Source organism: Mustela lutreola, chromosome 1 (genome assembly GCF_030435805.1).
Source record: "Mustela lutreola isolate mMusLut2 chromosome 1, mMusLut2.pri, whole genome shotgun sequence".
Taxonomy (NCBI): Eukaryota; Metazoa; Chordata; class Mammalia; order Carnivora; family Mustelidae; genus Mustela; species Mustela lutreola.
The window spans coordinates 277,330,927-277,471,445 of NC_081290.1; the positions used below are offsets into that span (position 1 = coordinate 277,330,927).

At 43.7% G+C, this 140,519-nt stretch overlaps 6 protein-coding genes and 1 pseudogene across 21 annotated transcripts; 4 read left to right on the top strand and 3 right to left on the bottom strand.

Annotated features, from left to right (window-relative positions):
- Positions 1 to 3,553: 3,553 nt before the first annotated feature.
- ZDHHC5 (zinc finger DHHC-type palmitoyltransferase 5) lies at positions 3,554 to 30,324 on the top strand. The gene is made up of 12 exons (XM_059142787.1): positions 3,554 to 3,847; positions 7,380 to 8,569; positions 16,180 to 16,301; positions 20,978 to 21,135; positions 22,566 to 22,738; positions 22,889 to 22,991; positions 24,260 to 24,351; positions 24,787 to 24,919; positions 25,696 to 25,819; positions 26,243 to 26,355; positions 26,777 to 27,636; positions 28,076 to 30,324. The coding sequence occupies exons 2-12, from the start codon at positions 8,466 to 8,468 to the stop codon at positions 28,239 to 28,241; spliced, it is 2,148 nt and encodes a 715-aa protein (XP_058998770.1). The 5' UTR covers positions 3,554 to 3,847; positions 7,380 to 8,465; the 3' UTR covers positions 28,242 to 30,324.
- MED19 (mediator complex subunit 19) lies at positions 30,049 to 36,944 on the bottom strand. Its single transcript, XM_059142820.1, has 5 exons — positions 36,643 to 36,944; positions 32,147 to 32,403; positions 31,882 to 31,978; positions 31,264 to 31,358; positions 30,049 to 31,082 (listed from the first exon to the last, which is right to left on the bottom strand). Exons 1-5 carry the CDS (start codon positions 36,908 to 36,910, stop codon positions 31,014 to 31,016), a joined length of 786 nt encoding a protein of 261 aa, XP_058998803.1. The 5' UTR covers positions 36,911 to 36,944; the 3' UTR covers positions 30,049 to 31,013.
- Positions 36,945 to 37,203: 259 nt separating this feature from the next.
- Positions 37,204 to 46,443, top strand: TMX2 (thioredoxin related transmembrane protein 2). 3 transcript variants are annotated; one of them, XM_059142797.1, is made up of 8 exons: positions 37,209 to 37,464; positions 43,457 to 43,517; positions 43,760 to 43,873; positions 44,139 to 44,215; positions 44,454 to 44,560; positions 44,742 to 44,807; positions 44,899 to 45,040; positions 45,584 to 46,443. In XM_059142797.1, exons 1-8 carry the CDS (start codon positions 37,276 to 37,278, stop codon positions 45,728 to 45,730), a joined length of 903 nt encoding a protein of 300 aa, XP_058998780.1. In that variant the 5' UTR covers positions 37,209 to 37,275; the 3' UTR covers positions 45,731 to 46,443. The 3 variants fall into 3 exon arrangements, with proteins under 3 accessions (XP_058998790.1, XP_058998780.1, XP_058998783.1); XM_059142800.1 differs by having other exon boundaries at positions 37,214 to 37,464; positions 44,899 to 45,028; XM_059142807.1 differs by lacking the exon at positions 45,584 to 46,443 and having other exon boundaries at positions 37,204 to 37,464; positions 44,742 to 44,796; positions 44,899 to 45,028.
- Positions 46,444 to 46,952: 509 nt separating this feature from the next.
- On the top strand, positions 46,953 to 48,643 carry SELENOH (selenoprotein H). The gene is made up of 4 exons (XM_059142832.1): positions 46,953 to 47,212; positions 47,299 to 47,444; positions 47,561 to 47,692; positions 48,440 to 48,643. Exons 1-3 carry the CDS (start codon positions 47,103 to 47,105, stop codon positions 47,659 to 47,661), a joined length of 357 nt encoding a protein of 118 aa, XP_058998815.1. The 5' UTR covers positions 46,953 to 47,102; the 3' UTR covers positions 47,662 to 47,692; positions 48,440 to 48,643.
- Positions 48,644 to 48,990: 347 nt separating this feature from the next.
- BTBD18 (BTB domain containing 18) lies at positions 48,991 to 56,545 on the bottom strand. The gene is made up of 2 exons (XM_059142839.1): positions 56,392 to 56,545; positions 48,991 to 51,454 (listed from the first exon to the last, which is right to left on the bottom strand). Exons 1-2 carry the CDS (start codon positions 56,513 to 56,515, stop codon positions 49,383 to 49,385), a joined length of 2,196 nt encoding a protein of 731 aa, XP_058998822.1. The 5' UTR covers positions 56,516 to 56,545; the 3' UTR covers positions 48,991 to 49,382.
- LOC131818850 (large ribosomal subunit protein eL38-like) lies at positions 52,768 to 54,541 on the bottom strand (annotated as a pseudogene).
- Positions 56,546 to 65,288: 8,743 nt separating the features above from the next.
- CTNND1 (catenin delta 1) lies at positions 65,289 to 114,543 on the top strand. Of its 14 annotated transcripts, none has more exons than XM_059142853.1 (21): positions 65,289 to 65,567; positions 90,718 to 90,837; positions 92,458 to 92,752; positions 94,699 to 94,770; positions 95,489 to 95,641; positions 96,481 to 97,016; positions 100,183 to 100,646; positions 101,765 to 101,948; positions 102,922 to 103,039; positions 103,505 to 103,658; positions 104,053 to 104,070; positions 104,533 to 104,601; positions 104,883 to 105,010; positions 105,114 to 105,264; positions 106,197 to 106,389; positions 106,744 to 106,858; positions 107,412 to 107,499; positions 109,895 to 109,957; positions 110,715 to 110,818; positions 111,218 to 111,304; positions 111,592 to 114,543. In XM_059142853.1, exons 3-21 carry the CDS (start codon positions 92,558 to 92,560, stop codon positions 111,601 to 111,603), a joined length of 2,904 nt encoding a protein of 967 aa, XP_058998836.1. In that variant the 5' UTR covers positions 65,289 to 65,567; positions 90,718 to 90,837; positions 92,458 to 92,557; the 3' UTR covers positions 111,604 to 114,543. The 14 variants fall into 14 exon arrangements, with proteins under 14 accessions (XP_058998836.1, XP_058998853.1, XP_058998861.1 ...); XM_059142870.1 differs by having other exon boundaries at positions 111,595 to 114,543; XM_059142878.1 differs by having other exon boundaries at positions 111,221 to 111,304.
- Positions 114,544 to 140,519: the final 25,976 nt, after the last annotated feature.

Consider the following 140,519-nt stretch of genomic DNA (forward strand, 5'->3'; position numbering starts at 1 on the left):
TTCAGTTGCTTATTATTCATCCAAATGGAGATGCTGTGTGGACGTGTGGAAACAAGAAGCTAGGTTTGGGGAAGTTAGGGCTGAAGGTTCATGGGAGCTGTTGGCTTATAGAGGGCTTTTTAAGGCAGTAGTATTGGATGAAGTCAGGGACTCTGTAGGTGGAAATTAGGAGACCGGGATGGACTTTAAAGGCACTCCAAACATAAGAGGTGAAGTGTAGTGGGAGTTAGCCAAGGAGATTGGACTATGGGTCTGGAAGCATGGATGTCAGTTTTGACCTTACAAGTGTAGTTTTGGAGTGGTACGGACAAAAGTCCTATTGAAATACATTTATTATTGTGAAGATGTACAGATAACCTCCATAGACAAACTTTGCTAAGAAAGGGAGGGGGGCTGGATGTAGGGCCAAGAGAGGGTTTGTTGTTAGTGTTTTAGGTAGGATGCCTCAGCATATCAACAGACTAGAGAGAGAATGATGGGGGGAGGAGAATCTTCTTGACACCATTCTCTTTTTTCTGTATTTTTCCAAATAGAACATTAAAGAGGGGCATCTGGGTGGCTCAGTTGCTTAAGCATCTGCCTTTGGCTCAGGTCATGATCCCAGGGTCCTGGGATGGAGCCCGGAATTAAGCTTCTTGCTCAGGGGGGAGCCGCCTTCTCCCTCTTCCTCTGTCTGCCACTGCTCCTGTTTGTGCTCTCTGTCAAATAAATAAAATCTTAAAAAGAATACATCAAAGAAAAAATCTGGAAGAAAATGAAGGAGTGAAGGGGATCGATCCAGAGCACAAAGGGTAAAGCGCTTTAACACAAGCAGATTACCTAAGGACAGAAAGGCAGGCAACGGCATGTATGTATGCATGTATGCATGTATTTGTAAGATTTAATTTATTAGGGCACAAGCAGGGGGAGTGGGACAGGGAGAAGGAGACTCCCTGCTGAACAGGGAGCCAGATATGGGGCTTGATCTCTGGACTCCGAGATCATGACCTGAGCCCAAGGCAGACACTTAACCAACCAAGCCACCCAGGCGCCCCCCTGCGTAGTGGTATTTAAACATAAAAAGGTTGGGGCACTTGGCTAGCTCAGTTGGAAAAGCCTGCGCTCTTGATCTAGGGGTCATGAGTTCAAGCCTCATGTTGGGTGTAGGCATTACTAAAAGGAAAGAAAAATAAACCTAAAAAAACCCAAAGAGGTCAGTGGCAGTTTGGGTACTGAAAAACTAAAAAACTTCACTGTGCCTATACTCAAGGGTAGCAGTTTGTTCTGTTTGCCTGTTGTATTAATGGTATGTTGAAATGACCTTGTGGTTTGCCATCTATAGGCATGTGAAGATACAAGTGAAGAGGACTGGAAAAAGGACACATCAGAAAAACAGTATAAGGTGTTATGTGATATACATACATAGTAATTTATTTGAAGTTTGGTGGTCTAGTTTGTTTTAGCCTAGATTTCACTGTGCAGTACTTTTGAGAAGTGGCTGGTAGTTTAAACCTTATGTTCTATTAAACATCCTTTCCAGGAAATATCTTGCTAACTAACCCTGAAATATAATGGACAAGAAAATATAATTGTGTCTAAACCTTGGGATAGTGATTATGCCACCATTAGTGCTCATCCAGCTAAAAGGTTGGCATCTAGTAGTCCAGTATCCTAGGAGAGCTTTATTATGTGTGACTGGTTGGTGGAAGATCGAATTTTTATTTTCATTTGGCAGTGTCTAGCCAAAAGACAAGACAGTTTACAAGTTCTTAAGATGGCTGAAAGTAGGAAAGGTAAGACGCCTAACTTGTGAAGTTGGGGAAGTGGAAGTCTTAAAATCCAAGAAAATATACCATAGAAAAATGAAATTTTAATTTCCTTTTATTTATTTTTTAAGGTTTTATTTATTTGACAGATCACAAGTAGGCAGGCAGGCAGGCAGAGAGGGGGGAAGCAGGTTTCCTGGGAGCCCCTTGCGGGGCTGGATTCCAGGACCCCGAGATCATGACCTGAGCCAAAGGCAGAGGCTTAACGTACTGAGCCACCCAGGTGCCCCTGAAATTTGATTTCTTAAGGAAACAAACTAACCTAATTTACAGATAGAAAGCCTCTATAAATACTCTATCTCCAATAACAACTACCTTTTATATGAGCTAAAGTGTTTCAAAGATTTCGTTTTTTAAATAAAAAACCCTAAAAGCAAAAACCTTCATTTCTTAATACACACTGGTCACTAAAAGAAAACTCTCTAGTGTGTTGCAATAAATCGTGGCTTGAAGTCCTTAGCAAGAATGAACTAGACCCTGATACATATGCCATGCCAGAGGAGGCATATGTATGAGAACGAGACCCCAGAAAACTTTAGGTAGACCTTTCCCCTTTACCTTGCTGCCTAGTACTGAAGTATCAGACCACAGTTAAACCAGCAACATTTGACACCAAGCCCAAGGACAGACCGCAGGATTTAGAATCACACTTTACAGGTGAGCAACTTTGGCTTCAGAGAAGTGGCTGCTGGAACACTTTTGAAAGACTGTTATGTAACAGCCAGCGCTCCTTTCAAGAGAGAAGTGGCCTCGAGCTAAATGAGGAGAGAACACCTGGCCTTGCTCTTGGGTTCACAGCTGGGTAGGGCTAATTAGGGAAAAAGTGTGGCGCTGCGATCTATGCAGAGTCGGCCAGCAGCTCGCCAGGGACAGCCGGATTCCAGTCTGTGTTCCCAGCCTGCGGCGAGGCTAGCGAAGCGGGCGTCCATCCCTTGGGCTGCAGTGAGAAACTGAGGGAATGAAGCCAAGAGCCTGCTCGCACTCCGGGGGGCTGCCACCGCATCAGGGGGCGCCCACTCTGCGCCTTTTTCCACGGGTGGCCCTACGGTGGGCCTCAACTCGCGCCGCTCTCCGTCCTCTTCCTCCCGCGCCTTTGGCAGGAACTTCGCCCCACACGACCCTCTTCGTCCTGGCGCGCCTTCCAAGCAGGAGTCACAGCCAGACCGGCCCATTAACCCACTAGTGTGCTGGGACCCCCGAGCTCCCTCCACGGAGGACTCCTCCACTAGGAGAGCTTTAAATAAAGTTATCGCCACGGGGCCGGTGGGCGAGGCGAGGGCGGGGTGAAGCTATTCAGTCGCCAAGCGGTTGGCCAATGCGTCACGGGGCTGACTGATGATTGGCCACAGCAGAAGCCTGTCTGGGCCGTACCACACTTACTTGGAGGGGGTCTGGAGAAAGAGTGAGGGTGGCTCCTCGCTTTTGAGTATCTCCAGCACACACATAGAACTAATTTTACTTCCGAGGATTTCTTCTGGGATACTGTAGGGATTGAAAATAGGACGCAGGAAAACGCAAGAGTCGCCCAGCCACTTCCCCATTTCTGACTCCTGCGCAGTACGCCAGCTCTCCTCGCCCAGTCGCCTGCGGAACCCGACGGCCGTGCGTGCGCGCGCGCGCTCGATCGCTCGCGTGCGTACGGCGCTGTGCTCCTGCAGCCAATCAGGCCGCGAGGTCGCCGCGGTCGCCGGGATCGCGCGCACGCCCTAGAGCGGAGTGGGGGTGGGGGCTAGGGGTGAATGGAGAGTGAACGGGGGCGGGCGCGGCGTCGCGAGCCGCATGAATGAGAGAAACGTGCCCCGCGCGAGGCGTCGCGCGCGCCCGGGACAGGGAGCCAATGGGAACGCTGGGAGGGCTCGAGACCCGGCGCTGAGGGCAACGGCCGCGCGCCGGCTCGAAGACGAGCGTCGCCGGGCGGGAGCGCGCGTAGCTGGGCGGGCGTGGAGCGTGCGGGGGCCGCGCGCGGCCTCTCAGAGGCCGGACGGCACTGCCGGGAGGCGGCGGCGACAACGACGGCGGCAGTGACGGGAATCGCGCCGGGGGTGAGTACCGGGGACACCGGCCCCTGCGGAACCGGAAGTGCCGGGCCACTGAGGTGGGAGGGGAGTGTGACCTCTAGGGAAGGGGGACCGAGGAGGGGGGAGGTGGTTTGAGGCCCCATTCCTCCCCCGGGCCGGGTCATCCAACTGCGGCGGGACCCGTGGGCCCCGGAAACGGACGACGAGTAGAGGCCGGGGATCCGCGGCCACCGGGGCTCTGAACGGGTTAGTGCCCGGCCGCCCGGTCCTGGCTCCGGACCTCCGCGCCTGGCGCCCGGCCGCCGCCCCTTCCGCCCCCGGCCCTGCGCCCCCGGGCTCTGCCGTCTCTCGCAGCCTCAGTGGGCCCTACCGCCGCGGATTCCGTCTTCTCGGTCTTAGCCAACTCTGCCCCAAATGGTGATTCTCCCTGCCCCAGCCCCGGGGTGGGGACGGGGTGCTGGTCCCTTTTTACCTCCCCGCATTTCAGGTCCCTTGCCCCCTTCTGCTGATACTTATTTTGGCTCAAGCCTCATCCTGTTACCTGTTCTCTCCCATCTTTCCGTTTCCTCCCTACCCCCCACCAGCTGGGTGCTCCGTGCTTTTAGTACTTTGTACTTTTTGCCAGTGGAGCTCGAATGCGTTTGCCAGTATTTTACCTATAGGAATGTCTTTGTGGGACATGGAGGTGGAAAGTGTTTTACCCACTTGGGCAAATGAAAACACGCTAATGAGAAGTAAGAAAGTGACTTAAAAGTTATGGAAAGAGGTGTAGGATCGGATACGTGTTATACCCTAGACCATTTTTTGTTTTGGATTTTTCACTTCCTGGTTAATGCCATCTTGACTAGGTTGATTTTGTATCATCTCCCTATCCTTTTATCCCAGTATCCCTCGTCCTCTGTCAGATCTCTTCATATTGCTCATTATCGCTCATTCTTAAAGACTCACCTAGTGCTTATAAGAATTGTGCTGCCATGTACTTGGCTTCTTCCGTATGTAATAACACCCTTATTAAACTTCTGCTTGACTCCAGCCAACATCTTGACATGTGGATTATTCATGATACCTTGACTACTTTGTATTCAGGTTTACTGTATTGCAGTGTTACCCTACTTTTTTTCAACAAATTATAATTTCTGTTATCAGTGGTACTGCTGTTCCCCGTTCACCCTGGTACCTACTTGTATTAAACATTTATACCATATGATCTGTAGTTTGTTTTCTGTGTGCGTATTTTTATTCCATTGGTTACTTTGTATCTGAATATGTCATACACATTCTTGTACACCTTTCTCATATGTGATGAACCATACTCACCCTGCAGTCTCCTCCCTACTGCCCACAGCACATTTTTGTCCTTAGACTTGGTACGTCTTTATTATACCCAATAAATTGTTCTATTTTTGTTTTCTGTCTTCTAATGTATCTTCCCTAAACATTTCAAATGTTGATCACTTTTGTTTCACAGTATGGTATGCCCCAGATTGCATGGCTTTTAATGATGCTGCATTACTATGGCAATATTAACCCACGTGACTTTTTTCCTGTCAGAAAATATGATCTGAAATAATATATGGTGTCTTTTTTTTTTTTTTTTTTAAAAGATTTATTCCTTTGACATCGAGAGAGTGAATACAAGCAGGGGGATGTGGGAGAGGGAGAGGCAGGCTTTCTGCTGAGCAGGGAGCCTAATTCGGTGTCAGGCTCTATCCTGGGATCACGACCTGAGCCGAAGGCAGATGCTCAGTAACTGAGCCACCCAGGGGCCCCTAATATACAGTGTCTAAATGATTTTACTTACTCTAGATAAAACTGAAGCAGTGTAGCTGTACATCTTCTCTACTCTTTCGGGTTTTGAGGGGAAAATTTATTTTACTAGTTAGTATTGCCCACAAACCCAAGAATTTGCTTCTCATTGTTCACAAAGTTACTTAGGCCTAAATTGAGAAGGTTGAACTTTGATTACTATAGAAACTGCGTGTTAAATAATCATAAAATCAGGCGCTAGAGGGGGTTTATCTTTTTTAGGCCTTTCAGAATTTCTTGTACTCTCTGAGTGTTCACTCTCTTCTAATATTGCTGTTTGGCCCTCTAATGCTTTGTTTTTTTAAGGAGAGAAACAGTGCATCTTGAAGGAAGGTATCTTTGCCTTCCATGCTACAGGTTAAGAGAGGAAGTGATGAATTCCAGGGCACATTTTTATTTCACTGTTTGAATCTTCCAACGTAGCAATTTCTGCCATTGGTATTAAGGGAAATACTGAACTGCTTGGGTCAAATGAACTTTTATTTTTATTTATTTTATTTTTTATTTTTTTAAAGATTGTATTTATTTATTTGACAGACAGAAATCACAAGTAGGCAGAGAGGCAGGCAGAGAGAGAGGAGGAAGCAGGCCCTCCGAGGAGCAGAGAGCCTGTTGCGGGGCTCCATCCCAGGACCCCGGGATCATGACCTGAGTGGAAGGCTTTAACCCGCTGAGCCACCCAGACGCCCCTGAATTTTTATTTTTAAATTCTAACTGAAGTAAAATTTTTGGTCTGCAGATTCCGAGATGCAGTCACTGGGCAAGTAGTGTAGTGGATGAGAAAGTGGTAGAATGGCTTTGTGTTGGCAGAGGGGCATGTGAACTCTGGTTCTTAAACTGACTGCTCAAGTGATTAAGTAGAATGGCCTCAGGCATTCTCTAGCCTTCAATTTTATGGAGTGGGATAAGGGACTGTGTCACCAGATAATGTGAGTTAAGTGCTTTGAGATCACTAGATGAAAAGCATCCTATAAAATCCAAAGTGTTACTTGGCTACTACAGTCAACAGAAATAATTGTTACTCTTAGTCATATGGGGAATGTGAGGGTCAGTTGACTTCTGATAGGCCAGTGTAGAAATAAATTGTTGAATTGGGAAGAAAAGGACCAGCCCCTATGATTGACTCAGTTTCTTAGAGAGAGCAGCTCACCTTTCAGTTCAAGGACAGTTCTTACCAGATGCTTTCATGGGCTATTCCAGCAAACCAGAAACTCAGCTTTTGCCTCTTCAGGGTTATAACTAAAAAGCATAGAGAGATAAGAGACAGAGACATGCACAGAAAGGAAATGAGACATACTGTCCTAATTTTGAGGTTACTTTTTTCTTTTTTCATTGTTGCAATAAATACTCTCTTTGTCCAAAGAGAAATCTCTTTTCTAGGACTGTCCTTCACTGCTATGCCCTTGTTTGTTTTTAGATTTTGATATTCTTGATATTTGTTACTGCCCATTTGTGTCAGGTGAGATGTACCCTATATAAGAGAGCTAGTTCTTTGATGACCTCAGGCCAGGTGAAACCATGTTCTTCTCTTTCCAGTATGAACAGCACTTAGAAGAGTGAAGGATTCTGAATCCATTGTTCTCCCAATTCAGAATCCTTTCCCACATGCACATAAGTGAAGTGTATGCCATAAAATGGCACTTTTTTTTTTTTACAGAGTAGCCTGTGGGGTGTTAGCCTTGATGTTCTTAAGAAATCCTCTGAAAGAATTTATCTGACTAAGATATCTGTGTTATTTTTTTTTTCCCAGGTGAGGCACTGTAACCCCATTGAATTCTGCATCTAGAAAGCCCAAGACTGAAGAAGAAAGATCAAAGACATTGACTAACCTGGAAATAGGGACCTCTTTGGAACTTTGCTTTTATCCACAGTACCCTTTTAGAGCTATCATTGAGTGGAATTGATTTCTTCTTATTTTGCTACTATTGGGAAGAACATGGCTTCAGGGATTTTACGTTTCTCTTTAGTTTTGCATGAACTCTATAGGAAACGGAGCCCTTAAAGGGTTTGGGAATAACAAGAAGAGATTGAAGACAGACAAGCCTGCTCGTGTTCTCTCTGTTTTCCCTCCCCCTTCGAAGAAAAGGATTTACAACTCAACCTTGTAACAGCTGCTGCCCAGCTTTAGCCATCAAGAGAAAACAAATAAAATTAAACCACCATTGCCAGACTACAGGCCTTGAAGTCAAGGTGTGGGAGTGGTGGCATTGAGAAAACTGCCTAAAAGGGACGAGGACTACAGTAAACACCTGTTTAAAACTGGAAGGGGCCTCAGGTTCCCTTTTGGATTAAAATAGAAACACAGGGCACACCTCTTAGGTGCAGCTCACATCTGGTGGAGTGTGTTGGTCGTGGAGGTGCTAGAGTGTCTCCTCAGAAGAATTTTTCCTTGCCCCTGTGCTCTCCCCTACCCTAATACCCACCCCTGCTTGCCCTTTGAAGACTTGCTCCATCCATGAGCTTTTCCCTGATCTGTCTGACGGCCCATGTTCTCCACCTGCAACCGTTTGCATGTGTACAGCCTACTGTTCGTCTCCAGTTTTTAAACTGTACAAGTTGTGTTTCTTAATCTCTCCCTCTTGCCTTGTTCTGGGGAGGTGGTTATTCATCATTTGGAATCACCTTTCCCCCTCCCATGTGCTTTCCTTCATTTGAGATCTTTTGACCTTTTGTTTTCCTTGGGAGGGGGAAGGGTGATAATTTTAAATTTCTGTTTCCCTGGTTTCCTTCTGTACTCTTTTTCTCCGTTGTTTCCCTCCTCCCGTTTTCTTGTCTGTTCTGCCGCTGTGTGGGCCTGGGCTATGCGGCAGGGCAGACCTTCCATCAGAGCTCCAACATGCCCGCAGAGTCTGGAAAGAGATTCAAGCCCAGCAAGTATGTTCCAGTCTCAGCAGCCGCCATCTTCTTAGTGGGAGCCACAACCCTCTTCTTTGCCTTTACGTGAGTTTTCTCCCAGTGGTGGCATTTGGGGGGCTCCATGGGGGAGGTGAGGGGTGTTTTTGTCACGTGAGTTTTGCTAGTTTCTCGCCACGTGCCTGGGCATCTTGTTGTTGGATAGAGGCAACAACACATCTCAGAGATGTGGTTAAGCACAGGGAGGAAAAGCTTACCCTGTCAGCCTTGTTAGAAATTTTACTCTGTTGAATCCTCTCCTTTTCCCTGCCTCCCTTCCTTGGGAATCACAGATGTCTTTGTATTTCCCTACCCAGCTCTCCATCATGAGATCGTGAACTAGGAAGGAGGTAGGAGGAAACCACCAGAGAGGCTTGAAGCAGCTTAAGCAATTGGTTCTGTGAAAGAAAGAACTAGACGAGAGGTTTTTCAGATAGTAATGGCTTTTCCGCAGGATGTCTGGAGCTGAGTGTACTGGAGAATTGCAAAATTGATTTAAGAGATGTACCAAGGAGGCAGCTGGGCTTTTCCTGTTGCTCAGATGGTTTTCTCTGCACTCTTAAGGGCCAAAGCCTGGACCTGCAAAGGCCACTGGGAAAGTGCAGATTTTATTTAGGAAAAATCCTGGTAGGCTGCCTTCCCATCCCTTCCTGCCGAAGGGATGGCGGTCATTCCTGCATTCCCTGGTCCTGTTTCGAAAAGCGGTTGCCACCAAAGGGTTTCCTGCTTTGGATATTCAGACTTTGTTCCTCTCCTGCTCACTGGAGAAGACTGATTTATCTTTCCTCTTCACACAGTATTTTAGCTGCCGACCACCTGGCTGGCCTCTTTGCCGTTACCTGTTTATGAATTAACACGTAGCAGGCTTCTGAGCCTTAAACTGTTGAGTCACTGAGTCAGTGTCCTAGTTGTAGCTCTTGGAACAGTCCGAGCATGCTAGATTTTCTGGGGAGTTCACTCTGCCGTGATTTTGGGCTCAGACCTAATTGTGAGGTGCTGTTTAGAGCAATGGGAGGTTGCTGGGAAGAGGAAGGAAATGGATTGAAGTGGTAGGGAGTAACAATGGTCTGGACTCACTGAAGGATGAATGAAGCAGGAGTTTCTGGGAAGGGGGCAGTTACTAGTATGGGGAGAAATCTAAGAACTGATACTAAGTCTGAGTAGGGGAAGAAACTTCTCTTCCCCCCAAATTGAGCTTCGGGTATCAAAAGGTATTCTAAAAGATTTGGATTGTTTGGCCAGTAGAGTCAGCGAAGTAATAGTGTTTTTCTGTTTAGTTTTTAAGCAAGGGAAAAAAATGAATCTCTTATCTAAGGTATGAACATCATCCTGCTTTTTATGTGTTCGTCTGGAGGGTAGAGGCCATGGATTCTTTGGCCGCCAGCTCTCCAGCCTGAGCATGCCTGTTGAGTCCCTCAAGGGTCTAATGCAGCCCTACTCTTCTTCTTTCTTCTTTATCTGACTTTTCCTCATAATTTTTTTCTTCTGCTTAAATTCAGCGTGCTTAGTGTTCTGTCCTTCTTCATGTATTGACTGTCACTAAGGAGTTATGAATCTTCAGTCTTAGACTTGTTTTGGTTTCTGCTATTATGGCCAGTAAATAGAATCACCTTTTTTTTTTTTAAGATTTTTAAGTAATGTCTACACCCAGTGTGGGGCTTGAACTCATGACTCCGAGGTTAAGAGTTGTATGATCTAGCAATTGATTGAGCCAGGCGGCCCTAGAATCAGAATTTTAACCAAGGGACGGTTATATGGGGTCTTTGGATCCTTGTAGCAGCTGTGGTGCTGTGTCAGGAGGGTAGAGGGTATGGCACCACACCAGGTTGATACCCTTAGGCCTGCTTGATTGAGGAGGGTCTGTTTTCCTTCAAAAGGCAAGGCCGTCGGGAAGCTAGGAAATGCAGGAGGCCTGACTGAGCAGTCTCTCTTTCGGCCCATCTGTTCTTGAGAAGGAGCAAGCAGAATCGTTGTTCTTATTTTGTTAATCTGAAGCCATCGAAGTGCGTGGCTGGTTATACCAGTTTCACCACAAAGAGTTGTCCTGACATAGGCATTTTCTCGACAGATAGTTGAAGCTATTTAACCTACTTTCTCATTCCCTGATGCCAGAGAAATAGGGGCCCTCCTTATTCATGGTCTCTCAGCCCCAGGAAAAAGAACAGTAATGGACTTTGGAATCACTGCCTCTAATCAGAAGTTAGAAAATCAAGTCATAGCTAGAGTTCCCCCTGGCAGTTTCCTCAGGGCCAGTTTCTGGGCTCTTTTCCTCCTCGATTCTCCCCTGCGCATCTCCTGGAGATAAACACCCTCCTGATCTTCTATCACCTGGCTCTTGGTACCTGTGAAATTCTCATCTCTTCCTTTACATCTGACCTTAGCAATTCTTCTAGAAGTATATATCTGGGCTGAGCTGCCACTGTTGTCAAAAATTGTTCCCCCCACAGATTATATCCTTTTTGAGGTTCAGTTCCTTGCAGGGACCCCCTAAATATTTAATTTATATTTAAAATATAAATTTAAATATAAATTATAGTTTTATAATTTAAAACTATATACAACCTAAAAAAGAGTTTCTGGTTTCAAATAGATGAGAAGAAGCCTCTCTTTTGTTTGTTTCATTGGTTAGTTTTTTTAAGATTTTATTTTTAAGTAATCTCTACCCTCAGCGTGGGGCTCCAGATTTTACAACCCCAAGATCTCGAGTTAGGTGCTCTACCGCCTGAGCCAGTCAAGTGCCCTAGAGGGAGGCTGTCTTTGAGCCACCTCCGGTTTGGGGCCCTGAATCTGTAACTCTTGTCATCCTCCTGTTCTCTTCACCCGGCTGTAACTGTTCTTACCACAGTCTTTAAGTCCCAGTTGGGAACAGCTTTGGGACCTCGAGGACTGAGAGTAGGAGAGAGAGTCCTTTTCAGTTGGCAGACATAATTAGTGAAGCCATGTAGGGTTCAACTCATTAGGAACAATTTACCCTTGGTGTTTCTCTGGTAGGTAGGGAAAGCTGTGAGCAGAAATTATCAGCTGGGTTTGGTCGCCAAAAGGTTATCTGCCCTGGGGAAGCTTGAGTAGAACAGTTGAGGCCTTCCCTCCAGAACCCTGATCTCTTCCGTTCGTTCATTTTGTCCTGTACCAAAACTAAGTGGGAGAGTTCTTGGGGATTCTGTTTTAATTTTCCATTTTCACTGTTGGGGAAGGAGAGTGTCTGCTAAAGTAACCTTCTTCCTCCTGATTAGATCCTACACCCTGTGTTTTAAGATAACGGGCCTGGATCCTCATCTGTCTTAGTTTAGTCCCCTTTTGTGATTGGCAAGGGTAGGGGGCAGTGCTAAGTAACAGCAATCAGCACTGTTGGGGGTCAGGAGACTAATTTTGGTAAAGTCTGTTAACCTTTGTGAGTCTGCTCATTGTAAAATGAGAGGGTTGACCGAGAGTAGTTTATTTGAGCACAGTGACCCCTTTTCCAATGAGATCTTCGGTGGAACCCCAGTGTGTAAAACATGAGAGGAGGGCTGCTCTGGGTCAACTGAGGCTGGTGTGTAGAGCCCCAGCCATTTGGTTTCTCTCCTCTTTGCCTCCTCGGGGACCCCTGCGTCTTTCTTAGAGTTCCCAGCAGTGCCATTTGAAATAAATCACTGAACTGCCTCCCTAAAATCTCCTTGAGCTCTCAGTTGAGTCAACCAGTGTCTCATTGTGTATAGTTGTGAAGTTGGTAGGGAGGGCACAGCCCTAAAATCTCTGCTGCAAGCCGTCCTCTACGGGCAGGATAGAAGTCAGGGTTGTCCAGAAATCCAGGATGGTCTTTCCAGTCTGTGAAAGAGCTTCTTTTCACTTTCTGCCTCTGGCCCTTCCCAACCCTTTACCCACAGAGTTGGGTAACCTTAGTGCCTCTCCCTCTGGTCCTTTTTTTCTTGACTGCAGAAGTGCTAGCACCTGATTTGAGTGGGAGCAGCCTCGTGATTTAGGGCATTAATTGAACAGTGGATGTTCCTTTTACTTCCCACGTTGTTTTTTCATCCAGGAATAAGTGCCCAAGTCCTACATCTTGTACTCAGCTGCTTGAAAGTGTGCGTAAGACACGACCAATCAGGTATCTTAGGGAGAAACTTACCCACCTGAGAGGGGAAAATTTTTTTCCCCATGGAATCTTGAGGATCTCCAGGGGCAGGAAGTGGGCTGTTCATTCCAGCCTTTCCTCATCCATAAGAAACACTAGCCATAGAGTCAAACTATGTGTTAGGCATGGGTGGAAGGCTTAGACCTATTCTTTAGGAGCTTAGCGCCTCTGTTTTAAGTGATCTTGAATTTCTAGTACCTCACATAGGGAAGGTGGAATTAGGGATGAAGGTGGAACTGGAGTGATGATGATGATGGTGCTAGTTATTAAGATATTGGGGGGACGCATGTCTTCTATGCAGTGAATGCTCAGTATTAAGCTAGCTGGTTTAAAAAGAATTCTAGGAAAATAAATAAATAAAAATAAAAAGATTTCTAGGATTTTTTCAGATACCTTCTCCTGCATTCTCCTATCTGTATTATGTAGCTGAAGTAACAAGATTGGAGAGTTCTCTGTAGATTACCTAAGGCTACATAGCAAAGCATTGATTGAGATGGGATTAAGATCCAAAGCTTCTTGACTCCTACTTTTTCTTACCAGCAGCTTAACCATTTTTTGTAATAGAAGTGTTGGAGAGGGCCAGGAAACAGATTGTTCAGGACTGTGGGTGTTTTTTTAAGTTTATTTATTTTTTTAAGTCATCCCACACCCAGCGTAGGGCTTGAACTCACAACCCTGAGATCAAGAGTTGCATGCTTTTCTGACTGAACCAACTAGGTGCCCCAGGAGTGTAGGTATTGAAACCCATTCTGTCTGAAAACAGAAGTGCTGGATGGGGGTGCAGAAGAACCTGTTCTTCCTGGGTTGGTATAGGTCTGGGAGTCTCATCAGTGAGTCAGCCAGCCTTCTGGGCTCCGGCCACTCCCTTTGCTTTGGAGCTCTGTGATTATTGCCATAGGCTGAGGACCAGCCCTAACAACTCCTCCTCAGCCCAGGCCTCATCTCCTTCCTTCAAAGGCAGCAGATTCAGACAGGCCACTTGGAGTGGTCACGTAGGAATTTGGCAAAGTACTGTAGCAACAGCAAGCCTCTCCAAGCCAAGTAGTATATGGGATGTGGCAGGAGCAGGCTCTGCTGCTTCTCGTCTCTCCTTGGTGGAGTGTTCCATCAGCTAGAGTGTGAAGGTTGGACAGTGGGTCCTTGATTTCAATCAAGGGGCAGAGGCTGCCTGGGAAGTGGAGTTATTTACATCATTTCTAGATGCCAGCTACTCTAGGCTTTATTTTGGCAACAGAAACTGAAACTGGATAGATTGTAGGATTTCACGCGCTTCAGCTGGGATGAGTCGCTATCAGGAATGTTACCGGAGTGGACCTCCCGGCTGCCTCAGTTGGTGGAGCATGCGACTCTTGATTTCAGGGGCATGCGTTCGAGCCCCACGTTGGGTGTAGAGATCACTTTGAAATCTTTGGGGGTGGGGAGAAGATTGCAGGGGTGATGTTCGTTATCCAGGGATGGGTGGGTGGCAGCGTACCCAAGAAATTAGGTGATTTTCTTCATTTGGAAATGGAAAAACTGAAGAAAAAATGGCATCAGAAAGACTGCTGTCTGTGCCTGCAAGGGGCTGACATCTCATACTCTGACCTTAGCTCCCTTCAGAGATCGAGCAACCTTTAGTCTGTTGGAAGCTCGAGAGGCCACTGTAACTACAGTCGTCAGTTCTAGGAACGAGACGTTTAAATCATGGGCACCTCAGTGTTCTAAGGATTTAATTTCTTCTTCCCTTCTAATTATCTTCCCAGGCTGTAGGAGTCAAGTGAGTCACCCTTTCTCCTCTTCCCCTGGCGGAAGTCAGAGCAAGACAGCTAAGCGCCAGGGAGGGGCTCTGACCTGGATGACTGGTTTTTAGTTTCTGTCCCTCCCTCCCAAGGAACCTGGGAGGTCAGCCTTTGGGTGGGACTCTGTAAGGGCTCATCTTGCTTGTATTCCTCCCCAAACCCTGCCTGAGTATGGGGACATATTTTCTGAACCAGAGAACCCCCTAGAGGAAGAGGCTTCCCTGGGAGATGTGGATAGAGGAAAATGAGGGCTGTGACTCAGGGTCCGTTTTCCCTTGAAATCAGTGCCTGCACCTCGCTTCATTATTTCGTTTCCCAATTACGTACTCACCTACCCAGAGAAGCAAAGAGTTGGTATTTACTATCTAAAAAGCCTACTACATGATAAATATGCACTTATTTTTTTTTTAAATGTATGTTAAATTTGAATAAGTAGACGGAGGTGGTGAAGACCTGTGAGATGCTTTGTGACAATCAGTTTTGCGTCTTACTCTGATTAAGGAGCTCAATTCCTATGAATTCCTCACATCTCAAATCACCATTCAGGGCTGTGCTTCTTGTTTTGATGGAGACAGATCTCTCAACAGAATCCAGGACTACTGTGGATTAATTCTCCAGACTCGTTTGCTGTTTTGTTCTCCTGGCCCCTTCTTTCAGTGAACTCTTCCTTTCCTTCTGGCTGGTCCAGATAGAGGGGACAAGAACAGATGCTGTCCTCATTCTGGAGATTAAGTTCTCAGCCACAAAGCAGATTAGGGTATTTAGCCGCTGTCTTGCAAGGGGAAGTTCTTCGTGAGCTGAGGTAGGAGACCACGCATTTGATAGTACTGACAAAGCGACCAGCACATCAGATGTTCTTCTGAAATTTCCACCTCGCAGGAAATCAGCAGAAAGGAAGGGTTCTTACAGCATTCCTACTTATGAGCTCATATCCTGAGAGGAATGGAGTTTAATCATGGACTAGGGCACCCTTCTCTTTTTTAGGGGGTTGTCAAAGAAAAGTTATCTAAAGCATATCTCTTGATTTGGACCCTATGGAATATTGGATATGTTTGGCCAGTTTCTTTTTCCTATAGGATTTAGGGCTGATTTGGTCTGCTCTCTCCTTTTTTTTCTCTCCCCTACTCTTCTATATCATTTATAGACCTCAAGGGGTCTCGTTCTATGTCCTGATACCCATAGGTATCTCTGAGTGGTCCCCCTCCCCGCTTGAGAACTGGCTTTTAGTTGAATAAAACTCTCAGGAATATCTGGTACAGTGAAGAAATTTTAGGCAGTTAAGAGTGGTTGAAAGCCAGCTGGGAAGAGGGAAGGGGAGCCAGAGAGGCAGGTGGTATCCCATGCTTTGCGCCTGTGTGCAGGTCAGTGGGGCATGGCTGAGATCCAGCAGCCTCAGCCTTTGCAAGAAAAGGGAATGTAGCTGGCGTCAGTTACATACTCAGTCCCTCATTCTTGTGCCTGCTTAAAAGGAGATAAGGACAGGTTCCAAAATGTGGAAAGATCTGCAGGGGGAGAGTGAATGGGAAGAACACAGACCTTTAGTACAAGGGGTTATGGTAGGAGGGATTCTGAGCCTCGTACCTTGATCTAAAACGAGCATTTCTATGGGAAAACTAGACCCACTTGTGAAGGATGAAGATAATTTGGGACAGCGGAGGTGAAGCACACATGATGTATCAGTATGGGGGTTAAACCTTTCAGGTTTTTATATGGTTGGTGTCCCAAGTTTTAGGGGCAGCCCCTCATTTTCTTTATTATCTGTGCAGCTGTCCAGGACTAAGCCTCTCTGTGTCACCTGCAGTGCCCATCTACAATGCGATTGTTTTTCTCTTTGTGCTGGCCAACTTCAGCATGGCCACCTTCATGGACCCAGGGATTTTCCCTCGAGGTAAGATCTCCTTCTCCTCTCTTGGAAATTCCTCAACTACCTTTGAAAAATAATGGTTTCTGGACATAGGCATTTAGTCCTGGGCCTTAGGACTCTGAGGGTTTTGGAATACGTCAATAGTCTAATGATGAAAAGTGGGTCAGAGTCTTCCAGAATAGGTGCCATAACTTCTAGTCCTGTTCATTCACTTTGGGTCAACTTTTGATTTTCAGTTACTCATTCAGCGGGGATTCATTTTGAACATATGAATCCCCAGGCACAGTAATAATCTAGGATGAAGGGTCGACAGTTACAGCAGGTGGTGTGAACCGTGGTGAAGGCATGAAAAAAGTTATTTGAGGCCGTAGGAAAGGGTGCACTTACATCTGCCCCAGGAAATGGGGGCAGTGCTGCAAAGAGGAGGCAGGAAGGATGTCAGGTGAAGGATGGCAGGGAAGCACATTCTAGCTCCAGGAAGCAGCATGTGCCACAAATGCCGAGCTCAGTGGGGTGGAAGATCAAGCACATAGCGGGGCCAGAAGAGGTAGGAGGTGAATGAGAGCCAAATTGTCAAAGACTATGTGCTAAATTAAATAGGTTATATTTCTTCATTTGGACAGCAAGAGGTGTTTAATTGGAAGAGTCATGGGCTCAGATTTCTTTTTACAAAAATAATTCTTGAAGTAAATACAGATACTTTTTGGGAGGCTATTGCCACAATGTAGACCGCATGAGAACTTGAATTCAAGGCTGGATTTAGAGATTTTTCCCTGCAGAATCAACACGTTTCTTCTTCTTCTTTTTTTTTTTTTTTTGAATCAACACATTTCTTCATGACCATTTGTTTATTGGAGGAGAGCGAGAGAGTGAAGGAATTGTCTAGGGTAGTCCCAAGGCTCCTAACTTGAGATAAGTTGGATGCTGATTTTTAAAAACCAAGATAGGAGTTACAGGAATGTTGAACATGTTTAGGGGGAAGATAGCCTCTTATACACGTTCAACTTGAGATAGTATGTTTATTCAGATAGAGTTCCCCACTGGCCGATTGAGTAGTCAGACTCAGAGACTTTGATCTCAGAGGCTTCAGCCATGTGGTGTTTGTAGCCAACAGGAGTAAGATTGTCTGCAGAAAGTAGACGAAGATTAGGAATGAACCAAGGTCAGATCTAACGAGCACTGGCATTTTAATAATGAGCAGAGGAGAAGAGGAGGAGGAGCCATTGGAGAGGGATTGGGCAACAGAGGTCAGTAGGAGAAGAAACTGGACAAAGTGGGAATTAAGGAAGGTTCATGAAGTTCATGATGGTTGGCAGTATCAGAAATTAGATCCAGTAGTTTGAAAACTCAGAATTGCTTATCATTTTGGTAACTAAGGAATTTAAGATCTTGGCAGGGATAGTTCTTATAGTGTGTTTAGGTATGTATGTTAAATTAGCAAATGCAGTTAAATTAGCAAAACTGATGTTTTGGAAGGCAGTGAATGGGCAGTGAGGAAACAGAGCCGGTGAGTGTTGAGATTACTCTTTCAAGAAGTTAAGGAGAGAGGGCAGAAGATGGAATGTCTTAGGGGAGAGAGCGAGCTTTGATTTATTTTTGTTTTTGTTTTTGTGATAGAGAAAATTAAAGCACTCTGATAGAATGAGGTGGAGGAACTGGAGAAGAGAAGGAAGTTGGAACTGGAAAGGGGAATAATAGAAGAATTACCTTACAGAGGGAGGATGTGGTTTCCTCATGCATGTTGGAAGGGTTAAGCTTAGAGAAGAAGTAGGCTGTTCTGGCAGAGGAGAGGAGGTAAAAGTCAGGAACCGTCATTAGATTTAGAGAGAGGTTGATTCTGGTAACCAATGTTTCTCTTCACCTGTGAAGTTAACTTGCAAGGATGAGACTCAAATTGGGAAGAAGTCTTTGGAGAGAATGAGGTTTTCCTGAGATCATTGTGCTCACAAAGCCTGTATCACTGTGCTTTATTTGTGACTTCTGTCTCAAAGATTAGTTGAACCTAAGGAACTTGTAGTCTCTAGCGCCAAGGAGGGCTATTTTTTTTTTTAAGATTTTATTTATGTATTTGACAGAGCTCACAAGTAGGCAGAGAGGCAGGCAGAGAGAGAGCCCGATGTGGGGCTCTATCCCAGGACCCTGGAAACATGACCTGAACTGAAGGCAGAAATTTTAACCCACTGAGCCACCCAGGTGCCCCAGGAGGGCTATTTTTTAAAAAATACTTTATTTATTTATTTGACACCCAGAGAGTGAGAGAGCACAAGCCAGGGGGAGCAGCAGGCAGAGGGAGAGGCAAATGCAGACTCCTCACTGAGCAAGGAGCCTGACACGGGGCTCGATCCCAGGACCCTGGGATCATGACCTGAGCCAAAGGCAGATCCTCAACCAACTGAGCCACCCAGGCACCTCAAGGAGGGCTTTCTTAATGACACTTTAATGTCTATAAAATATTTATTGATGTGTATGGAAGACATTATCCTTGTCATTTGGGATGAGTTTTGTTTTGTTTTGTTTTAAAGGTCCTTGCTTTCAAAAAGCTCATCAGTCTATAAAGAAAGATAGGGAAGACATTTCTAGGAGTAAATATGCTATACTGTGCTAAGTTATAAGAGTAACCTAAGAACCCTATAGTACTTTAAGAAAAGAAAGTGTTCATTTCTGGTATGGAAAGATCAGAAATTTCAAAATAAGTCGTATTTTAACATTTTTCCTTTAAAAGAAAACTTTCTTAAAAAGTAAAGATTTTAATAAGGAATAAATATTCATGATGTAGAAAGCATAAAAAACACAAATACCACCTGTAATTTCACAGCCAAAGGTAACTACTATTGAGGTTCCTGGGTGCCTCAGTAGGTTGAGCCATCTGATTCTTGGTTTTAGCTCAGGTCATGATCTTAGGGTCCTGGGATTGAGCCCTGCATCTCCTTCTCCCCCAGGCCTCTCCTTGGGCTTGTGCTCGTGCTCTCTCTCTCGAATAAATAAATAAAATTTTAAAAGAAGATAACTACTGTTGCTATTTCCTTTCAGTGGTTTAAAGATTTATATGTATAACATTTACATATACTACTTATCTGTATCAAATGTATGTCATTGTTGGTTTTTCTTTTTCTTATTTTTTTATTAAAGATTTTATTTATTTATTTGATAGAGAGAGATCACAAGTAGGCAGAGAGGCAGGCAAAGAGAAAGGAAGGGAAGCAGGCCCCCTGCTGAGCAGAGGACCCCCCCCCCCCCATGCGGCACTTGATCCCAGGACCCTGAGATCATGACCTGAGCCGAAGGCAGCGGCTTAACCCACTGAGCCACCCAGGCGCCCCATTGTTGGTTTTTCAAAGATGTATTATTTATTTTAGAGAGTGCCAGCGGGTCGGGGTGTGATAGAGAGAATCTCAAGCAGACTCTCTGCTGAGCTTGGAGCCCTACTCAGGGCTCAATCTCACCACTTGAGATTCTGACCTGAGACGAAATGGCTTAACTGACTGAGCCACCCAGGTGCCCCTACGAGTGTGGATTTTTGGTTTCTATTTTCAAAATGGATCTTTTGTTTGTACAGTTCTTTACCTTGGCGTTTTTTTCACCTCTTTATATTTTAAAGCATTTCCTCAGTCAGTGAAAGTTGGAAACTTGATTTTTAATCCCTATACCTTCATTTATTTAATTTTTCCTTCCCATGTGTATTTTTTCTAGATTAATAATAAAAAATAAAAATTGTACACTGTAGATGAGAAGGCAAATAGTGCACTTTAAGTCATGAAGTAGGATCATGAGTTTCTGATCATTGAAATTGAAAGAACATTCAGTGGGGTGCCTGGGTGGCTCAGAGGGTTAAGCCTCTGCCTTCAGCTCAGGCCATGATCTCAGGGTCCTGGGATCTAGCCCCGCATCGGGCTCTCTGCTCAGCGGGGAGCCTGTTTCCCCCTCTTTCTGCCTCTCTGCCTACTTGTGATATCTCTCTGTCAAATAAATAAATAAAATCTTCAAAAAAAAGAAAGAAGGAAAGGGCATTCAGGTAAGGAGAGACTATCTTGAGCCAGCAAATAATACTGAAATATATAGGGAATTAATAGAGTTAAGGAAGATCTTTTGGAAAGGGGTTTGTGCATGGATAAAAAGGGTTGCTGTTAATTCCTCTCTTGGATTGCTATAGTTTTCATGTCCTTGTAGACATTGAACTATTATGCAGACTCATTACATATGTGCTTTGATATGTAAATTATTTCATTACAGATATATTTGTAGTATGTAAACGAAGTGTCAGCATTCCGGTAGCAGAGCTACGTCTGAGTCATACTGTCTTGAACCTCATTTCCAGTGTGTTTGGTAGTGTTGTATTGTAGGGCTGATCTCACAGTATTAGTTATTAGTTCCTGTTCTCTCTCCCAGTAGACTGAATTCCTCAAAGGCAGAGGCCATATTTTAAATATCACTGGATCCTTCATGCCTAATGCAGTTCTTTTTTTTTTAAGATTTTATTTATTTATTTGACAGAGACAGCAAGAGAGGGAACATAAGCAGGGGGAGTGGGAGAGGGAGAAGCAGGCTTCCCGCTGAGCAGGGAGCCCAATGTGGGGCTCGATCCCAGGACTCCAGGATCATGACCCAAGCCGAAGGCAGACGCTTAACAACTGAGCCACCCAGGCGCCCCCCTAGTGCAGTTCTGGCATAGTTGTTTTTTAACTGATTTTTCCTCTCTGCAGCTGAGGAGGATGAAGACAAGGAAGACGACTTCCGAGCTCCCCTTTACAAAACGGTGGAGATTAAGGGCATCCAGGTGCGCATGAAGTGGTGTGCCACCTGCCGTTTCTACCGTCCTCCTCGATGTTCCCACTGCAGTGTCTGTGACAATTGTGTGGAGGTAGGAAGCCTCATGGGGGTGGGCCTGGGTGCTGAATCTAGGTTCTCTTCTTCCTGTCCGTCGAATAAGAATAGAATCTTCTGCATTCTGGGTCTTGGGTGAGATCTAGCCCTGGCTGACTACCTGGGCTATATTCTAGCTCTGTCAAAAAGTATTCTCAAGTAGATGAATGGATAAAGAAGTGGGACATATACACAATGAGATGATATTCATCCTTGCCAATTGCAGCGACCTGGATGGAGTTGGAGAGTGGAATGCTAAGTGAAACAAGTCAGAGAAACACATATATGATTTCATTTATATGTGGAATTTAAGAAACAAAACAAATGAGCAAAGGGAATAAAAGAGAGAGAGACACACACACAAACCAAGAAGCAGACTCGTAACTATAGAGGACAAACTGATGGTTACCAGAGAGGAGGAGGGTAGGGGGATGAATGAAATAGGTGATGGGGATTAAAGAGTGCACTTACCAAGATTAGCACTAAGTAGTATATAGAATTGTTGAGTCACTGTATTGTATACCTGAAACTAATACAATACTGTATGTTAAGTATCCCGGAATTAAAACTTAAAACTTAATTTAAAAGTTTTATCTGTTTAATTTAAAAGTTTTATATTCTCTAACAGCTATAAATAGCAAACACTTACTCTTATGTATATATGTGTACATTTTAGTGTCTGTAATTTAGACGAAATTGGAAATGGAAAAAAAAACCCGTTATCAGTGATGTACAAATGAGAGGTAGAGCATATTCTTCTCTTGTAGGAGGGACCCCAAGTGGGAATAGGCTTTCCCACCTGTAGCCTTTCTGACTCATCTTTTTGGTCATTTGTCCCGGGTTTGTGTTAGCTGCTGCATCCACTGCATGCTGTCTGTCGCACTCCAATCCAATCTTAGAGCCGTATTCTCTACTGCGCGTCCTCCTGCGTCCCCTTTCTCTTATTTTTAACCCTTTTTTCCCCGATCAGTTTTTACTTCGCTATAAGCACTTGCCTGTCAGGGCTTTTTTTCTCATGAATCTTGATGTTTTTGTAAAGCCTCTGATGTTAATGATGTTAATCTTATTAACCTTGTTAATTTAGCAACTAAACGGTGAACACAATCACGATTGCCTGTTAATGAAAGCAGTGCTTCAGTTCTGATGTTTGGTCCTTTATTTATTTTTTTTTAAAGATTTTATTTATTTATTTGACAGACAGCGAGATAGGGGACACAAGCAGGGGGAGTGGGAGAGGGAGAAGCAGGCTTCCTGCTGAGCAGGGAGCCCGATGCAGGGCTTGATCCCAAGACCCTTCGGACCTGAGCCGAAGGCCTGTGCTCAACGACTGAGCCACCTGGGTGTCCCAAGTTTGGTCTCTTTCTTAATAGAAGTGATCTAGGGCTCTGGTCCAAGGATGCTTCTCAGTGTTTCTCTTTTTGCCTCTAGGAGTTTGACCATCACTGCCCCTGGGTGAACAACTGTATTGGTCGCCGGAACTACCGCTATTTCTTCCTTTTCCTCCTCTCCTTGACAGCACACATCATGGGTGTGTTTGGCTTTGGCCTCCTTTATGTCCTCTACCACATGGAGGAACTCTCAGGGGTCCGCACAGCTGTCACGTATCCTTCTGTGGGTTGTGGGCTTGGGAGCGGGGAGGAGGAGGAAAGTCGAGCACTGTGGTAGCAAGGGTCAAAGGGAAGGTGGCTCTTGGTAGGGGCTGGGGATGGTGAGATCATGTTGCTCTGTTCTCCTTGATTCTTTGGCTTTAGAATGACAGTGATGTGTGTGGCTGGCTTATTCTTCATCCCTGTAGCTGGCCTCACAGGATTTCATGTGGTGCTGGTGGCTAGGGGACGCACAACCAATGAACAGGTACGGGGTGAAGTGATGGGAGATGCATTGTAGAGCTGGGCCTGCAAATCTTTGCCCTCTAATAAAAGTATTGTGGAGTGCTCCCAGAGATGGATGCCTGATGAATACTTTTTTTTTTTTTTTTAAAGAATCTGGTGGGGTTTTTTGGTTTTTGGTTTTTGGATTTTATTTATTTAACAGAGAGGGAGATCACAAGTAGGCAGAGAGAGCAGCAGGCAGAGAGAGGGGCGGGGGAAGCAGGCTCCCTGCTGAGCAGAGAGCCCGATGCGGGGCTCGATCCCAAGACCCTGAGATCATGACCTGAGCTGAAGGCAGAGGCTTAACCCATTGAGCCACCCAGGCGCCCCTGATGAATACTTTTTATGATGAAGTGTCCGTGCTCCTCATGAAAGCATGAGAACAGAACCATTTTCTTTCTTTCTTCTTTTTTTTTTTTTTTTTAAGATTTTATTTATTTGACAGAGAGAGAGAGCATATAAGCAGGGGGTATTGGGAAGCAGAGGGAGAGGGATAAGCAGGCTCCCCACCGAAGCACGGCTCGAGCCCAGGAGCTTAGGACCATGATCTGAGTTGAAGGCAGATGCTTAACTAACGGAGCCACCCACGTGTCCCAGAAGCATTTCTTAGTTGACAGACATTTGCAAAATGTACACTGTATATCAGACAATTTAAGCTCTGAGCTTATAGAAACAGTAGTAGACTTAGGCCAGCTCTTAGGAAGCTCATGATACTACTTAAAGGGAAATGGTTATTCTTGTGCTTATAATAAAGCTGACTTTACCTGTGTCCTTTTATGTATATTTTCTTAGTTTTCAATCTTGAGAGAGCTATGTTATCATTTCACATAAGAACACTGATGTATGGGGTCAGATAGCTACACTATCTGGGTGAGGTAGCCCTAGGATTCAGACTGACTCTAGAGTTCCCGTTCTTTTTACGATTTTTATTTATGACAGAGATAGTGAGAGAGGGAACACAAGTATGGGGGCAGCTGGAGAGGGAGAAGCAGGCTCCCTGCTGAGCAGGGAGCCAGATATAGGCCTCCATCCCAAAGGTAGACGCTTGACGCCTGAGCCACCCAGGTGCCACTAGAGTTCCCATTCTTAACTTTTATGACTATAAGTTTCTTGATGATAGGGTTGCGTTTTGCTCATTTTTGTATCTTCTGAGTAGAGGGTGCACAATAGTTGGTTATTGTTTTGTGTTTTGGCCTTTGGAGGTCAAGGTCCATTGTCTAAGTGATAATGGCCCATCTTTACTTCTTCTAGGTTACGGGTAAATTCCGAGGAGGTGTGAACCCCTTCACCAATGGCTGCTGTAACAATGTCAGCCGTGTGCTCTGCAGTTCCCCAGCACCCAGGTACACCCAGCCCTTTGGTCTAGTATTCACTGTTGGTCAAAGCGTTTGTCTTTGGACTTGTTCTAGTTTAGGGGAAGTTGGGTGGGAAACTGCTGTTGAGGAAGGGTTCTCTTAGACTGGGAAGTACCTGCAAGGGAAAGCCATGGTGTCCTTTAGTGGACCCCCCGAATTCAGTTGATATCCTTTGGGTATTATGGCTACTCTCCTTGGAGAGTTGAGGGTGAGATTTACTCTAGAGCGGCTTGAACTAGGTATTTGCTCAGAGGCCTAGTCTTAGTGCAGTTCTTCCTGGAATCTAAAAAATCAGTTCAATGCTGAGTTTTTTGCTATCTTGATCAGACTGTTCTTTATTTTTAAAAATGTTTTATACAAGATAGGCAGCCACTAGGTATTTTAGAATGAATGAATGAAAGCCCTCTTACTCTTGACACTCAGGTATTTGGGGAGACCAAAGAAAGAAAAGACGATTGTCATCAGACCTCCCTTCCTTCGACCAGAAGTGTCAGATGGGCAGATAACTGTGAAGATCATGGATAATGGCATCCAGGGAGAGCTGAGGAGAAGCAAGGTGAGGAATGCAGGGAAGTAAAGTAGGTAACTTGGGGACTTTAATGGCAGAGAGATGGAAACTTTCTTTTTTTTTTTTTTTTTTTTTAAAGATTTTATTTATTTATTTGTCAGAGAGAGAGTGAGTGAGAGCGAGCACAGGTAGACAGAGTGGAAGGAAGAGTCAGAGGGAGAAGCAGACTCCCTGTGGAGCAAGGAGCCCGATGTGGGACTCGATCCCAGGACGCTGGGATCATGACCTGAGCCGAAGGCAGCTGCTTAACCAACTGAGCCACCCAGGCGTCCCGAGATGGAAACTTTCAGTTGACATTGCCCTTATAGTATTTCTCAATATCTGATAACTTGTGTTAAAAATTACTTAAGTACGGGGGCGTCTGGCTGGCTGAGTTGGTAGATCATGTGGCTCTTGACCTTGGGGTCATGAGTTGAAGCCCCATGTTTAGTGTGGAGTTACTTAAAAAAAATTTAATTACTTAAGTGCATATCTGCTTTTTTTCATTAGATTTTAAGTCCACTGACAGAAGTTGAGCCTTTCGTTTCCATGTTTTCTTAGGACTTTAATGTAGCAGCTTACGGATGGTAGGAGCTCAACAAATAGTTGGTGGAAATGAACACCTAAATGACAGGATTAAACCCTTGTTGAAAATTATTCTTTATCCATTGTCATCCCCAAAATGGCTCTCATCCCTTGACTTCTAGTCCCAGTTTAGAGATACATAATTGATGCGTTATCCTTATACCCAGCTCTCCAAATCTGATTTTCCCTCATTCATCCAGTCTAAGGGAAGCTTGGAGATAACAGAGAGCCAGTCTGCAGATGCTGAACCCCCACCTCCTCCTAAACCGGACCTGAGCCGTTACACAGGGCTACGAACACACCTCAGCCTGGCTACTAATGAGGGTAAGAGTAAGAAGGTTACTATGTGCTGTGGAGAAGACATACAGGCAAGCCCTGGGAAGTAATACTTGCATTGTCACTGAGAACACCCATCAGGTGGGCCTTTGGCCACTTTGGGCAGCTAGTAGAGGAGAAAGGGGATTCCATGTAGCTAGTGGTAGCGAATTGGACTTTTGTGGGTAAGGAACTGTCAGCATCCAGATAGACCATAGAAGATCTTAGACATGTTTGGTGCATTCTCTCTCCGAGTTCTGGGCCATTATGAGTCTGTAATCTTTACTGCAGGCAAATCATGTTCCTGGGACTTTTCTGTTGGCTGGTATATCCGTTCCTACCTGGTTCTCCCTCTGTCCTTTAATGACCTCTGACCAAGTTAAGAGAACTGCTTGTAAAGTCAAGTCTGTCCCTGGGCCTTTTTTCCTGCAGATAGCAGCCTCTTGGGCAAGGACAGCCCTCCCACACCTACCATGTACAAGTACCGGCCGGGCTACAGTAGCAGCAGTACGTCGGCCGCCATGCCTCATTCCTCCAGCGCCAAGGTACTGAACACTCTGGAAGAAGGAGGGTTGTGATGTGTGTCAGCTGCTCTGGGAAAAAGAACTTTGGAGAAGGGAAGGAAAAAAACCAAAGACATTAATGAGACTGAATCTTGATAGTGTGTCCTTCATCAAAGAGGGGGCAGTGTAGCATACTAGTAAAAGCACTAGTGATCACAGCATCAGATCTGTGTTCAAAACCCATCATGGGTGAGTTATTTAACCTCTTTAAGCCTCATTTTTTGCATCTTAAAGTGAGGTATTATTTGTTCCAACTTGCTAGTTTGCTCTAGGTGTTGAACAAGAGGATGCATGGAAAAAGTTCTAATAAGCATATGGGCAGGGCATGACCGCTTGGGCTCTAGGGCCTAGCATCTGTCACAAGAGGAGGAACACTGAGAGCATGCTTTGTTTTCTCCCTCAGTTGAGTCGTGGGGACAGTCTGAAGGAGCCAACTTCAATTGCAGAGAGCAGCCGCCATCCCAGCTACCGCTCGGAGCCCAGCTTGGAGCCAGAGAGTTTCCGTTCTCCCACCTTTGGCAAAAGCTTTCACTTCGATCCACTATCCAGTGGCTCACGTTCCTCCAGCCTCAAGTCGGCCCAGGGCACTGGCTTTGAGCTGGGCCAGTTGCAGTCCATTCGTTCAGAGGGCACAACCTCCACCTCCTATAAGAGCCTGGCCAACCAGACACGCAATGGAAGCCTATCTTATGACAGCCTGCTCACTCCTTCAGACAGCCCTGATTTCGAGTCAGTGCAGGCAGGGCCTGAGCCAGACCCACCTTTAGGCTACACCTCTCCCTTCCTGTCAGCCCGACTGGCCCAGCAACGGGAAGCCGAGAGGCACCCACGTTTGGTGCCAACCGGCCCAACACACCGAGAGCCCTCACCAGTCCGGTACGACAATCTGTCGCGCCATATTGTGGCCTCCCTCCAGGAACGAGAGAAGCTGCTACGCCAGTCACCCCCACTCCCGGGCCGTGAGGAAGAACCAGGCTTGGGAGACTCAGGCATTCAGTCAACACCGGGCTCAGGCCATGCCCCTCGTACTAGTTCCTCCTCAGATGATTCAAAGAGATCACCCTTGGTCAAGACTCCACTGGGACGCCCAGCTGCCCCTCGTTTTGGCAAGCCAGATGGGCTAAGAGGCCGGGGACTAGGGTCCCCTGAACCAGGCCCCACTGCCCCATACCTGGGCCGATCTATGTCTTACAGCAGCCAAAAAGCCCCAGCTGGTGTCTCTGAGGCAGAGGAAGTAGCCTTGCAGCCATTACTGACACCCAAGTAAGTATGAGTCCATCCTGAACTTCAGTGGACTTAAAATTAGCATAGCATTACCAAAGATGTCATGACTTCACTTGTGTGCAAGTGGAGTCAGAGGTGCCTGCTTTTGGATAGCTCCTTTCACTCTATCTAGCTGCCTTCATGGGCTATTGCTGTTAAGACCCTAACGATCAATAATACTTTTTTCTTAATCCTGTCTTCCCGAAATGTATTTATTTGCCTGAGAGTAAGTATTTAAGATAATTGCTGTTGGAGGGGAAGGAGTAAAGAGAGGAGATAGGGCATCAGGTTGGTTTTAAGCAGGACAATAAAACAGGTGGAAATGTTTGGGTAAGAAAGCATACAGAAAAGTAGGTCAGTTTTCCTAACTTAAAATGGTCTCCCTTTTCTGTGTTTTGTGTCCTGCTTCTTGACACCTCTCTTTTTTTTCTCTTCCTAGAGATGAAGTACAGCTCAAGACCGCCTACAGCAAATCCAATGGGCAGCCCAAGAGTATAGGCTCTGCCTCTCCTGGCCCAGGGCAGCCGCCTCTCAGCAGCCCCACAAGGGGCGGAGTCAAGAAGGTGTCAGGGGTGGGTGGTACCACCTATGAGATTTCCGTGTGAGCCTTCGGCACCTCCCTTCCCCCTACGCCTCTGCGCCTACACCAAAGGGCCCCAGGTGGCCACCTTCCTTTCCTCAAGGGGCTCCCCTCCCCTGCATGGACATTTTTTCAAACCACCGATTCCAAGAGGATGAGGAGCGTTTTATAAAATGCAGTGGGGTGGGGAGTCGGAGAGTTGGGGCCCTGAGACTGGGGTAGCAACCCCCTTCACCTTTTAAGACCTTCCCTTCTTTAACCCCTGGACCAGACTCAGTGGACATTTGTGCAATTGCTCGCCCTGGAGGGAACCAGATCATTTTTAAACCAGAAATAATTTTTTTTATTATTGTTACGGATTCTATTTTTTCCTCTCTGCGTTACCAGGTGTTTGTGTACATATATATATATATATATATATATATATATACATATATATATATATTATAAATATCAAAGAAATTATATATCTATCCTGGGATGGGAAAATGAGGGAGGGATATGTAGAAGGAGGGGTATCTTACTCTTCCCACTCCTCAGACCAGCAAGAAAGAAGTGGGGACATCCATTGAAGTCTTCCTTTTCCCAGTGGTTCCCTCTCTTTTGTCCCAGTTACCAACTAAGGAAACCGCACCCCACTGCTATTGGTGCGTAGTAATCAGGAAAGAAACCTTGGGAGAGGCGAGTCTGGGGTCTTGGTCAGAGGAGGGAAGGACTTGGAGAGGAGTTAGTTTTCTAGGTTCATGGCACTTAGTTTCCCCAGGAAAGGGGTCACAGCCCCATGACTTTGGTGGTGGTGGGGAGATCAGGAAAAGAGCTTGGCTGAGCTCCAGGAACAATATTGGATAATCCCCCCCACCCCTTCTTCGGGGAGAGGGATTAGTGCGGGGCTTCTTTAGTCCCCTCAGAGCCTTCCCCCAACTCACATGGTTAACATTATTTTTAAATCCAAGGCCGGGAGAGATGAATCCAAAAAGCAATATTTTTCATCACATGCCAAAAAACGGGATAGAGAGAAGGAGTGGCAGGCCTAGGCCCCTCCGATTGTCCCTTGGGGGTTACCCCTCAGCCCACCTCAGTATGGTGCTGGGTAGTGGGGGTACCTGGGTTCTAACCTCTAAATAGGGGAGACCCCAGCCTCTGGACAGAGGCCCTTTTATTTTTTATTCTGATTAGCCATTTTAAACCAACAAGGAATAAAAAGAAATCCTGATCTAACCAGCTCCCCCTGACTTGTGTTATTTTGTCTGGTTAAGGCAAGGTGAATGATCTCTGGTGGAAAGTCTCAAAGAAAACCTCAGAAGCTGCTTTAGTCCTGGCCCACCTTTAGGCAGGACAGTAGTGGAAGTAACCACTTAAAACAGCAGGTCCTGTTTTTATTTTGGTGATTTAATGCAAAAATTCCTAGAAGACACCTTTTGTGACCGCTAAGCTCTTTGCCTTTTCAAGGCTTAGAGAACTCTTGACTGCTACAGTTCTTGAATACAGAATTTTGTCTCTGGGACGTAAAGCTCTCTGGATGTAGCCAGAGGTGAGACCGTGGATGATGGAGGGATGGAAGCCTGTTAGAGGCAGATTGCCTGGATATGGCTGGCACTTTAATATGATAGCTCATGGTGTTTCTTCTGCTTGTCCAAAGCAAAGGCTATGCCCTAATTTTAAATAGGCTGCCTCAGACACAAAATCTCTGGAAACTGGCCAGAACCCATTATTTTCACTGTCCATGACATAAGCATATACACTCTTGCTCTGAAATCCTAGATTAAACCTGTAGTTGAATGAATGGTTTTCCACCTACTGATGGAGTAACAACCTTGGCTCATAACAACAGATTTTAGCTGTTCTGTCAAATTTATTTAAAGTCAGATTACAATAGCTTGGGTTTTCTCATGGACATTTCCAGTTACCTGGCCTGCTGTAAAGACTGAAGGAATCTCACATTCTGCTAGTTTAGGCTGTCTTTTTGTGGCTATCTTAGAAGCTTAGAAATTTTTTGTATCAGCCCAAGTTTCAATATTTTAACTAAGGAATAGGGCAGGTCAGAGAGTCCAATAAGAAAAAGCATTTGCCTTTGCTCGCTGGAGATTTAAGAAAAAATAAATAAAAATCACAGGCTTCACCAGGAATCAACCTTGCTGAAATACACTGGTGATTGTGGGTGCTTTTTCAGTTGGCTCTTCTATTTTAACACAAAACTGATCTAGAAGACAGATAAGCCTTAACTGGATCGGCTCTTCTGGTGGGGCCTCATCCAGGTGCTTGGTTCTCCCCATGATGGGCAGAGTGCTGTGGACAGGTATTAGCAAGCTCTGCCTCACTTGCGTACCATGTTCTCCACTCTCATTTTGGTGGTCCCCCTGCCAACTAATTAATGTAATGATAGGACCCAAATTCTCCTCAGATCTCTGAGTGCCCTGGCTTAAACCTGACTCTCAACATGGAAAGGCACTTACCTCTTTTAACAGGCAGCCACAGTTCAGCCAGTTTGATAAATGCAAAAAAATTTTTTTTAAAGAAAAACCCTAACAGATCAATGTCCTAAATCAGACCAATTGCACAAAAGAGATGAAAGGAAAGCTTCCTGGGAGTGGAAGAGATGTCCGTGAGAAAGCCAACTGGGCTGAGCCTTACAAAAGCATGGCCTTCTCTCACATAATGCATTAATCTTAGCCCAGCACAGTCAGAGCTGGCATCTGTCCCGGTTGCAGGGGATGCTTCCGTGGCAGTGTCCGAGCTGGAGGGCAGCTTTTGTCAGCAGGTTCAGTCCAGCAGGAACAGCCATCCCAGTAGAGTCCTGTTAGCGGAGGCTGCTGCTGCTGCTGGCCTGAGAGCTGCCCACGCCTGGATGGTCTGGACTGTGTCGGTTCTGGGGAAGACAAGGAAAGAGGGGTAAGAGAACAACTAGGAAGTGGCCTTGGCCTTGATCAGTGCTATACAGGAAAAAACTGCAACATGCCCTGGATTTTCAGTCTTGGGTCCCACCTGAGGCAAAGGACCACAGCCGACAGGGAGACTCAGTGAGCTGCAGGAGCAGGTCCCTACCCTACCTTCTTTTTCTTCTTCTCTTTCTTCTTCCTCTTCCGTTCAGGATCCTCCTCTTTTTTCTTTTTCTTCTTCTTATGATCAGAATCAGATGGTGTTTCTGTAGGAGAAATTCCTTATCGTAGAGCTCAAAATTCCCTACTACTTGGAACTCAAGACCACAGGAAAACCTAATCAAGGGCAACTTCTCTTCTAAAGGCCAGAAAGGATCAGGAGTCCCTGCTAAAGCACCATTCCAACTTTCTCCTTGCCCAGGAGACCTACCTGCAGGAAACATTAATTACCTTTATACCAGTTTAAGGAGAATTTGGGAGTCCAGGGCTCTGTAAGGAACCTAACTGGGTTTTTTTGTTTTTTGTTTTTCTAAAGATTTTCTTTATTTGTCAGAGAGAGAGAGGGAGAGAGAGTGAGCACAGGCAGGCAGAGATATAGGGAGAAGCAGGCTCCCTGCCGAGCAAGGAGCCCCATGTGGGACTTGATCCCAGGACACTGGGATCATGACCTGAGCCAAAGGCAGCTGCTTAACCAACTGAGCCACCCAGGCGTCCCTCTAACTGGGTTTTTAACTGGGGAAGGTCCAACCAGATCCAGGGTTTCTGGCTTTGACCAGCATTGCTTCTTACCTGGTGGGACAGGATCCTGGGTACGGCTCTGTTTGTGCTTGTGCTTATTCTTCTTCTTGGGAGGCTGAATATGCATCAGACGACACTGCTCTGGTAACTGAAGGAACCAAAGGAAGGTCCAGGTAAGTGGAGGGAGGCAATGCCCTGCTCCCATCTGTTCTGCTCAGTACATTATAAAGGAACAGACCTGGACAAAAAAAAAAACCCACCTCCACACCTTTCAGGCCTCCCCATTTGCCTTCTTCCTCCCGGAGAGGGGACTCACCGGGCCAGTGTGGAGGCGGAAGCCAGCCAGCATGGTCCCTGTGATAGGATTAAAAGAACCACCAAGAATAGGGGGTTTCTCGATGAGGGAGCGGAGGCTGCTGTTATCATGGGAACCAGGCAGATCAATCATCCCTGGCAGGTCAGGCAGGAAGTTACTTAGCTTCTCCTTCACCTTCTTCCCACAGAATTTATTATAGGAATGTTCCAGGTTGTAGTGTGTGATCAGATTGGTGCTGCCTGTCAACTCGGTGCTACCTAGAGGACACAGGGAGAAAAAGAACAAAAAATATTAGTCCCAACAGAGAATTTTTAAGTCACCCACAGGGAAAGTGAAGGACTATATTTTAGACTAAATAATCTTTTAAGTGAGAATTACAAAGACTTAAATTTATTTTTTAAAGAAACAACAAAATTATAAATAACAACATATAATGAACACTAAAAATACATATAGCATGGTAAGTTGCAACAAGGAGAAAAATCCGCAAACATCCAAAGAGGGCAGAGATGGAAACCATCCCAAAGAAACAGACATTCTCCCCAACTTAAACTCACCACAATAATCACTTACATGATGCTAACTCTGTGCTGAACACTGTTCTGAGTGCTTTTCATATAATATACTAATGGTTAATTATACTCTCTGACACAGCAGGGTATTACCTCAAAGCTCAGCTACCAGCAATGTAAGAGCCAAATATGACCCAAATGGATTGAGTGTCTGGTCAAGAACTTTTTTTTTAAACTAGCAAGAAACACTTACTACCTTTACATAGGAAATGGGATTTTTTTAGGTACTGCTGACTAACCTGTTACCATCATCTCTATCACTCATAAGCCCAAGTATAATGTTCTGCCTCAAAGAAAGATATGTCCCATCAGCATCTGGGCAACTGGAAGTCTAATCCTAGCGGTGCTCTATGCCTCAGTTTCCTCTTATTTCTGCAGTGAGGTAACAACTATCTTAAACACACAGTTTTCTTTCAAGGTTCAAATGAAAACACAAGTATAAAGTACTGTACAGATGCCAGGCACTATCAGTATAAATACTTCAAATAGAAGCTTGTTAATAATAAGATCTAGTGGCCAAGGATGGAGCTAGCTAGCCTACACTTTCAGCTACAGTTAGGATGAACTCGAAGAATGCAAATGATGACGAGAAAGTGCTTATTCATAATCATTCACCTGGAAGAACCCAGGTTCTGATGTGAGTCCCCTGAGGGCCGAGACAGTGTCTTTCTTCTTCATACATGTATCTCCGCTGCCCAACACAGTGCACACCGTCGGTGCTCAGTTAAGTGAGCAAGGTGTTTTCTCTCCATACCCCAAGGCCTTACCCTACCCTTCCCTTTTTTCTTTCTTGTGTCAAACATTTCCGAAGCACGGTCAACTGTAGCAGCAGAACACTCGGTGCCATAGTACTGCTCCTCATAACTAGGAACTGCCTCCTGTCATTCTAGCATCCTGCCTTTTTCCCCCTCTGTCAGCTATCCTCTTGTAGGGAGTCATCCTCAAGGCTCAGATGAGAAGGCACTGCTGCTTTTCTTAAACACTTGATGAGTCCCTCCAACTTCCCATTTTGACTATCAATTCCATGAAAATAATTTTATAAACCTCTCTCCCCAGCCTCCTAAGAACCCCCCTCCTAAGAACCAGTCTCACATTTCCAACTTCCTCTTAGTCAATTTCTTGCAGATTCATTTTTATTAACCTCCAAATCTTCCCCACCTCCCTCATGGCTTCTCTATTTCATTTTTTTTTTTTTTTAAAGATTTTATTTATTTACTTGAGAGAGAGAGACAGTGAGCTCTCCCGAGCATGAGCGAGGAGAGGGTCAGAGGGAGAAGCAGACCCCCCATGGAGCAGGGAGTCCGATGCGGGACTAGATCCCGAGACTCCAGGATCATGACCTGAGCCGAAGGCAGTCGTCCAACCAACTGAGCCACCCAGGCGTCCCGGCTTCTCTATTTCAGTACATGGCACCCATATTCTGCAGATATCTTTAGAAACAACACTCCTCAAAAATCTCAGTTGTTTCCCATTATCCTCAGGAAAATGCTCAAATTCCTTTGGCACTCACAGTAAAACACATCTTACTGTAACTTAGCTTTGGGGGCTGATCTACCATTACTCCCCTATGTCACGTTTCTAGTCCATCCAAATGAGTCTCCATTATCTCCTGAGAAACATACTTCTTATCTCATTTCCTTTCAGGAAGTTTGTTTTAGGAAAGCTGATGTAATTATAAGACAATTCTTCCAAATTTTCTTCAATTTGAAATTTTAAAGGTCTGGCTCAAGTGACAACTTTTTCTGTCATCTTGGATAACAAGGAACACATTTTGAAAAAAAAACAACAGTATGTAGATACTTTTTTTTTTTTTTTAAGAGTACATAAACATTTAGGGGCGCCTGGGTGGCTCAGTGGGTTAAAGCTTCTGCCTTCAGCTCAGGTCATGATCCCAGGGTCCTGGGATCAAGCCCCGCATTGGGCTCTCTGCTCAGCGGGGAGCCTGCTTCCTCCTCCCTCTCTCTCTGCCTGCCTCTTTGCCTACTTGTGATCTCTGTCTGTCAAATAAATAAAATCTTAAAAACAAAAACAAAAACAAAAAAACAGTATAAACATTTACCCCCAATGCAGGGCTGGAACTCACAACCCCACGATCGAGAGTCACATGTTCCACATACTGAGCCAGCCAGGGGTCTCCATTATGTAGTTCTTAACAGTTGTAATATGAGGCATGACCATGAAGAAATGAGATTAGCCTTAACAAGAAATACAGTCACTGCCCTTAAACCACATACTTTATATCCCTAAGTCAAATAAGCTCCTTAAAAGCAAGGACTAGACTTAATAGTTCTCTCCCTTTCTCATCACACACCGTCCTTCCTACATAAGACCAGCATTTGCCCAAGACATACTCGGTATCTGTCAACTGCTTGACATAAATAGGTACAATCAGAACAGAAAGAGAAACTGCTAGTAGACATCGACCATAACTTCAGTTTTTTTCAACTATAAGTACTGTGAACTTCAAAGCACTGTATCAGTGTGCATTATTATTTCCCTCAATTCCTGATGTAGCAGTAGGACTTGGGAGGAATTGAAACCCAACCCGGAGATTTAACATGTCCAAAATGACTTGATTTCCACCTCCTCAAACTTGTTCCTTCTTGGTCTCAGTACTACCATCCACCCACCTATTCAATCCACGAATTTACAAGTGTCTCCAGTTCCTTTCTACTTCTTTATTCAGTCCTTCACTCCGATAAGCTCTGTCCCTAATGTTTATCCTGCCTCAGTTTGCTTCCCTCCTCCACTGCTACTGCCTAGTCCAAACCACCATCTTCTTCCTGGACTAAAGCAGTAACTTCTGACTGATTTCCCCACCTTCCATTCTTAATATAGCTGTTTGGATAATTACAAATAGGTGAATCAGATCATGTCACTTTCCTGTGTTAAAATGGCTCCCCCTGAGGGGTGCCTCCTGGCCCAGGCAGCACAGCATGCAACTCTTGATCTCTGATGGTGCGTTTAAGCCCCACTTTCCGTCAGAGATTACTAAAAATAAATAATAAATAATAAAATGGCTCCTGAACTTAAAATCTTAACGCTTTACAAAGGCCTCTGCCTACTCCTCCCCCCTTCATCTCCTATCACTCTTTCCCTTGAAACTTCACTGGAATCCGAATGGTCTTCTGACCCTCAGATATTCCAAGCTTCTCCCTCACACCACGGCTTCTGACCTCATTTCTTGCATCTCATCTCTCCCACTCACACAGGACTGGCTCTTTACACTGACGCTCCAATATTATCTACTCGGAGATGGCTTCTTTGATCCTCTCGCTGAAGCAGTTCTGCCTCAATTCTTTATCACATTGTCTCCTTGTACCACTAACCACTATCTGATGTTATCTGGTGTGCTCTGTGCCGCCTCCTCTGACATGTAAACTCCAAAACAGGCAAAGATCTTGTCAGCCCTACCCACAGCTGTATCTGAAGCATTTAGAACACAGTGCTTGGTACCCAGAAGGTACTCAACAGAACAGTTTTTGAGTTCGATTCTAGCCCCTCCTTCCGACAGCTGAAGAAACACAGAGGCTCTTAGAAGGAGGGCAACGTGTCTCAAACCAAGAGCATGTTTGTGGCAGATCTGAAAAACCTGAAGATCTGCAAGGATGTTAAATCGGGCCTCCCAAATTCCAAACTCAAGCTCTGGAAATTTTTTAGGAAAATAAACCAGCATGAGGGACAGAGCCAAATACGGTGCGAAACATGGTTATGGAAATGCATTCTCTCCCCTTCCTAATCCAGGCCAAAAATTCATGCCGTCCCTCTGGCGGTGAATCCTCAGAGCCGCTCAGAGTTGGAGCTCCAAGGTCCAGACACGCGTTGCCTAGGCTCCCTCACACCTACCCGGGCGGGCTGAAAGCCACGCCCACCACCTCCTCGCTATGATCTGATTGGCTGTCTTCGGCCAGGCCTAGCACTCACCTGGAAGTTCCCGCATAAGGTAGAAGGGACCACAACCAGCCGCCGACTTGTCAGCGCCGGGAGGGGCCGCGGTCGCGGTGGGCGGCGGGGCCGTGCCCGGGCCCCCGCCCGGAGGAGGGGGAGGAGGAGGTGGAGGTTTTCCTGGTCCGAAGCCGAGTGCGGTTGGGGGTGGCGGTGGGTCAGCCTGAGCTCCGAACAGTGCCGAGAAATTCTCCATGGTCTTCTCCACCCCGGCGCGGTCCCGGTGTCTGGCGTCGGTCGTTTTCATTGGACAATCCTTTCACGATGTTCCGCCCTCTTCCTCTGGGAGCCGCTTATCATTGGGTACCCAGCCTACCTTTTTCTGGCAACTACTTCCGTCGCTTTATGAGAACGTTCAGGAAGTGCTTTCTAAACTTACTAAAGTTTTCTCTGTAGTCTCCGAGCGCCACGGTCGCGTAGCCAATAAAATGACTTAACTAGAGAAAGCGACAGCTAGATCGACCAATAAAATGCAGTGTCCTATCAGAGATCTAGTTCCGGGCGCAGAGGCGGAGCATCCGAGACTAGACCCAATGGAAGTCTCAATGGTGGGAGAGGCGGGACCAGACCTACAGACACCGAAGCTGGGCGGGCACCGCAAAGGCCGGGAAGATGGCGGTCCTGGCACCTCTAATTGCTCTGGTGTATTCGGTGCCACGACTTTCACGATGGCTGGCCCGACCTTACTATCTTCTGTCAGCCCTGCTTTCTGTTGCATTCCTACTCGTGAGGAAGCTACCTCCTCTCTGCAACAGTCTCCCCACGCAACGCGAAGACGGCAACCCGTGTGACTTTGACTGGGTGAGCGGACCCCGCGACCTTCACTGTCCCTGTTCCCCGAGGTTGCATGCGGAGCCCCGAGGTTCACCTTTTTAAGGATACCTGAGGTTCCGAGCCTGTAGCGGACTTCCAGATAGTTAGAATGTAGGGCCTGGACCGTCATCGAGCCTAAACCCTTTCATGCTTAATTAAGATGGGAAAACCGCGGGTGAACTTGCACAACAGCCTGGCTCTTAGGATTCTTCAGTTCAGGGTTCTTTCCATCTCACCATCCACGCTGGTCAGCAGCTGTACCCAATCTCAACACGTGTGTAGTGTTACAGGGCTACCCATCACGAAAAGCCTCCTGAGCCAGCGAGATAAAGGAGGGTGGTAGTACTGCGGTTTTATTAATGGAGACGTTGATCTCGGCGTGGTTAGATGAGTTAGGTTAGGCGAGTTGCCAAACTAGTCACTCATGAGTCAACTAGTGAGTGAATGCGACCTGAAACAACTTTTTGGCCATAGTACCTGCACACTCCATCAGCCGTCCCTTCAGTGAACATGAGAGAGCAGAGAGCATGCGCTATCTGCTGGGCACTCTGCTGCATCCTGAGGATGCAGAAATGAACACAAGTGTTAGACTTGTTGGAAAGAAATTGTAAAAAAAAAAAAAAAAAAAAAAAGAAAGAAAAAAAATTGTAAAGAAATCTCTCTCCAGACGCTTCCTGTACTTAAGTAAGAGCCGAGAAAAATGAGTTGAAGCTCTGTGCTCTCTGCTCTACAGCTGCAGCTGTGTTGGGGGCGGGGGGGGGGGGGTGTTCAACCTGAGTTTTTGTCTTTCCCAGTCCCCAGAGTGAATCCTGACCTTTACTGGGACCCACTCCCTTATTTTTATTCTCCATCCTTGTTAATGCTTTCATACTTCCTCTGCCCTTTCCCAGTGTTACTGATAAGTTCAATTGTAGCCATGCGACTTCAGAAGTTCCTATTTTTATAGTGGTCCCCCCTTATGTGGGGCAGCTGGGATGGTGGGGGTATTCATTGCAAGACCCCAGTGGTTACCTGAAACCCTGGATAGTACCAAACCTTATATATACAATGTCTTGTCCTATATATATATATATATATATATATATATATATATAAATCAATCTATAATTTCGATGCAGTAAGAGATTAACAGCAATAACTAATAGTAAATTAGAACAATTATAACAAAGTAACATAATGAAAATTAGGTCATTGTGGTCTCTCTGTCTACCTCCCTTAAAATACCTTACTGTACTATACTCATCCTTCTAATGATGATATCAGATGATAAAGTGAGGTGACATGAAGTGAGGTGAATGACATAGACATTGTAATATCGCATTAGACTAGTGTGAGAAAAATCTGATGAAATAGACAAATATTGATTTCTTTCTTTTTTAAATTTAATTTAATTAATTTATTTATTTGACAGAGAGAGAGAGACAGCAAGAGAGGGAACACAAGCAGTGGGAGTGGGAGAGGGAGAAGTAGGCTTCCTGCCAAGCAAGGAGCCCAGTGCAGGACCAGATCCCAGGATCCTGGGACCATGACCAGAGCCGAAGGCAGATGCTTAATGACTGAGCCACCCAGGCGCCCCAAATAATTGATTTCTTTAGATAAATTTGAGCTAATAAACATGGAAGGATTGATACAATTTATTTTTTTAAGACTTTATTTATTAGAGAACATAAGCATGGGCAGCAGCAGGCAGAGGGAGAAGCAGGCTCCCCAGTAAGTAAAGAGCCTGATGTGGGACTTGATCCCAGCACTCTGGAATCATGACCTGAACCACAGGCAGACACTTAACCGATTGAACCACCCAGAAGTGTCAAGGATTGATAACATTTTAAAAATTATTCAGCAGAGGTATTTGACTAGTTCAGTCAGTGGAGCATACAACCCTTGATCTCAGGGTCATGTGTTCAAGCCCCACATCATTAGGCATAGTGCTTACTAAAAACAAAAACAAGCAAACAAAAAAAAACCCCAAACACCCAACCAACCAAATAAAAACAAAAGCATATGTCAACCCTAATGAAATGATAAACCTAGGGAATGATCATCTGTGGATACTAAAACCGTCAGATGAAAGGATCGGGTATCCTCTGAAGGGAGGCAATAGGGAGTGTCTTAGCACCACCCATGATGTATTTCTGGCAAAAGATTTGGGTTGCATTGTATTCAAGCCTCTAGATTTCATTGCCACTTTACAAGAAATATGGGTGATTGAAAACCATCATCAGAAGAACACATACCTTAAGTTAGCAAGCAGCCAAATCCAGAAAGTGGGAAAGTTAGGAGGACAAATGGCTCAATGTCTTCAACAGATAAGTAGATTGGATTTTATAAAAATGAAGAATAGATATTCTCTCTCTTTTTTTAAAAAATATTTAATTTATTATTTTTTTCTTTTTTTTTAAAGATTTTATTTATTTAATGGACAGACAGAGATCACAAGTAGGCAGAGAGAGGGTGGAGGAAGCAGGCTCCCTGCTGAGCAGAGAGCCTGATGTGGGCCAGGACCCTGAGATCATGACTTGAACTGAAGGCAGAGGCTTTAACCCACTGAGCCACCCAGGCGCCCCAAGAATAGGTGTTCTTTAGAGATAAAGGAAGATCAAAGAAACAAATAAGCCAAATGCATTGCATAGATCTGGCTTGCTTGTTCCTGATTTGCACAAACTGCACAAAGATAATTTGAAATTATGGGTATCATTTGAATAAGGACCAAGTATTAAATGACAGTAAGGAATTATTAATTGTGTTAAGTGTGAAATGGTATTTTGGTTTGTTAAAAAAAAAAAAAGTCTCAGGGTAACTGACTCTGGCTGGCTCAGTTGGAAGACCATGTAGTTCTTTATCTTGGAGTTGTGAGTTTGAGCCTCTCATTGGAAGTAGAGATTACTAAAACAAACAAACTTAAAAAGACCTGGCAGGGGTGTGTGTGTGGGGGGGACTTCTTTAAAAAAAAAGTCCTTGGGGCACCTGGGCGGCTTAGTTGGTTAAGTATCCAACTCCTGATTTTGCTCAGGTCAACCTGGGTGTGGAGCTTGCTTAAGATTATGTCTCTCCCTCTCTACCATGTCCCCCCTTTTAAAAAAAGTCCATGGGGCGCCTGGGTGGCTCAGTGGGTTAAGCCTCTGCCTGGGCTTAGGTCGTGATCTCAGGTTCCTGGGATGGAGCCCCGCATTGGGCTTTCTGCTCAGCAGGGAGCCTGCTTCCCCCTCTCTGTTTGCCTGCCTCTCTGCCTACCTGTGATCTCTCTCTGTCAAATAAATAAATAAAATCTTAAAAAAAAAAGTTTCTATTAAAAAAGAAAGTCCTTATATGTAAGAGATACACACTCAAGTTTAGAATTTGCTTTGTTTCTCCAAAAAAAGTGGGTAGCATAGATGAAAGGGAACTGTTTTGCCAAATGTTACTGTTAAATCTGAGTAGAAGGGATTAAAGTATTGTAGGGGAGGAAAATTAATTTTTCCTCCACCTCTCCGAGGTCTTGGCTGAGACCCCTCTAATAACAGATTAAAAACAAAAGACAAGTATATTAACATGTATATCTCATGTATGTACTAGAGATACCCAGGGAAAATGAATTAACTCAGAGGTGGATTAGAACTCTGGCTTATGGGGCACCTGGGTGGCTCGGTGGGTTAAAGCTTCTGCTTTCGGCTCAGGTCACGGTCTCAGGGTCAGTGGGGAGCCAGCTTCCTCCTCTCTCTCTGCCTGCCTCTCTGACTACTTGTGATCTCTGTCTATCAAATAGATAATAAAATCTTAAAAAAAAAAAAAGAACTCTGGCTTATATCATATCCTCAACAAAGAGCAATACATTTTTGGAGAAATGACTGCACAAAGGAGAGAAGTTTTAGGCTTCCAAGAACAGCAGACTGCGGGAAGGTAAAATAAGGTAGATAAAGGCTCTTGTTTGTTTTTTTAGTTTCCTCTGGTGCTGTCTCCAGGCTGATAGGGTCTAAACTTGTCTCCCTTGATTAACTTTTGTCCTTTCTGGTAAGGGTTGGAGGAATATTTTTAAAAACTTATATCTTGGGGCGCCTGGGTGGCTCAGTGGGTTAAAGCCTCTGCCTTCAGCTCAGGTCATGATCCCAGGGGTCCTGGGATTAAGCCCTGCATCAGGATCTCTGCTCAGCGGGGAGCCTGCTTCTTCCTCTCTCTGCCTGCCTCTCTGCCTACTTGTGGTCTCTCTCTCTGTCAAATAAATAAATAGAATCTTAAAAAACAAACAAACAAACAAAAAAACTTATGTCTTGCTTCGGGGCACCTGGGTGGCTCAGTCAGTTAATCTTGTGACTCTTGGTTTTGGCTCAGGGTTTTGAGATCCAGCCCGGTGTGGGGCTCTGAGCCCAGTGCACAGTCTGCTTGAGATTCTCTTCCTCTCCTTCCCCTTCTTATCCTCCCTGCGCTTTTGAGCTTGCACACGCTTTCTCTCTCAAATAAATAAATAAAATCTAAAAAGAAAAATTATGTCTTGCTTTTAGACAAATAGAGGGCAAGGAGCTTTTCTTGTATCTATTTCTTAATTGCTTTTAGGCTCAAAATTATTATGCAGAATAATCCAAAGTGGCATATTGGGGGGGGGGGCACATTCTGCTACCTTCTAGTAGCCTATTTTTATGTATGTTTGAAATTTTCCATAATAAAAGGTTTAAAAACAAGGAACAAACATGCAGAATGACCAAAAGGGACTCTGCTTTATACCGTTTGTCTGGAACCCTGGCTCCTTCTGCCTCCCCCTATGGCCGTAGGGTCCTGCCATCATCAGCCGGCCTGCCGATGAGGACAGGAAGCTGGAATGCGAGGACACACACCTGCTTACTGGCTGGCGCAGACGTGGCACATGGCTTCCACTCACATTCCACGCAGGAATACTAGTCATACAGTGCTCCTTCAGCTCAAGTAGACCGAGAATCCAGCTGCAGTATGCGCAGGAGGAAACAGAAACAGAGTTTGGAGTATACATAGCCAGTCTTTGCCAGTGACCCACTGTCTTTAGGCACTCTTCCTTTCACTCCTACTTTGGCCTCCTGCTTGACCACAGGTCCTTTTTTTTTTCTTTTTTCTTTTAAGTTCATCTTTCCACATTTGTTAAATACCAGCTCTCAACCCAACTTCATTTGTGAAAATGTGCTGCTTTCTGCTCTGGAATATTTAGTAAGATCTGTTGTATTCCCTAGCTCCCACTTTATATGTCTGTTGCTAAAGCCAGTTGATTACTTTTTGTTGGAAACTGATGCTAAAAACCCAGGACCTAAGGTCCCTGACTTCTAGCTGTAAATTGTGGTTGATTGGTTCTGTGTGAAATAGTGATCTGGGTTCCTGTACTGTAAACAGGAAGGTCTGGTAGGCCTCAGACCATCTAGACTAGTTGCCTTCCCTTCGCATGCTTTCTCTCACAGGATCCTTGTTATGCATTACAGTCTTTACTCTTTGAAATTACCTTGTTTCTTGGACGTGATTATTGCCTGTCTCACAGGCCTTAGAGCCCAGGGAGTGAGAAAGAACTAAAAGCCCAAGGTACTGAGAAGGGCCTTCTAAAGTTCTGAGAGGCCCCCTTCAACTCTCAAAGCCTATTAAAGGTGCATGGATTAAACAATGAATATTGGATGGGAAAAGTTTTATTTATTTTGTTTTATTTTGAGTTGGTAATACTGTCTTACAATATCATGTGGTTTGGGGCTTTATGCATTTCTTTCATACCTATTATCTCATGTACTCCTCACAGTAACCTTTTGAGACAGATACTCTTCCAATGAGGAAACCAAAGCTCAGAGGTTAAGTGATCTGCCGAAGGGCACCAGCAAGTTTGTGGCAGGGTAGAACCTGACTAGTGGTGTTCCCACTACATGTTCGCCAACGCCAGTTATTTGTTTGCTGGTACCATCGCCAGTTTGGGTCTCTGTTGGTTTTTAGTCTGTATTTGGCTCCCTTCCCCACCCAAAGCGTGTGTGTTTATGGCCTTCCCATCACTTTGATTCTGTTCCAGAGAGAAGTGGAGATCCTGATGTTCCTCAGTGCCATTGTGATGATGAAGAACCGCAGATCCAGTAAGTTTAGCCTGCGCCTCAGTTTCTCCAGCTCAGGCCACATGCCCTCTGGAGCTGCTTCATCCTTGTTAGGAGAGGGGCATTATCTGGTGACTGAGTCCCTCACTCCATGCCAGAGCTGAATTTGATCTTGGACTTTTATCCTCTTTCCCCTCTCCCATTTCGAAGTACCACAGGAAGAGTGACAAAAAGGATATAGAAGCATGCTGCCCAGCCTGACCTGTGACCTCTTTGTGTTTCAGTCACTGTGGAGCAACATATAGGCAACATCTTCATGTTTAGTAAAGTGGCCAATGCAATTCTTTTCTTCCGTCTGGATATTCGCATGGGCCTGCTTTACATCACACTCTGCATAGGTAAGGAGATAGGTTGTGGGAACCAAATTCCAACCCCAGATCGGTCTCTCCATACCCTTCTTCCATATCTTTTACCTAGTTAATTATGTATGTGGCTCAGGTGATAAGAATCTACAGAAACTTTAAGAAGAAGGGAATGTGCCAGTGGTCTGCATATGTCCACAGTGCATATTCTTTGGGTCCTAAAATCTTTGAGTCAGTTTGGAAGTAAATCTCCTGCTGTAGGCTTTATTTGTTTCCTCTGACATCTGTTTTCCATGTTTAGTGTTCCTGATGACGTGTAAACCTCCTCTGTATATGGGCCCTGAGTACATCAAGTACTTCAGTGATAAAACCATTGATGTGAGTTCTCTTCCTCTCTCCTTGTTTCTTGTGTCCTTTGTGGGTGTTTTTGTAGTTGTGCTTTTTACTCACTAGGAGGAGTAACTGCTTCAGATTGGAAATCAAGGGTACTGTGGTTTGTTTCAGGACTGAGGGAGAGAGGGGAGGGAAAGCCAGGGTGAGGAGTTAGATGCTCAAGTCTGAACTTTTCTGGAAGCCTTTGTGATTCACCTCACTGGTTCTTCCTTGTGTGTGGCAGGAAGAGCTAGAGCGGGACAAGAGGGTCACTTGGATTGTGGAATTCTTTGCCAATTGGTCTAATGACTGCCAGTCGTTCGCTCCTATCTATGCTGACCTCTCCCTCAAGTGAGTACTGTATGGGAGGGATGACGGAAGCGGAGGTGCTGTGCTTTCCCTCTCATTGTTTTTGGACCTGATTTCTCACATTGCAACCAAAGGCGTTTCACCCCCCTCCCTAAATATTTGTATTTCCACTTCCCTTGGCCCACTGTCTTCTTTCCTTATGTAAATAATATATTTTTCTTAGGTACAACTGTACAGGACTAAATTTTGGGAAGGTGGACGTTGGACGCTACACTGATGTTAGTACACGGTACGTAAGGGCCTAGACAGAGGGCCTAGCAGTAAATCACTTGCAGTGATGTAGACAGATGCATTTATAGAGCCCTTTCTGGGTCCTGTAGGTACAAAGTGAGCACATCGCCCCTCACCAAGCAGCTCCCTACCCTGATCCTATTCCAAGGTGGCAAAGAGGTCATGCGGCGGCCACAGATTGACAAGAAAGGACGAGCTGTCTCTTGGACCTTCTCTGAGGTATCTGAAAAAGTGAGCGAGTGGTTTGGAGAAGGGTGTAGAACAGTGGTCCGCTTTGGAGTCCAACCTGGGTTTGATTCCTGGCTCTGCTGCTTGGCCCACTAGTTTTGAGGGTGTGGACTAGTTACCGGATTTCATTCATGAATTCACTCAGCAAAATTTGTTGTGCTTCTACCATGTGCCAGAACTCCAAGTACAGGGGAACAGTTATTAGTTAAGATTCAGTCTCAAGAGCCCTTGTCAGTATAGTCTGTAGACCTGAGGTTCCTTAGCAGAAAATTGAAGAGAGTAACACTCGGATCACAGGGTTGTTTTGTAGAGGATATTAAATAGTGTAGCTGTAATTCTTGGCACAGGGATGGTCGCATACTGGGTACTTACTTAACTGTACAGGGTTGACTCTTCCAGGTACCCAAAAAAGGAGTTAGATTAGAATAGATTTCTGTCCTTTTCTTCCTTTTTTCCTAGACTGTCTAAGTGTCTGAATACTTCTTACTTCCTAGTAAGGTCTGTCCCACCAGAACCCTGATATGTGTATGTACCTCTTTTGTGCAGGAGAATGTGATCCGAGAATTCAACTTGAATGAACTGTATCAACGGGCCAAGAAGCTATCAAAGGGTGGAGACAATACCCCTGAGGAGCGGCCTGTGGCCTCAAACCCCATGGAAGTACCAGATGGGGAAAGCAAGAAGGACAAATAGAATCCCTGCCTTGTCAGTGCTTCCTCACCTCTGAGGCCCTGCCCCTCCTGTAACCACAAGCCTTGTGTAAGGCCTGGGCCTTTTATTTATGTTTTCTCCTTTGGCTATCCCTGAGTGGGGCAGGGTGCTGCTTCTGATTTTAAAGAGGCTTCCAGGGAATTGACAGGCACCCTCCAGGATGGCCTCCACTGCTGTGACCAACTTTAACTGGAAGAAGGGAGAAATCTGCCATGGATGAGGAAATGCTTTCCCTCCAAGCTTGGGTCAGTTATCAGTTCTTGTCCATCACTCACATGTCTCCAACATGCTGTGTGTTCATCCCTCCTCTTAGTTGTCCTACACAGTCTGCTTAGATGATATTCAACCCAGCAGAAGATGCCTGTGTATGGAGTCTGCGCTAGGACTTTTCCCTCAAGGACACTTGCTTCTCTAGGCAGTTCCTGGCTTGGTCTGTGGCCTTCATTAAAAAGTATAAGGCTAATTTTGTCATTGGTCCCAAGGAGGAACCTTTAACCACTGAGTGTACTCATCGAAGATAATATTGCATAATCCCCCTATTTTTTGGAGTTTGGGAGGAAGGGGAATAGGTTTGAGACATTCCTTTGTGAGGTGGGGCCTCCCAGAGAAAGCCCTTGGGCAGGAATGGCCTTTCACTTACTCCCTACTCCCAACGCCCAGTTGATGGTTTTCCATAATAAAGAAACTGGGATTTCCTTTTGTTTGTGCCTCTGTGTGTTCCTCGCCTATTAGAAAAGCCTGGCCTTGCAGAGGAAGCGCCTATCTCCTCCTAAACTTCAAAGGCCATCCTGTTGAGTTTCTCCAACTGCCCAGCAATGGCCCCCAGGACCTGAGAAGTTTAGTTACCTGAATCCCAGAGTACTGACCTCACGGAGTTAGGCTGTGGGTTTGGTTTGGGATTGGGCCGCGGTTTCCAGGGAGCGGGGGGTGGGGTTTGTATGTTGTGGTCCAAGCTATTTAGCGCGATGGAGGCTTGCAGAAACGCCTGTGTGAAGCCAGGCTTGTTTGAGAGCTGCCTAGTCCGCGCCCCTCCGCAAGCGCGGGTGGTTCGGTCTGGGGCTTCTTGTAGCTCCCGCCGCCACGTGCAGAGTGGTAGTGCCCCAGGGAGCGCCCCCCATCCGCGAGCAGAGTGGTTATGTCCTGAGAGGCCCGCCCCCCGTCCGCGGGCAGAGTGGTTGTGCCCAGGGAGCCCGCCCCCAGACCACGTGTGCGCCGGGCCACGCGCTGCGCAGCTAGGGAGACGCTTTGTTCCGGCGGCGGGCTTCCGGGCCCGTGGTTTGGAGCTGGGAGCGGTGCGGGCCGGACCCCTCTTCGCGCCCAGGCCGGCTCGGCTCCCGGCAGATCTCAGGGCGCCATGGCTTCTCGTGGGAGAAAGCGGAAGGCCGAGGTGGCGGTGGTCGCGGCGGCGGCCAAACAGGAGAGGCCAGCGAAGGCAGGGGAGGCGACCGTCGTGATCGAGCATTGGTGAGGGGCCTGGAGAGGCCCGGGGAGGCGGACTAGGGCGTCGCAGGCCAAAGCCCCAGCCTCTGACCTTCCCCGTTTCTCTTTAGCACGAGCTGACGCGTCTACGGGCGCAACGCCGCGGCCCTGAGCCAGGCGCTGCGCCTGGAGACCCCGGAGCTTCCCGTGGAGGTGAACCCTGCCAAGCCCCGGAGGGGCAGCTTCGAGGTGACGCTGCTGCGCCCAGACGGCAGCAGTGAGTCGAGGCCCGGGGGCAGGCGGGAGGCGCTGGTCTCAGACCGTGGGCACCTCGGCATTTGGGGGACGTGCTGGTGCATTCCAAAGTGACTGGCTTTATTGGTCTTTTCCCAGGTGTGGAGCTCTGGACTGGGATTAAGAAGGGGCCCCCACGCAAACTGAAGTTCCCGGAGCCTCAAGAGGTGGTGAAGGAGCTGAAGAAGCACCTTTCGTAGGGTGTTTTGGATAGAAGTCCTCAACGCTGAGGTTTGAAGGGGGCTTGGGTGGATTTGGGTATTTGCGAAGCAGCCCTCGTTGCACACACGATCTACAACTTCTTTTCTTGCTCAGGATTTCCCCTTTGCTCCTGGGTAGGAAAACTAGAACTCGGCAGTAAAATTATTTCCTGTTGGTGTGCCATTTGCTAATTGGACGCATGTTTTGAGCTAAGTTACAGGGTGCTGATGCTAATGTGAATGACTGTAGAAATGCAATTTGTGCCCTTTAAAGATGTGGATTATTGCCGTGGGTGGGGGTACGGGCCCTTTTTGTTTCCGTTAGATTTATTTTGCACCCCTGATGGCAGTTGTTTTCGTTTCTTAAAGCTGGTGGTATAAAATCCCACTGGTTTCCTCGTTTGGGAGTTAAAGTTATTAACACTTGTTTTTGCTATTTTCCCCGCCTTGTACTGGCCAGAATTTTTGTGTAACCTCATGTGTGCTTATCCCTACCCTACCTTTTTGTGTTTTTTGTTTCGTTTGTAGTATGTTTTCTGTTAATCCCATGTGAAAACTACAGTAGTATCCCTCATAACCCCAAGGATTTGACGGGTCTTTATCTCTAGTCCTTGGACACGTTGTCAGGCACCTGATATGCTAAGTAAAAGGGGGGAGGGTGCAATTCTTGAATTCTCCTTGGTTTGTGGGTTCTGGGGTGGGGGGCACAGCTTCCTCAGACTTTTGGATTTCCTGGACCCTTTCTCTAAACTTTTTTTTTCCCTTGTCATGTTTACAGCTTCCTGTCTCTGGTGATGTTGGAGCACTTATGATGGAACATGGCCAAACTTTAGTCATGTACCTGAAATCGTGGTTTCTTCCCCTCCAGAAAGGATGGTTCACTTGTGAGGCAACCCGCTAGTAAGGCATTGAACAGTTCTTGGATTTGGTTCAATAAAAGTTGAAATAAAGTGTTTGAATAATAAAGTAAAACTTAATCTTATGATAAGAAATGGACAAAACCAGCTTTTTGTGGGATTGGCTCCCTTTGTATTTTTTTTCATATTCTGAGGTCACAAATTAACCTGGAGCTCCTAGGTTCTCTGGTAGATCATGTGAAATACTTGCAAAAACTGTGGGGGGGAAAAAAAGCAAATAATTTATTTTTTTAAAAAAAGCATCTATGTTTATCAACTCACTTCTTGGAAGTGATGACGGGTTATGTCTTTTTGGCACTTGCAAAGGTCTGGCTAGACCTCCCATACTGGACTCAATAAGCCACACATGTTAGGTATGGGAAAATGTCCTGTTAGTTGTACCCACTTGTTCCACCCCAGCACTGTTTTCACACCTTCTAAAATATTTTATGTTTTGTAGAAAGTATTTTTTCTCATTTATTATTGAATTAGCAGTGACTAGATGCTTCATAACTTAGGAGACCTGGTGCTGGTTGTTACTTATGATCCAGTAGAGTTGGGGACCACAGTTTATAGTTTCACTTGTTTATCACTAACTGGAAAATAGATTACAATGAAATAAGATGGTTCAAGTTCATAATTTTGTACCTATGGTACTATTTTTGCCTGGCTCCCAAAGCCTGGGGAGAAGAAAGGACCTTAAGAGAGCTAGGAGTATACCTGCCTCTTGTGCTAAGAGGACCTGGCATATGCTAGCCTCTGTCAATATCCCTTTCACTAGCCAACGTTTCCCACCCTCCCATTGCCCCTAACCTACTTCCTGTTCTACGTTAGTATGTCCACTTCTGTGTCTGACTCTGAGGAAGGGTCGGGCCACACAGAGGGAATACCAGTGGGCACCAGCCTCCCCTCTGATGTCCAGTCCACCACATCAATCTCTTCCTCTTCGGAGCTGGCAGAAAGCGTGTCCAACAACTCAGAGTTGTCAGGTACCTCCTTGCCCGCCTCTGGAGCAGAATACAACACCTCATCCATACTTAGGGACACTTCTGGCCCAGTGTCCATCCAGTTCGAACAGGGAGGTGAGAGGTCCTCATAGGACCTTTGGGGAAGGTCAAGAGAGTCCATATGAAGCTTATCTCTCCGACCATCCAGTGGTTGGGAACTGGTAATTTCCAGATCTGGAGTCCAGGAACCTCCTACTGAAAGTACCTCTCCTTCACTCACCTCAGAGGGTATGACAAGGGGGCTAAGGGACTCAATTGGCTCTTTGTTCTCAGAAGGCATAACAAGGGGGCTAAAGGGCTCAACTGGCTCTTTGTTCTCACCAACTGGTTCCTTTTCCAGTCCTGTGAGCTCCCTGGGCCAGAGTTCCAAGTCTGGCAAACACCATTCATCCCCTTCAATCCAGTTCTTTCCTGTTTCTGTCAGATGATAGCTAGGGGTCCTGCAGCCCTCCCCTCCAGGACTTTGCAGAGACCCTATGGGGGGCTCTATGGGGGGCTCAATGTCTGAGCCACACAGCATGAAGTCCAGGATCTCCTCTAGCTCGCTGGTGGCAGCAGCGCTCGTGATGCGGTACTCCTCGGCTTCGCAGGGCTGCCCCAGCAGGGCTGTGTCAAATGCATAGGGCTCTCTGCAGTCCATAGTCAACCCAGGTTCCTTCCCTATCAGTTCTGGACTGGACCCGAACTCAGACTTCACTACTGCGTGGTCTGGGGAGCGGCTAGCAGAGAGCAGAATGTCTTGGAGTCTAGAGCACAAGGGGGAGTCCTGACAAAGGTCTACCTGAGCAGATGACAGTTCCTGCTCTTTATGTGAGGATGGCTGAGTACTCGCAGTCTCTTCCAAGTGCTGAGCTTCCAGGATCTGAGGGCTGTCTTGAGAATTTTTGAGGGGAGGCTCTTGTACCACCTCCCAGCATGTCCCATTGACAATCTTCCGAAGTTTCACTCTTCCAACTTGCCCCTCTTCTACAGAGTCTGAGTTCGGTGCCCTGACTTCAGGGCTCCGCTTCTTGCTCCCACCTGTCTTCCCAAGGCCAGATGGGCTTGGGATGCTCTGTAGAGGACTAGCTCTCCCTGGTTTCTCCTTGTCTTCTGGTACTTTATTTATACTCTTCTGCCGCCAAAGGCGCCGGCCAGGGGCTGTGGGTACTGAGGTGGGTCTGCTTACCATGCTAGAAGGCTTGGATGTACAGGTATCAGGAGACGGCTTTGAGCGACTCAGTCTGATCTTTCTGGGCAATAGCCGCTCATCTACAGAAGGGTACATACTGGGTGGAGAAAGTGCTGTAGGAACAATGGCAGGGTCACTCTTGTTCTCTCTTGGTCCCTGACTGTGGCTTGATGGTGAAGAGCTTTTTTCTTGTGGAGTTGGGCAAGCTCTGGCCTTCTTCTTGAGCAGGTTGCCAGACAAGTTCTCTGCATTCTGTCGGTTGCTTTTCTCTAGGGGCCCCTCGTCCTTCCCGGAGGACTTCAATCTCACTGGCCCAAGAGGGCAAGGAGTCTGGGTCACAGGCAGTGGAGTCCGAGGGTGGCGGCTGGATGCCACCACCCTGGCAGAGATTGGTGCAGCCGCTGGAGGCTGTAAGCACTCCCTGTTTAGTCTTCGGCCCTGGGGAGCCTTCACCAACTTCCCACCCTCTAGCTGAAGGGATTCTAGCTCAGATACACGGAGCTGACGGGCAGCAGAAAGCACATCCTGGGCTTCTTCTCGAGATACTTCCATCTCTGAGGTATATAAGAAGTCCACCAGCTTCCTGAGTGTCCTGATCTTCAAGCCCCCCAGCTCCAGCACCACCTTCCGACCCTGAGCTGGCCTCTCCCGCTCCAGGCGCTCTGTGAAGAAGGGGCTGCAGGCTGACAGGATGCAGCAATGAGCTGGGACTGCCTCACCTGGAAGGAAGTCCAAACACTTTATCTTAAGCAAACTGGCATGTTCATGGGCTGAGCAGAGTCTTTACCACCCAAATGTGCTGTTCTTTCTCTCAGTTTTCCTCCATGGAAGTTCAAATAGGAGAAATCTGTTCCTTCTGTCCGCCTGGAACCTTTTGTCATTACCTAGCTAACACCATTTTATCTTTCAAAATCTAGTTTAGGGACTGCTTGGGGGGCTCGGTTGACTATATGCCTTGGGCTTCGGTCATGATCTCAGAGTTCTGGGATTGTGAGGCTCCCTGCTCAGTGGGGAATCTGCTTCCTCTCCTTTTGCACGCCCCTCCCCCCGCCCCGACCAACCACCACTCCTGCTCGCTCTCTCAAATAAATAAAATCTTAAAACAAAAACAAAACCCTGAAAATCTAATTTGGTCATTACTTCTTCAGAAAGCCTTTCCCCATCCCACGTCAAGTCTAGGTTAGGTGCTTCTGGGCACGAGGAGGTACTCTAGCTATCAGAGCACTTAGATACCCATATTGTAAGTGTCCATCTCCTTCACTGAAGTGAAGCTTTATGATTGAGACTATCTGCTCACAGAGGTATAACCCGCTGCTTGACACAAAGGAGAAGTTCAAATTTTTTTTTTTAGACTCACAGGAGAGTTCATTAAAAATTTTACAGAAGCTGTTTGTAATAGAATGTGAGCTTTGGATGTAGACAATCACGGTTCAATTCTCTCCTGCTCCTCTTAGGCACTACCTACCAGGCAGTGGTCTGTCCTCAGCCACCTTCCTTATGGGTACTTCCCTGGCAATCTCAGTCTCTCTCATGGCTTCCATTTCCAAAGGCTTGCTGCTGACTCCCAGGTCCTACTTCTGCCCAAATACCTTTTTCCTGAGCCACTAAACATGCCATAGCCTGTATCAACCTTTCTAGAAAATGAACTCCGTTCCCTAACCCCAAAACCTCCCATTTCTTACATCCAGCTGCCCAAGCCTGGAAACTACAAGTCATCTTTGATTGTTCTCCTTTAACCTCTGTATCTAATCAAACAGTGATTTTTATCTATTTATTTATTTTCAAAGATTTTATTTATTTGACAGAGAGATCACAAGCAGGCAGAGCAGCAGGCAGAGAGAGGGGAAAGTAGTCTCCCCACTGAGCAGAGATCCTGATGCGGGGCTCGATCCCAGGACCCTGAGATCATGACCCGAGCTGAAGGCAGAGACTTAACCCACTGAGCCACCTAGGTGTCCCTTATCTATTTATTTTTAAAGATATTTTTCCTAATTTTTAAAACTTTAATATAGTTCAAATCAGTGGGCCAGGTTCACTTAAGCTCGTTCACTGCCAAACCCAGGGGGAGGGACTGCTTCAGTTTCTCTGCCTTCTCCTTGTCTATGATGACCAAGGTGTAAAGGTATCTTCTGCACCGAACTTTAAAACTTCATGTTATCCTTACTTTTCTTGTTCTTGATGGATTTGGCATCCCTCACCTGGCCGTGAGCAGAAAGTCCTTGATTTCCTTGATTTTGCAAGGTGTGGCTATGGAGCGACTCGGGAGCGTGCAGCCAGCACAGCAAGTGGCAAGGAGGATGGAAAAGCTAAAAATTTTTAGGTAACCTCTACACCCAACATGGGGCTCAAATTCAAAACCCTGAGATCAACAGTCACAGGCTCCATTGACTGAACCAGCCAGGCACCCCTCAAACATTAATCTTAAAAAAAAAAAAAAAAAAAAAAAAAAAGATACTATTTCTTGAATCCTTATTGCATGCCATGTAATATACTAAGTCAGGGTTTTACCAGTATTCATTCATTTGCTCTTCACTGCAATCCTGTGAAGTAGCTGCTATTACAGATGAGTAAACCGTGGCATAGCTAAGTAACATATCGACCACAATTACACGGTTAGCAAGTCACAGGAAGAGGATTTGAACCCAGGGAGTTTCGTTACAGAGCTTAAGCCCTTAACTGCTCCAAGTTTTGTAAATTATTTTTGTTTATAAACCATACATTTTTCTCTATTCTCAATGTCTAGTTTTAGGCTACCATTCCCTCTCTGGATTCCAAAATGACCTCCTATCTGGGCTTAACAACAATCCAATCCAATAATTCTCATGCAGCCTAAGTGCTATTTTTAAAGTAGGCATCTGATCATGACCTTCCTCTTAATACCTTTAAATACATTTTCTGGGGCCCCTGGGTGGCTCAGTCAGTTGAGCTTCTGACTCCCGGTCTCATTCTGGGTCATGATCTCAGAGTAATGGGATTGAGCCCTGTGGCAGGCTCTACACTCAGCAGCGAGTCTGCTTGAGATTGCCCCCTCTCCCTCTGCCTCTCCCCGCTTGCACACACACACTCTTTCTAAAATAAATCTTTTTTAAAAAAAAGATTTAGGGCACCTGAGTGGCTCAGTGGGTTAAAGCCTCTGCCTTCAGCTCGGGTCATGATCCCAGGGTCCTGGAATCCAGCCCCATGTTGGGCTCTCTGCTCGGCAGGGAGCCTGCTTCTTCCTCTCTCTCCGCCTGCCTCTCTGCCTACTTGTGATCGCTGTCTGTCAAATAAATAAATAAAAATCTTTAAAAAAATTTTTTAAAATTTATTTATTTGACAGAGAGCGATCACAAGTAGGCAGAGAGGCAGGCGGAGAGAGAGGAGGAAGCAGGCTCCCTACCGAGCAGAGAGCCGGATGTGGGACTCCATCCCAGGACCATGAGATCATGACCCGAGCCAAAAGGAAGAGGCTTAACCCACTGAGCCACCCAGGCGCCCTAAAATAAATAAATCTCAAACAAAATAAATACATTTTCCAATGTTCTGAGGATAAGACCTACTTCTTTGCACAACACTTCAGAACTCACACGTTGCTGCTAATTTCTCTCCCCGTATCTCTCATCAATATACTTCCTGGAGTCTGCCCTCTAGCCATAGTGAACCACTCACAAATCCTTGGTTGCATCTTCATCTCTGTACATGTTGTTTTCTCTGCCTGAGGAAATCTTTCCCCACTTCCTTCTACTCCTGTTTGTCCTCCAGATCTCCACTAAGAGATTATTTTTTCCAAGAAAATCACCCTAACCTGTGTCCCCCAACCTCCTCATGTCTGGGAAGGTGCCCCTCTCTTGTGCTCCTGTCTCAGTGTTATTTATTATATTGCAGTTACTTGGATCCACTGTTATCTCAGGTTTCTCTCCCCTTTACGTGATTTCCGTATAAGAAGGGATTTTATCTTCATACAGTATATATGCCCATGCTTGTACACTGTTATAACATACAACAGGCAATTGTTTTTTTAAAAAATTTTGAATTAAGGAATGAATTCCAATTCTGTACTTACTAAGAGAACCAACAGGCAAGACAAATTAACTCCCTAAGCCTCAATTCATTCATCTGTAGAACTGGAACCATATCACATTATCTCACAAGACTGTTGTAAGAATCAAATGAGACACTAGATGATATTGTATGTACTCTGCAAAGTACAGAGTGCTACACGATGTTGGTTGTCATAATCCCTTTTTATAAATGAAGAAACTGAGCTCCAGAGAGATGAAGTGAGGCTTGGGTATTTGTCACTTAATTTCTAAGTAACAAAGCTAAGACTCTGACCCCTAGTCTTGGGCTTTTTATAGGATACCAGGCTCAGGGCGCCTGGGTGGCTCAGTTGGTTTGGGGTATGACTCTTGATCTCAGCTCAGGTCTTAATCTTAGGGTCATGAGTTCAAGCCCCCCACTGGGCTCCATGCTGGGCATGGAGTCTACTTAAAAAACCAACAAAAATACACGATAGGGGCGCCTGGGTGGCTCAGTGGGTTAAAGTCTCTGCCTTCAGCTCAGATCATGATCCCAGGGTCCTGGGATTGAGCCCTGCATGGGGCTCTCTGCTCAGCAGGGAGCCTGCTTTCCCCCACCCCTCTGCCTGCCTTTCTGCCTACTTGTGATCTATCAAATAAATAAGTAAAATCTTTAAAAAAAATACATGATACCAGGCTCTACTTCATACTGACTGAACATTCCATGTATAAAGGAAAGGGGTGGAAACAAACTATATATTTTTAAGTCTAACAACAAACAACAAAAACCTTTTATTTGAAGATGAGAAAAATTAAGCAAAAGTTTGGCAAGAAAATGAGAATATATGTAATAGTATTGTCTAACACTTATATTGTGCTTTGTACATTAAAAGCATTGTTCTAAGTCCTGTATGTATGTTAGCTCCATCTTCACAATCACCCTGTTACATTTTAATTATCCACCTTTTACAGAATTTCTACACTTAATAAACTTTACATTACTTCATTACTTTCTTTTCTTTTCTTTTCTTTTTTTTTTTTTTTTAAGATTTTATTTACTGGGGTGCCTGGGTGGCTCAGTGGGTTAAGCCACTGCCTTCAGCTCAGGTCATGATCTCAGGGTCCTGGGATTGAGCCCCACATCAGGCTCTATGCTCAGCAGGGAGCCTGCTTCCCCCTCTCTCTCTGCCTGCCTGCCTACTTGTGCTCTCTCTCTCTGTCAAATAAATAAAACCTTTAAAAAAAATTAAAAATAATGATTTTATTTATTCACCTGAGAAAAAACCTAGGAGTGAGGGAGGGGAGAAAGGGAGAAACAGACTCCCTGCTGAGCAGGGAAGAGTGGGACATAGGGCTCAATACCAGGACTCAGAGATCATGACTTGAGCTAAAGGCAGATGCCTAGCCGACTGAGCCACCCAGGTTGCCCCTCTACTTACATGTTTTAAGAGAAAAAAAGCACAGTCTCATTTTCACTCTTGGAAACAGTAACTGTCCTAGAAACAAACAGCTCTTTACCAAATAACTTATAGTGCTCAAGGGTGGTAGCACATTTTCTTGGTTTTGTGCTCTATTCCCTGGCCCTGAACTCATTTTATCTTATTCTATAGTGAGTATTCTATATTGACATTTTAATTGAGTCCACACTAGTGTCTTACCTTCTGCCTGCAGAAGGACATCACAGAACACACCAGTCTGTTGCTGGTGATGAAGCTGCAGAAAAGCTAACCGGAGAAACCGGGGATTCCTGTATAGGATTTTGGAACTGGCAGGAGAGCACATGTTGGTCTCTTAACAAACTTTCTAGGTTTTCACAGATCAGATTCCTGTAGATGAGAAAGTGTATTTCAGAAGAATGCCTGTACCTAATTTGTTTTTCATTTTTGAAATGGTAGGAAAATCTTAAAAGTGGGAGATAATAGCCACGGGATGAGTTACCATAAGCCCAGAAATTGTGCCAAGGGTCTCTTAAGAATATCATAGTGTTTACATGTGGGAGCTTAGAAGCAAGCGTAGATTTGAATCCCAGCTCTGTTATTTATTAGCTTAGCTGTATAATCTCAAGCAAATGACCTAACTCTTCTGAGTCTCACTTTTCTCATCTAGGAAGTGGTAATGATAACAGTACTTACCTGGTGGAGCTGTTTTAAAGATTAAATGAGTCAATGCGGGTAAAATTGCTTAGCACCGCGAGTGCCTGACACATAATAACTATCACTTCTAAAATGGTAGCTATTGTTGTTATCCTCAAACCTTCTTCATTCACATTACCCCTGAGACTCAACGCCTACGGTGCTGACAACTCGTATTCTTCCTGAGTTCCATAGGTATAAACCTCAATTTAACACTTCTAAAGAAACAACACTGAATAGACAATTCTCTAGGAAGTTGTCCACACCTTCTTTTCTTTGAGCTCGCTCTATCACGCTAACCAGCAGAGGGTGCACAGTCAAGAAAAGCAGGTGCTGAACTCGGTGGAAAATCTCTCACAGAAATAAGGACACTGCCACCCTTGCTTCAGATGTTCTTGACCAAAGTAAGCCTAATACGGCCTGGGAATTGGCAAAGATTCTAGCCTTTAGGTTTGTCAGTCTGGTGAATCGACGGGCTAACAATGGAGAAGGCATAATTAAGCATTCTACCCTTCCTGATACAAGCTGGATAGATATCCTGAATTCAGGCTTACTCCATTCCCAGCTTTTTTGCACGGAAACCCCCACACTCACTGCACAGGAAGGAACAGCTGGTGTTCCTTCCTTGGTATGCAGTTTTCTGTCAGGTGGCACCGAGGATCTGAACAGTTCCCGTCAAACTATTAGGAAAGAAAAGAGTGGAAGGGTTAATTAAGAAGGGGTAGGCTCAATTTCCATTTCAGCCAGAGAAATGGGGAGCGGAGGGGGGCTGCTCTTGCAAGGTCCCAAACAGGCTCTGGGGAGGCTTCCCAACCCACCAGCACCCGGCCTCGCTCCCAGACCCAACCTGGAAGAGCTCGGCAGTCGGAGTGGCGCTCGCCGACGTCTTCGTGCTTGGGTCCTCTGTCCAGCCTGCCTTGCTTCCTCCCAAAGTCCAGCCTTGCGCGGGAAGGTTTAACAAAGCAGCTCAGGTGGGCCAATGACCTGAGGGTTCCTCTCCCTGTCCAGAATGGAGGAATCGGGGTTGGCGGAGAAAGCTGGGCTTCAGGGAAGGCCCTGCAATGCTGGGCGTCCCGCACGCTCTGGCCGCCCTGGCCCAACTCCTTTGAAGAGAGAACTCTCGGCGCGAAGATTTCTGGGAATGGAGCGTGGGGTTCCCCGAGGCCCGAATTCAGGGCTCCCCGTCACCACCACGCCCAGCCGCACGGGCTTTGCAGCCACCCCCTGTTGCCTTCGTACCGCTGCGGGCCCCGCCACCCTCCTGCACCGGGGCGTGGTGACAGCGAGGGCCTGAGGCCACGCGGCCCGCGCCACACACCTCGCGCCGCCGTCCCTGCGCAGGGCGCGTTGTGGGCCCGACGTCCTTCCTCCTCCCCCCGCCCTCGGTCTGACGTCTGCCTGAATACGTCATCCCCATTGGCCGAAGGCTCCTTGGACGACCAATCACAGGGAGAGGAGCACTTTGGGCGGGAGACTAAGTCTCGAGGGACTTGAGGGCTAAGCCAAGATAAGATGGTCGGGCGGCGAGAGGTAGGTGGGAAGAGGCTGCTCGGGAGGGATCCTTATAGAGGCCGCCTTCTCCCTCGGCTCGATGAAATCTCAGTGACAAGAGAGTCAGGATGCCCCAGTTAAGGCAGGCTCCAAGGCGGTTGCCGGACACCTCTTTCTATCCCTCGAAAGAGGCTGTGGATAAACGGCCCTGGCCCTGTGAGATGGCACCAGGCTTCGCGGAGGAAAAAGCCGGTGGAGGGCTCTCCTCGCACCTTGATCAGGTGCCTCTGCTCTCTTAGCGCAGGAATGAGGTATTTCGGCTGGAGTGCCTGAATTCAGGCTTTTCACAGATTCCACTCTGCGCGAAATCTCAGAGAACCGGTGCGACCAAGGGGGTTGCTGAACCTCCCGTGTGGAGTGGCCTCCGGTGTCCTTCCAGAGGTGACTTAGTGCGCTTCCTGACTGGAAACAGTTGTGTTCAGGGGTGAAATTTAAAAAAAAAATTAAATGATTTCCGGTGCCTGGGTGGCTCAGCTGGTTAAGCGAATGCCTTGGGCTAAGGTCATGATCTTGGAGTCCTGGATCATCGAGTCCCCCATTGGGCTCCCTGCTCAGTAGAGAGTCTGCTTCTCCCGCTGACCTCTCTCTTTTCTTTCCTTTTTTTTTTTTTTTTTTTTTAAGATTTTTTTTTTTTTTTTTTAATTTATTTGACAGACAAGAGATCACAAGTAGGTAGAAAGGCAGGTGAGGGGCGGGGCAGGCTCCCCGCGGCGCAGAGAGCGGGATGCCGGGCTCGATTTGAGAACCTTGGGATCGTGACCTGAGCCGAAGGCAGAGGCTTTAACCCACACTAAGCCACGCAGGCACCCCTGACCTCTCTCTTTTCATGCTCTCTCTCTTTCTCTCTCTCAAATTAATTTTAAAAAATACAGGGATTTCAAGATTGAACATTTAGAGAGAAGTCCAATGCGCATTATAAATCTGAACAGCGGTTCTTACCCGTGTGTGTGTTAGGTCCTGGGGCCTGGTTTCATTTAGATGCTCTGCGAAGTCCAGCTCTAGATGAAGATGGCTGAATCCAAAGCTACCGGTGACAGAGTGTGGTGAAAACCAGAGCAGCGTTCACCGAAGCCCGCTGGAGGCCGATCGCGGAGATGCCCTGCAAAGGAACAGACAAGAGTGAGGAGAGGTGAGTAGTACCCTGCGCTCAAACAGGTCTCTATTGATACCTAACACCTTTTTAAAAAGGAGTTGAGTATGTCAATTGTACCATAATTATCAATTATATAGAATTAAATATTTTTAAGGGATTTGGGAAGGTTGACTGAAATATGGGGGGTGGGGGTGCATTTCCAAGTCAGGTAATATTTTCCTAGTTTGAGGCCTGCTCTTAAGGTGGAAAAAAGTTCAAGGAACAGAACACATTTTTGGTTGCAGTTATGTTTTGGAGAGGAAGCAACTGGTGAAAGGATATAAAACTTAGCAGAGGGGTGCCTGGGTGGCTCAGTGGGTTAAAGCCTCTGCCTTGGCTCAGGTCGTGATCCCAGGGTCCTGGGATCGAGCCCTACATCGGGCTCTCTGCTCCGCAGGGAGCCTGCTTCCTCCTCTCTCTCTGCCTGCCTCTCTGCCTACCTGTGATCTCTGTCTGTTAAATAAATAAAATCTTAAAATAAATAAATAAATAAATAAAACTTAGCAGAAGCAAGCAAGCAAAAAGAAAAAAAAAGACAAGGCAGAACAATGTTTGTTTATGACATCTTGCTGTGGAATCAAGACTTGAGGGCCACCTGGGTGGCTCAGTGGGTTAAAGCCTCTGCCTTCAGCTTGGGTCATGATCCAAGGGTTCTGGGATCAAGCCCCGAGTCATGATTTTTTTAAAGATTTTTTTAAAGGGCTCCTTGCTTGACGGGGAGCCTGCTTCCTCTTCTCTCTCTGACTGCCTCTCTGCCTACTTATGATCTCTGTCTGTCAAATAAATAAAATCTTAAAAAAAAAAAAAAAAGACTTGAGTGAGCAGGTGAAGTGCTAGTAGAAGTGATCCTGTGGACTTATAAGAAAAACAGAAATACTGGGGTGCCCAGGTGGCTCATTCGCTAAGCATCTGCCTTTGGCTCAGGTCATGATCCCAGGGTGCTGGGAGCCCTGCATAGGGCTCCCTGCTCAGCAGGAAGACTGCTTCTCCCACTCCCACTCCCCCTGCTTGTGTTCCTTCTCTCACTGTCAAATAAATAAATGAAATCTTAAAAAAAAAAAAAAAGAAAGAAAAACAGAAATATTATATCCCCTCATGAATTTGTTATTATGATTAGGTTAGTTTTCAAGAAATAGAAAGGACTCACTTCTTCATTTCTTCTTTTTTTTAAATCCAACACCGTTTAAATATATCTTGTGACAGTAGAATTTCTAAAGGGAATGGTGAACAGCCTTCCAACCCAGAGCTTTAAAAATGACAAACATTCTATGGTAACGTGTAGCCACCAGAGGGTAGAAACGAGTAAAAATATTTTGTCTTCCTTTGTATGTCTAGCCAGTGCTTTTTGGAGTTGATTTTTTGTTGTTTCTTCTCCTTGGCATTTATGGTTTTAGCTATTTTAGAAGTAGAGACAGCACAGCGTTCAGCCCTACATAATAATTTTAATATTTTTAAAAATTTTTATTTAACTAACTTATTTTTAATATTTCTTTTTTTAAAGGATTTTTTTTTTTTAAAGATTTTATTTATTTGACAGAGATCACAAGTAGGCAGAGAGGCAGGCAGAGAGAGAAAGGAGGAAGCAGGCTCCCTGCTGAGCAGAGAGCCAGATGTGGGGCTCAATCCCAGGACCCTGGGATCATGACCTGAGCAGAAGGCAGAGGCTTAACCCACTGAGCCACCCAGGTGCCCCCTTATTTTTAATATTTCTATTTTGAATACAAAATTATTTCCCAGCTCTTCCCCAATCTTTTACTATAGATTCCTATTCTTCTGTTTGTTAAGTGGAGATGACTGTGGTGGGGGGGAGAATCACACTTTGAGAGTCATAAAATCGAGCACTGAATGTAATATTCAATGCATTCAAAACAAAACAAAATGAAAGAAAGAAAACAAAGGAGAGAAAAAAAACCCTGAAATAAAAACCAACCATGTATGTCTAAACATATTCTCAATCCATTGACTTCTCTCTACTTTTACTGCTGCCATTGTAGTCAGGTCGGTATTATAGTAGCTTGACCTTCAAACTAATTTCCTTGCTTTCACCCTTACCCTCTTTATTCCATTTGTCACATAAGCCAGCAGATCTTTTCAAAATCTGAGATCATGTCATTCTACTGTTGATAACACTCACAGGCCTCCCTCTACTGAGAGTAAGTTAATCAAAACTTCCTCTAACCTGTAAAATCCTTCATATTTCTATCACTCCCTCCTCATTTTGAGACTCTGCTGGATCCACCAGGTTTCAGCTTCATCCTTGAGGGCTTTGGCATTAGTAGTTACCGTTGTTCATATGTTCTCATAGTTGTCTGCTTCTTCCCATTTAGATTTCAACTTAAATGCCAAACTCTCGGAGAGTTTGTCCTTGACATCTAATGTTGCACAAGTCACAAGTCATTCTTATCAGTCTCTCTTAAATTTCGGTTTAGTGTTCCGTCTGACATCTTATTTTTTAAATCTTCTTTCTCCCTCCACTAGAATGTAAGCTTTCTGAGAGCGGGGTACTTGTCTACTCATTATCTAGAAGAGTACCTGGCTCATAGAAGGTGCTCAAAATAACCCAAGTGGAACTCATCTTTTTACTTTGGGTCACCTGAGTGTAAACAGTTTTTCCACTGAGTATTAATCCTTGTGATGCTTTATTTGGAGACAGCTGTTCCAGATAGATTTAACTTTTAACAAGTTTTTCACCACCGAGTTATCTTTTTTTTTTTTTTTTTAATAGGCTCTATACCCAATGTGGGGCCTGAAATCATGACCACAAGATTAAGAGACACATGCTATACCAACGGAGCCAGCCAGGCTGCCCCCGAGATATCTTTTTTGATTTGTATATAACTTTATTTCAAATGTTATCTACAAATTCATTAATATAAAATGCCTTACCCCAGGATTACATAACTGGTAAGCCAAGCGACTTCATTTACTCATCCATCTGTTGCTAAATGTGAGATTTTATGCTGAGCTCTGGGGATATATCTTGAACTAGAGAGACCCTTTCATATCTTCATAGAGCTTATCTTCTGGTGAGGAGACAGGAAAGCACACACAAAAGGAAGGCAAAATACTTGCAAGTTTTTAGTGGTGATGTGAGGAAAACAAGACCAATCTATCTGTAGAAGATCATAGAATATTCTAGAATACGGGTCTGATCTAGGAACCAATGAATCAACAAATGGTTTTTTTCCCCCAAACATTTCTTGTGCTGGTGGTTTTCTTTTGGCAATCATCTTTGGCTTCTGAATTTGCTATGGAGGATCAGGAATACTAAATGGAGAGTAGAGGTAGAAGATGTGATAAGAGGGATGCTGGGTGACTCAGTTGGTTAAGTGTCTGCCTTCAGCTCAGGTCATGATCTCAGGGTTCTGGGATTGAACCTGGCGTTGGGCTTCCTGCTCAGCGGGGAGTCTGCTTCACTCTCTCCCTCTGTCCCTTACCCGGGCTCAGGTGCACTCTGTCTCTCTTTTTCTCAAATAAATAAAATCTTAAAAAAAGTAAGACGTGAGAAGATAGTAGCAGAAGATTCCTAGAGAATGAGAGCGAGAGGTTGTTATTTCTCTGTTAAATGTATTTATTTTTCCAGTCTGGTTTGTTTAAAGCCCACCAAACGTGCTGTGATGCCTTTTTGAGAGAAGTCATTTTTTTGGCCACTTGAGATCAAATATGAGGGTCTGTGAGACTGCAGACAGAATATGAGGGGGTGGATAATGCCCTTTTCAGCTTAATTGGAAGGGCACATAACAGAGAGAAGTGGAATTCTGGTTTAGATAGATAAGGAAAGGTCAGATTATAGTTAATAAAGTATAGTTAATTGAAAAAAGTATAAAAAATAAAAAATATAGTATAAAAATAAAAAAGTGTAGTTAATAAAAGTGTGACTTCAGTGTATTGAGTGAATAAATGTAACACCTTGAAAGCAGATGAGGAACTTGGCCTTTATCCTGACCCCAGTGTGAAGTGATGGATAGAGCATGGGCTTTGGAGTCAGATGGATGAGGGGTTCACTTCTCAGCTGGATGATCTCATCATCAAGTTTCTTCACCTTGTTGAACTTTGATTTCCTCATTTGTGAAATGATGGTAGTACTATGTCCATGGTGTTTTAGAACTTAGAGATAATGAGTGCAAAGTGCCTTTCACATGATAGATGCTCTGTTATTGTTTGCTATTATGGGGCATTGGTGAGCCACTGAAGGTTCAGGGACAAGGTTGATACTGGTGATAATAACTTATTCTTAGTTTATAACCAAATGCAGTACGTTTTAAGAACTTTATGTGTGTTGGGGCGCCTGGGTGGCTCAGTGGGTTAAGCCACTGCCTTCGGCTTGGGTCATGATCTCAGGGTCCTGGGATCGAGTCCCACATCAGGCTCTCTGCTCATCAGGGAGCCTGCTTCCTCCTCTCTCTCTCTGCCTGCCTCTCTGCCTACTTGTGATCTCTCTCTGTCAAATAAATAAATAAAATCTTAAAAAAAAAAAAAGAACTTTATGTGTGTTTTAATTCTCACAGCAGTCCTGTGAGAGAGATAGAGTTATTATCCCCATTTTACAGTTAAGGAAACAGAGACTCAGAGAGGTTATATAATTTGTCCAAAGTCACATAGTAATACATTTACTTAAGTGTCCTTGCAGAGGAGGAAGGTTTGTAGCCAAGGCAGTTTGAGTGCAGAATTTGTGCTTTTTTTTTTTTTTTTGACAGAAAGAAATCACAAGTAGACGGAGAGGCAGGCAGAGAGAGAGAGGGAGGGAAGCAGGCTCCCCGCCGAGCAGAGAGCCCGATGCGGGACTCGATCCCGGGACCCCGAGATCATGACCTGAGCCGAAGGCAGCGGCTTAACCCACTGAGCCACCCAGGTGCCCCAGGGATAATTCTTAACTCAGGAAAAGAATACTCATATAATCATCTACTTGGGTTAAATGTAAAAAGAGAATGTAGGAACTCTAGCATCTTAAGCTCCAAGTATACAAAGAAACTGTATTTTCTTAACAGGAGACTTGTTTTTTCTTACACATGCTGTGAATGCCTCTAAATATATTGCTTGCTTATTAAATTCCATTTATTCTCCCCCCCATCAAACCCTCCTTATTTTGATTTGGGGACAAGTGGGAAGACAGGATTTTCCTCAACAGCTTAGTGGATTTAGCTTCCTGCTAGTTGAAATATACATATAGACTCTAAAAACTGTTAACAAGTCCAGGCATTTATTTTTTCTCATTAGCTCTTATGCAGTTAAATGACAACAAGGAAATTGAGAGTTTACCTCAGATATTCCCTACCATCCTAATCAATACATAATAGTTCTATTTCTAGGATTTTTCTCTCCTTCCCTTCCTGTCTTCTTTTGGGAAAATGCCTTGGGTTGAAAGCAACAAACCAAATAGCAGCAGGCAAATAAAATCAGCTCTTCTTCTATTTCCCTACCCGGAAACGAAGGGAAAGAGAGCAAGAACCCCACCACAGAAGAGAACTGAAGCTTAGGCGTGCCATCCTGAAAAGCCCTTGTCCCTCCCCCCACCCCGGAGCTCTGCAGCAATTCCTCAGAGATTGTGTAGTCTCCACTTTAAATATAAATATATATATAAAACTTCCCCCTGTCTCTTTCTCTCCTCCTCTCGCTCTCCTTTTTATTTTTTTAATTTCCTATAATAAAGTTTCCTATTGGATAAAATCAGCTCCCTGATTTATGCCTGGTTCCTATTGGAAGTTCTCAGGGGCTGACATCACTTAGGAAAGCGAGGGGGTAGGGCTGCCAGATCAGTTTGTCACCACCCAGGCTCCCTAGCCTTTGGCTGGGTGCAACTTCCATTTTAGGTGTTGGATCTGAGAGAAAAAAAAAAGAGAGAGAGAGAGAAACTGAGAGAGAGGGAGAGAGAGAGAGAGAAAGAAGAGCAGGAAAGATCCTGAAAGGAGGAAGAGGTGGTGAAAAATCAAGTACCTTGCTGGATTTGTCTTTCTCAGCACACTGACGAAGCCTTGGGTTTCTTTCTTAAAGGACTGGTTTTTAGAAGTCCACATTTGAGGTGTGTGCCTTTTTAAAAAATGTGTGTACAGACGGGTAAAGGAGGAGAAGCCAAGTCGAATTTTTGTCTTACGGTAACCAGAGGGAGTTAAAAACGAGAGAATCTGCTCTGCTGACGGGTGACTTTTAAGCAATTATTATTTTTTCTTTCTACTTACTTGGGGAAATTTGGGTATTATATTAGAAAGTAAAATATTCAAGACCCAGAAACAAACTTCTAGGTCTCTCTAATATAGAGATTAATAGATTCAGAGGGGTGAGAGCAAGTTTACATTTACATGTAAATTTACATTTTGGTGTGTTCTCTGATTTTATATTTTTTAGGGTTTTAAGCTAACAGATTTCTATTTTCAGAGCCCAAACCGAAAGTTCGGTATTTTGGCATGTTGCGTGTGGGTTGGGAAAGGAATTTGTCCGGGTCGGAAGCTAGTTACACAGATGGTTCTTCATATGTTTCAAAACTTTTTTCCCCCCGTTATCATTAGATTTATGGAAGTGGAAAGTTGTAGGGAGCTTTGCAGCTTTAAATGGTGGTGTTTTTTTCCTTCAGAGAGTTTGAACGGCCCAGATCAGTTTCAGCTCTGCTGTTCCTGGGTGGATCCCTCTTTTACTTTTCCAGGTGCGGTGGGTGGGAGCCTCGTTCTCCCTAGCCTAGCCTCCCTGCTTTGCTTTATAAAAGAAAACAAATGGATCCATGTTAAACAAACTACCATTCCTTTCTTCTTAAGACTACCTTTGACGGCAGAGATTTGTGGAGGTGTAGGTTCAGTTTGCAAGTACCATAACGTTTAAATGCTTCGAGGGATAAGGAAATTCTAATCATGCTTTTTCAGTTCACCTGAATAAAGTGGCAACACACCTGGAAATATTTTTAGCTTTGTGCCCCTTGAAAGGGCCGTGGATTTAAGGAGATGAGGCTAAGAGAAAACACTCAATGCAAACTTTAGTGTTTAGAATGCATTTAAGAAAGCACAACAGAAATTCTTATTTTTAAGCCAGCTGAAAGTTGTTCTTTGGAGCTGAGTTTTTTTGTTTGATATATTTGCCGTGAAATCAGAAATCCGTAAGAGCTGAAGGCCCATGACTGCTTTCATATATTTAATCTTAAGATTTGTTTTGATTTTGTTTTTGCAAATACATTCTTGGAAAAATACTGTTTGTAGATAATTATATAGCCAACTCATCAGTAGCTGAAAACCGAGTGTTCCCTTCTTTCTGTCTTTGAAAATGCGAATCGGTCTGAAAATTATAGCTGGAATAGATACTGCCCTGATTGTAACAAGATGGGCCTTAATAGATAAGCAGCTCTTTAGCTTTAAACTGGTATGTATTTTTAAAAATCCTCTGGTTTTGTGCCCTCCCCCCATTCTTTTTAGACCACAACTCTTCCTTGAATTTCTTTACCAGAATGAGAGTATTTCTTGAAAGATGATTTCATCCTTGTGAGGTTGTGGCTTCAGAGGAAACAACTTTGTTCCTCCTTTTAATATAATCTATGCGAGGGCTACAGTAAAATCTGCATGTCTGAATCTCATAATTATAGCAAGTGCAGTTAAAAAGAAAGGAAAAAGAATGTGTACAGTCTGTTGGGCTGTAGTTCTTATTTAATATTTTCTGAATTTTCTTTCAAACATTTCTCTGACTCCAGCCAAGGGGAGGTTTCTTGGTGGATCTTTGGAGGGTTGGTCATGTTGCTGCCAGAGTGTCGGTTTCCCACTCAACCTTTAGGGGGAGGGATGAGGGAATCTGAAGAAGGAGTACAAAGGCAGTTTGAAAATAGGTTCTGGATGACTGAGTGGTGGTGATTTGGTTCCAGCTTTAAATACTGGGCTTTGTGTAGCTACAGTGAGCATCCTAGTGACTAGTGTCCAGGACTATTTCCACGGCTGAGGCTTTGTTTTGATTGGTGTGTATTATAGAGCATTTTGGTTGATAAGATGGAAGATTTGTCTTTTATCTCACCTCTACTAGTTCTTTCAGGAAATACAAGGGGTCCAAATAAGTAAATCTTTTATTTTCTGTTTTGCTTCTCATTTTGGTTTTTGGGTAAAAAATGACAAGTAAGTATGAGTTGTGCAGATTTTCCTTTTTTTTTTTTGGTTCGGCTCCTATATACTGTTGGTTTCTTTGTTATATGACTAAGGTATGGTCTGTGTATTCAGGTGGGAGTCTCTTTGGGTGGTTAGAGTTCTAGCACCTTTCTTAGGGTTCCAAATTATGGAGAGTCACAGGGGCAAGGCCGTGTTCTCTGAGTGTAAAAATTGGGACTATTTGAGATAAAAAACAAAAAAAGAGCTCCGAGTAATTGCAATTCAGCCTTAGGTTTATGGTTGCTCTCTAGGGATGGGTGAGACAGGATGGATGCAGATAAATTAAGCATAGATCACTATACAATTGGAATAACAAAATGATTAGCTCTGTATAATTTATTGCTTCCTATTTTTAGTATCTGATGGTCCCCTGTTACTTCTAGCCCTTTCTCCCCACCCCCTTGTTTTTTTACTGCATGGTAAGCATTTTGCATAAACTATTTACTTAATTTCCCACAACAATTTTTTAAGGAATGTGAGCCTCAGAGAAGCTGAGGTTTGCTGAAAATCTCACTGCGTGTAAATGGCCACGGACAGGATTAAATCCTGGTCTGATTAACTACAAAGTCCATGGACTTAGCCACTAATGTTCTACCATTCTCCAAAGAGAACAGAAACAAGAACCAGAACTAAAATGAGCCCTTGCTAGAGGCAGAAGTGTTTAATTTTGTAGAGGGCCAGTCCCCACTTAGATTTCCAACCCCCTGAATATTGGGATAATATATGTAAAATATCCATTTTCCACAAATCCCATAGGGAGCTGAATATGTTAGAATGGGTATTATCTCACTCGAAAACAGGGATCTTCCCATGTGCTCATCATTGCTGTCCTGACTTCTTAAACTTACTGGAAATGCCTCCAACTTTGATTATCAGTGAAATTTCTTCTTCCAGACAATTTTGGAATGATCTTGCCAACTTGTAGGGAGAGGCTTGTAACAGTAGCTCAAATGATGTTTATCACACTGTGTTAAAATTGTCTGCTTATTTTTGTCTTTCCCTCTAGACTGTGAGCTGCTTGAGTGTAGATGCTGTGTTACTTCTGTGTCCTCTTAGCACCTATCTCAGTGTCTGGTGTGTACCAAGGTGTCAGTAAGCCTTAGTTAAATAAAGCACTTGATAGGAATCACTGAGGGACTTTTGTGGGGAAGGCTGAAAGGAAGTTGAGATAGGAAGCAATACAGCCTAGATTAATGAAATCACATTGTGATTTAGAAACTTCTGCTGTATAGTTTGTAGTTTCGACCTTTTACACATTTCCTCTCGTTTTTAAGTAAGGTTTCTGGAGATAATCGAAGTCTTAACATTTTAATTAAAAACAAGATTCTGTTTCTTTTCTGGGCAGGATGTCCAAAGAATAGTATAAAAAGTAAGGATCCTAATATTTCATAATTTAGGCAGCTGTAAACTTCAATCACTGAAACTTTAAATACAACCATTGCCTACAGGGAGGCACTGCTTACCTGGAACTTATAGGGCAGCAACAGGAAAGTATTGCTTTCAGACAGGTTGGAAGTGAGTGGTTTTTATACTAATAAATAAAACCATAAAAAGCTTGGGATGATAGTTTTGACTATCAGTGTTCTAAAGGAAGTATGTTCAGATATCATTGTATTTTTTAAATTAGTGCTTCTGCCATGAAACTTCAGGAGATTTTGTTCACAAAATGTATTGAGAAGTTTATGAATTTGAGAACCCAAATTAATTTTCATGGGTAATTTAGAGAGATAGTAACAAGGCACTTGCCTAAAATAATGATGCATAGGTTATCAGTATATGATTTCATGTTCTCTTCCATTGCACAAGGAATCAAATGCCAGGATCATAAAGCTGAAATAGGGATTGCTCTCCCTAAATGCAGCAACCTGCAAGGTTTCCAATAGAGAGCATTGATACAGCCTGGCAGCAACATAGTAAGGAGGGAAGAACTGATATTCTGGTTAGAACTAGCAAGGGGGAAATAAGTGTATGGATAGATTAGTATTTGGTTATATTGTATAATGTATTTTGGGGAATAAATGTGCTCCCACGCCCCATATTTAGGATTACATGTCATTGATTATTAAATATTAAGCATTGAGAATAGAGCCCACATTTACTGTTGTGCTTCAGGGATGGTATTCCCCATTTTTAGGGCCATTTCCTCTCCAGTGAGTCCTTCAGTATGACTGGAGTGGTGTGGGCAATTTAGATCAGGCATTTAGTGGGACGTTACAAGGATCATTTTCTTAAAACCTTCTTTTCTGGCCAAAAGGTAATTTGGTCATCACTTTTAGAAAAGATATCCTGTTGTATGATAAAATCAACTTCAAACTTTTGATTTTGAAAAAAATTTCAAACTTAGAGGAAAGTTCCAGGAATAGACAAGAACTGCTATGTATCCTTTAGTCACTTAGACACCCATGGTTGACCTTTTGCCTCAAATGCTTTATTATTCTGTATTTTTTTTTTTTTTTATCAGTATGCTGACTGAGCAGAATTTCCAGTCTAAGAGTTCCACAGATCTGGAGAGGCAAGGCACGGTAGCATAGTGGTTACCAGCGCGGATCCCTGAGCTAGTCTACTTGGATCCACTCTTGCTCAGCCACTACTAGTGCGTAGCCTTGGGCAGATTGTTTAACTGCTCTAAGCCTCTCTGCTGGTAAAATGAGGACAAGGTTATCCATCTCATAGAATTGTCATGATGCTTAAGTGATTTAATATATGTAAAAACGGTGCTCATGGTTAATGTCTTGTAAGTTTTTGCATTAGAATGGGTGCTTTAAATGAATTCAAGTATCTTTTGCCTGTTGGACTAAAGACCCTTTAAGACCTTAAAGAGTCTTTCAACCTGATGTTCTCTGGTACAGATTTTGTATTAGGGAATAAATGGGCTTCCCATTTATTTATTTTATTTATTTATTCCCATGAGTAAGCTTTTTTTTTTTTTTTTAAGATTTTATTTATTTATTTTTAAGGATTCATTTATGTACTTGAAAGAGGGAGCATGCACACATCGGGGAGGTGTGGTGGGAGAGGATGTTTTAAGCAGTTGAGTGGGGAGCCTGATGCAGGGCTCCAACTCAGATTCCTGAGATCACAACCTGAGCCGAAACCAAGAGTATGTTGCTTAACTGACTGCACCACCCAGGCGCCTCTAAGATTTTATTTTTAAGTAATCTTTATGCCCACCGTGGGTCTTGAACTTAACAGCCCGGGATATCTTGTATGCTCCACAAACAGCCAGCAAGGCACCCCAGGCTAACTTTTTTTTTAACAGGGGAAAAGTGTCTAATAATAGGCAAGTCTGGGGAGTTATTTGGACAGGGTTGTCCAAAATATAGAGATGGATAACTTTTAATAAAGTAAAGTGAGCATTATTGGGAGAAGAGAAACAGATTGCAGAGCTTGAATCTCTTTTTTTTGTTTTTTAAAGATGTTATTTATTTACTTGACAGAGATCACGAGTAGGCAGAGAGGCAGGCAGAGAGAGGAGGAAGCAGGCTCCCTGCTGAGTGGAGAGACCGGTGTGGGGCTCAAGCCCCATGTGGGGTTCCATCCCAGGACACTGAGATCCTGACCTGAGCTGAAGGCAGAGGCTTTAACCCAGTGAGCCACCCAGGTGCCCCGCAGAGCTTGAATATCTTAATGGTAATTTCTTCAGAGACTTGGAGACTTTAGGGACAAGCAGCTGTACAGGTTGCTACTTTTTTTTTTTTTTTTAAAGATTTTTTTTTTTTTTTTTTTTTTTTTTTAAGATTTTATTTATTTATTTGACAGACAGAGATCACAAGTAGGCAGAGAGGCAGGCAGAGAGAGAGGAGGAAGCAGGCTCCCTGCTGAGCAGAGAGCCCGATGCGGGACTCGATTCCAGGACCCTGAGATCATGACCTGAGCCGAAGGCAGCGGCTTAACCCACTGAGCCACCCAGGCGCCCCTTAAAGATTTTATTAATTTATTTTCGAGTGCGTGTGCATAGGTTGTGGGGAGAAGGAGCAGAGGCAGAGGGACAGAGGCAAGAGGGAGAAGCAGGCTCCCCACTGAACAAGGAGCCTGATGTGGGGCTCCATCCTAGGACCCTGAGATCATGACCTAAGCCAGAGGCAGACACTTAACCACTGACCAACCCAGGTGTCCCTCTCCCAGCTTTTCCATCTACAAGAGGTAGAACTCTAGCATCCGTAAACTTTCTTTAATTTTGCAGAGAAGGGACTGGAAAAGGTTTGTTTGGGCTTATTATTTTTTACATTGGATCAGATTCTTTACCTTGAAGTGTTTTCCAATCAGGGTTTTGTAGATTAATATCCAGCTGTGAATTGCTGTACAGAAAACTACCTAAAAATGAAGGCAGGCTTTTACTATCCCCTTTCTTGAAATAAACTTCCCTCTTTTATGTTCAGGAAGCATCATTCTCTATTTTCAATCCTGATTTATGAACATTTGTAAAACTGGGGCATGTAGAAATTTTGAGTTCATCATTGCTTCCTGTGAGAAGTGTGCTTCTAAGAAAGAGGTCTGGCTTGTATGTGGAAAAGGCCAACTGTGGCCTGTGGGAAATGTATATGTGTTAGATGCAGCCTTGCCTGGAAACTTCTAGGTTTCTTCTAGGTGAAGGTCTTCCTTTTCGTCAAACTAACTAACCCATGAAACCGGTGTTCTGAAAACTATTTATTTATTTATTTATTTATTTATTTATTTATTTTTTAAGATTTTATTTATTTATTTGACAGAGAGAGATCACAAGTAGGCAGAGAGGCAGGCAGAGAGAGAGAGAGAGGAGGAAGCAGACTCCCCGCCGAGCAGAGAGCCCGATGCGGGACTCGATCCCAGGACCCTGAGATCATGACCCGAGCCGAAGGCAGCGGCTTAACCCACTGAGCCACCCAGGCGCCCCTGAAAAGTATTTAAACTAATTTCTGTTGACACTCCATAGCTTCCTATCATAACTCCCCACTCAGCTCTTTACATTTTTTTTAATTTTTTTTATTTTTTAAAGATATTATTTATTTATTTGACAGACAGATCACAAGTAGGCAGAGAGGCAGGCAGAGAGAGACAGGAGGAGGAAGCAGGCTCCCTGCTGAGCAGAGAGCCCGATGCGGGTCTCGATTCCAGGACTCTGAGATCATGACCTGAGCCAAAGGCAGCGGCTTAACCCACTGAGCCACCCAGGCGCCAGGACTCTGAGATCATGACCTGAGCCAAAGGCAGCGGCTTAACCCACTGAGCCACCCAGGCACCCCGCTCTTTACATTTTTTTAACCCACATTTTCGTCTACTGATTCTTCTACGTTTTCTCCTTTTTGTTTGTTTTCCTGATCTCTGGTGTCTATCTTTTCTCCTGAGGTTGGTAGTGTTCATGGGCATTGCTTTGCCTTGCTAGCACTTAATATGAAAGAAGTTTCTGATTCTTATCGTAGAATAAATTGGACTTTTGTGCTAAAGGTACAAGTATTAGGATGCTGCTTCTGGTTTATTTCAGTTAGAGATTTAAGATAAATTGTGATTAAAGAAGATCTAGTAATTCAGATTAGTTATCTTTTTGATTCTCATATCTCATCCACATTTACTAATTAATTACTCATTTTGGGTCACTTGACAGTGGAGCAAAAGAATTGTACTTTTCCAACGGTAAATTACCAGTTTTGTGTGTGTGCTTCCTGTGTTGTTCTCTATTGGAATGCAGTAGCACATTGAGAGATTGCTTTGTGGCATGAAAAGATTTTTGTTTTAGGGAGCTTATATTTTAAGGAACCAAAATATATTCTGATGGTTGAGGACATAAGACATTGTTAGGGAAACTGGGTCAACTTTTCAATACTTTTATCAAAGCACCTACAGTTACCATTTCTTTGCAAGTGAAGTGAATTTCCTTGAAACAAAGTAACTGGTGTATATTCAACACACTTTTAAAATAGAGTAGCCTGTTTTAAAGGAGAAATTAGTGCCAATCTGATTTGTTTCCACTATTTCTCTGTTGGAAGGGGGAAGTTCTGTAACTTCTCTGCTGTTCTGTTCTCCATTGACTACTTTGTAAACCAGGACAGAGTTGGTCATTTGAATGTGTACCCTGCTGCAGGTCAGGCCACAAGAGACCCCAGCTGATGGGCCTAAGATCACAATTAGAAAAAAAAGTATAGAAAGTTACATTAAATGGAAATCAAGGATGTGCTAGGTGCATTTCTAAAATTAAATATCATCACAGATCTTTCAGAGAGCTGCCAAAGGTAAACAAGAATCTTTTCACTCTTTCCTATTTTTATTTTTAAAAATTGGCTTCTTAGGCTATTTTAAGAAAACATGGCAGCATTCTTTCTTTGTCCCATCCTGTTCTCTTACTACTGTACATGACTCTTATATACATGTGAAAATAACTGTTTTGCAACCAGTCATAAGACTCAGAAGACAATATATAGTCCAACATACTAATTGAAAGAGGGAATTGCTGGGGCACCTGTCTGGCTCAGTTGGTGGAGCATGGGACTCTTTTGGGGTTGTAGTTTTGAGTCCCATGTTGGGTGTGGAGATTACTTAAAACTAGAAAATCTTAAAATTAAAGGGGTGCCTGGGTGGTTCAGTCATTCATCTGCCTTCAGCTCAGATGGTGATCCCAGAGTCCTGGGATCCAGCGCTGCACCCGGCTCCCTTGCTCAGTGGAAAACCTGCTTCTCCCTCTCCTGCTTCTCTTGCTTGTGGTGCCTCTCACTCTCTCTCTGTCAAATAAATTAAATAAAATCTTTAAAAAAGAAAATTGAATTGTTTTGCACGTATAAATGTCACTCTCTTGGTGTAGAACTTTTTTGCTAGAAACCTTTTGGTGGGAGAGGGGCAGGATTTTTTTACTCCAAACATTTAGTTGTAACAATATGGAGTTACCTTTTAAATCTCCTGACAAGATGTAGTGAATAAACCTTTGTGTGCAAAACGAAAGTATAGAAAGAAAAATGAACAAAGCTATTTTTCTAAAATTTAACGTTTTGTTTTCATTGGCAAAGTGAAACATCTTCCTTCATTTAAAAGAAATTTGAGGGACACCTGGCTGACTCAGTTGATAAAGTAGCTGCCTTTTGGCTCAGGTCATGATCCCAGGGTCCTAGGATCGAGCCCCACATCCAGTCCCACATTGGGCTCCTTGCTCATATGGGAGCCTGGTTCTCCTGCCAGCCATTCCCCCTGCTTGTACTTTCTCTCTGACAAATAAATAAATATTTAGAAAAAATAAAAAATTTGAGAGCCTGTGTTATGCTATGCACTAGAGTATTCCAGTACACCAGATAGACCTCACAGAGTTTATATTCTAGTTGAGAGAGAGAGATAATAAATAAATAAATAAATGTATAGTATGCCAGAATGTGGTGATACCACTGGAAAAAAAAAAATAAAGCAGGGGCACCTGGGTGGCTCTGTGGTTAAGCCTCTGCCTTCGGCTCGGGTCATGATCTCAGGGTCTTGGGATCGAGCCCTGCATCGGGTTCTCTGCTCAGCAGGGAACCTGCTCCCCACCCCCCTCTGCCTGCCTCTCTGCCTACTTGTGATCTCCACCTGTCAAATAAATAAATAAAATCTTAAAAGAAAAATAAAGCAGAATATGTAGAGTGGTGAATAAGAAGTGCAAAGGTAGGGGGAAGTTTTTGAATATAGAGAGTGGTTGGGAAAGGTCTCACTTAATAAAATATGTTTGAAGATTTTTATTTATTTATTTGGCAGACAGATCACAAGTAGGCAGAGAGGCAGGCAGAGAGAGAGAGAGAGAGAGAGAGAGAGAGGAGGAAGCAGGCTCCATGCTGAGCAGAGAGCCTCATTCGGGGCTTGATCCCAGGACCCTGAGATCATGACCTGAGCCGGAGGCAGAGGCTTTAACCCACTGAGCCACCCAGGCGCCCCTCAAATATGTTTGAGAGAGAGACCTAAAAGATAACTAGGGTAAAGTCAGGTAGATAGGAGTAGAAAATGCAAAGGTCCTGGGGCTCATTGTTACCAGTGAGCAAGAGAGATGAGGGGAGAAGTAGACCTCCTGAGGTTCAATGGATATGTGTTTGGGAGAAGAGGGGATAATTTAGGACCTTGTCATGCACTGTACAATGCAAAAAAGTGTCTCCTCCTCAATTCAGACCGCAGTGACAGCAGCCATTAACAATTTTTTGTGTGTTCTCTGAAGAGTTGAGGCAATACCTGACCCAGCCTCTATCTTTGTCCTGTTGCAGAAGTTCTCTGTGAGTATAGTCAGCACATAATTTGCAGAATAGCACATTTTGCATAGGTTGATGACCCTTGTCTTGGAGAATATAATAGTAGGGAACTACTTAAAATAAGCTTATATGTGTTTGGGAAGTAAGATAAAAAAAAATTTCTTCCCTAGAGAAGTATATTTCTCTACCTTTTTATCTACATAGTTTTAACAGGAGAACTGATAGCCTAGATCTGGTATGGTTTCCTTTTGAGTACATTTGTTACTTTGTTTTATGACCAAATATGCCTGCCCCACTTATCTGTTGGTTTTCCTTTGTTCATTTGACCAAAAGGCTCCTGCTTCCCCTAAGTCCTAATCGTTGGTATTTAATGGCTTCAGGGACCATGATATAGGTCACCATATTTATATTCCTATTTTGCACTGTTTCCCTTTTCCAGATATATGTTTAAGCATTAAGGGTTATTAAGGATATACTGAGCCACTTGGCCTGGTTGACTTTGGTGGGATTGAGGGATAAGTACCCACTATTTAGTGATCGATGTTCTATGGCAGCCATGTATGCGAAAGTAAAAGGATATTTGATTTCCAGAGTACTTGTGTTTTGACTCACCCATTCTTACTTTCCCTCTCAAGATAATCTGGTTTAGCTAGTCTTGTCCTTCAGTGAAAGAATCTCTCTGTCTCCCTTTCTCTCTCTAAGTTTGGAGTTTAGCCCTACAACTTGACCTGATTACCCTCTGTCCTTCCCTTTAATTATACCTATCTGTTGTTATCCTGTTACTTAATATCATCCTTGGGAGATGACCTCAGTCAGGAAACATTTACTTCCTTACCATCCCCTTCTTTGGTCAAGTAACTGTGTCATCTTGCATAGGAAAAACTATAGGCAATCACAGATTCCCCTAATTTTGAAGTTGCTTTAAATAACTGCTTGGTGCATATTACTTCAGTATTCATATATGTTTGTAGTTGTCTTTTCAAAAAATATTTATTTTAGAGAGGGCAAGAGCACACTCACACATAAATGGGGAGGGGCAGAGGGAGAGGGAGAGCCAATCTCAAAAGCAGACTCCCCACGGAGTGCAGAGCCCCTGTAGGGCTCCATCCATCACCCTGAAATCATGACCTAAGCCGAAACCAGGAGTCGAGTGCCCAGTTAACAGAGCCACCTAGGTGTCGCATGCTTGTACTTGTCTCGAAAGTGTTTTTCAGTAGTATTCTTCTTTACTAAATCTTTAGTGACACACGTTTCCTGTGGAAATATTTCTTTTTATGGTTCTTCTAAAACATTTTGCTACTCACTTGCTCTTACTCAAACTAGAAGTTAAAGTGACTTTTGCTTGAGTAGGAGTCAGATGTAACCCTTGAATCAGTATTTTTTTTTTAAGATTTTATTTATTTATTTGACAGAAATCACAAGTAGACAGAGAGGCAGGCAGAGAGAGAGAGGGAAGCAGGCTCCCTGCTGAGCAGAGAGGCCTATACGGGACTCGATCCTAGGACTCTGAGATCATGGCAGCGGCTTAAACCACTGAGCCACCCAGGCGCCCCTGAATCAATATTTTTAATTAGACTAGAATTATCTAGGATTGTGAATTCTAGATTTGGGACTATGGACACGTTTTAGGATGGGATATAGACCCAGTCTTTGAAAATGTTGGCAGCTCTTTGTTTCTGGGAGGATACTTGAAATAAGTTGTTTTAAAAATAGGGTTTGGGGCGCCTGGGTGGCTCAGTGGGTTAAGCCTCTGCCTTCAGCTCAGGTCATGATCTCAGGGTCCTGGGATGAGCCCCCCGCCTTGGGCTCTCTGCTCAGCGGGGAGCCTGCTTCCCCCTGTCTATCTATCTCTGCCTGCCTCTCTGCTTACTTGTGATCTCTGTCTGTCAAATAAAATCTTTAAAAAAAGTAATAATCAGGGTTGTCCAGTCTGCGTTGTAAATAGGGATATTCTCTGTTGTACAGCTCAGAATTCTAAAAAATGAGATAATTCTTTTTTAGGTTCTGAGTCTAGAGTATAGGATTTAGGACTGTGTCTTTCCAGCTATCCTTATATTTAAATCCATGCTTTCCATCAGCCTCTAATCCAGCCTGGAATAATGACCTGAGCTATCTGGTGGACAATAATAGCCCCAGTACAGTATTTAATAACCAGTGCCCTTCTTGCTAGAGGAGTGTGGTGGTCGGAGGGTTGTCAGGAATAGGCTAGTACAGTGCTTCTCACCAGCAGACTATCAGTCATTTTGAGAGCTTTTTAAAAACATGAATTCCCAGGCATTCCCTCTAGAAATTCAGGTATGGGGGATGAGGAGGTAGATTTGGGACATGGTATTTTTAATTTTTTTGTTCTTTTAAAGTTTATTTATTTATTTAAGTGATCCCTGCACTGAATGTAGAGCTTGCATTCATGACCCTGAGATCAAGAGTCACATGCTCCTCTGATGGAGCCAAGCCAGGTAACCAGAGATTGTATTTTCTTAATAAAGCTTCCCAGGTGATTCTGATAATTTAGGTTTGAGGACCGTAAAACCTGAACATTTGAGTTAAGCTGCATATCTATATGATTTCTCAGTTGGGTGGTTATTAAATTAGTATGAGAAGTAGAGAGGAATAGTTCATGGTAGTGGACATGAGAAGTTGACTAATTTGAATTTTTCTACCTCTGTATGCTGTATTGTATAGGAATTACAGATGTCACTGCCTGATTTGGGGGTTATGCCAGTACTTAGCATGGTACGGAGGACTCGCCTGTTGTGAAGGAGGGAGACTTTTAGACCGTATCTCCACTTCCCCTCTCCATTTTGAAATTGTGGAACAGATTTAGGAGAGGATGTTCTCATTGAAACTCAGCTGGACAATTTGTTTAAAACTCAACAGGAAGGGCCAATGTTACTTCCTGTCTGAAAAGGAAGTGTTGGCTTCCTTCCCTTCCTCCTTGGCTAGCTCTGGCCAACTTCTAATATGGGTGGGGGAGGGACTGATCATGTTAATACTTTTCACTGACTACCTCTGCCTTGGGAAATCAGATTACCATCATTGTTCAAGTCTGGGAACATCATACTCACTCCCTTCTTTCCTCATTTGAAACGTGGAGACAGGTGTTGTTTGGTCTCTTGTATCTTTGCTCTTATGTGAGATCTTGCCCTGTGGTGGGTTCGGCTGTTGCAGTCCAGGAAGCCTCCCAGTCTCCCAGACATTACTTTATATTCAACCTTATATTTCCCCTGTATTCCCTGACATTTGAAAATAGATCAAGGAGCTGTAGGGAAGAAACTGAAATCCATTTGATGCTGAGGGGTAGGTTGCAGAAAAGAGAACATAATTGGGCAGAAGGGAGTGGGTGACAAAGGTTTCTTATTTTTAAATTGAGCCAAGAAAACATTCCTTCTAAGTGGGGCCAGTTGGCACTCTTCCTGCTATTTTAGTCCAGGCTTCTCCTTCCTACTGGCCATTCAATTGTATTAAGTGTTTGATGTGAGTTTGAACTGTGGTCTCTGGGGTTGGGGGGAGGGAGAGTGGTGGAAACAGCTGGTGCCTTCATCAAGCTATCTCAATTACGCTGCTTCTCAGAGTGTTTGGGATTGGGGAGGGGTGGAGGATTGGAGGAATTGGATGTATGTTAGCAGAGCCCCAGCAACTCCCATGTAGTGGGATTGGATTCTCAGGCACTCTTAATACCATGTGGGATGCTGACTAGATGGAATGTAACTAAACCTTCTTCAGTCACATTCTTTTCTCTGCCCCCCTCCACCCCAGTTCTTTCAGCTTTGGGCTTGATTTGGAAAGAGGGGTATGTGGGAAGTTAGATAGCAAAACAGACTCATGGTTTTCCAACCACTGAGTATTCTGCTTAAGTCTTGGGCCCCTCCATTGACTTTCTCCTTACCCATTCATTACTCCTTTGGTTGGGTTTTCTAAATATGTCTGCAGACAGCCAGAGATACAATTAGAACCAGGACCTTTGGTGAAGTCATGTTGAATTGTAATCGGTTGGCTATACTGTTCTTCCTCCTTCCCTCACACCCTGGGGTGACTGTATTTCTGAGTCAGCACTGCTTTTCTGTCTCACCTGCTGAGTTGGAGGCAGAGAACCTGCCAAGCATCCTTTTGGAGCAGCAGTATTGATATGGGTGTGGCCAGTCTTCTGGGGTGAGTCTTTATAAAGTATGTCTGAAAACACTTGCAGATTTTTTGGTTTCCTTTTATATGACTACCTCACATGATACTACTTAATTGGCTGGTTTTTGGCCTGGCTGTGATGAGGGAGAATGGGATTAAAATGGTGACAATTGGGGTCACCTAGGTGGCTTGGTTGGTTAAGTGTTTCTCTCTTGGTTTCTGCTCAGGTCATGATCTCAGGGTCAGGAGATGGAGCCCAGTGTTGGGCTCTGCACTAGGGCGGAGTCTGCCTGAGAGTCTCTCCCTCTGCCCCTCCCACTCATGCGCTCTCTCAAATAAATAAAATCTTAAAAAAAAAAAAAGGATAATAACAGCTGGTACTACTTCTTCAGGTATTCTTTTTTTTTTTTTTTTTTAAAGATTTATTTTATTTATCAGTGAGAGAGAGAGAGAGAGAGCAAGGGGAGGGGCAGAGGGAGAGGATCTCAAGCCAACTCGTGCTGAGCAGAGCCTGACAAGCGTCTGGATCCTGAGATCATGGTCTGAGCTGAAATAAAAAGTTAGGGCTTTAACCGACTGAGCCACTCAGGCTCTGATATTTTTGAGAGAAAAAAGGAGTTAGTCTGATTCAGTGCTAGGTAAGAGATCTGAAACTTCTGTTTGTGTGCCTCTGTGATAGTTTGCAGTGGTTAGGCTCTGCTATTCAGGTTTTATTCTAAAGCCTAGCGTTGCTAAATACCCATTTTACTATCCAGCCCTAGATGGCTGATGTTGTGTATATTCCTGCCCTACCTCCTTCCACCTGGTTATGTCAGATCCAAATATGAGTTAATTCTAAGTTACGCTGTTTCAGACTTAGGCTCCTTTTGCATCGTATACTATCTGAATGAGGGTTCAGCCCAGACTACTTGTAGCAGATCCAAGAAGGGGGAAGGAGTTTTTAGGAGAAAGAAAAGGAATAAACGATGAGAAATTATAGCACATTACTGGTCTCCCCTGGTTGGAGAACTCTGCTGAGCCTGTGCTATGCTTTATGCAAAGGGAATTGAGCCCTGTGGGCAAAGGGTGTTCCTTTGGATTTCTCTGGTTAATAGATTAGATTGGCTTCTATCTCAATCTTTGCTTCTGGGGTTTAGGGCTAATGTCCCATGGGCTCGTACAAGATAACAGAAGAATGCATCATTTATCCCATTCTTGAAATTAGTTGAGGACCCTTATTAGAAAGGAAGGCTTCCCTCCCCCCCACAGTAGAGGTTCCAGGTCTACAGCCCTTGACCCACTCCAGGGGCAGTAGTGAGCTGGAAAAGCTGAGGTTGCTGTCTTGGCCTCTTTGCTTGCAAATACTACTGAGCAATTCTAGGCCTCCCCTCATTCCCTAGGGAGGTAGAGAACTTTGCTCCCAGCACCTACTGGTGCTTATCCTGCCTCTTCTTAGGGTGGAGCCTGCTGCCTTTGTTTGTCCTCTGTGGGGCCTCTAAGAATTAACTTTTTGCTTGTGGGGGAAAGGGGTTTGAACCTGGTAGAAAGGGGTGACAGAGGATGTGTTTTAAAGCCGTTCTCCGGCTGTATGTTTCCTTGACTGATTCTGGAGTGCAGTCAGGTTGCTATTCTGAAGTGTTCTTTGGGTGGTATCCCATGTATCGGAACGGAGTATGAGGAGCAACTTTAAAATCCTCAATGCATGCCTCCAAAGTAAAGACACTTGCCAAGCAGGAATCTTAAAAATCCCCTCACCCGCTTTCAACCCTTAGATCCGCACAGTATCTTTCTGCGGATTCTCAAAGGCCTTAGCTTTGTCCTATGTAGTGTTGGCTTGGGGCAGGGAGGAGGGTTGTTTTCCTGAACATGATAAGGAACTGAGCGGGGCAAAGTGGGAGCTCTGACTGGTGATTGGTAGACAGGATGCCCTGGAATGCGGTTGGCCTGCAGCCCAGAATCCAGCACTTTGTATTTGTTTGTTTCTGGGAGACTGTGGTCTGGTGCTACTGTGACAGGAAGTGAGAAAGCTGGGAGTGGGGGAACGGAGAGGGGCCATGTCTTTGTGGTTCTCCTGTGAAATCTCTTTGTCCCTGGAGAGCAGCTCTGCTCCAGGGCTCTACTGAGAAGAGAGCAGCCTTTGTGTGTCTAATGGGTCTCGGAGCATCGCGCTACTCTGAGGGATTAGGGAGTGTGAATTCTGACTGTGGCCTTTTGCATCTCAGTACTTGAGTTATATAAATGGCTTCCATCTCCTAGCATTGGGGAATTTCACTGAGTTTTATGTGTGTTACTGTTAATTTATAGATCTCTAGGATTTAATTAAGAAAGGAATTCTAGAAAGAAATAGATATTTGTTTATATAATGTTTATTCACTCTATATTGCAGATACTTTGTTGGGTCTGAAAGGGACAGAGAGAACCAGGAGATGCTGGGGCCCAGCATTTTACATTTCACCCTTCCACTTGGCACCCTACTACACACAGAGCTAGAGAAACCTACCCATTCTTTGATTTCATTATTGGGAGGTGCTGGTAGTTCATTGTTTGCACATAACTAGGGAATGGTTAGTAGTTTCCTGGGATTCTCTAGCCCCCCCACCCCGAAATAGCACCTGTAGCACTCTCTTTGCCCCTCCTTTTCCCTCTTATTTTATGTTTTCCCTGCCCTTCATTCCAGCTGTGAACAGGCATCTCTTCTAGCTTTGTGGATTGGGTGGCTGAGTCCTCAACTTCTTGCCAAGCTGGCTAGGCCCTGAGCATACACACAAACCCGCCTTTGATTGCCCAGGAGGACAGCTGCCCCAGAGGCAGATTGCTAACATACCGCTAGAACAATCCCTCCCCTCTGTTCTGATCCTGGCCAACTTCCCTGCTTCTAGTTCCTTCTGTTTCCTACCCTAACTCTGATCTCTGCTTTTGGTTTAGGGAGATGCCACATTAAAAAGGAGAGTAGGGATATTTGTGATTAGGTTTTCTTTTTTGTGATGGGGATGATTTGAGATTGTGACATGTGGCCCGATTTCTAGAGCAAGCCCTCCAGTGGATAGGTGACTATGTAAAAAGTTGTATTACTTTTGCCCCTAGCACCTTCCCTCCTGAATTCTTATTCTTTTATAGAATGGGAAATCTGAGGTAGATTGCAAGCTATTTTTCCTCAGAATCAAATACATTCTTGCTCATTATTATTTTTTTTTTACAATTTTATTTATTTATTTAACAGAGGGAACACAAGCAAGGGGAGTAGGAGAGGGAGGAGCAGGCTCAGGGAGCGTAGATATGGGGCTCAGATGTAGGGCTCCATCCCAGGACCCTGGGATCATGACCTGAGTTGAAGGCAGACACTTAACAACAATGACCACCCAGGGGCCCCAGTTCTTGCTCATTCAAATGAGGGTAAGACCCAGGGACGCCTGGGTGACTCAGTCAGTTAAGCACCCCACTCTTTTTTTTTTTTTTTTTAAGATTTTTATTTATTTATTTGACAGAGATCACAAGTAGGCAGAGAGAGAGAGAGAGAGAGAGAGAGAGAGAGAGAGAGAGAGAGAGAGAGGAGGAAGCAGGCTCCCTGCCAAGCAGAGAGCCCGATGTGGGACTTGACCCCAGGACCCTAAGATCATGACCTGGGCCGAGGGCAGAGGCTTTAACCCACTGAGCCACCCAGGCGCCCAAGCACCCTATTCTTGATTTCAGGTCAGGTCATGATCTTAGGAGTCACTCAGATTGAGCTGTGTCAGGCTCAGAGCTCAGCAAACCTCAGCACATGGAGTTGGCTTGAGATTTTCTTCTTTCCCTCTGCCCCTCCCCAAGTGCTCTCATGCATAGTCACCACTGGCCCCATAATAAATCTTTTCTAAAAAATTAAAAAAAAAAAAAAAAAAGTGAAGGTAAGACCCAGAAGTCTATCTGCTTTCACACCATCCTCCATCTCAAAAATTTACTTTTGGGGGGCCTGGATGGCTCAGTGGGTTGAGCCTCTGCTTTCAGCTCAGGTCATGATCTTGGGGTCCTGGGATTGAGCCCCGTGTCAGGCTCTCACTCAGGGGGGAGCCTGTTTCCCACTCCCCCACCGGCCTCTCTGCCTACTTGTGATCTCTGTCTGTCAAATAAATAAACAAAATTCATAAAAAAGTTACTTTTGGTCAGCTTCTCTATTGGAATTAGAATGACTTTTACACACAAGGTGTATAGAAAGTGCATACCCCCTTTACTCTGTCAGAAAGAAAGAACATAAACTTGGAGTAGGATAGGTACATTTCCACTACTCACTGGCTCTGTGACCTTGGGCAAGATACTGAGTTCTTCTGATGTACAGTTTACTCATTTATAAAAAGGGGCCATTTATAAAAAGGGGCTAGTGTCAACCCAGAGGTTGCTGAGAAGATTATCTGTGGTAACTTAGAAGGGGAGATCAGTTAATTAATAAATCACAACTTTTCTTCCCCTCTTATGTCAGATTTTTTTTCATTTAGATAGGGAAAAACATTTCCTTCAGCAGTCTGTCCTGTAGCTGAAACAGGACCTTCACACTTTATCTTATTTCCTTATAGACTCTTTTGTTGCTTGTCTCAAAAAGTGTGTATATTCTCAACGTGATGGAGGGGTGTCTTACTGCTCTTTTCAGTGCTTTGAGGAAGCAGGACTATAAATGTGACTCAGTTAGCTGGTTGCAGCTCTCCCAAGTCACTGTCAGAGGAGGGGCAAGGGGAACGCCTGGGTGGCTCAGTCAGTTAAGTGGCTGCCTTTGGTTCAGGTCATGATCCCAGGTCCTGGGATTGAGTCCTTCATGGTGTCTTTGCTCAGCGGCGAGTCTGGTTCTCCCTCCCCCTCTGCCTCTTCTCCCTGCTTGTGCCCCCCCCCCTTTCTAAGACAAATAAATAAGTAAATAATCTTAAAAAAACAGAGGATGGGGAAGGAAATGTTGAGAATGCCATAGATAGAAAGTAAGGGGGTTTGGTGAGAAGCTACCTCTTTAAAAAAGGAATGTGAGCTCAAACAGTTTGGTGACCTCTAGAAAACCCTAAGGTTAAGCTTTTTTTTTCCATGAAAATTTTTTTCTAGCCTAGGGTAGGGAAGGGTATAAGGTATCCTAGTTAATTTTAGGATTTCTGTTTTATGACACAGGAGTTACACAGTACCAGTTGGATTAGACTTTTTCTCACTTCCCATTGTGTACTTGACCTCCCTTTCTTTTTCTCCTGTAGGGAGGAGAAAGGCATTTGGCCTCTCCCCTTCCTCCGGTCTGACACCTCCTTCTTTTTGCCCCTCCCTCTTATCTTTATTTCCTTATCGGCCTCTCCCTAAAGCTCTGCTTTCTCCTTATAAGGCTAGGTGAGGCTTCTTTGGCAGGGTTGCATCAGGGATCCAGGTAAGTAACTGATGTGTCTTAGACTTTCAGGATTGAGAGAAAATTCAGCGTTGTCTGTCCCAGTGGAGGGCCTTGGAGAGGCATGTGGGTAATGGGGGTGGAGAAGAGGCGGCCTGGCCTGAGAGATCAGAAGGACTTGTTAGACCAGTCCTGTGTGTGTGTGTCATACGTGCCCTAGAGAGAAGCAGGTTTTGTTTCTTTCCATACCCTTTCAGCCCTGGGCCCCTCACTAGCTGAGAGCCACACCCTTCCTTTGCTTCAAAGTCAGTCCAGCATTCAGCCATTTAGTATGTTATGGTTTGGGGGTTCCCAGAATTCAAGGTAGAGGAAAAGAGAACAAGGATAATGTTCCATCTGGTTTCCGAATTTAGGGTCAAGATGATGGAGTTGATTTTTTTTTTTCTTTTAAAGTCACAGTCACAGTGAAAACTAAATTCTGATACATAAATTTGGGTCAGGATGATAAGACTGAGGTGAGTTTAAGGTGTCCTGTTGATCTGTGGAGATGTCCAATTCAACCTCCTTTTTAACAATATTTTTAAAAAACCAAAACTTTTAGATATTTTCTTTCTTTGCTCTGGAACTCCAGTCAGAAGGATCACTCTTCCCAAAGAGGACAGTGATTTGTCATACTTCTTAATTTGTCAGAGAGGTTCATGGTGGACACATTGAGATCTAGTTTTTCCCTGTGAAAATGAAAGTTCCCAGTCTGCCTTTTGGGTGCTCTTAGGTGGCGAGGCTGGACCTTGCATCAGGCCCATTCACAGCGAAGCTCAGGAACTAACACCTAAGAAAGGGCCATTTCCATCATATCAGTTTTGTAACTCTGAGAAGTGGTCAGTTGAGATCATGAAGTGGGCAGAGTACTCTTTAGGTCTTCCTGTAGATCACGTCCAGGGACTAGGGCTTAGTGTGGCAGTTAAGTCTGACCAACAAAGGCAGGGAACACTGGAATTGTTCTCACGGAGCTTGAGATGGTAGAACATCAGGTGGTAGGTGGGGCACTTAGACCTTGGACCTGTACATGCACTCTTGGTGATGTACATGTACTCTTGGTGATAAGAAGCCAGAGAAAAAACTACTACTAAATATATTCCTTTAATTTAAAAATAAAATGGCAGTTTTCTGTGCATATGGTTGAACAGGAATAATTGCTTTGAATTTTGGAGCACATGTGGTTTTAGGCAAAAAGATACTTTTTAGGGATCTAGAAGACAAACCTTTGTTGGCTTGAACCTTACGTAGTATAGCTCTGTGGTGTTACAGGTACTATATTTTATTGATTGGTATTCTTCAGTGTGAGGCTCAGTGTGCTTTTTAAAACAGTCATTTGAAATCTCTAGGATGACATAGAGTTTTGCTTATCCTTGCTTTTGGAGGAGGGGAAGGTATCACTTTGTGACATTGTTTTTTTTTTTTTTTTAAAGATTTTATTTATTTATTTGACAGACAGAGATCACAAGTAGGCAGAGAGGCCGGTAGAAAGAGAGAGAGGAGGAAGCAGGCTCTCCGCGGAGCGGACAGCCCGATGCGGGGCTCGATCCCAGGACCCTGGGATCATGACCTGAGCCGAAGGCAGAGGCTTCAACCCACTGAGCCACCCAGGCACCCCGTGACATTGGTTTTGATTTCATAAAAGAAAAGAGGATGACTGGCTTTGGGATTGGCTGCAGAAGATAAAATTTCTTTCCGAAGAAACTCTAAGACTATTCTGTGGGGTTTAGAGTTCTCCATCTGAGAGCAGATACTTTCTCTTTTTTCCATAAGGGGTAGCTTGCCTAATTCTGGTCATGTCTTTGGATGTATTTTTTTTTTTTTTTTAAAGATTTTATTTATTTATTTGAGGGAGAGAGAGAATGAGAGCTAGCGAGCCTGAAAAGGGAAAGGTCAGAAGGAGAAGCAGACCCCCTGTTGAGCAGGGAACCGGATGCAGGACTTGATCCTGGCACTGCAGGATCATGACCTGAGCTGAAGGCAGTACTCAACCAGCTGAACCACCCAGGCACCCATGTCTTCAGATACACTTATCAGAATAGCAAGGATGTAGGAGAAGTTCAGTCATCCAGCCTATACTTTTACATATATTAGCCCATTAAAGTTAAATCCTGACAAGTAATGAAAGTAAAGATAACAGGGGTTATAACTTAACCCTTCGATTTAGTTCTCACAGCTACTTTTAGGCAGAGCCAGAACTTGAACCCCAGGTCTTTTGACCCCTAGTCTGGAATTTTATTTTGTCTTTCCCTTTGAGAGTGTGGAGAATTCCTGTAGTTTACTGGGCTTCTTTTAAAAGCGGAGAAGGGGGCATGTGGAGACATGTGTGGCTTATTCAAAAGTCCTATTAACACCACCAAACTCTGGCCCCTTGTGTTAGCTATTTGTGGTAGTGTTTGTATCAGTAACCATATGAATAGCTTGCTGTGTGTCAAAACATTTTCTAAGCACTTTATGTGGATTGTCTCACATACTTCTTGCAGTTACTCTTTGTATATTTTATGTCCCCCATTTTACAGAAAAGGAACCTGAGGTTTAGAGCTTAAGTGGTATTTTGCCCGAAGTTCTACAGCTAAGAAGCAGTGGAGCTGGGATTTGAACCCAGGCAGATTCCAAAGCCTGTATTCTTAACTCTGAGAATCTTAAGTTACATTCCTATAGCCACATGACAATAGAATAGGCCATTCCAGGGACAGTGTTATTGCTGATACTTTTTACCCAGCTACTGGTTGGCATCATCTCTTTGGTTCTTCTGGGTATTTGATCCAATTTAACTTTTGGTTTGGGTTTCTCACGGAAGAGACTGAATTTTTACCATTGTCATCACCGGAATGCTGGAGCCTTGCTGTAGGCTCACAAGTCTATAGCACCTATGGCTTGTTAAAAGTAAAACCAGTCATAGTCTTAGGGGAAAGTCTACTCTTAGGGGAATGGCAGGGCGTACTTTATGTGTGGTCTTTCTCTCCTCATTTGGAGAATTCCTTGACCATCTTTTTGTAGTGAGAGCCAGTGTAATGCATTTGAAAATATTAAGAAAGGTGTTAGCCTGGACTCCTGTGACTTTCTTGATTCTAATTGTCAAAGTCCATTAGTGGTTTGCAGATTCTGGTTTAAAGCACAATTTTTTTATGTGTATTGCACTGATGAAGACTCTTCAAGTCTGAGTTGTGAGGTGGGCTGTTGTACTGTAGCTCGTCCTCGGCTTCGTTCTCTTCCCCCACTTCCACTTTCTTTTTCCTCCCATTTGTTTCCCTTCTCCCACTTACATCCTCTATGTAGACATTATGAATAATCCTTTAACGTAAGGAAAAATGGAAATCCCCTCCCCCACTAATTTCTTGTGATGTTTTGGCAGAAAGTGCAAGGACTGTTGGGGAGAAGGGCTGGACTGTACATCTTATACTGGGCTTGTACTTTCTAGACTTGACAGCATGTAGTAGAAAGAGAACACAGGCTTTGGAATGGAATATATCTGAGTTTAAATTCAGACTTTGCTATTAACCAAGACCTTGGGTACTTTCTTCACCTAGAGCCCATTTTCTCATTTGCAGTAAAACTTCCTTCTTTAGCGTTGTATTACCGCCATAATAAATGTAAAACACTCAGTAACTGTTAGTTCTTTTCACCTTCCCTTTCTCTGTGGTTAAAAACTGCTAAGGCCTCAAATAAGGGGTCAAGAACTTAGTATAGCGGGTGTGCAGTCCTGCACTCTGTGTCCTGGAAACACTGGTCTAGGTGGGACCTCCTAGTAAATAGAGTTGGAGCAGGGAAACCAGCTCATCCGCTCCTTAGAACCCAGTTATGCTTTTGATCCAGTTAGTCTCATCTACTAGTTCACAAAATAGTTTTAGGCTGAGGCATTACCATTAAGTAATATAATTGGGAGATAGAAACTAACTCTTGAAACAACTTCATACCTCACATTTGTATGACATACATTATCCCACCTGATCCTCTTAGCAACTCTCAGTTAAACTGGGCTGGTGATGCTGGCATCTCTTGGATGAGAACATGGCATTGACTTCCTGCCATTGTTGGTTAGTGGCAGCGCCAGGACTGGGACCAGTCTTCTGCGTCCTATCCTACATAGCCTCTGCCTCTGCTCCCTTTCAGGCAGAAAATCTCACTGTGCTGCTAGGTCTAGGAATCTGATCCGCTCTTTCTGCTTAGCTGTGTTGTCCTCTTCTGCAGATTAGAGCCTGGTGCTCAGTCCTTAAAGCTGTGAAGGATGCGAGAAGATCCTGCATCCTGATTTAGAGCCCTGGGTAGTTTTCCTACTATCCTTTCTTAACTCCCTTTATTGAGAGTTGTAGGGGTAAAAAGTAGCTGTTTACCACATGATGACAATTTCTCTGCAGCAGGGAGTGTTGTTACTGTATGCCCCATGATAGTGGTAGTTTGGGTATTTATTAGCAAAGAAGATTACAGGGTGGAGGCTGCCAGAGTGGTAACTGCAGTTCAGGCCCTGTTGAAATCTAGAACTGGAAGATGTCTTTTGAGCTTTAGAGTCCTCCTGATCTGGAAGGTTCGCAGGTCATCATACATAGCGGATATGTTCAGTGCTTAATATGAAGCAATAGAGATGAGGGAGCAGCATTAAAAAAAAATTTTTTTTTTTTTTTTAATGAGGATATTTATTAAAGATGTTTGAGTGGCCTGTTGGGATGTAGGGTGGGAATAGGAAAACTCAGCAACAGACGGGAAGGAAGAACAGTAGTTTGATAAGTGATTGCGGGAACCCAGAGCCAAAGACAGAAATTTAGAGTGGGGCTGCCACATTCTTGGATTTTGGTGCTGGACCCACTGGAAGATGTCTTAGTGGTAGAGGATTAATTAGGGAGTTTATTGGACACCTGTCTGTTCCTCTGGGTACTCTTGCTTGCAGAATGCTGCATGTACTCTAGAGCAAACAGGCCCAAGTGCTTGTGTTTGGTAGGGCCCTGGGGAGCGTGGGAAAGGGAACTGAAGCAAAAGGCTCAGTCTAGGCTAGTCCCCACTTGTCTTCCCCACTATTGCGTTGGTTTCTCAATGTCTTTGTGGGCATGCTGGGACTGGGCTTTGAGGTTTCTGCCTTAGGGGTGGGAAGGAGGGGGAAGGGCATTCCAACATCAGAAATTCCCCTCCCCCACTTTGATTGCCGGGAATAGGGGATAAGTGAATTATTATCTATATTATAACCTACTTTGTACAGAAGTACTCCATGACAGTAGAATCCAGGTTTTAATAAAAACTACATCAAGGTCCTGGTATCTGAAGACAGAACAAAGTCCCAAGGGCATTTGTTACATTAAGCAATTGCAAGTCCTATTTTATGTGACTCCCTTCCATTCCCAGATTGTCTTTCTCCCAATACCTGCCCTTTCCTCTTATTTTTTAATGTTTTGGGTATATTTTATTTTCCTCTCAATCTCATTTTTCCTCCAAATATTTCTGCAGCTCTCTCCTTCCTGCTTCCTCCTTGCTGTGGTGGCTGGGATGCTTCTCCCATGATTTTTTGAATCTAGACTGGGCTGTACTCTGTGTTAAAACCAATCAGTTACGACCTTGTCTTAACAGGTGTGTATGGAAATATGTTTATTAAGAATAAATTTTTTAAGTACCTTTTTTTCCTTTAAGGGGTTGAAAAGAGGGTGGGGAATAGGGGAAGAAAGTTTATTTTAAAACCTCTTTTTTTTTTTTTTTTAATTTTTATTTATTTACTTGACAGAGATCACAAGTAGGCAGAGAGGGAGTCAGAGAGAGGAGGAAGCAGGCTCCCTGCCGAGCAGAGAGCCCGATGCGGGGCTTGATCCCAGGACCCTGAGATCATGACCTGAGCCGAAGGCAGCGGCTTAACCCACTGAGCCACCCAGGCGCCCCTATTTTAAAACCTCTTGACATGGTATTTGTTGCACTGGCCATAAAGTCTCCTGTAGCCAGTTTGTAAGCGAGAAACCTTATTGAATCCAATGGTGTGACTACAGGGCCCCTCCCTCCATTTACTGACCGATTTGCAGTTAATGCAGTAGGGTGTGGGGAACTCTTCTTTTTTATACAACAATCATTTATTGTATAAATAGAACACAAATCCTTTAGCTACTTGGGTGTTTAACCTGAGTTGGAAAGGTAAAGATGTAAAAATGCAGTTGGTTTATTTAGAGCTTTCTGCAGGATAACAGGGATATAGGAAGTTCCCAGCCACTGACTGAAGGTTAGAATGTGTTCATTTTCCTACTTCCCAAAGAGGTGAAGGTCGCTGCAAGTGGAGCCTTTTTACATACAGAATTTTTTATGGTTGTACTACTCTCTTGTCTCCTGGAGCCAAGGCCCACAGTTTGCCTTCAGCATTATAGTATGGTTTTGAAAAGTAAAAAGACTCCTTCATAAATGTATTCAAAATGAGGGCCTTCATTTTGTTGCCTGCATTTGACGGTAGGAAGTTTTTTTTACTATTTATATTTCTTTTTTTTTTTTTAAGATTTTATTTATTTATCGGGGGGGGGGTGAAGAGAGCGAGCACAGGCAGACAGAATGGCAGGCAGAGGCAGAGGGAGAAGCAGGCTCCCCGCTGAGCAAGGAGCCCGATGTGGGACTCAGGACGCTGGGATCATGACCTGAGCCGAAGGCAGCCGCTCAACCAACTGAGCCACCCAGGCGTCCCACTATTTATATTTCTTGATTGATTGGCATTTTAACCTGCATATTTACTTAGTAAATTTTGCCACCCCTGAGGCAATTTCAGTGTTCAGATTTGGGGAGTAAGATCTGTAGGTCTGTACTGTTCCCTTAATTCTAGAAATGGCTTACCTCTGCAGGCCAGTGAGTGCTGGTCTGTGCTGTGGAGTTACAACTTTCACTGAGTTAATGCCAACAAATTTTTCCAGGCAAAAATAATCTAATATTAATCTCCTGTTATGACTGTAGTACTTAGCCATATTCTCCCTCTCCTGCCAACAGTGTAGACTTGGATCTAGTTGCACCTTTCCATGCGGTGGTTATTTCTGGTGAGGTGTTAAAGGGTAGTGGGCAAAGGATCCTGCTTGAGCGAACAGTGGTGATGGGCTCCTAGGCTTGGTGGTGGCTGGCTTTCTGCCTTGTGGTAAAACCACAAGAGGGCATCTTTGGCTCTGGGATTAATGATTCATCTGTCTTCTCTGACCTGTGACCTTTTCTCTCCTCTCCCTTACCTTCTCTCAGTAGTGTGAAGTGAGGGGGGCCTTCTCCCTCTTTGCTCCTCCCTCTGTGATCCACACCTTCCTTTTTACCCTGCCCTGCGGCGGCTCCGCCCCTTACCTTCATGGACGACTCAGAGGTGGAGTCGACCGCCAGCATCTTGGCCTCTGTGAAGGAACAAGAGGCCCAGTTTGAGAAGCTGACCCGGGCGCTGGAGGAGGAACGGCGCCACGTCTCGGCGCAACTGGAACGCGTCCGGGTCTCACCACAAGATGCCAACCCACTCATGGCCAACGGCACCCTCACCCGCCGGCATCAGGTAACCCCTCTCTCCATCAGACTTGCAGGTAGGACTTTGGTCATAGAGAGGCTATGATCCTACTTGGGAAATTGCCTTCCTCGTGGTGATGGGCTGTCCGGTGCCCGTGTATCATGGTGAACCTTCCCAGTACTGATGTAAGAGATAGGGAATATTGCTGCTCTGCTGAGTTGAATAGATGTATCTCAAGAAGCATCTATCTGACTTCCTGTTTTGCTGGAGTGGGGTTTCTGGTTTGGGATGTAATTCTAGTCATGGTAAATCATGTAGTTTGGCGCTGTACCTAAGGTCCTTCTGTTTGCTCAGATTCCCCCCCAGCCCCCAACTTGGTATCAAAAATTCAGAAAGGTAAATGCCTGTTTAGTGGTTGGTGAGGTTGGGTATCTTATACTCTCAGCTCCGGTTCAGTCTTGTTCAGAGAACAGTCTGCTCAGAAGGTGTGGCAGTATCTGTAAATTGTGTATTCCTGCTCCATATTGTCCTTGTATGCTTGTTTTGTTAGCTTTGCAGATCATGTCTTGTGGGGAGGGTATCACTGTTAATTCTGTTGGTTAGAGCTAGAGAAGGAGCATCGTGCTATTATTTAACCCAGATAACCACAGGAGCCAGTGGTCTCTGGGTTGGCTGCCTCTGAGTGACTTGGGGGAGTTGGTGTTAGAAATGAGAAGTATCTTGTGTTTCCTGTGGTTTCTCTGGTCTGACTTCGCTGTGATGTAATCTGTCTGAGGGTGTGTATGTGTAGGGTAGACCTTGCCTGGTAGACTCTACCATCTTAAGGGATCTCCGGTTGGGAACTAACAACAACTACTGCTCCAGTAGTCCTTTACATTGATTACTTATTTATTTTTTAAGACAGAGAAGATCCATCATGCTGAGGAGCATATTGCACGAGAGGACAAAAGTCCATTTAGGAGACTTGGAAGCAGTATGTTTGCAGTGTTCCTAGGATTTTTTGCAGTGTTCCTAGGAATCAGAATAGAGGGTTAGCAGTGAGCGGTATATATTAGAAGGGGAGAGTAGGATGGCTCAGGCTTGGAGGTGGTGGGGAATTCCAGAATTTAGTACTAGGTTTCTTTCTTTCTCTCTCTCTCTTATTTTTAACTTCTGTTCAGCAACGAAGCCACACCTTTCCTTCTTCCTGAAAATAATGTTTAACTTCCTCTCCCTGCAGCATTACACTCCCTGTGTAATAGGAGTAGGGTGGGGGGAAGTCTCCCAAGGTGGCTGGATCTCACTGTTTCCTATTGGAAGAGGAGCAGTCAACTGCTTTTACGTAGTGTAATGTTGTTAGATTATTTCCTGCTGCTCAAAACAGAGCAGCTTATGTTCTGTGGCTCCAAAAATTGGTGATGATGATGATGATGAGACAACTGTTTTTGCAGAGGAGAATTGGGGTCCTCGTTTTCTTCCTGCTTGGAAAGGGAGACACATCTCTGGTGTCTCTCTTTAAAAGCTGGCTGATGTGGGAGTTTCCAGTGGTAGTAGAGCATGAAGATGGATGAAGCAATAAAGAGGGCCTTTGGAAACTCCCCAACCTAGCTTTTCTAACTTTCCTTATATTTTTAAGGACTTACCTGAGTCCTGCTATTTACTCAGCAAATAGTTTTTGAGTGCCTATTATGTGCCAAGCATTGTTCAAGGTACTGGAAATATATCATTGAACAAAACTGACCAAAAATAAAAATAGAAAAAATGTCTGCCGTCATGGAGCTTACCTTCTTATGTTCCAGAGACCCAGTCTGCCAGTTCCACGCCCAATTCCTCTTTTGAGGAAAGTGCTAAAACTAAGGAGTGATGTGGTTCTTCTATAAGTACTTGACAGAAGGACTCCAGGCCACAAATATCTATTTGAAAACCCTTTTCCTGTTTGGAAAAAAGATCATTTGTATTTGATAGAGCAAAGTAGGGCCACAAAATGAATTGTCTTCTTGTGGGCTATGTTTCAGAACGGCCGGTTTGTGGGCGATGCTGACCTTGAGCGACAGAAATTTTCAGATCTGAAACTCAACGGACCCCAGGTAATGTCTTTGGCTCAAGGTCTGGGTTGCTTCGTTTTTCTCTTACTTCCCAGCCTGTAAGAGCATATCGGTGTCTTGCAAAGTGCCTGATACATTGTAAGAACCCACCCATTAATTAGCTTCTTTCATTTAGGAAAATAAAGTAGTGGAGCATAAGTGTATACACGTAGTTGTATTTTGGAATGAGTTTTAATGGCCACTGCTCCTGTATTGGATCCTTCAGTTACTGCATCCCTTTTCTGGAATGGGCCTGCTTTTGTTCTTACCTGAAATCTCCCGGGTCTTGAGCCTTAGGCAGTTTCTAAAGAGTAACAGTCAGAAGAGAGTTTTGGGGGGTACTTTCTGGTTCATCTTAAAAGTTCTTTACTGGTGAACTTTCTTGAAGAATCACCCAGATGGAGATGTAGCCACAGTTAACACAGTTCATAGACACTTTGATGACCAGAACTGGGAAGTTAAATCTGCTGTCTCTGTCACTTGGGTGTTGATATGGCTATAGTTAACTCAGTTTATATTTGTTAAATGACTAGAATTGGGGACTTACATCTTCTGCTCTTTTGTATAAGTTCAAAAGGTGGGGACATCTACTCCACTAAAAATCCTGAGGCCCATGGACGATGCATGAGGAATCTCTCTAGGGAGACTACTTCTCATTGGGTTGGACTATTGATATATATGGCTTAATAATCATTCCTTCCTTTTCCACCTTTCCATACAGGATCACAGTCACCTTGTGTATAGCACCATTTCCAGAATGCAGGAGCCAGGGCAGATTGTGGGGACCTACACGGAGGAGGACCCTGAGGGAGCCATGTCTGTTGTCTCTGTGGAGACCTCTGATGATGGAACTACTCGGCGCACAGAGACCACAGTAAGCTAAGACTTGTATAAGGTCTGGGATGATATAGGAGGTCTTCTTTTGGTCGTTCTTGGTGGTGGGGGAGAGATGAAGCACTTAGGGTAGATGGAAAGTATCAATCTGTAGTGAATGCATAAAGAATGTGATCTCTGGCTAGACAGGGAAGATAGAAGAGATACGGGAAAATTGAATGGAATGGGGAAGAGAGAAGTCTGCAAGGTCTACAATAGCTTCCCTTATAGGCATAGTTACTGCCAGCACAGATTTCCTGCCTGGGCACTTCCTGTGAGGTAGAGAGTGAAAGGTAGTTGGTAAAATGTAAGGCATTTCTAGATCAAATGAGGTAGTGGTAGGGGTTTGTTTCATTTCTTAGAGAGGTCTAGAATTGGGGTGCCTGGGTGGCTCAGTGGGTTGAAGCCTCTGCCTTTGGCTCAGGTCATGATCCCAGGGTCCTGGGATCAAGCCCTGCATTGGGCTCTCTGCTCAGCAGGGAGCCTGCTTCCCCCACCCCCCCACCCTCTGCCTGCGCCTCTGCCTGATTGTGATCTCTGTCTGTGAAATAAATAAATAAATAAAATCTTTTTTAAAAAAGCGGGAGGGCGCCTGGGTGGCTCAGTGGGTTAAGCCTCTGCCTTCAGCTCAGGTCATGATCCCAGCATCCTGGGATCAAGCCCCATATTGGGCTCCCTGCTCGGCAGGAAGCCTGCTTCTCCCTCTCCCACTCCCCCTGCTTGTATTCCCTTTCTTGCTGTGTCTCCTTCTGTCAAATAAAATCTTAAAAAAAAAAAAAAAAAAAGAGGTCTAGAATTGAGGCTTCTATTATTCACGCTTTTCTCTTTCCTTATGTGAAGGTCAAGAAAGTTGTGAAGACTGTGACAACACGGACAGTACAGCCAGTCCCTGTGGGACCAGATGGGCTGCCTGTGGATGCCTCATCAGTTTCTAACAACTATATCCAGACTCTGGGGCGTGACTTCCGCAAGAATGGCAATGGGGGACCTGGTCCCTACGTTGGGCAAGCAGGCACTGCTACCCTTCCCAGGAACTTCCACTACCCTCCTGATGGATATAGCCGCCACTATGAAGATGGTTATCCAAGTAGCAGTGACAACTATGGCAGTTTGTCCCGGGTGACCCGCATTGAGGAGCGGTACAGGCCCAGCATGGAAGGTTATCGGGCACCTAGTAGACAGGATGTGTATGGGCCCCAGCCCCAAGTTCGGGTAGGTGGGAGCAGTGTGGATCTGCATCGTTTTCACCCAGAGCCTTATGGGCTAGAAGATGACCAGCGTAGCATGGGCTATGATGATCTGGATTACGGCATGATGTCCGATTATGGCACTGCCCGTCGGACTGGGACGCCCTCTGACCCTCGCCGACGACTCAGGTAGGGAAGAAAAGGGGAAGGCAAGGATCTTAAACCAAGACAGAGATAAGGGGTAGCTATGCCTTCTCCTTCTAAGTGCTTTTTTGAATCTGAGACACTGTCTTCCCTTTTGTGACTTTACCAGATACTGACTTGCTTTTTTGTCTTTTTCATGATGAAAATCCTATATTCTAATTATTTATAGATAATGACTTATGGTTATTGGTCTACATCCTAAAGAGTGGCCTTTGCTTCCATGCCAAGAGTTGCCGCTGTTTCTGCCCAAGATCTGGCTTTCTGGTGATAGGCAGCAGCACAAGGGAGCTTGGTGCCTTGCTCCTATGAATTTCTTTAGCATTTGGTTTGGTAATAAGAGAGAATTGAGGGTTTTTGGCTTTCAGGGCCAGAGTAGACAGTTAAGGGTGTATGTGAGAACCCTCCCTGGGGTGATTTTAGTCTCAAGTTAAAAACAAACCTTGATCTCACCAAAGCCCTGACACTTAGTGTTTTGGTTTTTACCTTTGATTATAAAGTGAAATGGGGGTGGCATCCTTTGAGGATGGAATATAAGTGACATTCTGAAAGGTTACTTAGCAGTTGCCTATACTGACTTTGCCATTCATCCCTGGGGATTCTCTGGTGATACGAAAAAGGGAGTGATTGATGTTTGGGCTGGTAGAAGGTTTGCCTTGAAAGAAGGCTTTGGAATGGGGGTTGGCAAACGTTTTCTGTAAAGGACCAGGTAGAACTATTTTAATAGGTTTTGCAGGATATATATATATATATATATATATATTAATGTTGTTGTTTTCCTTTTACAACCTTTTAAAATACAAAATAAACCCCTTTTTAGCTCTGGGACTGTACAAGAACAGGTTTGGCCCATGCGCTGCCAACCCTGCTCTACGATAAATCAGAGACATGGTGTTTTCCAGGCAAGGAAAAATAATAAGAAATAAAGGAGATTTATGGATGTCTTCATAGTAAGGATAACCAAGCAGCTGTTGTTGAATTTCTGTAAAGGGTCATAACCTTCTAAAGCAAATGCCTTGGTGCTCGTTTTCCTCATATTAGGTAGCTTGGTTGGTAGTGAACTGGGCAGGGCCCAGATTAGAGGCTCCATTATCTCAGCCTGAGTCATTCACCTTTTAGGTATTGTATCATTTGGACAGCTAGTCCAACTCCCATGTGACTCACCTTTTATTGGGGTAGGGGGCAGTGGGGTGGGCACCAGACTTCAGCTGGTGCAACTTGAAGCAGTGGTAGATAACAGCTATCACCAAAGTCTGCCCAGGGCGTTGGCCCGTCTGCTTGAAACAAGTCTGCTTTTTGACTTCCTCATTAGTAGAGTGACTGGATCTAGGTGGGTGTGGGTGGCCAGGTCATTCTCTACTGTGGCAACTGACATAAAAAGAGAGCATTTTTGGGCCTGGTTCTTGGTCCATTCCAGGGTGGCACTGGACTTGGAAACCTGCTTGACTAGAAGGAACATTAGCTGCTTCCTGTTCCAGGCCTTGGAGAGTAATACAAGGTCAAACGGAAACAGTAAGGCAGAATAATTAGTGGATAAAGCACTGAACCAGAAGACTTCTGGTTCTAGTTGTGCCTTTGCCACTAGCTATATAGCCTCAAGCAAGTCATTTAATCTTTCTGGGCACAGCTTTGTTATTTGTAAAACAAAGGAAAGAATGTCATGATCCCCTGCTTATAAAAGAAGGAAATACAACCGAGTGACCAAAATCTTGGTTATGGCGATTGTTTTTGTAATTGCTTATACTAAAACAATAATGAAAGTAAGACGTGCTCACTACAAAACTAGAAAAATGTAGAAAGGCATTCCGGCCGTAGAGGGAGAACTGTGGTTAACATTTTGGTGCATTTGCTTTGATTTCTTTTTTTCCTATGCAGGTGGACACACTCGACATACTCCGACCTTATTTTTCCCCTAGTAAAATGGAATCTTCCCTTAACATTACTGTTCAGTAGCCTCCTTTTAAAGCTTAGTTATAACCTGCTCACTTTGTTGCAATGATATTTGAAAATAGAGATTTTTACTAATGCTTTGTCCATCTGAGTTGCTGTTGAGTGGTTGGTGTTGACAGCTCTGAAGCAGGGCCTCTGCTGCCCCTAACTTTCAGGGTTTGGTGACAGTGGGAGGGGTTTTGTGGAACAAACAACAGGCTTATTTGGAGAGTTCCACACAATAGATGCTCCTCTCTCCTACGGGAGCCAGAGGGTGAGATGAGCTCGCAGATAATGGGTCTCTTCCTTCCTGGTGGTTATGAATAAATAATAGTGTGACAGATTCACCCTCTAGTGGTTACTGGTAGTACTGAAATAGGAAGAATTCTCTCCAGTGAGGCTTTTCTCTAAGCCTTCCCTTGCTTATTTTGTTCTTTTTCTTTAGTCATTGTTTATCCCAAATGCTGTGGTGTTCAGTAGCCTCTATTTCGACAGAATCCAAGGTATTGTCATCTGTAGAAATTGGAGGCTGGCAATCATTATCTGGAACACATTTGTTGAGTGGCAGAGGTGACGTTGGGATGAACTGTGAAAATTAATGTTCAAGCTTCTACTAAAGCCAGGTCCCCCTTTGGTGTAGCCCGAAGGCCTGTACTCTTTTTACTCTTAATACCTCCTCTTTTATAATTTCCAAAATAAGATAAGGAGAGGCTTAAATAAGAATTGTGTTTAAGGGTTTAATCCCAGCAGCTGTTTCCTGTGTGTAAATGCCTCACTTCCTGTTTAGCCGAAGGCTTGTAAGAGTTGTTCTCAGACATTGTTTGCTGACTTCTTTGGTTTAACTCTGTCTTCTGAAGGTTTATTTCAGTCACTATCCAGAGAGCTTAGCTGTCAGGTATCATTTTAGTGCTAAGCAGTCAGGATTTGGTTCTGTTTTTGTGATGAACGTCTCTGAATGCTTGTTACTCTCCTCCGAGCTAGTAAACTTGACAGGAAAAAAGGTAGTTTTAATCTAACTGCAGATGCCTTTAAAATTATTCCCTTATCTCCTTACGAAAAATTGATCAGTATATCATTTACGCAAAGGAGAGGTAAGATCTAGTGTGCTAGAGCTGAAGTTACTCCTGCCTCCTGCCTTGGAGGTGAGGGGTCACGGGAGCTCTCCACAAAACCAGACTTGACAACTTGATGTATTCTTTTCCTTTTGGTTCTTCCAACACTGCAGGAGCTATGAAGACATGATTGGTGAGGAGGTGCCATCGGACCAGTACTATTGGGCTCCTCTGGCCCAGCATGAACGGGGAAGTTTAGCAAGCTTGGATAGCCTGCGTAAGGGGGGACCCCCGCCTCACAACTGGAGACAGCCAGAGCTGCCGGAGGTGATTGCCATGTTAGGATTCCGCTTGGATGCTGTCAAGTCTAATGCAGCTGCATACCTGCAGCACTTGTGCTATCGCAATGACAAGGTGAAGACCGACGTCCGGAAGCTCAAGGGGATCCCAGTACTGGTGGGATTGTTAGACCACCCCAAAAAGGAAGTGCACCTTGGAGCCTGTGGAGCGCTCAAGAATATCTCTTTTGGGCGTGACCAAGATAACAAGATCGCCATAAAAAACTGTGATGGTGTTCCTGCCCTTGTGCGATTGCTCCGAAAGGCTCGGGATATGGATCTCACTGAAGTTATCACCGGTGAGTTATGGGCACAAGGGCAGCTGCTGGGTTGGGGTTACTGTGACCCGTAGAGATGTTGAAAGCTAGAAAGACTTTCAGCCCTTTTTACTTTCGACTTAAGGTTGTGAACTGGTGGTTTTTGGGGGCAGATCCATCTCCCTGATTTATTTGGATCATGCGAAGTGTTCACAATTTCAAAGAATTGGTTGCTGATATTTAAAACTCAGAAGATTTCATTTCAAATTGCAGCTTGTTTGGCTTCTATTAAAAATGTGTGGGAACTGGCAACAATGGATCTGTTTTGCTACCTGACAGTTGTTAGTCTGAGCTGACTGGTAGGGCTGTTCTCCCATTTGTAGTAATCCTGAACCTTTTTGCCAACTATTGCCATATAACAAGTTGTCTCCCCAGCACTGAAGCTGAGTGTCTTTTGCTATTTTTCCACTCTCTTGTAATTTCTTTTAAATATCTGCTTGTCCTGACTCACCTGCCTGACATGTGTAGATATTTGAGCTTGTGATCCTTGCTTTGAAGAGTGGTGTTTTCATATTGTGGGTTGTGACCCATTAGTGTGTATTGAACACAGTTTTGTGGATCCCAGTCGGTATTTCAAGAGGAAAAAAGAATAAGAAGTGGAATAGATTATTATTATTAGTTCTCAGGACTGGTCTTGCCCGCTAGGGGACATTTGCAATGTCTGGGGACAGTTTTGGTTGTCATAACTTGGCTTGGGCAGGAGGGAGTGCTACCAGCATTTAAGGAGTAAAGGGCATAGATACTGCTCAAAATCTAACAATGGATAGGTCAGCTTGCCACAGCAAAGAAATATCTGGCCCAAAGGGTCAGTGTTAATGAGGTTGAGAAACTCTAGTGTAGATAACCCAGAGAGCATTGCTTATAAATAGTAAGTATTGTTTTATGAAACTTTTGTTTCATGATGTACACATATGTATATATATGTTGAGCCATAATGTATATTTCTTATCATGGGTCACAAACAAAAGCTTGAATACCATTACAAGGTATTTGGCCATTGGGGAAGACTGAGAAATGATGGAATAAGGGATCCTCTTTGGCATTCTTCAAACATACTGTCTTGGGTATTGGAGAGGTATCTGATGGGTTGTCTCTGCCAGGAACCCTGTGGAATCTCTCATCCCATGACTCAATCAAAATGGAGATTGTGGACCATGCACTGCATGCATTGACAGATGAAGTGATCATCCCACATTCTGGTTGGGAGCGGGAACCTAATGAAGATTGTAAGCCGCGCCATATTGAGTGGGAGTCGGTACTCACCAACACAGCTGGCTGTCTTAGGTAACATAAGGGCTTCAAGAATATGAAGATTGAATTTTTGACTGACTTAAGTTTAAAAAAGAAATTCTTTTTTAATTCTTTGGCCTGTCATTCAGCTTCCATTACCGTCCGTATTGTATACTGTGACTCTAGCCTGTCTTACCTTTGTCACTGCTTGCTTGTGTGCCCATACATTTGCTGTGTTGGTTTACTTGTTCCCCTGCACATCCTCACTTCTGTGTGTCTTTGACTTTATTCATTTAATTCAGTGAGCATTTGTTCAGTATCTACCACATGTAAGGCAGTTGTCTAGTCTTGAGCCTGAGTGTGTACTCAGTGACCTGTATTTCAAGTAAAGCTGTGAAAAATGCAGTAGGAGGAACACAGTACTAGAAGAGTGGTGGTGTTGGGGGGAGATGTATGCTTCCTTCAGACTACAGTGCCCTTGTCTCTTTACCTTTTTTAAAAAATGATTTTAAGTAATCTCTATACCCAAACTTAGACCTTGAGATCTGGAGTTGTGTGCTCTACCTCATGAGCCAGGCAGGCGCCCCTCCTTATTTATCTTTTGAGGCTAAACTCAAAAGTGCCTATATTTCATGCAAGTTTTTCTGATTTATTTAAATCCTATAAATGCTGCAATATAGTCTTTCTCTCTTTGGAGTATACCCGTGCATGCTCTGCCCCTTTCTTCATGTGTACTTCCTTTGCAAGAAGTATCCGTATGATCTTAAAGTATTGTTGGTTTACCTTATTTCGACCCTCCCTAGTTGTGTGTCACCCCCCCCCCCCGCCCCCTGACCTTGTTATAAATATCCTGGAAGAAGAGTTGTCTTACTCAGCTTTCTCTCAACTGTAGTACCTTGTTTGTAACAAGTACTCACTAACTGTTAGAGTAAAAAGAAAAAGTACAGAGGAGGCTCATAGTTGTTGAAGATACTAAGGGAGGGTTTGTAGATCGGAGTCTTCTTGAAGCCTCTCCCTTCCCCCTCAGGAACGTCAGCTCAGAGAGGAGTGAAGCTCGCCGGAAACTTCGTGAATGTGATGGTTTAGTGGATGCCCTCATTTTCATTGTTCAGGCTGAGATTGGGCAGAAGGACTCAGATAGTAAGGTAAGTTAATGGCTGAGTGAATTCCAGGCACAGCAGCCATGAAGGTACTTGTCGTGCAGACCTCACCATCTCAGGCTTTTAAGGGACATTAGGTATCTGTACCAACCCCTGCTCCCTAAAGTGGATGTTCACCTTAGAAGGAAACAGTTTTCTTACCTATATCATCTATCTTAAAGCTTTGTAGGTGTATTTCCAAGGTTATATATATTCCTAAGTAGGAAAAAGTCAGGGCGATCCTCAGTTTTGTGTCACACACCAAATGGTGGTAGAAACCTTTATTAGTCTGAGGCTGCAAGGATTTTGAGAAGCTTGGCGCACATAAGAGTCTTTGTGAATGATAATGGATGGGGCTGTGCTTTTTGGGGATCAGTATTTTAATACTTCAATCAGAGAAACCTGTTCTTGCTGGGAAATCACGATAGACGTTTTCCTTGTTCACTAAACCCTCTGTCTTGTGTTCCCAAGCTTGTGGAGAACTGCGTTTGCCTTCTTCGGAATTTGTCATATCAAGTTCACCGGGAGATCCCACAGGCAGAGCGTTACCAAGAGGCACCTCCCAATGTTGCCAATAATACCGGGCCACATGCTGCCAGTTGCTTTGGGGCCAAGAAGGGCAAAGGTGAGTCTTGGTTCATTGTTCCTTGCTCTTTAATGTAGGACAGGAAGGGGAAGGAACACTTTTAGCTTTAGGTACAAAATACTTGCTGAGCGGTATGTGAGTCTGCCTAGTCAAGGATGTCTCCTTGCTCTGCAGCTGCTTCCCTCTGTCATGTGCTTCATTCAAGGTGGTGATGATGGTGGTGGTGGTGGTACTGGTATCAGTTTGGGGGCAGCAAAGGACGAGAACTCAACTAATCTGGGGCCTTCTCCCCCATTCCTCCTCTGTGTTTTCTGTGTTTTTCTTTTTCTCCCTGCTTTCCTACTTATTTGCCCATGATCCTGTTGACATCACTCTCCTGCATTTTTCTTCCTTCCTTTCTTTCTGCTTTCCACCTTGGGTGACGCACTGGAAGATGAGTGGTTCTCCAGAGGTGAGTGGAATCTTTTAAGGTGCTTCCCTACTTCTAATTTGCATGCTTTGGTTTTAGCTTCTCTAGTATTTCCTAACCCTTCCCTATGGATGCATGTAGGAAAATTCATTTGAGGAAGACCACTGAAACAAGTTCAGCTGTTTGGAGCCAATGGCTCATGGCATGCTATTCCTGGGCAGCAGTCCCAGTTACCAGAACTCAGGACCACAGCGACAGCGGTGCTTATCCTCATCTTACTTGTCTGCTGCCTGTTTTCTGTCCTCGTTTCTGTGCAGCCCCTTGCTGGGTTGGGGGAGGGGAGCTTGGTTTTCTGTTTTCTTCTTTTTGGTGTCTCTTCCCCACCCCTACTCCGCGTCAGTGCATCTCTGATCCAAAAAGATTTTGACTGAAGAGTAAAAAGTGCACTAAGTGGATTCTTTCTTTCTCAAACTTTACCCCTCATCCTTTTTTTAATTTCCAAAGGGAAAAAACCCACAGAGGATCCAGCAAATGATACAGTGGATTTCCCTAAAAGAACTAGTCCAGCTCGAGGTAAGTTAATCTTTTTTATTTTTAGTCTCTAGGAGTCTCATACACATAGTCCACAGATGAGTATCGGGTAGCCTAACTGTAGACTGTGCAGTATGTTCTTAAGAAGGCTTGGACTCAAGACTCTGAGTTGGTTGTTGGGTAGGTGGGAGAATATAGGGAGCCTGATGGTTCAGGAGCATAAATCCGTCAATGCAGAGTATTGAAGCTGGACGTCAACCAGCCAGAGCCTGGCACATAGGTACTGACTAGCTTTCTCTGTTTTTCTGTCCTTTCTTGTGCAGGCTATGAGCTTTTATTTCAACCAGAGGTGGTTCGGATATATATCTCACTCCTCAAGGAGAGCAAGACTCCTGCCATCCTTGAAGCCTCAGCTGGAGCTATCCAGAACTTGTGTGCTGGACGCTGGACGGTGAGTACCTTTTAGAAAATGGATTTAGAGGTGGGAGAACTCAGCTAACTAGTTTGCCGCCATTTGTAATCTGTTCCACCTCTTTCCATGTGTTAATTTCTAGTATGGTCGATACATTCGCTCTGCTCTGCGTCAAGAGAAGGCTCTTTCTGCCATCGCCGACCTCCTGACCAATGAACATGAGCGTGTAGTGAAAGCTGCATCTGGAGCACTGAGAAATCTGGCTGTGGATGCCCGCAACAAAGAGCTCATTGGTAAGGAGTTGGATGTGAACCATTTGTTCAGCATCTAGTACAGAGTCTTTCATCTAGCTGATGTTGTTAAGTTTATTACTGAAATGACAGAGGAGAGATCCCAGTAGCTCTCTGTAGTTTGCAACTCCAAGCGTTCTAGTTTAATCATTCTTAGTAAGATAAGAAGTGATGACTCTTCAAAAACAGAACAGAAACAGCTTTATTTAATAAGCATGTCCTTTGTTAGTAGGCATTGTTAATAATTCCACACATTCTCATTGATCATGACCTCTTTACAGAGGTACAGTTTTTTTTTAAATATTTTATTTATTTACTTAACAGAGATCACAAGAGAGGCAGGCAGGCAGAGAGAGAGAGAGAGAGAGAGGAGGAAGCAGGCTTCCCACGGAGCAGAGAATCCGATGTGGGGCTTGATCCCAGGACCCTGGGATCATGACCTGAGCTGAAGGCAGAGGCTTTAATTTACTGAGCCACCAAGGCAAGGCGCCCTAGAGGTCGAGTTTTTTATAGAATAAGGAAAAAGGCCCAGGAAAGAACTTAACATAATTTGTCCAGAGTTAATATAGGTGGGCTGTGGCAGAGCCCAGTTTTTTGTTAAATTCATAACGATTATTTTATTGAACTGTTACAATTTAAATATGTATGCTATCTTCATTAGACTACCTGAAAAAACTAGCATATTTGATATAAAGTATTCATGTTGTTTCAGTGTGACTAGAGGAGAGAATAAATGAATAAGAAAGACCATGGATTCATGGCTATTCCAGGTCCTTAGCTCCTCTGGTATGATAATACTATAGCAGAATGAAGTTGATTCCTGGGGACAATACCACATTTTCAACGATCAGTGTAGTTAAGTGTAGTCTTGGGCTCCTTACAGCTGAACTTGGCTTGTTCTCCCTGCACACATTCATTTTGTCTTAATGCTATAGGTAAACATGCTATTCCCAACTTGGTAAAGAATCTGCCAGGAGGGCAGCCGAGCTCTTCCCAGAATTTCTCTGAGGACACCGTGGTCTCTCTCTTGAACACCATCAATGAGGTTATTGCTGAGAACTTGGAAGCTGCCAAAAAGCTTCGAGAGACACAGGGCATTGAGAAGCTGGTGCTGATCAACAAATCAGGGTGAGTTTAATGCGTAAAATGACAGCTGGAAGAGTTTGAGTGTAAGAGGGGGGAGCTGCTAGGAAGGAGCGCTCCCCTTTTGCTTTCTAAGGTTCTTTCCCCTTTTTTATATGTAAAGAATGAAGAGATACTGCTCTGTTTTTTGTCTTGATGTTGAGCTATCAATTGATAACCTGCTTTTTCATCAAACATTTGTGGGTGTCAGTGGTGAGGACAGAATACAGAGCTTGGTGAATATTTGCTCCTGCCCATTTTGGCATTTCTAGTGTGACATCGTATTAGAGAATACAGGTTCTCAGCTTCTTCCCTTGTCTTAACGTCCAAATTCCATCTGGTGTTAACTTTTTTCAAAAGGAACCGTTCAGAAAAAGAAGTCCGAGCAGCAGCACTTGTATTACAGACAATCTGGGGCTATAAGGAACTACGGAAGCCACTGGAAAAAGAAGGATGGAAGAAATCAGACTTCCAGGTAGAGCAGCTCTGGGGCCTTAGGCGTGTACTTTTTTGTCCTGGGTCTCATGTACCACTTTGTCTTTGGTTTCTTCTGCTTCACTGTCACAAAAGTCCTACTTTATCCCAAGTCTCTCTTAGGAAATCATTTGGCTTACCCCTCCTTCCCAAAAGTGTGGTGCCTACGCTTCATTTGCTGCCCAAACAGCTGCAGTTTTCCTCTGCATCACAGCATGCTGTCAGTGCTGGTCGTGACGGAGGAAGGTGGCCTTTTTGACTTTTCCCCAAATCTGCCATAGCCCTTTGAAGGAATTTACCAGAGACTGTGTCACCTTCTGATAGTATGAGTGTTTGGTCCCTCTGTCGTCTCCTGAATACCATCAGGAGCATAAATAGAAGCTGTAACATTTTAGATTGTTTCACTTTATAGGTGTTTCTTTAATCTGTATGAGTCCTCTTTCGGTAAGAGTTGTATTTGAGAATAGGGACCTAATGGTGTGTGCCCACTGGGGAATAAGATGTGGGTGAATTCAGTATTCTCTGACGTTGTTGCATTTTATGTTTGCCTCCAGGTGAATCTAAACAACGCTTCTCGAAGCCAGAGCAGTCATTCATATGACGACAGCACTCTCCCTCTCATTGACCGGAACCAGAAAACAGGTACAGTATCTACGGGGCATACCCCTCTGCTTTTATCCCACCACTGCTGTTCTTTAGTGGGCAGACTGCCTGAGGAATAGAATATATATTTATTATTGAATGAGGGTAATAATACTTCACTTGGGGATTGTCCGAGGCAGGAGCCCGGGTGGGATTCTCTGTCCTTGCTTGCAGGCTTACAGTGACCGGGCAGTGAACTCTAGTCTCACCAAATTCTCTCTTTGAGAGAGAACAGATATCTGTCATTGTACAAATGCAAGGTGTACAACACAATGATTTGATACATGTATATATTGCCTGATGATTATTTCTTGCTTTTTAAATTCCCATGTAATACCGGGTAACATTATGGGCTGTTGAAAACTTAGAAAATACAGACAACCAGAAAAATAACAACAACAAAACCACTTACTTCTATTACCCAGAGATAACTGCTGCTCTTTGTGGTTTTTATTTTTTGCCATGTGAGCAAATACATTTTTTTCCCAAAAGATGAATTATATATTTTGTTTTATGAAATGTTTTCTTTTTCATGGAATTGTATATTGTAACTCTTATTATCTTTTTTTTTTTTTTTTAAGATTTCATTTGTTTATTTGATAGAGATCACAAGTAGACAGAGAGGCAGGGGGGGAGCAGGCTCGCTGCTGAGCAGAGAGCCCGATGATGTGGGACTTGATCCCAGGACGCTGAGATCATGACCTGAGCCCGAGGCAGTGGCTCAACCCACTGAGCCACCCAGGTGCCCTGTAACTCTTTATTATCATGATGACACTTGGCTTTTGCCTCAGGGCTCTTGAAGCATGGTGTGAGGATCCATCCCCATGTTTGTTGACTTTTGTGCCAGTTGTGTCAAAGCCCTGGTGGTGCACACCGGCAGTGACGCCAGGCCAAATCAGTCATTGCAGTCTTCATTGCTGTGGACTCACAACTTTAAAAAAAAAACAAAACAAAACTGGTTTCACTTAAGAATATACTTGATGGAGAAAAACTCAAGGTTTTTCTAACCTTGAGTATGCATCTTCTTGAAAGATCCTGTGCTGCATACAGAGCATGATGGTCGATATAGTTGGAGTTTCCAAGTGTACTAGCCACTTTTTTTATGGACTCTCATTTTCCCTTGGGGGGGAAAAGAAGGAAAGACCAACTACACCTATTCAGACTTGGATATTTGCTAGATATTTTTCTCAAAAATGAATGCAGTGAGCTTGTCACTTTGAGGAAAAATAAGTGACCGTAATTGTTGCCCGAATTTTCAAGTAAAAGTGGTAACTTTTTTTTTTTTTTTTAAGATTTTTATTTATTTATTTGACAGAGATCACAAGTAGGCAGAGAGGCAGGCCATGAGAAAGGGGGAAGCAGGCTCACTGCTGAGCAGAGAGCCCAATGCAGGGTTCTATCCCAGGACCCTGGGATCACCTGAGCTGAAGGCAGAGGCTTAAACCACTAAGCCATCTAGGCGCCCCCAAAAATGATAACTTTGGCAAACTCCTACACCTGCCATTATGAGCCTGGTAACACCCCAATACTTAAGAGACTTTTTATTGAAATCAGTGATAATAGTAATGAATGTGACTTGGTTTTTTGATGTTGTATAATGAAATGCGTTAATGTGTAGATCTACCTTACTCTGAACCAGTATTTTCCAAGTGACCAATGCGTGATGTTTCAGAAGCATACATAGGTAATTGACCTAGTCAAAGTGCAGGACAGACCAGTGCATTTTAATTTAATGAAGTATGAGGAGATCATTCATTTGGATTCATGTTGCTAACCTTAGAGGAACCGTACTTGTTGAGTGTTAGTATACTATCAAAGAATATCTACAGTTATCTGAAAAGATTGTTAAAATTCTTTGTACTTCAACTAAAATTATGTCACAGTAGATTGAATGTAGAAGTGGATGTGAAAATCCAGCTGTCTTCTATTAAGCCAAACTTGAAAAAGATATGTAAAAATTAAAAAAAAGAAAAAAAAGAAAAAAACAACAAAAACCTGCTTTTTTAAAACATTAAAAGTTTTATGTTGACATGGAATAACTTGTTACTTTTAAGTGAAATAAGTATCAATCTCTCAGTTCAGTAAAATAGTAACGCATATTGGCTTATACCAATGAATGCTTTTTGGTTCTTAATAATTTTTAAGACTAAAAGGGATCAGGAGACCAAATAATTTGACAATTGCTGGCTTAGAGTGAATGGTTTCTTACGTTAGGAGTCCTTTGGAAAGGGATCTCTTTAAGGCCCATGAGGGCTTTGTCTACTCTCTGGCACATAGCGGGTGCTCAGTAAAAATTTGATGAAGGAGAGGGAGGATGAACCAGAGAGCAATTTTTATGTTGAGTAGAATTCGAAGAGTTGGTTTTTGACCTGGATAACTTTCTGACTCCGTATAGATAAGAAACCTGATCGGGAAGAAATTCAGATGAGCAGTATGGGATCAAACACAAAGTCATTAGGTAGGTGATTAATTCCTGCCTGAGGACATGGAGTAATATTTCATTGGGATGAGAACTGTCTGGCCTTGGCGGTTTTTTCCTAGCACCTTCACCATTTACCATCCTGGGAGAGCATTCATTGGCTGGACATTTCCATTTGTAAGGATAGGAAGAGATTGAGTGAACCTATCTACTTTCTTCTGCATTCCCACATATGCAAAGGTTTAAAAAAAAAATCATTCTCTACATCCACCCCCACTTACTACAGTATCACTTGTGGGTCCTTAAATTGTTAAAGCCTTTCACCAGCTGGCCCCAGGCTCTCTCTCCATTTTCCTTTCATGTAGTCTGTTTCAGCCCCCCACCCCACCCCGGTCTAATTTGCTATTTTGTCTTTACACTATTTTGATTTTGTTCAGGTAATAACCTCTTATTGGAGTGCCCTTTCCCTTTGTTTTGCTAAATTTTCTTCATCCCCAAAGCCTTAATTAAGTCCTGTCTCCTTTGTTAGGTCCTTCCTGACTGTTGGCAGCACACCTTACTGTCTCTCCTCTTAATTCCAGTACCATTTATATACAGCTTGCTTCTGTTTAGCTTTATTATCCTATGTCCTACAAGTTCTGTCTAAGTCCAGGACCTTAAGTCAAGGATGAGACCTTAATGCCTTTCTGGAACATTTGACAAAGTTTACTTCCAACAGGGGTGCCTAATTCACACTTCTCTGCTTAATATATAGTGTACACAAGAGGGGACTATCCTGTTGTACTTTTTTCGCTAGATAACAACTATTCCACACTGAACGAGAGAGGGGACCACAACAGAACACTGGATCGATCCGGGGATCTAGGTGAAATGGAGCCGTTGAAGGGAACACCCCTGATGGTAAATTCTCTTTTATATACTGTTGTCCTTCTAAGGCTAGTTCTGTTTTGAAACTTCCATGTTTTGAGATATAGGGAAAAAAAGTACCTGGTGAAAGACAGTATCCTTTCCTGGTAGGGGTTTCCAGGTAAAGTAGGAGTTTTGACTCACGTTGGGATTTCTTGGGTCATTCTGCGACGGTCAGGTTAGGGGAAGGTAGACAATAAATGGCAACCAGTGCTGATCAGTGTATTCTCATACATTACTCTTGTCCTGTCCCTGCCCTTTCTGGAATATCTTGCCCTTTTCTTACTATTCTCTTGTTTTGTTTGAGTTGACCAGTTCGGGGATTTTTCCTTAGATCTGGCACACACTCACGAGGTTTCTATTTCCTTACTAACAAATTGCATGTGTTCACAGCAGGACGAGGGGCAGGAATCTCTGGAGGAAGAGTTGGATGTGTTGGTTTTGGATGATGAGGGGGACCAAGTGTCTTACCCCTCCATGGTATGTCCTCCAGCCACCCGCAAGATCATCTTGAGGAAGGAGGCCCCTGTGTGCTGGCAGTTTGCCAATCATGCTGATCTGATCAGGCCAGAGACCCTAGTCTCAGCCACTTGGAGCTTGGGGGGTGCTGCTTCTGTGATTGTTGCCTCTTACAAGGCTGGGACATGCCTCTGGTGATCGGATTCTCCATTATGTGCTACTTTCCTCCCTCCAGATTTGCTCAACTGTCGTTTGGTTCTCCTCATTCCCAATCCTATTAACATCTCTTTCTCTTTTTTTCCCTACAGCAGAAGATTTAGCACCACTATCTCCGCTACATCTGAGCTTATAATATATGTACTTTTATTTTTTGGTGGCGAAATGGACTGATGATTTTTCCCTTTCTTCGCTGGACTATTGTGCCAACTGCCAGGCTGCCTCCTGCCCTTCTAGCCCTAAGTGGCCACCTTCTTTCCACCAACTCCTAACTTGTTCCAGTGAAGCTTAATTATCCCTCCTACCCCCTGCAGATCCCCTCCATTTGCTCCCAAGAAGCCTGACTCAGTTATATGCATATCTTGAGAAACTGCTGCAGATTAGCTTTTTTTTTTTTTTACCAGGTCTCTCTGGGACTCTTGGCCTTGTATGGAGGGAGGGAGCAAGTGGGAGTCCTCACTGGAAGCCATGGGAAGAATTGGAAGTTACATGCAGTATATGCAGTGTCCAGCACTCTGATAAACTGATAATTCTTAATCAAGATTTTTTTCCCTGGTGGGGAAGGGACTTTTATTTTTTTGGAGAATGGGGAGTGTGAGCTCTTCCCTTACCCCAGTGACTATTTTTGATTCAAAGAAGGCTGGCAACATTGGCACATTCCACCTGGCAAGGGCCCTTGAGTAAGTGAAGGTCTTCTAGAACTGAGATTAAGAAACCTCGCTCTCCTCATCTCCAGGGCAGGGAGCGTCATGGACCTACAGACTCCATCTCTTCTCCAAGCCTCATGACAGCCTGGGCTGCTGCTGTTGCCCCTTACTGAGGCTGTCCTTAATCTTCCTCTTCCATCCTGTGATAATGTCTGCTGACTTGGCCTGGCCATTTGCAAGAGACTGTAGAAAGAGGAGAATGTATCAAGGAAGACTTTTTGGGTGAGAAGGAGCAGAAAGATGTCTTCTGGGGAGGAGAAGAACCTCTAAGAGGAGTTAGTAGGAATGTACATGAATCAGTTAGTCTGAAACTGGCAGGAAGCTTTGAAGTTGGCTTCCCCCTGCCCTTATGTCTCCTTTTCCTACCCTTACTGCCCTTCCCTGCCTGCCTCTTCCCTGGATTGGTCGGCTGACAAAAGGACTTGATGTACATATTCCCACCCCCTTTACCCTTAAAAGGTGGAGATCGCCCCTGGATTTGCCTCTTCTTTGTGCCTTTGGCCTGGGGTGCATCTCCTCCTTCCCTTCCATGTGCCTTTCTTTGCCTCTGCGGTCTCATTTTCATGATTTTGCAAATTATATTTTGTTGCTTTCTTACCCACTATTGGCCCTAAATAGCAGAAAGGAGAGGTGACCTAGAGAACCTCAGATTCTCTGTTGGGAATTGGTAGAGCCTCTGATTTCAGCCATTCAACTTTTGCTCAATAGTATATGGTTGGGATTTTGCAAAAATCCTGTTCTGATGAATCTCAAAGTATGGGAGGAGTGAGTGGTGTGACTCTTACTCCTTAGTTGCTCAGAATTTACTGTCATCTCTGAAGTGGCTGGAGGGAGGTCGCCTCTTGTGCCCTCCCTCCCTCCCTGCCTCCCCTGCCCCCCACCCCAGTACCACCTCCTTTCAGTTTAGTGTTTATTAGTGGGTTGGGCTAGAGGAATCAGCTGCTATGCTGGTTGTTTTTTTATTTTTGTTTTGTTTTGTTTTGTTTTTAACCCTTCTCCTTTTTTGCCTTTTACTCCTCCCCTGAATCTAAAAGCTCTGTTCAATGCAACTGGAAATCTTTATCCTTCTCTCTCCCCCTCCCCTTATAAATTGAGGCTATGGGGTAAGAGAAAAGTGCACAACCCACCACCACCCCCCTTCCCTTCCCCTATACATTAAAATCCCTTATTTACCCCCCCCCCCATTTCTTCCCACTCCTTTTCTGGCAAAAAGGAGCCTTTTCCCCTCTTTGACCCTAAGAACATACTGCACAGGGGAAATCGCCCCCATCTGGACCTGGCTCCACTCTTGGTTTCTCTTCTCCTCTTTTGCTCTTTTCCTGGTGCTCTTTTTCTCGGTGGGGTGTGGGTAATAGAACAGCCATGGGCTTTTGGGGACCTTTAACTATTTTTTTTTCTTTTTTGTTTATAAAAACACTAAACATTCAATTCCAGAGAACCAAAAATCCCACCTCCCACCGAACACTACTAAGGGGCATGTCTTCTGCTCCATACCTTTCCTGTTTTTCTTTCTCTCTTGTTAATGCTTTTAAAAACAAATGAGTTTTTTATATAAATAAAGTTTTTAAAGTGTGTATGTGGGGGGTCTGTGTCATTTCTTCACTTCAAGCTGTATCTCTTCCCTCCTTTTCATCTTGGTTACTTCCTTATATGTATCTGGGTCCTTCTTCTCTCCAGAGCAGCCAGAAGGGGTTATACCAGGATGGAATTACTGTGAGCTCAGTCCCAACTCTTACCAAGCAACATTCTTTTTAATTACATGTGAGACATTTTTCCTCTTAAGATTCTTAAAAATTAAATGTGGTTAAGTAGAGCACAGGAAACTTATTGCTAACTTAGATGGGAAACTGAAGTATAAGGAACTAATGACTTTCTTAGTCACCGGAATTCTTTTGGAAATTCGATAAAATGAATGTTGAACAAAGCCCATTGCAATACACGGTCCTTTTGAGCATTTAATGTTTATGACTAAAAAGTTAGACGCTACCAGCTCCAACTTCCCTCCTAATAAGAAAACGTGTAATTAAAAGGCTCATGTATATAAGTGAATACTGGGCCACAACGTTGCTTTTCAGGCTATCTGTAATCCTTCAGTAAGAAGACAAGGGACAGACCTATAGCTGCTCTTGTGTCCTACCAAATAATATGTGGATGGATAGCAAACACTTGCTGGGTTGCTAGGGATTGTCTTGACCGCAGAGGCCACGGATTAAGACCTATGGAAAGAGACTTATTTTTCTGGGGCCCCTATCCCATTATATAATTAAAAAACTCAAGAATTTATGTCAAATGCTTGCTGTATGCCCAATCTTTAGATTAAAAATCTATAGCTTCTGATGATGGTCATGTCTCAATTTTTGTTGAACTAGGTCTTGGGTATAAAAACTTTCTTGGGCTAGTGAGACCAGGAAATCTAGGCCTTGAAGCTGGTTCCCTTTAAAGCTTGTGTCTAACAGTTGTAGTTTTAGACTAGAGGGGTGAATCACAGAGCCAAAAAGCTATCAGAGTTTGCTTTCCAAAGGGGTTTGGTAGCTTCACTTGAAATGGTTTTCTATCTCTGGAAAAAAAAGGCTACTGGTGAATAGCTTTCTGTTGGAGCATCATCTATAACCATTTTATAGTTCTTATCCACTGTTACAGTTATTATCCACTGATACTGAGCTATAAACAGAACTTACTGTTCTCCCTCCTCCCTGGGTTGGTCCATTTGTTTCATCTCATTCAATATTTACTGAGCATCTTCTATGTGCTAGGTGTTGTGGATGTTAGGGTGAGAGAATGAAACAGATGGACACGTCCTCTTTACAGTCTATGTGAACTCTGTGTGATTAAGATCTGTGGTCTTCTATTTATTTTTTTAAGCTCTGCACCCAACATGGGGCTTAAACTCAGGACCCCAAGATCACGTGAAAGCCCCTTGCTCTACCTTCTGAGTCAGCCAGGCACTCTGATTTGTGGCCTTTTCAAAACATTTCTCTGTTCCTACCTAAAAAAAGGTGTTAAACAGAATGATCTGTAAATCCCCTATATCTCTTAAGTATCCTGACACCGATTTAGGAATGCTTTGGAAGCCCGTTGCCATCTCCTACTAACAGCAACTTTAGGAATCCCATGGATTTTGTCAAGATACTGATGATGTTCTTGAACCTTGAGAGCCTGAGTTCTTTCTGGAAGTGGTTATAGATGATGCTCCACTGGTCTTCTATCTCAGGGAGGCTTCCCCCCACCCCCCGCACATGTTCGTGAAATACCTAGCTGTAATGGGTCCTGCTCAAAGCTACGACCTCACTTGGCCACTTGTTCTTTCTTGCTGAACTTAAAAGTACTTTGTTACAAAGTGGAAATATCTCCCCCAGGAAGAACTAAGGACCAGCCAGCCTTTCTGGGTCATTATTTCTCAATTTTGTCTTTCTATCTGAAGTATAAGATAGTAGAGATTCATCTTGGTATTTTCATGGATAGACTTAATAGACCAACAAGACCTCACTTTCTGGATCTGAACAAGTACACAAGAATTACCTGGGAACCTTACAAAATGCAGATGCCTTTGTTCTATCTCCAAAAACTGATGGGGAAAAAAAGAAGTGACTCAGGAATCTGAAATCTTGGTAAGTCACCTAGGTTATTCTGATGCCTGTGGTCAGTTAATTGCAACTTGAGACCGTGGTCTAGTTAATGACTTAGTTGAAGGTTTTAGCCTCAAACTGGAATCTGCGATAACTGGCTCTAACCGCACTGGCACCATTGCTAGTAACATGGTGTGCGTGATGATAATCACAGTACGGGAGAATTCATAAAGAAAACTTGATTTCAAAGTAATGAATTGCTTATAGTTGAATTTGAGATAATAGTGATAGGCTGGTGTGTAGGTAGGAAAGACTTCTTACCTTACAAACTGTCCTACAGATAATATCTAGGCTGCTGATAGGTGAAGCTAGTCCTTGATATGGGGCCTGGTAGTACAGAGGGAATCTTCTGGAGTTGCTGACTTTGACGAGCATGTTACTTCTGGCTACAAAGGGTACCTGGACTGGAGAGTGTATGGCCCCATTGGCCAAAGCCAGGGAGGTGTGTCCGGAAACTTAAATCACTCCTGAAAGGCAGGGTACCTCAAAAAACGAAAAAAACATTGTAGAAGTGAATTTCTTTTACGTTCCTGTTGTCTGACAGTCACTTAAAGCATTAGGTCTTAAGCTGACCCACGTGGAAGTTAGAGGCAGAGGTGGATGAAGAGAAAGCTGGAGGAAGTGAGGTAGGGAAAGCGTGAAAATAATCATGTCTGTCTGCATTATATCCTTAGTCTTTTCCCCTCTGCATGTGGTCTGAAGTGACCAGGACCAGCTATCCACAAGTGGACGAGTCCAGAGCTTTACACTTGTCAGTATACATCGTAAGAGCTATAAACATCATTTTAAGTGTGGGGTTTGATTTTTAGCTAAGGAAAAAGTGCTACGTTTCTCTCCACATACATCTCTTTGTTGAAAAGGACAGGTTCTTCCAGTGAGGATGCAGAAGAGAATACTATCTTGCTTTTTTTCTGCAGATACTCTAGTGTTAATGGGCACAGTCTGAATGCCCTAACGGTGGTTGTCCCTGAGGTAAAGAAAATCCGGATTATTTGTGGTGAAGTGTGAGGCACTTACTCGGCTCTTGTCTTGACACCTTTTCCCCTCCACCTTTAAGGCAAGGCAAGGTTAGCACTGGTCTTTTGTGGACTTTGGGCTGTTGGTCTTTTTACGACCTACTCTTCTCAGAATTAAGGATGGGCAGAGTATTGTGCCTATAGCTGGGACTGACTAGTTCAGACTTCTGTTGGCATTTTGGGTAGATTAGATCATCTGAAATGTCATTTCAGCAGAAACAAGCAAGATGCTGGGTAAATATATTTATAAATAATACTTATGAACACATTGACAAACAAGCATAAAAATAAGTAATCTAAAGATCTTCAAAATGAAGTGAAAATTGGAATCCTAAGAAGTAAGCAATTGCTAAAAGCTAGCTTTTACCCAGAGTTTTTGCCAAACTCAGCAGACTTTAAGCATCTATTTTAGTGACTATACAGGGAGGGTATGGGAAACAGGAAATGAGTTTTGCAGGTGACTCCAGGTAAAGCTGGAATACCTTCAGTGTCAAGGTGAATAAGAAATGAACTCTATAGAGGGGAATAGCAAGGAACGCTTGTCGCACATAGTGCTAGACAGAAGGAAGAAGCACAGTATCTTTCCTGAGAATTCATAGCCACAAGATGGCCCTCTGTGGGTTTTCAGTACAAATTTTTGTGCACTGTCTGGTCCAAAAAATTGTAAGTGGGGAATTTAAAGCGATACTTAGTTGGTCATGCCTCCAGGGGATTTCCAGAAGCAAATGCAGTCCTGGTAATGGTTCACTTCCCACAGAGAGACTCCTAAGGCAGATGAGCAGTCCTGCTCCAGAATGATGATGCACAGAGATAAGGCCCTATAAGTGAAAAAGATGGACAGAAAGACACAGAGGCCAATTCTTAAATACTTCAGATGTTGGCATTTTCACACATTGTAATGAGATAACGTTTTGATTACAAAGTAAAACAAGTTTGAAAGTAAGAGAGGATTGCAATCAGATTTGAAAAAAGCCATTTTCTTTTTTTTTTTTTTAATTTTATTTATTTCTTTGACAGACAGATCACAAGTAGGCAGAGAGGCAGGCAGAGAGAGAGGAGGAAGCAGGCTCCCTGTTGAGCAGAGAGCCCGATGCGGGACTCGATCCCAGGACCCTGAGATCATGACCTGAGCCGAAGGCAGAGGCTTTAACCCACTGAGCCACCCAGGCACCCGAAAAAAGCCATTTTCAATTAGGAGAAAGACAAAGTTGAACTAAAAACTTAGATGAAACAGGTTGGAGAAGTTGAAGGGCTACAAGTGAAATGGAAGATAGTTCTCAACAAATTATCCAGAATGAATTCCACAGAAGAAGAAAGAGAAGGAAGCATGGAAAATAGCAATGATGTCGAGGTTGGGACAAGGGAATAAGATTTCATGTACGTTATCTGCAGCTCCAGGAGGAAATTATAGGAAGAGGCAATACCCAAAGATAGGGATGGCAGATAAATTATCAGATTTGGTGAAAGGCACCAGACCTCAGATTTAGGGATCCCAGTGAATTCCAAACAAGATTAAAAAGGAACTCATTTCTAGGGACAGGGTGAGATGCAGAAAACTTAAAATCTTGAGGAGCTAGAGCAAAAACACAAACTACCTGTGGAAAACAGCCCAGATGGGTAACTTCTCAGCATTAACCATGAAAGCCAAAAATGGGGAATTCTAACCATTCATCCTGTTGAGAACAAAAGAACTGTTATCATGGAAGTTGACACTTAGCAGAACTTAAAGAAAGGGGGCTAACAATATTTTTGGACCTAGGCAAGGTTTGCCTCTCAGAAAAGGTAAAATCTACAGGATGTTATTGAGGCAGAAGGAAAATGATCTCAAGTGGCAAACCAGATTCAAGAAAGGACACTAAACAAAGACTGGTCAATGTTGATAAAAGTAAGAAAGCATTAACTTAGAGCAATATGTAATTTGTGAGAGGGGGATATGGACTGGAATGAAATACTGGACAATAGCATGTCAGGGGTGATAGTGCTAATTTAATCTTCTTACATATTCTTATATATAAAAGATAACTAAAGGCTTGTGTGAAACTATGCATATTAGCTAAATAGCTGAAAAACAGACAGCATATAAGTTCCAAACCATTTTTTTTTCCCCCAAAGATTTTATTTATTTGACAGGGAACATAAGCAGGAGGAGTGGGAGAGGGAGAAGCAAGCTCCCTGCTGAGCAGGGAGCCCCAATACGGGTCTTGATCCCAGGATCCTGAGATCATGACCTGAGAGGAAGGCAAGACACCTAACTGAGCCATCCAGGCACCCAAGTTCCAAACCATTCTTAGGAGGTAAAGAGCCTACTTCTATTTCATAGCCCTGGGGCAAAGTGTGTGGTCTATGAAGTAGATGTGTGCAGGGAAAGAGCAGTGAGTGAAGGGTAAGAAGGGGAGAAGAGAAGAGTCCAGCGATTTCCATTAAAGTGAAGTTAAAATTTAAATGAAGATTATTTGCTGGCTGGTATGTGAGTTGGTCAGCCTGACCTAAAGACGGAAGGTCAAGACAGAATATTTTCATATTTTGTTGACTTAGTTGCTGATCCATTGATATGTGAGGCCTGAGTGGCCTCACCATATCCTGATAGGGCTTGATTCAGAGTAGGGCTGAGCTAAGGCTGGGAAGCTGTCTATCTGACATGAGGGAGATGTACATTTTGGGAGATGAACCAGAACTACTGGTTCTAAGTTAGAAGAGTTCAAGGAGGAGCACTGGGCTTGTTTGTTTGTTTGTTTGTTTTTAATTTTTAGTTTTTTGAGAGAGTATGAGGGGGGTGAGAGGGTCAGAGGGAGGGGAAGAAGTAGGCTCCCCACTGAGCAGAGAGCCTGATGACATGGGGCTTGATCCCAGGACCCTAGATCATGACCTGATCTAGGGTCCTGGAATCCTTAAAACCAAGTGAACCATCCAGGCATCCCACACTGGGCTTTTTTTTAGCTCAGCTCTGGGTCTTGAATCATTTCCTGGGCTCTAAGAGGGACTTAGGACTCAGCGATGTTTCAAATTTTGGGTTGTTGATAGATCTCTGTGATACACATTTGTAATATGCATTCTTTTCTCTTAAAGCATGTGCACTGCAATGGAAGGCATAGATTTTCCATGAGACCAGTATGTGCTAATGTCTTATTCAAGTGCCTGTTACTTTACTCCATTATTTATTTTCTCTTTGTTGGGGTTAATACCTCTGAAATCTAGCTCTTAGGTTTTTGAGATGATTCAGAATGGTAATACATATAAAAGAACTCCACACTAAACTCAGGCTCTGGAGCCAGACTGGTTCTGCTACTTATTCTTATACTTATCCTTATTCTGCTACTTACCTGTGAGACTTTGGGCAAATTTCTTAAGCTTTAGGTGGCTTTCATCATAGGTAACATGGGAATAATAATACTTACCAACAGGGTAACTATGAAGATTAAATGAGATGGTGCAGTTGCACTTAGAACAGTGTGGGCACATAGACTATTAACCGTATTGTCTATCAACCACCAGGTACCTCTCTCCTACATATATGTATGGATAATCTATGTTTAGCTGTGTGCGTGCTCTGCTCAGTGTCTGTGTGCAACTACTTTAGGGATGATTTCAAGGACAACCCAGATAAGAAGCAAGTGGTGCACATGTCTAGTCTCTGGTTGAGGAAGAGCTAGTGGTAGTCATTCACTCCCTGCGTACTTAGGACTCTTCCATCCCAGCCCCATTGTAGATGTGAGGACGTTTAGGAATGAACCTTGCAGAGCTTACAGTAACTGCTGAGAGAATGCTCTGCCACAGGCCCAGGTGGACATGTCCCTTAAAGTTGGCAGTGCTTGTGACATGTAGATTTCTCTGAACCAGAGATAAAGCGTTTTTTCCGTTATGTCTGAAGCCTTGGGATGTACTTTTCTTACAGAACCATGAGATATACCAGGAGATTTAAGGGAAAGAAGGAGTGAAAAGCTACATGTGTTTGGAGGGAGGGGTGAGATAGGGGATGGGCATCAAAGAGTGATGAGCGCGGGGTGCTGTATGGAAGTGTGGAGTCAGTGTGTTGTACACCTGCAGCTAACAGGGCACTCTGTTAACTAGCATTAGAAAAAGAAGATTCAAGCAGTGTATGCATTCAGAAAAGTTAGTGCAATAACTAGATGGATGTCAGTGCTTTTATCTAGGTGTTTTGGTTTTTTTTTAAATGTTACTTTCCAAGGCAAAGATTTTATGAAATTAAAATGAATAATGAAGCTTAATCAGAAAAAAGCGACACGTAGTTGCTATACGCTAGGCCCTAGGCTGATGATAGAGATGCTGCCGTGACCACACACCCTTGTCCTCAAGACACTTGTAGTAAACGATCCGAGAGCAGAGTTTTCAGCAGTGAAGTGACCAGGTCACTAGCTATAGAGAGTAGTATAAGAGGCAAAGGACAGGATGACCAGTTAGAAGGAGCTGCGAGATTTCTAGGCAAGAGATGCTGGCTTAGACTAGACCATAGTGTAGAGACAAAAGTTTATCAATTTTAGGTTTGTTCAGCAATGATAGTAATAATAGCTAATATTTAGTGCTTATTATTTCTGAGACGTTGAATTCTTTGATTATATTAACATTCAGTCTTCATATCAACCCTGTAATAAGGGAAACAACATGAATATATATAGTAATAGCAAATATTGGGAACCAACCTTTGTGCTAAAGGCTTCACGTGCTTTATTCTTTAATATTTACTACAACTCTCATTATCCCTATAGAGCAGTTAAATAGCTTGCCTTTGGTTACACTCAGTGGCAAAAGTCAGACTTCAGCCAGATTTGTTGGATTCTAAGTCCCTTGGTTTTTTGTTGTTGTTGTTGTTGTTTGTTTTTTGGTCTGTTTTTTTATTGAGGTATAGTTGACACATAACATTAGTTTCAGATGTACAATATCATGATTTAATATTTGTATATATCATGAAATCATCACAATAAGTCTATTAATACCCATCACCATGCATAGTTATAAATTTTTTTTTTCTTGTAATGAGGACTTGTAACACTGTCTTGGCAACTTTCAAATATGCAATACAGAATTATTTTCAATGTATAGGTTAACCTGTAGGTCAGATTTTAAGCCATGGGAGCATCTAAGCTGTGGATCAAGGAGTGTTCTGTGATAAGAGCAGAGGGTTTGGATGCCAATCCTAGTGTCACATCAATATTTAGGAAGGGAAGGGAGATCCTGAAAAAAAAAAGGGCTAAAAGAAGATCTGGAGAGTCTGTTTCCAGGAATGTTTGATACCACTAGGGGCTTAAAACTAGAGAACTGTTTGGCTTAGGAACAGTCCTCTTTTATTTATTTATTTTTAAAGATTTTATTTATTTATTTGACAGAGATCACAAGTAGGGAGAGAGGCAGGCAGAGAGAGAAGGGGAAGCAGACTCCCCACTGAGCAGGGAGCCCGATCCAGGGCTCGATGCGGGGCTCCATCCCAGGACCCTGGGATTATGACCTGAGCCGAAGGCAGAGGCTTTAACCCACTGAGCCACCCAGGCACCCCAGGAACACCCCTCTTTTAAAAGAAGCCTGCAGGGTGCCTGCATGGCTCAGTCTGTTGAGCATCTGACTCTTGATTTGGGCTCAGGTCAAGATCTCAAGAGTTGTGAGATGGAGCCCCATTGGGCTCTGTGCCCAGCGGGGAGTCTGCTTGAGGATTCTTCCTCTCCCCTCCCACTGCACTATCTCTCTCAAATAAATAAATAAATCTTAAGAAAAAAAAAAAAAAATGCCTGCATGGCTTCCCGGTGTGAATAGAAGTAACTCAAGCCAATAGCAGGGTTTGCTTTGATCTTTCATCTTTGGATGATGTGTTTGTTTTTCTTCTAATCTTCCTTGAGTGTTTGTTTGGATCTTGATCTGAGGTTTGGGGTCTGGGGTCTTGGAACCCTAGAGGGTATGGATTCAGTCTTTTAACTCTTCCTCCCTTTAAGGTCCAGTATCCTGAAGGACAACTATCAGTTGGACCAAATGGGCAATAGTTCAGATTCTTCCTACTTTCATCCATGTAGCTGATTGTCCTGTCTTATCTCTACTCCTCTCTTGTCCCTTGATCCCTCTCTTTCTTTGCTTTCCTCTTCACTTCTCTTCCACTGTATCTCTGGTTGCTGCCACTCCAGACCTGTACTCTCTGGTAGCCTGTCAAGACGCAGAAATCTCTAGTTCTCTGCCGGTGCCCTGCTCACCGTAGCCCGTAGAGCAGAGTCATCTTCCATCCTGTGGCTAACAGAAGGAAGCCACTTCATGGGAGGTTCCTCCTGGAGCAGTCTTCCTGCAGAGCAGAGATTCCCAGCTCACTCCAGATAGGGATCCTCGAGAAACAGCAGGACATGACCTGGAAACACATGCCCATCCATCTACTCTTTCCACCCAGGGCCCTTACCCTGTGGCTCCGTCTGATTACAGCAGACTTTCTGCCACATCACCCCATGCTTTCAAGGGTCAGTTGGGCCCAGTGCACGCTGGAGACTTGTCCTTGCAGAGCAGTTCTCTCCCTATGAGTAGAAGTAAAACACCAAGCACAGAGGATAGCTGGTGCTAGGTATATGAGTACACGGTCGCTGCCTGTGATGGAAGAGATCATGAACGGGCACCCTCTGCTGGCAGAGCCGATCACCATCAGGCATCTCCACCCCGCCCCCACCCCATTCTGCCTCATACTTTTTTTTTCTTTTCTTTTAAACCTTGGCTTAAATGATAAAAGCTTATATAGCTTTCTTCTCCCAAGATTTAATACAAAAGATTATTGAGCTAAGATTCTTCATTCCCTTTTATGTCACTCCTCAGGGATGACTACTGACAATTGGTGCATATTCTTCCTGATGTCTTTCTGTATGTGGTTATACAATATATGCTTCTTTCTAATAGAATTAACGTATGTATACTATAATACTGCTCTGTAATTTTGTTTACTCATAAAAATACATCATGGACATCTTTCTACTATATCTAGGTCTCCCTTGCTTTCCTGGCCAGTTTACTTCTGTAAGTCTACCACAATGTTATGTTAGACCTTGGCACATTCATGCTTCTGGGCTAACATGGAGCTCAACAGCCCAGTCCTTCAGGAGATTGGTCCCTCTCAGTGGTTCAACCTACCAATCTCACCCCACCTCCCCAGAGGATTTGGAAATAAGCTTCCTACTGCTCTGTGCCCCTGGGCAGAGATGCTAAGCATCATACCCTCTCCATCCCTCAAAACACATGGTGAGTTTTGACTTTTTTACTTTGATTTCATTTGAAGACAGGAGTTGCTCTTCCTGACATCTCCAGGCATGATGTGAGTGTGAGACAGGAAGTGGGATGTAGTTGTCTTTGAGTCCTGGCTAGCCCTTTGAAGGCTGCAGCCTGCTTCTGACTTGCTACTGGTGGAATTCCTAGGACCTTGGGCCCACTTGATTCTTCCTATGTCTTTATACTTTTGAGAAGACAGGCTTCTAGCTCTCCTCTTTCAGCCTGGTTAATAATGTCTGACTGCGGACACTTGGTCACTCAGCTCCGAGTTCATCTTTACTTCTTGTAGAGTGTCTCGGATTCTGATAATTCTCCTTCCAGTGATGGGTGGTACCTCATTGCCAGTCAGTTGCTTTGTAACTTTCATTCTATATAATGTCACTTAAATGATACTTTTATAAACTGAAATCCTGACTCCATTAGTATTTCATTCATCCTGCGAACATTTGTTCAGTAACTATTTTATAACCAAAAGCTGTTCCTGTCTTTGAGGAATTCTAGTGCTAGGGATGGAGGCATTAAATTTGAGTTAATGAGATAAATATTATTATAAAGATGACTTGCTAGCATTGTAAGAGGGGTGAACTGCTTGGAAGGAGGGCAAGGTTTCACTGCGGTGGTAATTTAGGTTGGTTTCAAAGGATATCTAGGATTCCACCAAGTGGAGAAGGTATGAAGTCATGCAGGTCAGCTGGAATAATGTGCAAAAAGTACAGAAGTGTAAAAGGAATATGGTTCACTGGGTATCCTAGGTGAGGGGAAGTTCCTCTTTATGGAAACGCTTCATCTAATAAATGACAAGAGTGATCATCACACTGCAATCCTTAATAACTAGATCTTGGGCACTGAGCATTAACAGCTGCTAACATCACAAAGAGAGCCACTCCGACACCATCTGCAGAGTGGTTCTGGAAAAATAAAATCCTGAATCTGATCAAATCCCGAATTTGTAAGAAATACAGAAGATGGAGGAAATGTTAAACTATACCATGGGGACGCAATTAGAAAAATGGGGGAACGACAGAACAAGTGACCCAATTTATAATGATATCATTATAAAATGATAAAATGATTTAATGAGGACAAAAGATGAAACGATACCTACAGATGAAAGTCACTGATTCGTCTCAATATGTGAGTCTTATTTGGATCCTGATATAAAGATATTTTATGACATAATAAGAAATTTGAACACTGGACACTTGATATTACCAAGGGATTATTACTATTTTTTAGATGTGGCAGTGGTACTGTGGGTTATAATTAATTTCTTGTCACTTTGAGCAATGTGATGAAATTTTAATGGAGGAAATGTTATGAGGAATTTGCTTCTAGTAGTATGAAGCAGTAGTAGAGGGGGAGGTATAAATGAAGACTGTCTGTGAGGTGATAACCACTGGAGCTGGCTATGGGTATATGGAGGTTTATTATAATATTCTATTTGATTTTTATATTTATTTGTAATTCCCCATAATTTTTTTTTTTTTTAAGATTTTATTTATTTAGGGGCACCTGGGTGGCTCAGTGGGTTAAAGCCTCTGACTTTGGCTTGGGTCATGATCTCAGGGTCCTGGGATCGAGCCCCACATTGGGCTCTCTGCTTGGCAGGGAGCCTGCTCCCCCCGCCCCCCCCCCCCCCCGCCTGCCTCTCTGCCTAGTTGTGATCTTCGTCTGTCAAATAAATAAATAAAATCTTTAAAAAAAAAGATTTTATTTATTTATTTGACAGACGGAGATCACAAGCAGGCAGCCACAGGCAGAGAGAGGAGGAAGCAGACTCCCTGCTGAGCAGAGAGCCCGATTTGGGGCTCAATCCCAGGACCCTGGGATCATGACCGGAGCCAGAGGCAGAGGCTTTAACCCACTGAGCCACCCAGGCGACCCTGTTTGTTTTTAAATGGTGATCATTATTTGGGAGCTAATTGTGCCAGGTAGCCAAGACACAGGGCCATGTAAATAACAGCAAGAAATAGGACTACCAAGTGGATGGTGCTGGCAGCAGTGATGCTTGCATTATGAAGCTCTTTTTCTGTACTATGTGGGCAAATGGGTTCAAACCACCATGGAGACCTAGGGTTCTGTGGTGATGCCTCCTGAGCAGCCACAGGGATGGGAGAAGGGCTGAACAGAAGACACGCCAGTTCTCCTACACATTTTAACAGCTTCGCTTCTAACTGCTTTATTAAATTGGACTTCCGGGTATTATTTTAAAACAAGATTCTGCAGCATTAAAAGTTTTCTCTAACCACTGGGGGAACAATTGAATATTTTAAAGGCTATCACTTGAGCTGTAGTGCAGAAGATTGGAGATAGGGATATTAGCTACGAGACTATTATGATGTCACAAATAAATGAGAAATTTGTTTTGAGAGGAATTTAGCTAATGAAGATTTAGTCCAGGAAGTAAAAATATCCTGTAATAGTACGTGTAGCCCTCAGAAGGACAACAACGAGCATGAGGAAATAACGTTCACTCTTCTGACAGCAAAGTCAGTCTCTCTGAGCACCTGCTTGAGGTTGGGCTGCACCCCAGCTCCCCCTCCTAGCCCCTTCTTGGCTGAGCACCAGGAGAGCTCCCATCCTCCTGGCCGCAGTCTCAGCCTCCCTGATGTGACTTTCTAGCCTGGTCCTCCTGTGTACCATGACTGATAGTGTAGGGAGGTAGGGAATGACAGGTGCTTGGTAGGTGCTTGGGCTCATGGTGACCTCTTCTGTCTTCGATGCCCTTGTCCCAGCTACAGCTGCTTCAGATATGCCCCCACCGCTTTCACCTGACCATATTCTAGCCTAGTGTAGCAGTTTTAACTCCAGACGTTAAGACTTAACAATGACCTCACTTTTCTTCCCTTATCTCCGTAACCCAGGGATCTCTCTTACTAAGAGTATCCATTGACCTTCCCTCCTGTTCCATCTCCCCTGGAGCCTAGTATCTCCCTGATTCCTGTGCCTTTAAGCCACACACCCACACACCAAATTGCCTATGGCTAATACAAATAAGTGTTCCAGACCTGTAGGGAACATAGCTAAGTTACATCCCTCAGGGACCGCCATCCATTGGCTTTCACAGTTTCTGATGGTTTGGCTTTGTGGGCTGGTTTTTGTTTTTGTTTTGTATTTCAAACTTTGTCCTTGCCCCTCTAACCTGATGCTTGAATGAAGCCTCCTTAGTTGTGTTTGTGCTCATCAAGATGGTTTTTAGCCTTCTGGAATTACAGAACTCCTTGAGAATCTGAGAGTTATGGACCTTCTCTAGAAAAGTGTGCACACAGCATTTTGCTTATAATTTCAGAGTCTACATTTTTAAAGCTGTGCTCAGTGGATCAGGAAGCCTTTTGGTGGCGGTGTAAGGACTGCTTGATAAACACAGTGTTCTTGGATCTGCCCCAGACATATTAACTTAGAATTTCTGGAAGTAGAGCCTAGGAACCAGCAATTCAAATAGTATTCCTGGTGATTCTTAAGTATGCTACAATTAGAGAAAGGTCTATTTCATCTCTGCCAGCTACTTAATGGTGGCTACAGGGGTTCAGACTCCACAGTCTGGGTCTTCCTTCAAAGAAGACAGCTACAGTTGACCCTTGAATAATGCTGGGGTTAAGGGAAGTCAAAAATCCACATGTAACTTTTGACTCCTCGAAACTGAACGACTAGCCGCCTACTGCTGAAACCATATTACTAATATAAACAGTCAATTAACACATATAATACATATGGTATATGTATTATATCCTGGATTCTTACAATAAAGTAAGCCAGGGAAAAGACAGTGTTATTAAACATATCATAAGGACGAGAAAATTCATTTACACTGTTGTGTTTATCAAGAAAAAATCCATGTCTGAGTGGACCCATGCAGCTCAAACCCATGTCGTTCAAGAGTCAGCCGCGCTCTCCTCCAGGGCTGCAGTAAAACCACTGCCAGGAGAAGCTCTAGAGTCAGACAGTGGGGCTGGGTCTCTCATGTTCAGGCATAGCTCTGGATTTGGAGAGCCACATTTCCTTTCCTTTTATCCATCTTCCATCACTTCTTTCTGTGCTCACCTTCCCCAATCCAGAGCGCAAGCTCCCCTGTCTGGAGATGCAGATTCTCACCTAAGGCAAGATGTCCTGTGCTTTTGCGCGTTTGCCTCATGCTGGGCGTGTTATTCCTGTGGGTAGCCAGCGGTTCAGCGTGAGAGGGCCTGGGCCGTGGGGTAGAGGGATAGGGGAAACCGACTTAAAGAGTTAAGGCTAGTGCTGGCTGGCCCAGCTATATGCTACCAGTTTGAAACTGATGACAAGAGTAGGGTAAATCACTGGGTAGCTTTCTTGTAACTGGTTCCTTTTACTGCTATTAAAGAACAAAACAAAACCAAAAAACCCCTTTAAACATAATTGAAAGTAATTTAGAAAGTGCAAAAAGTTTCTTACAAAAGGCAGAGGTAAGTCCATTGCACTCTTAGGCCCTGCCACCCTGAGGCAATCACTGTTAACATTTTGGCACCCTTCCATCAAGTATTTTTCTATTTTTAAAAAAAAACTTAATAGAGCTTCTACAATATAAACAGCTGCTTCTCTTGTCTAACATTGTTTTACAGCATTTCCCAGCTAATTCTTCAAGAACATAATAATATTTTTTCAAGGCTGCATGATATTTAATCAAGTGGATATACCGTTATTTATTTAACTTTTGCTTGGTTGTTGGATACTTAGATGTAATACTTATGTATAGTATTATAATTATGCCATAATAAATATCTCTGTGCCTAAATCTTTGTCATCTGGATTATTTCCCTGGAAGAGGAATTTTTGAGTTAAAAGTACCGAACTATTTTCCAGAAATAGTGGCTTATCATACTTGGAAGTTGCTCTACATGATCAAAACACTTCAGAGGGCTTTCACAGGAGCAAGTATTACCGTGAGGGGGTGGAGTCATAAGGGTTGAGGGGCCAGGATAGGTGGAAGCAACTTCCTTGTCCTCTGAGGAGGAGGGGTCTACTTTGTTAATACTGGAAGCATAATATTTCAATCCTACACCACCTTCTCCCAGACTTGAGGCTTGAGTAAACATCCTGACAAGAGCTCTGGACTATGACACCCAACCTAGTTTGCCATTGTTACTCTACACTCTTTGGAGACTTGCCTCTGCTGGTGTTCTTTCTGCGGTTGTCTTTTCCCTCTGGCCCCTCTGCTGGGACTGCTGTTGTCTTGTTCCTATGCTGTTCCTGTCTTGAATTTGAAGCCCTTGTTGGCCAACTCTGAATCCTCAACCCTACTAACCAAGAGGCTTTACTCTTTCAATTTCTTGCCCATCCCTCCATTCAGGAACTTGGAATGCATTCCCCAGAGAATGAGCTGGGGAAGTGTCTCATGCAAAACTCCAGGGTCCTATCTTATCCTAGAGCTCCCAACGTGCATTTGCACATTAGGAACCCCACTTTTGCCCACTACACCCTAATTAGTAAATGAACACATCTCTAAAATTTCCTAAGGCTAAACCGTTGGAAGTATTGGTAGATTAAATTTAGATTATGTTCCAACATAGGTGAAAAACACTTGGGAACTTGTCCTCTTTCTTCCTATAACCAGTTGCATGACCACAATTTAGTCTGTGTGTTCTGTGTGCCCCAATTCCTCATCTATAAAATGAGTCATTTGGGTATTGTCATATTTAGGTTCCTGTTGGCTCATCTGATAGTCTATGATCTTAAAGGGAATAGGCTTGCTTTTTGTTTTTGTTTTTGTTTCTTAAGATTTTATCTTTATTTGACAGAGAGACACACAGTGAGAGAGGGAGCATAAGCACGGGGAGTGGGAGAGGGAGAAACAGGCTTCCCATCGAGCCAGGAGCCCGATGCAGGGCTCAATCTCAGGACCCTGAGATCATGACCTGAGCCAAAGGCAGATGCCCAGTGACCGAGTCACCCAGGTGCCCCTAGACTTTTCTTTTTTTTTAAAGATTTTTATTTATTTGATAGAGTGTGGGTGTGTGGGATGGGTAGGCATAAGGGGAGGGAGAGAAAGGGGGAAAGAATCTTAAGTGGACTCTGTGCAGAGGGTAGAGGCCAACCCTGAGATCATAACCTGAGCCAAAACCAAGAGTCCCATTCAACTGACTGAGCCACCCAGGTGCCCCCAGGGACATGGAAGGCTAAGAATAAAGATGAACTTATGGGGTGATGAGTAGGTCAATTTTAATTCAAAAATGTTAACTGAACCAACAGAAGTAGCTCCTACTGTACCTAAGAGTATGATAAAGTATCACGAATGAGTGAGGGAAGAAAAGTCAGTGGATGATGTCGAGATGATGGAGTTAATAGAAGAAGACTTCTTAGATTTCAGTGTTACACAGAATGATGTTACCACTCTAAAAATTCTCTCTAGTCTCCCTATGCATCCCTTCCTTCTCCTGAACCCCTGTCAGTAACTGATACTTTTACTGTTTCCATAGTTTTCCCTTTTCCAGAATGTCATGTAATTGGAATCATACATTATGTAGCCTTTTTTTTTTTTTTCACTATGTAGCCTTTTGAAATTAACACTTCTCACTTAGCAATATGCATGTAAGTTTCCTTCATGTCTTCTCATGGCTTGATAGCTCTTTTAAAAAAATTACTAAATAATATTTCATTGTATGGATGTACCTAGTTTGTTTATCCATTCGCCTACTGAAGGATATCTTCATTGCTTCCAAGTTTTAGCAGTTCTGAATAAAGTTGCTATAAAGATGCTTGCAAGCTTTGTGTGGACAGAAGTTTCCAAGTCATTTGGGTAAATACTAAAGAGTGTTTTTATTGGATCGTACAGTAAAAACTAATGTTTAGTTTTGTAAGAAACAACCAAACTGCCTTCAAAAGTGTCTGTACCATTTTGCATTCCTATCAGTAATGTATGAGAATTCGTGTTGCCCCACATCCCCACCAGCATCTGGTGTTATCAGTGTTTTGGATTTTAGCCATTCTAGTAGCTGTGTTGTGGAACTCGTTTTTCGTGATTTTTTTAAGTTGCAATTCCTTAATGATGATGACGTTGAACAGCTTTTCCTATGTTTATTTGCTATGTTTATGACTTCTTCAGTGAGGTATCTTACCGATCTTTTGCCAATTTTTAAATTGGGTTGTTTGTTTTCTTATGGTTGAGTTTTAAGTGTTCTCCACATATTTTTGGGGTGCCTGGCTGGCTCAGTCGGTAGAGCATAAGGCACTTGATCTCAGAATTGTGAGTTCAAGTCCCATGTTAGGTATAGTGAAATAAATAAAAGAGTTCCCCATATGGATAACAATCCTTTTTCAGATGTGTGTTTTGCAAATATTCTCTTTCAGCCTGTGGCCTGTATGAAAATTCTTTAATCTATAAACTTTTAAATGATAGAATTGACAAAAAGGGGAAAAGATATGTAAAAGTACTCAGACATCTAACAGTTCTCTACATAAATAACCAGAATAAGATGAGACATGACAAATGGCAAAAATTTAGCACGTATTTAGCACATGGTTAATGTGCTCATCATATAAAAAATTTATATAATAGATGGTCAGAACCCTTGAACGAATAAAAAAGGTTATAGAATGAATAAGTATATGGAAAACTGTTCACTCTTGCTACAAACAAAATAAATGCAAATGAAAATGGTGATTAGGTTCTCGCACATTGGGGTCTTACCAAATCAGCCAAAGAATTTTCAATGCTAATGTCTAATATGCGTTGAAAGGTATTCACACATTGCTGACGTGTCTAAATTTGCTAATAAGCTGAGGTCTCTTAAGATGTCAATGATGAAGTGTAGTTGTCAAGAATGCAAACTTTGGAGTCGTTAAAAACTTGATCATAGGGACGCCTGGGTGGCTCAGTTGGTTGGACGACTGCCTTCGGCTCAGGTCATGATCCCGGAGTCCCGGGATCGAGTCCCGCATCGGTCTCCCAGCTCCACGGGGAGTCTGCTTCTCTCTCTGACCTTCTCCTCGCTCATGTTCTCTCTCATTGTCTCTCTCTCAAATAAATAAATAAAATCTTAAAAAAAAAAAAAAAACAACTTGATCATAAATCCGACTCTGTCCTCATCCTTAATATTGGGAAAACAATGCTGCCCGTCTTGTGGGGTCGTTATGAGGTCTGAATGAGAGAGTACCTGTATGACACTTGGAAGAGCAACTAACCTATGCCAGAAACCTAGTAAACACTAGTTTTTATTCTTAGTAGTAGTAGATTCGTTGTAGAGTCGGTGATCGCTGGAGGTCATCCTGGGGCTCTTCAGATCCTAGTACGTGGACAGGGATCTACCCAGGAAATTTCACTAAGATGTACTGAGTACCAGCTGCATGCCAGAGGCTGTGATAGAAGCCTTTTCATATCTTGTCTCACCTAATGACACGACATTCAAGGAGGTTGATACCATCGTCTTTACTGCAGAGACAGTAAAATGAAGACTGAAAGGACAGACTTACCCAAGATCACACAGTAAGTGCCAGAACTGAACTTTTAACTCATTTACATCTGATGCTGTGCTCTTTCTTTCTTCTTCTTCTTATTTTTTTAAAGATTTATTTTATTTATTTGAGAGAGAGAGCACGTATGAAGGGGGGTGAGGGGAAAGACAAAAAGAGAGGGAGAGAGACAATCTCAAGTAGACTTTTCTCTGAGAGCAGAGCCCTGTGCAGGGCTCCATATCAGGACCCATGAGATCGTGAGATCATGACCTAAGCTGAAACCAAGAGTTGGTCACTCAACCAAGTGAGCCACTCAGGCACCTCTCTTTCCTACTTTTAATGAATAGGATATTCAAACAACATGGAAGTTAATAAAATTTCAAAGCTTTTATTTTTGCCTCTCTACCCACACTCCTATTTTTATTTTCCACAGAGAAACATCCACTGTTAAGAGTTTCATCCAGGGGTGCCTGGGTGGCTCAGTCAGTTAAGTGTCTGCTTTCAGCTCAAGTCCGGATCCCAGACTCCATGCTCAGAGGGAGCCTGCTTCTCCCTTTGCCTGCAACTCCCCCTGCTTGGTTCACTCGCTCGCTCTCTCTGATAAATAAATAAATAAATAAATAAATAAGGCTTCATTCGAGACTTTCCCATATGCCTTTCCTATATGCCTAAAGACAGGTGTCTCTAGGTTTGCACTTTCCTCCCTTCTTCTCTTCATTCGTCTCTTCTTCCCTCTCTTCCTTCTTTCCTTCCTTCCCTTAACAGTGCTGGTTCTGTGTGTCTTGTTCTGAAACTTAGAAGTATACTTGGGACGTCTGCCCTGATTAATCTGTATGCGTAGTATTCTGTCATGTGGCCCCACTGAATTTATTTCCTCTTTTTCTTATTGATAGACACTTTGGTTGTTTCCAATTTTCGCTTTCTCAGAAATGTTTTGTTGAATATCCTTTTGACCATCTTTGTACATATGTGAAAGTAGCTCAGTAGTGTAGATTTCCAAAATTGGAATTGTTTGATCAAGCAAATCTCCTTACAATATCATGTTGGATTTTGGTCCTGCCTAGTTCACATGGCAGTGATATAAAGTATCTGTGATGTTTGTACCAGAAAAAGTGTAACAACAACACTAGGCTTATTCTCTCCCACTTCCAAACCAATTCCACCATACCCTGACAACCTGGGCCTATTCTGAAGTCAGAGAAGATGGAGAAGTCCTTTCATGAATTAGGGAGTGATAGGAAGTTATTACTGCTTGGCCATCTCATTTACCCTCTTAGAATGAATGTCACTCAGTTGTTCTTTTATTTTTTTATTTGAGAGAGAGACAGAATGAGAGAGAGAGAGCATGAGAGGAGAGATGTCAGTAGGAGAAGCAGACTCCCTGCTGAGCAGGGAGCCCCATGTGGGACTCGATTCCAGGATTCCAGGATCATGACTTGAGCCGAAGGCAGTCACTTAACCAATTGAGCCACCCAGGAACCCCTTAGTTGTTCTTCTGGCTTCTTACTTACCTTTTGTTAATGGAATGGTGGGGGGTCGTGCTGAGTTCTGAGGGCTCATGCTTCCACTCTTATCCCCTGTGACTACCTTAGATTATGAACATGTATTGGAGGGTGGGAGCTACAGCTTTCTATAGGGTATAGCCTGGGGTCTTGAAGTGAGATTATGCTACATACATAGGTAAGTTTCAGACCCTTGCTGTACTCTTACCCCTTTTTATCCACTGTTGTGCTGCAGATTGAAACATTAACATGAATTGAACCATATGCCCATGGTTTTAGTAGCTGGCAGTGTGCTGAGAGCAGTGGTAAGAGACTTGTACAGAAGTTACAGAGATAATAGCAATAGGTTTGCACAATTTTGGAAACTTTAAAATCACAGAACTTGCCACAGCAATTAACAAAAAGAAATGAATTCAAATTGTTAAGGAAGAAATAAAATTTTTACTATGTGTGGATGACATGATATTATATATAGAAAACCCTAAGGACTCCACCAAAAAGTGCTGGAACTAATAATTTAAAAAAATTCCCACTTACAGTTGTACCCCAAATAATAAGATACCTGGGAATAAACCTAACCAAATAGGTGAAAGACCTTGAAAACACTGATGAAAGAAATTCAAGACAACAGAAAGAAATGGAAAGACATTCCATGCTCATGGATTAGAAGTATAAATATTGTTAAAACGTCTATACTATCCAAAACAATCTGCACATTCGGTGGAATCCCTATCAAAACACCACCAGCATTTTTCATAGAGCTAGAACAAACAATCCTCAAATTTGTATGGAACCACAAAAGACCATGAACAGCCAAAGCATTCTTTTAAAAAATATTATTTATTTATTTGACAGATAGAGCACTAGTAGGCAGAGCAAGAGGGAGAGGGAGAGAGAGAAGCAGGCTCCTCACCGAGCAGGGAGTCCAAAGTAGGACTCAGTCCCAGGACCCCGGGATCATGACCTGAGCTGAAGGCTGATGCTTAACCGACTGAGCCACCCAGATGCCCTTAGCCAAAGCAATCCTGAAAGGCAAAGCAAAGTGGGAAGCATCACTATTCTGAACTTCAAGTTATATTCCAAAGATGTAGTAATCAAAACAGTATGGCAGTGGCACAAAATAGATGCATAGCTCAATAGAACAAAACAGAATATCCAGAAATAAACCCACAATTCTATGGTCAATTAATCTTTGACAAAGCAGGAAAGAATAATGAATGGGAAAAAGTCTCTTCCACAAATGGTGTTGGGAAAACTGGACAGTAACATGCAAAAGGGTGAAACTGGACCACTTTCTTACACCATACACAGAAACAAATCCAAAATGGATTAAAGACCTAAACGTGAGACATGAAACCCTGAAAATCCTGGAGGGGAACAAAGGCAGTAGCCTCTTTGACAGAAGCCATAGCAACTTTTTCTAGATGTGTGTCCTGAGGCAAGGGAAACTAAAGCAGAAATAAATTATTGGGATTTCATCAAAATAAAAAGCTTCTGCACAGCAAAGGATGCAATCAATAAAACTAAAAGGCAATTTATGGGATGGGGAAAGATATTTGCAAATGACATCTGATAAAGGGCTAGTATCCAAAATACATAAAAAAACTTAACAAATTCGACACTCACAAAACAAATAATCTAATTTAAGAACTGGCAGAAAACATAGACATTTTTCCAGAGAAGACACACAGATGGCTAACAGATGCATGAAAAGATGCTCAACATCACTCATCATTAGGGAAATACAAATCAAAACTACAATACCTGTCAGAATGGCTAAAATTAACAACTCGGGAGACAACAGATGTTGGCAAGGATGTGAAAAAGGTGAGCCCCCTCGCACTGTTGATGGGAATAAAACTGGTGCAGCCACTCTGGAAAACAGTATGGAGTTCCTCAACAAATTAAAAATAGAACTACCCAGTGACCCAGCAATTGCACGATTAGGTATTTACCCGAAGACTACAAGAACACTGATTCAAAGGGATACGTGCACCCCTATGTTTATAGCAGCCTTATTTACCATAGCCAAGATATGGAAGCATCCCAGGTGTCCATTAACTAATGAATGGATAAAGAAAATATGGAATATTACTCAGTCATAAAAAGAACGAAATTCTGTCATTTGTGATGGTGTGGATGGAGCTGGAGTGTATTAAGTTAAGTGAAATAAGTCAGAGAAACACAAATACCATTTGATTTCACTCATATGTGGAATTTAAGAAACAAAACAAATAAGCAAAGGGAAAAAAATAAGAGAGGGTGAGAGAGAGACAAAGCAAGAAATAGACTCAACTATAGAGAACAATCTGATGGTTACCGGAGAGGGTATGGGAATGGGATTGGGATTAAGGACGGCACTTGATGAGTACTGGGTGTTGTATGAAAGTGTTGAATCACGACACTGTACACCTGAAACTAATATTACACTGTATTTTAACTAATTGGAATTAAAAACATAAAAAAAGATCTAATACACAAAGCAAAATAAAATCAAAGATGTTTGTGAGAGCTGAGCAATAGGAATGGAGATTTGGAAGAAAATGAAATTATATGTAATAATTTATGTAATACTCAAGTAATATATTAGTAATATATGTGATACTATAGGAACACTTCTGACAGATCTTAACTTTTTTATTCCATGTCTTGTGGACTGAGACACCATGTATGACATGTTGTGTTAGAAAATTGTTATGTGGAGATTCATTTCTGGAATGTTAGTGTGAACAGTGTCTAAGAGAAATAGATGAATGCTAGTTAAAAGTAGTAAAGGGAGGGGGTGCCTGGGTGGCTCAGTCAGTTAAGTGTCTGACTCTTGGTTTTGGCTCAGGTCATGATCTTAGGGTCCTAGGATCAAGGCCCCATGTCTGGCTCTGCACTTAGCAGGGCATCTGCTGGCAATTCTCTTCCCTTTCCCTCTCCTTCTTCCTCTGCTCTCCCTCTTTCTCTAAAATAAATAAATAGGGTGCCTGCGTGACTCAGATGGTTAAGTGTCTGCCTTCAGCTCAGGTCATGATCCCTGGGTCCTGGGACTGAGTCTGGCATTGGGCTCCCTGCTCAGTGGGGAGCCTGCTTCTCCCTCTGCCTCTCTCTTTCCGTCTCTCATGAATAAATAAATAAAATACTTAAAAAACATAATAAAAATAAAAAATAAATCTTTTTAAAAAAGTTTATTTTATTTTTCAGTGTTCCAAAATTTATTGTTTATGCACCACACCCAGTACTCCATGCAATATGTGCCCTCCTTAATACCCACCACCAGGCTCACCCAACCCCACTCCCCTCCAAAACCCTAAGTTTGTTTCTGAGTCCACAGTCTCTCATGGTTTGTCTCCCCCAGCAATTCCCCCTAGTTCACTTTTCCTTTCCTTCTCCTAATGTCTTCCATGTTATTCCTTATGTTCCACAAGTAAGTGAAACCATATAATAATTGACTCTTTCTGCTTGACTTATTTCACTCAGCATAATCTTTTCCAGTCCCATCCATTTTGGTACAAAAGTTGGGTATTCATCCTTTCTGATGGAGACATAATACTCCATATATGGACCATAACTTCTTTATCCATTCATCTGTTGAAGGACATCTTGGTTCTTTCCACAGTTTGGCAATTGTGGCCATTGCCGCTACGAACATTGGGGTACAGATGGCCCTTCTTTTCACTACATCAGTATCTTTGGGGTAAATACCCAGTAGCGTAATTGCAGGGTCATAGGGAAGCTCTATTTTTAATTTCTTAAGGAATCTCCACACTGTTTTCCAAAGTGGCTGCACCGGCTTGCATTCCCACCAACAGTGTAAGAGGATTCCCCTTTCTCCACATCCTTTCTAACACTTGTTGTTTACTGTCTTGTTGATTTTGGCCATTCTAACTGGTGTAAGGTGGTGTCTCAGTGTGGTTTTGATTTGAATTTCCCTGATGGCTAATGATGATGAACATTTTTTCATGTGTCTGTTAGCCATTTGTATGTCTTAAAAAAAAAGTAGTAAAGGGAGTACTGTTAAAATGGGGGAATGGGGCTTCCATATAGGACTGAGTTCAATTCCAAATACAGTAAGGACAAATGGGCTATAGAGCCAGGAAGCAGAGTGAGGGAGTCAATGGATGGACTATTACTAGGTAATTCAAAGTTAGGGGGGTTCTTGGTTAAGTGACTTAACAGAATATATAAGAGGTCCAACATGGGGAAGGAGGAACTTGATGAGATTATCAATGGTGGTCAGATTGCAAGGGTAGGGGATTGGATTAGCAGGGTTCTAGCCAAAAGTGTTTTCAGCAGGGCAAGGACAGGGTCCAAAGACAATTCCCTTTTGAAGACAGGGCTCAGAAGAGCCTGTCTAAAGTTTGGTCAAGGAGCATCCTTTTCAGGAGCTCCATGGACCTTGTTCACAGTCAAATAGGCATAACTGGTCAGTATCATAAAAAAGAGTAATAATTTAGCATCTTGCATTGGTTTTTAGGACATACAATAAATTAATAAATATTTATACAAGAAAATCTATTTGGTTAGAACAGCATGTCTATGGCATTTGAACCATGACTGGCTCCCTCCCTTCCCTGTCCCAGCTCAGCCTGAAGGAAACACTACCCCAGGACTCCAGCAAATAATACATTTCTCTCTATTCCCCCAACTCCCTATTCAGGGCAGTGATAGTTTTTCAGGAGGAGAAGACTCAGACCACCAGTGTGTCCTTCCACATGAGCTATTTGTTGCAGAGACTAAGTTGTAACAAGTGCAGCTGAGAGGTTGAGTAGAGGTTCTGTCTCAGGGCTGCATGCTATGAACATGGGGCCCAATTCCAGATTGTTTGTAGGGTAGAGATAACGTGTTGCAAAAGGCAAACTGAGAAGACCAGAGGCTACTCTCCCACCCAGCATCTTCCTCCTAAACAAAGGGTGTACTCTTTACCATTCCTGCCCCAAGTGCAGAAACCTGGCTCTGGGATTTTGCCAAGGGGAAGAGGCAGGCTCCAAAATGGAGAATTCTAAGATTCTTCCTTCAGGACAGACTATTTGAAACAGAATGTGGTGGAGTTCCAATCTAAGGATGCTCTTTGAAAGACAATGGAGGTTTTGGGAGAAAGCAATTAAGAAAAGGCTGGTAGCTTAATGATTGATAAAGCTACCATGGACTAGCCAGTTTAGCAGAGAGAACCAGGGAAAGAACAGACAGAACAAACCTCAAACACTGACCTCAAAAACTACCCCAGCAAAGGAGTACAAATTTAACTGGATTAGACTGTGGAGCAATTTATGTCCCAGGGAATTGTCACAAAGAATAGCCAATAAATGGTAATTAGTGGAGCCTACGAGGTGGAAATTATTAAGGAAAGAGAGAGTGGAAGAGACCCCTGCTAAAATGTACTGTCATCCTAGGATAACTGTGTGCATGCCCAATACTGTGGCTTCCGAAGAGTAACATCAGAGACTTCACAGTGTGGATGAAGTAGACTTCACTGAAAGACTCCAGCCAGTTGATAAACAAATAGGCAAACAATAATAACAAACTCTGGAGGAACAGGGAAGCGGCGGGTATCCAGAGTAGCTATGATATATTATTTGGAGTGTCTAATTTCAACAAAAATTATGTAACAAAGAAATGGGAAAATGTGAACTTATACATAGGATAAAAAGTAAGCAGTAGAAACTGCCTGTGAGGACAGATGTCAGACTTAACAGAGATTTCCAAGTAGCCATATTCAAAGAACTAAAGGAAATCATGCTCAAAGAAATAAGAGAATATGATGACAATCTGTCACCATGTAGAGAATATAAATAAAGAAATAGTAATTATAAAAAGGAACTAATGGATTTTGTGAAGTTAAAAAGTACAATACCTGAAGTAAAAAAACTCACTGGAGAGGTTCAACAGTAGATTTGAACTGGTAGAAGAAAGAATTAGTGAGCTTGAAGATAGATCAAGAGATTATTGAGAAAACAAAACAAAATAAAACAAAACCAACAGGAAAAAGAAGAAGAAGAAAAATGAACAGAGCCTTAGGAGAAATCTGGAATGAATATAATGATATTAGACAAAATAAGTTTTATTTTTTTTTCTAAGATTTTATTTATTTGTCAGAGAGGAGAGAGTGAGAACAAGCAGGAGAAGCAGCAGGAAAAGGGAGAATCAGGCTCTCCACTAATCAGGGAGCCCAGTGAGGGACTTGATCCCAGGACACCAGGATCATGACCCGAGCCCAAACCAGATGCTTAACTGACTGAGCCACCCAAGCAACCCAGCAAAAGAGGTTTTAAAACAAAAAAATGTAACTAGAGATAAAGAGGAGAATTTTTGTAATGAAAAAAGGACTAACCTGTCAGGAAGATATAACAAGAAATATATATACCTAACAACAGAGCCCCAAAATATATGAAGCAAAAACTGACAGAAAATAAAGGGAAAGATAAGCAATCTGAGAATAACTGTTACAGACTTCAATACTTCTCTTTCAATAGTGGGTAGACTAACTAGGTGGAAGATCAACAGGAAACTAATCCTAACAGATATCTATAGCACACTGT

What these genes read in the sequence shown, in the direction of transcription:
- ZDHHC5 (XM_059142787.1), top strand. Translation starts at nt 8,466, where the DNA reads ATGCCCGCAGAGTCTGGAAAGAGATTCAAGCCCAGCAAGTATGTTCCA. An exon ending in GAGAGCTGAGGAGAAGCAAG is followed by an intron (nt 24,920 to 25,695) that starts GTGAGGAATGCA and finishes TCATTCATCCAG; the next exon opens with TCTAAGGGAAGCTTGGAGAT. An exon ending in CAGCCATTACTGACACCCAA is followed by an intron (nt 27,637 to 28,075) that starts GTAAGTATGAGT and finishes TTCTCTTCCTAG; the next exon opens with AGATGAAGTACAGCTCAAGA.
- MED19 (XM_059142820.1), bottom strand. Translation starts at nt 36,910, where the DNA reads ATGAAAACGACCGACGCCAGACACCGGGACCGCGCCGGGGTGGAGAAG. An exon ending in CCTTATGCGGGAACTTCCAG is followed by an intron (nt 32,404 to 36,642) that starts GTGAGTGCTAGG and finishes TGTGTCCTCTAG; the next exon opens with GTAGCACCGAGTTGACAGGC. An exon ending in TCCGCCTCCACACTGGCCCG is followed by an intron (nt 31,979 to 32,146) that starts GTGAGTCCCCTC and finishes TGGTTCCTTCAG; the next exon opens with TTACCAGAGCAGTGTCGTCT.
- TMX2 (XM_059142797.1), top strand. Translation starts at nt 37,276, where the DNA reads ATGGCGGTCCTGGCACCTCTAATTGCTCTGGTGTATTCGGTGCCACGA. An exon ending in TCAGTGATAAAACCATTGAT is followed by an intron (nt 44,216 to 44,453) that starts GTGAGTTCTCTT and finishes TGTGTGTGGCAG; the next exon opens with GAAGAGCTAGAGCGGGACAA. An exon ending in TACACTGATGTTAGTACACG is followed by an intron (nt 44,808 to 44,898) that starts GTACGTAAGGGC and finishes TGGGTCCTGTAG; the next exon opens with GTACAAAGTGAGCACATCGC.
- BTBD18 (XM_059142839.1), bottom strand. Translation starts at nt 56,515, where the DNA reads ATGTGCTCTCCTGCCAGTTCCAAAATCCTATACAGGAATCCCCGGTTT. An exon ending in TGTCCTTCTGCAGGCAGAAG is followed by an intron (nt 51,455 to 56,391) that starts GTAAGACACTAG and finishes ACTTCCTTCCAG; the next exon opens with GTGAGGCAGTCCCAGCTCAT.
- CTNND1 (XM_059142853.1), top strand. Translation starts at nt 92,558, where the DNA reads ATGGACGACTCAGAGGTGGAGTCGACCGCCAGCATCTTGGCCTCTGTG. An exon ending in CTCGGCGCACAGAGACCACA is followed by an intron (nt 95,642 to 96,480) that starts GTAAGCTAAGAC and finishes CCTTATGTGAAG; the next exon opens with GTCAAGAAAGTTGTGAAGAC. An exon ending in ATCAAACACAAAGTCATTAG is followed by an intron (nt 109,958 to 110,714) that starts GTAGGTGATTAA and finishes TTTTTTCGCTAG; the next exon opens with ATAACAACTATTCCACACTG.